Source organism: Stegostoma tigrinum, chromosome 18 (genome assembly GCF_030684315.1).
Source record: "Stegostoma tigrinum isolate sSteTig4 chromosome 18, sSteTig4.hap1, whole genome shotgun sequence".
Lineage (NCBI taxonomy): Eukaryota > Metazoa > Chordata > Chondrichthyes > Orectolobiformes > Stegostomatidae > Stegostoma > Stegostoma tigrinum.
The window spans coordinates 50362432-50484327 of record NC_081371.1 but is presented as its reverse complement, the minus strand read 5'-3'; the positions used below and the strand labels follow the sequence as shown (position 1 = coordinate 50484327).

The following is a 121896-nucleotide window of genomic DNA, read 5'->3' as shown; positions in this document are numbered from 1 at the left end:
CCTGACCACTCTTTCTGGTATGCCCAAAAGGGAAGGGCAGAAAAAAAAGTTAAGTGGAGGAAGGTGCTCCATTAAAATCATTAAACTTCAAAAATACTATGCAAGAATAGATTTTCAAAATTTGCCATCAGCACTGGTGCTAGAGAAATAGCAAATTTTTAAACAAAAACACCTGAAAGAACTATGGATGGTGTAAATCAGGAACAAAAACAAGATTGCTGGAAAAGCTCAGCAGGTCTGGCAGCATCCGTGACAGAAAAAACATTAACATTAGGGTCCAGTGACCCTTCCTCAGGACTGAGGTACTGAAAAGGGGGTCACCAGACCCAAAACGTTAACTGGTTTTTCCTTCAGATGCTGCCAGACCTGCTGAGCTTTTCCAGCAATCTTGTTTAAAGCAAGAAAAAAAAAATGGTGCTCACATCTGAACAAGTCTAATCTATAGCCAAGGACAAACACAGACTAAAGTTATGATGCATTTGATTTAATCCATTTGATGACTTGACAAATACTCTGAAGAATCTCATTATACATGGCTGTTTTCTTCCACTGAACATTTCACTCATACTCATTTGCGAAGAGAAAATCTTTGCAGTTCATTTCCCAGAAACTGAGAAACTAGATTCTGAAACAATCATTGAAAAATGTGTGCAAGTATTTGGGGCTTCATTGGGAAAGAGACCATAAAACAATGCTGAAATATTGTAAGTTAGTAGTGTTATCTATTTGGCTAGAAGTTATGCTTTTTATCTACAATATTTAACAAATAAGTCACAGGCATATTCAGTACAGTTTCAACTGAAACACCCTTTTCCTGAAAATACCAGTAGTATTTGAAGGATTAGTTTCTCTGCATCGTGTGTCAGGAAGCCAACTACCTACAAACAAACAAAAGTATCTACAAACCTTGTAAACAGAACTGCATTTAAACATAAATAATCCAAAATATTAACAGCCAAGTAGCAGAAATTAAAGTATCAATGAGGCAGGGCCCAAAAAACACCATCCAGAAATCAAGAAAAACTAAATGTTCAGCTAACACACTGCTCAGGACAATTCTTAAAGTTGATTTTTCATCCTCTGTAACAGAACAAATCCTCAAAGCAAGTCATTTTTTATACCAGGTTCTGTCTCACTTGGAATTCCAAAAGCACCCTTAGTCTGGCAGAAAGCTTGAAGTATCTACATTCTTGGTGTGTCTTCTGTTGAAGTCCAGACAAGAATATCTTGTCAATCACACAGTGTAAAAAGACCCAACTTTTCTTTTCTTGTAGCTCTCTAGATCTAGTGTGTTCACATTTTGCGTACACTAGAGAGACGTTTCCAAACTATGTAGTGGGCTTCCTGGGGTTGAAGAGGTAGCAGACTTGCTTGTATTGGTTATAAGATGGATCCCACTGTCAACAGCATTGTTGTTTTCATTGAGAGATAATCGGGGTGAGGTATCATGTTTTGTTGGTGCTTCTTCATCACCTTCACTTTCATCAATTAGCGGGATATGAGTGTCAGAATCTTCTATTCTAAATTCTGGATGGGTCATAAAATTGTGAATTGAGCTTCGAGATTCTGGTTTCTCTAATCCTTCATACAAGGAACTACGGAATGCATTCACCACTCTGAGCTGTAAGAAAATATGCAGAGTGTCAGATGTTTGTCAAACCAACATGGATAGGTCTGATAATGTTACAGAATGATTAAGCTGCAAAGTTGAAATCCACAGTTACATAGCAACACGTGAAATCTGTATCGTGCAGAATGCAGTGGAAGCTTGAAGAACTGGAAAAAACTTGTAAGACATTTTAGAACAGTAAATAAATCTTGAAACAAGCATGTTACCTTGGTGTAAGCACTTAAGCTGATGTACCATAAAATACAAACAAAGCGGTTAATGCAGCAATACTTACCAGCTCCTAAGATTCATGAACCTCACTATCAAAAAATTGTTCAAAAATGCAAAAAACATGAGCTACAAAACAGGACCACCTCATGCGTGGGTTTAGGATGCCACTGACTATGATAAAAGCCAAGCCTAAGATAAACACAGCATTAAGAAAATGAAACATGCGAAAATCCTAAGTAGAACCTGTGTAAATGTTCACGTACATGCCCAGTGCTATTTAGACTGAATTTAAATTGTATGAATTGTAAGGGGGGGGTGGGGGGAGAAGTGGGAAGAGGGATGGAGAGAGGAGTGAGAAAGCTAATAGATTCACAGACTTTATAAAGCAACATTTCATTCAAACATATGGTTTGCTGTTCATATTGTCATAGCATGTTTGCTATTTGAATTCTGGTCATGGATATACGGAGGAAAAAATGAATTTCAACAATTTCCATTTATGGATGTGACATTTTTAGGTGCTTTTGACTTCAACAGGTCTAGAAGTAGCTGTTTCTGTCCTTGTCTTAAATAATCTGCTTGGTAAGGAAAACTGTTTGGACGACTTAAAATAAGAAACAGTAATTTTATGAACCTGGAATTCAATACGTTAAGTCAAACATGCAAAAAACCCAGGATTATTCCATCACTACAGAACTTGAACTATGAAGAGCAAAGATTGATACAACACATTAAGCAAAGCTCCCCCTTTTCATTCTGATACTACATCTGAACCGAAATTTCCTTCAGATTGCTCATTTACCAAAATAGGGCAAGTGCGCATTTTGCTCAAAAGCAGGAAATAGTCTGAAACAACATTAAAAAATATGGCAGTTATCTTTTCCCCAATTCCAATCCAGGCGGTCAATTAAGTGACTTGAAAAAGGACCATGTTCAGTTTATCATTTAGTTTTAAAACTGGAATTAATAGAACTATTCAGCAGTCTTTGCCAATCCCAGGGATACGCTTTGCTTTGTATAATTAAGAATTGCAGAATTATGGAATTCAAATTTCAGATATGAAAAGCCACAAGACTGAATACATTTGGAATTTGAAGGATTTACACATAGCAGTCAACACAAATGGAGCACAATTGTACTGTACTGAACTTTACCTCTTGCACAGATGCAAACAAAATTAGGCTGGGACAGAGGAAACATGTAGCCAGATACCTTAAAATATTACAATTCAAAAAAGGTTGATCTGATTTAGTTTGAAGTTCAGTAGGTCCGGAAAAGCTGTATAACGGAGGGTGGTGAGACCTTGTTGTTCCCGAGATATGGATTTGGCTGGTTTGTGCAATGTTTCCATGTAATGCTGTGATTTACTAACTCAGGCACATAAGGCAAGGAAAGAAAAGCTAGTTGAGTTCCATAAATTAAAATACATGGCAAGTGCTGCAAGAAGCTGCTCACGAAAGAGTGCAGTTTCATTCTTGTTGCTGTAAACAGAAAGTGTGTACACCTAGAAAAGAGAAGCACGCAACATACAGCCCAACAGTGAATGATTATCCATAGTTAAAGTGGAACGATGTTTTGTGGATTTGTTAAAAATGGCATTTTATACATTAGAGATGAAAGGACTTAAACGGGCTAATACTCAAAACATTTACACAGGCACTTTTTAGTATTAATGCAAACTAAGAAATGTATTGAAATTTGGCAGGAATAACATGTCAGCCTTCATAAATTTTTTTCTGCAAGTTTCACAAGTTCTAACCCTCAAAAAGAAAATAAAATCTGAAGACTTGGTGACCACATAAGAAAACTGCATGAACAGACTGAAACAAATGAAGTTTGGAGGGTACTAAGGGAAAAAAAACAAGAAACGTTAGGCGTGTGGTTCAGGAAATGTTAATGTCATGCACTAAGAAACAAACTCACACCCCACAGTAGTAGAAGCAGTAGTGGCAGCAGTAAACACTACATGTGTAGGGGTAGAAACATTTGTTACATCATGGTGCTGGCTGGCGATGGAAGGTTGCCGCCTTAGAGCTCCCTGAAAGGAAGTTCCAGTCTGGAAAGCATTCACTACATCCATCTGCAAGGAACCAGAGAATGTGACAGCTTGTTCAGAGAGAGCGAGAAAAAGAAAAAGAATGAGAGTAAACCATCCGATCGATAACACAAGCAGAAATTACTAAGAGGCAAGAGTTTACAGGATAGCATGAGAGTTACGGTTAATAAGAACAAAAGTAGTCTGGGGTAATCCTGGCACAGGCCTTATCTTCTATTTTTAAAAAATGTAAATAAATAATACCAGAGGTTGGAATAGAAGGGCATTTGGCCCCTTCAGCTTGCTCTACCGTTCAATAGGATCAAGGCTGATAATATTGCCCTTATACCTGAGTCTGTATTCTGTTAAGACCTCTGAACCACAAGATCTGACCATGACGTAATTCTCTCTCTGCATGGTCAATTTCTTCAATATCTTCTTCCAATTCATCCTCTGGTATTTCTTCCTTTTGTGTGCCAAGACCAGCTTCCTTGAGAAATGTTAGATGACTTGTCGGAATTGTAGCGATCACCTATGACAGGAACAAGCCAATCGCTGAATTTCATCCAAACTTCAAAACATTTTTATTGTTTAAACTGTAGAAACAGACAGCTTATTTAAAGGATCCAAATGAACTTGTTTTATTCAATGCAATACCTATAAATTTCAACTTAGAATTCTGATCCATTTTACATGTACAGATTTTGATCAAGAGAAGGATAAAATGGGAGAGATTGCAGATTGGAATAGAAAAGGAAAGCATCTAAGCAGATACATTATATGATTAGAAAGGCAAATTGAATGTAGTCTTACCTACAGGGGAGGGCTAATAATATTATTGCTGAAAACTGTTAATCCAGAGACCCTGGTAATGTTCTGAGGAACAAAGTTGGAATCCCACTATAGCTGATGGCAGAATGTGAATTCAATAAAAAAAGTCTTGAATCAACAATGACCAGGAATCCATTGCTGGTTTTGGGAAAACTCAACCTCACTAATGTCCTTGAGGGATCAAAACTACTATCCTTACCTGGTCTACATGTGACTCTAGACCCATAGCAATGTGGCTGACTCTTAAATGCCCTCTGCAAAGCAGTGCAAGACAGTTAAACTCAAGGTAAATTGATTCTTGAATCAAACAAGTGGGTTGAGACTACAGGTGTGGCCCTCCCAACTGTTGGTTTAGACTTTTACAAAAAGTACCTCTTTTGTATTGTGGACCAAATGGAAAAGGATACTGTTTTAAACCAAAAAAAACACGAACTGTGGAAGGTGACAGTTTGAAAACACCTTACTAGAACTCATTATATTTATACTGTTCAGAGATAATGGGAACTGCAGATGCTGGAGAATCCTAGGTAACAAAGTGTGGAGCTGGATAAGCACAGCAGGCCAAGCAGATCTCAGGAGCACCTCTGAAGAAGGGTCTAGGCCCGAAACATCAGCTTTTGTGCTCCTGAGATGCTGCTTGGCCTGCTGTGTTCATCCAGCTCCACACTTCTATTTATACTGTTGCCTTGTCCAAGGTGGATGGAGTGGGAGACACTACAAAGAGACGATTGCCGAGTTCAGCAGTGTCCAAGTTCAGTGAAGCTTTGCCCAAAAGACATAAAAAGCAAAAGATCAGTACCGGTTATATGGGCTGGGAGTGCTCAGCATAACAACTGGATTTCCTTTTGGACAGATAGGCAACCTACGCATGAACCTTACGGCTGCAGAAAGCCTCTAGACAGCATCCTCCGTCTCCTTGTTGAGAAGTAATGAAAGAATTTGAAGATAGCTGGTTATTACTCACTACTTGCCTATAAAACTAACCCCTTGAAACTAGGCTGAACAGTTAGCATGCTGACAACTCTGCATCTTCAATAAAGGAAGGAAAAAAAAGGTGGGGGTGCGGGGAGACTTGGGCAAGTAGGACAGCTAAGAAGCAAAAAGACACTGAATCCTGTGGAAGAGAGCTACTGAACTGTTCCCCAGCAGACTTTCCTCCACATTTTTGATTTGTCTATCAGCATGCACATCCGAGAGTTTAAGGGGTAGAGTTTAAGCCAGAGTTAAGTTCATTGTTTGCTTTTGGTTACAACTGATTTATTTGCAATAGGTTAACTGCAGACACACTGTCAGTGCTTTTAACTAGTGTTTGACAGGGAGGAAAAACAGGGAACTTTAATTTGAATAAATTTGTTAACTTGTGACAACCAAGAGAAGCAGGACTCAAGTAACAGCATGCATTCCCATGTGGGTCTTGACAGCTTCATTATTTTATTTCAATATTTGTTTAAACAAAAAGAGTCAGAAACTTTGGAGATTTGCTGGGTATTATCTGCACCCAACATTAGAATTCATGATTTAAACATTCAATCCCACCAATGGTAGGCACATGCACAGTAGCACCCGTACACTAGAAACACCACTAGCTGCCAGTACTCCAAGTCATTCAGCATCTAGGATTTTAAAATATATTGTCATTCTTTTACTGCTGCTACGTCAAAATGCTGGAACTTCCTCCCATCAGAATGGAGCGTATTATCTATGTCACAGACTCCAATCGTTGAAGGCAGCTGTTTACCACTACTTTCTCAAATGTGATTGAGAGATGGTCTATGAACACTGGCCTTGCCAGTGACACTCCTTACCATAAGCATAACATTTGTTCTGCTGAAACAGATTTATTATTCAGTACTTTACAAAGTTTATAAAGCTACTTTAAGACTGTGCAATGACTTTCAAATTGAAAATCCGTAAACCTTAGTGTCCCGTGAAATGCCTATGTTTTGCTCACAAAATGACGAGGTATATCTTGGGATAAAGCAAATTATGAATGGATGATCTGTTTAGCAATTATTAAAAAAGTTTAGCCATTGTTTTAACACTCGAGATTACTATCAATGCCAATCCAACATTGAAGTAATTAGCCTCAGAACAGAGAACATAAACAATCCATGAAATATACAGATAACCAAAGCTTGAGGTGGCCCTAGTCAGTCTTTGTGACTTTAAAAACCAGTCTTAATCTAGACCGGGCATTCCATGCTTCAAAAATCAACTGTTCTGCTTTATATTCAGTTTTTTTTTCACAAACTTGACAAATAATCGATGTTACAAGAAATTATTTCCAACTCTTCAAAGTAAACTGTTCTAATAAAAAAATGCAAAGCAACTTCAAAAGCAAATTGCTTACCTGTCCCCAAATTAGCGTTCCCATTCCTAGAAAAACACACCATAACCATTGATCAGCTGTTAGCTTAGTGCAGCTAAATGGTTTCCCACCAAATTGAACAATAATGATCTGGAAAAAAAAAAAAATCAATAAATATTGAGATTGCAAACAAAAAGCTCAATGTAATATTTAAATTTAAATGTTAATATTAGTTTGTCAAAGCTGTCACTCACCTGTATAATAAATGTTCCCAATACAATGCTACAAAATATTATATTGTTGAAAATTCCATCAAAAACATTTCTTTCACCATGAATTTTTCGAGCATTTACTTCATTAAACAACTGCATCATGACAAATGTATTAAATACAATTGTGTAGTGTTCTGAAGGGGGGGCATGAAGAGGAGCATTTCGTCCACTGTCAATATCAAATATTTTCTCACCTGAATCAATTAAAAGAGGTTATATTTAGAAAAAACGGATTCTGGTACAAATACAAAATAGCTAGAAATTCTGCCAAAAAACACTCAAATTTAGTTTCAAAAAGTAACTTCCCCATGCCTAATTAAAATTGTTTAGTTAAAACTGAAAGAATTGCAGATGCTGTAAATCAGCAATAAAAACAAAAATTGCTGGAAAAGCTCAGCAGGTCTGGCAGCATCTCAGAAGGTAAAAACAGTTAATGTTTCAGGTCCGGTGACCCTTCCTCAGAAGGTGTGTAATTTTTTAATATATTAAATTCCAATGGAAGCTACTTATCGAAGCCAAATGATCTTTATCTTCATTTGTCAGTGATTGTTGGCCACAGCAAGTTTAGCCTGGATGACTAAAGTGAAGTTTGGTGATTTCAATTAAACAGACAAAGCTAACAAGTAGCAGCACTCTGGATTCACTTGTTCTTTTACAGTTATTTTCTTCTTCCCTAGAATATCAACATTTTCAATTTTTCCTGATTTTGAGCACACTGCTTAAACATGTTTCATTCTCATTTTGCTGTATTTTGCAAAATTTAAGACACTGAGCTAACTCCCATTCCATTCAGACAAAGGCAGCCACTTGAATTTACATCAAATATTTATTCACTCATGGGATGCAGCCTTCACTGACTGGCCAGTGTTTATTGCCCATCCTTAAACTGTTCTCAAAAAGGTGGTGGTGAGCTTCCTCCTTGAACTGCTGTTCACCTGTGATAGGTAGAACTACAATAACATTAGGGAGGGAATTCCAGAAGTCTGATCCAAATGACAGCAAAGGAACGTTGGTATATTTCCAAGACAGAATGGAGAATGGTTTGAAAGGGAACCTGCAGGTAGTGTTCCCATGTACCTGCTGTTCTTGTCCATTTAGATGAAAGCAATTTGGGATTTGGAAGGAGCTGTCTAAGGATGTGTGAATTTCTGCAGTGTATCTTGTAGATAGTAGCATTGTGCTTCAGGTGTTGGTAGTGTAAGGAGTGGCTACAATACCAAATCAAGAGGGCTGCTTTATCCTGAATGGTGTCAAGTTAGAGTATTGTTGGAACTGCACCCATCTAAGTGGGGAGTATTCCACCACACTCCTGACTTGCACCTTGTAGATGGGCCAGGCTTCAGTGTCACTATTAATATCTAAATATACCACATTTACAGGATCCCCTCATCTGCCTTGCATGTTATTTCCTCAAACATGTCAAATGATCTCCTTTCTGGAAAATTGTTAACTGTTAAAAGCAATTCCTCCTCAAGACTTTAGAATAATGTATCTCATTTATTGGTTCTTGGCTACAACAGCTGGCTAACCTCAGGGCTAGAATGTGCTCTCTCCTTTCATGAATTGGTTGTCTGCATATCCCACCTTCCAGTTTTACAATTCTTTGCTAGAATTTGGGAAGATAAAACCACCACCTATGCAAAGCTAACCCCTGGCATAGCCCATCAATCCCAGGGAATTTGTTCATTCTTAATTTTGTTTTTGTTCAAGAATTACAGCACAGGAACAGGCCCTTTGGCCTTCCGAGACTGCACCAACATGCTGCCCATTACAAATAAAACCCACTATCGTTCCAAGCATCATCTCCCTCTGTTCCCATCCTATTCATGTTTTTTGTCTAGACACCCTTTAAAAGTTCACAATCTTGTCTGCTTCCACTAGCTCCCCTGGCAGCAAGTTCCAGGCACCTAACAGCCTGTGTTTAAAAAAAGCCAAACTTGCCTCATACATCTTTAAACCTTGCCTCTCACACCTTAAACCTATGCCCCCTAGTAACTGACCCTTCCACCCTGGGAAAAACCTTTGACTATCCACACCCTCCATAATCTTGTAGACCTCTATCAGGTCGCTACTCAACCTCTGTCATTCCAGTGAGAACGACAGAAGTTTTTCCAACCTCTCCTCAGAGAATGCCCTCCATTCCAAACAATATCCTGGTAAATCTTCTGTCCCTTCTCAAAAGCTACCACATCTTTCTGGTAGTAAAGCAACCAGAACTGAACAGTATTCCAAACACTGTCTGAAGTTCTATAAAGTTGCAACATTACCTGCCAATTTTTAAACTCAATTCTCTGGCCAATGAAGGCAAGCATGCCATATGCCTTGTTGACCTTCTCCATTTGTTTCCTCGTTGTGACTTGTGTACCCAGATACCTCTGCCTATCAGTACTTTTAAGAGTTCTGCCATTTACTGTTTATTTTCCATCTGAATTTGACCTTCTGAAATACATTGTTTTTCCCAATTAAACTCCAACTGCCAAGTCACCAGCCGATCAATATCCCGTGTCCCGACAGTCCTCTTCACTATCCAATTCCACCAACCTTTGGTGTCAGCAAACATACTAATCAACTGCCCTACCCCCCCATTATCTTCGACACTTCCTCAAAAAACCTCAACCAAGTTAGCAAGACAGCCTCCACTTCACAAAACCACATTTTCTCTTGGAAATAACTGGGTGTATTAGCAAGTGGGAATAAATCCTGTCTTGAAGAATCCTCTTCAATAATTTCCCTACCGCTTCCCTTTCCGTAAGTCTAATTTCAGCACCAACCAACTTTTTAAATCTTAGATGTTGTAAGTTAATGATTTTTAAAGAGCTTAGATATACAAATTCTGATGAATCATTTGTAATCCAAAAAATCAAAACATTTTTCTAACAAGACCTAAATGGTATTTTAGTTAATTGCAAGTTACTAGCATTTAAATCCTTATTAAAATCTGAAGCTGGAGAATTTAAAAACACTTGGCTCACCAGCAAATAAGAGTGTAAAAACAACGATGAGTTGGTAGACAGCATGACCCAAGATATTCTTCATCATTGTACGAGAAATTAGTGGTTTATTTCTGCCATAAGGCTTTCGTAGCAGGAGTGCTTCAGTGGGTGGTTCAGTGGCTAAAGCAAGTGATGCAAATGTGTCCATGATCAAATTTACCCAAAGCATTTGCACAGCCTTCAATGGAGAATCCTAAAATTCAATTTTAAAACATCAAAAACTAATTGAACCATTAATTCACAAGTTAGAGAAACAGAATTATTGCAGCATGACGTGCTTCTATTTCAACTAACTTCATGTGTAGCTAAGATAATTTTGAAATCACTGGCTATTTCACAAGAAAGACTTCAAAATGTAAGGATTGAGTTTGATGATAATATTGTTCCCCATAGCACACTTTTGGATCGTTTCAGAGAAGACGACGACTGGTCAGCAGAAAGTTCAAATAATTGACTGGCTTAGCTTGTTTACTTCGTATACAGTAACAGAATGTAATTAACCATGCAAAAGAGTATCACAAGGGCTTTCCTTCCACTTTAGTTTCTTCACTCCATTTACTAATCAAAAGCAGTAAGCAGCAGCATACTGAAGTGTTAGACCACAGAATGCATAAACAGGTTGAAGATTCATGAGATAATGGGAACTGCAAATGCTGGAGATCCCAAGATAATAAAATGTGAGGCTGGATGAACACAGCAGGCCAAGCAGCATCTCAGGAGCACAAAAGCTGACGTTTCGGGCCTAGACCCTTCATCAGAGGGGGATGGGGGAAGGGAACTGGAATAAATAGGGAGAGAGGGGGAGGCGGACCGAAGATGGAGAGTAAAGAAGATAGGTGGAGAGGGTGTAGGTGGGGAGGTAGGGAGGGGATAGGTCAGTCCAGGGAAGACGGACAGGTCAAGGAGGTGGGATGAGGTTAGTAGGTAGCTGGGGGTGCGGCTTGGGGTGGGAGGAAGGGATGGGTGAGGGGAAGAACCGGTTAGGGAGGCAGAGACAGGTTGGACTGGTTTTGGGATGCAGTGGGTGGGGGGGGGGGGGGGGGGGGAGAAGAGCTGGGCTGGTTGTGGGGTGCAGTGGGGGGAGGGGATGAACTGGGCTGGTTTAGGGATGCAGTAGGGGAAGGGGAGATTTTGAAACTGGTGAAGTCCACATTGATACCATATGGCTGCAGGGTTCCCAGGCGGAATATGAGTTGCTGTTCCTGCAACCTTTGGGTGGCATCATTGTGGCAGTGCAGGAGGCCCATGATGGACATCCCATCAAGAGAATGGGAGGGGGAGTGGAAATGGTTTGCGACTGGGAGGTGCAGTTGTTTGTTGCGAACTGAGCGGAGGTGTTCTGCAAAGCGGTCCCCAAGCCTCCACTTGGTTTCCCCAATGTAGAGGAAGCCGCACCGGGTACAGTGGATGCAGTATACCACATTGGCAGATGTGCAGGTGAACCTCTGCTTAATGTGGAATGTCATCTTGGGGCCTGGGATGGGGGTGAGGGAGGAGGTGTGGGGACAAGTGTAGCATTTCCTGCGGTTGCAGGGGAAGGTGCCGGGTGTGGTGGGGTTGGAGGGCAGTGTGGAGCGAACAAGGGAGTCACGGAGAGAGTGGTCTCTCCGGAAAGCAGACAGGGGAGGGGATGGAAAAATGTCTTGGGTGGTGGGGTCGGATTGTAAATGGCGGAAGTGTCGGAGGATAATGCGTTGTATCCGGAGGTTGGTAGGGTGGTGTGTGAGAACGAGGGGAATCCTCTTGGGGCGGTTGTGGCGGGGGCAGGGTGTGAGGGATGTGTTGCGGGAAATGCGGGAGACGCGGTCAAGGGCGTTCTCAATCACCGTGGGGGGAAGTTGCGGTCCTTAAAGAACTTGGACATCTGGGATGTGCGGGAGTTGAATGTCTTGTCGTGGGAGCAGATGCGGCGGAGGCGGAGGAATTGGGAATAGGGGATGGAATTTTTGCAGGAGGGTGGGTGGGAGGAGGTGTATTCTAGGTAGCTGTGGGAGTCGGTGGGCTTGAAATGGACATCAGTTACAAGCTGGTTGCCTGAGATGGAGACTGAGAGGTCCAGGAAGGTGAGGGATGTGCTGGAGATGGCCCAGGTGAACTGAAGGTTGGGGTGGAAGGTGTTGGTGAAGTGGATGAACTGTTCGAGCTCCTCTGGGGAGCAAGAGGCGGCGCCGATACAGTCATCAATGTACCGGAGGAAGAGGTGGGGTTTGGGGCCTGTGTAGGTGCGGAAGAGGGACTGTTCCACGTAACCTACAAAGAGGCAGGCATAGCTGGGGCCCATGCGGGTGCCCATGGCCACCCCCTTAGTCTGTAGGAAGTGGGAGGAGTCAAAAGAGAAGTTGTTGAGTGTGAGGACGAGTTCAGCTAGGCGGATGAGTGTGTCGGTGGAGGGGGCCTGGTCGGGCCTGCGGGACAGGAAGAAGCGGAGGGCCTTGAGGCCATCTCCATGCGGAATGCAAAAATTCCATCCCCTATTCCCAATTCCTCCGCCTCCGCCGCATCTGCTCCCACGATAAGACATTCCACTCCCGCACATCCCAGATGTCCAAGTTCTTTAAGGACCGCAACTTCCCCCCACGGTGATTGAGAACGCCCTTGACCGCGTCTCCCGCAACACATCCCTCACACCCCGCCCCCGCCACAACCGCCCCAAGAGGATTCCCCTCGTTCTCACACACCACCCTACCAACCTCCGGATACAACGCATTATCCTCCGACACTTCCGCCATTTACAATCCGACCCCACCACCCAAGACATTTTTCCATCCCCTCCCCTGTCTGCTTTCCGGAGAGACCACTCTCTCCGTGACTCCCTTGTTCGCTCCACACTGCCCTCCAACCCCACCACACCCGGCACCTTCCCCTGCAACCGCAGGAAATGCTACACTTGTCCCCACACCTCCTCCCTCACCCCCATCCCAGGCCCCAAGATGACATTCCACATTAAGCAGAGGTTCACCTGCACATCTGCCAATGTGGTATACTGCATCCACTGTACCCGGTGCGGCTTCCTCTACATTGGGGAAACCAAGCGGAGGCTTGGGGACCGCTTTGCAGAACACCTCCGCTCAGTTCGCAACAAACAACTGCACCTCCCAGTCGCAAACCATTTCCACTCCCCCTCCCATTCTCTTGATGGGATGTCCATCATGGGCCTCCTGCACTGCCACAATGATGCCACCCAAAGGTTGCAGGAACAGCAACTCATATTCCGCCTGGGAACCCTGCAGCCATATGGTATCAATGTGGACTTCACCAGTTTCAAAATCTCCCCTTCCCCTACTGCATCCCTAAACCAGCCCAGTTCATCCCCTCCCCCCACTGCACCACACAACCAGCCCAGCTCTTCCCCCCCACCCACTGCATCCCAAAACCAGTCCAACCTGTCTCTGCCTCCCTAACCGGTTCTTCCCCTCACCCATCCCTTCCTCCCACCCCAAGCCGCACCCCCAGCTACCTACTAACCTCATCCCACCTCCTTGACCTGTCCGTCTTCCCTGGACTGACCTATCCCCTCCCTACCTCCCCACCTACACCCTCTCCACCTATCTTCTTTACTCTCCATCTTCGGTCCGCCTCCCCCTCTCTCCCTATTTATTCCAGTTCCCTTCCCCCATCCCCCTCTGATGAAGGGTCTAGGCCCGAAACGTCAGCTTTTGTGCTCCTGAGATGCTGCTTGGCCTGCTGTGTTCATCCAGCCTCACATTTTATTATCTTGAAGATTCATGAGTCTGCTAGGAGATCATTGTTAAATGGTAATTGTGCATCTTAAGCTTCAATGCTCACTACTGATGAAAAAAAACTTTCAAGAGAACAGGTCTTTTGAAGAGTAGGTGGGTGAAAAAGGCATTAGCAAAAAAAAGGACAGAAGCAAACACAGTTAAGTTCCATTATCTTTTGACTAGGAATAATAACTGCTTTGTCATAATAGCTGATCCTTCCAGTGTTACCTCAAAAATTAAAACAAAAAATCCATATATTCATTTGGGGCTTCACTGGCTAGGTCAGCATTTAATGCCCATTCCAGAGAGCAGTTCAGTGCTAAAATTATGGCTGTGGGGTCTGGAGTCACAGACCAGGCCAGGAAACAATGCCAGATTTCTTCTCTAAAAAGGCCCATGAACCTTTTGGATCTTTATGGCAAACAGTAGTAACATAGTTGCCGTTAGACTAGCTTTTTATTGGATTTAAAATTTCACCATTGACAACAACCCAATTCAAATCCAGTCACAGATTAACCCAGGGCTCTGGATTATTGACTATCACCACCTGACCCAAGATTATTTTTACCTAATTTGTAGGCCAGAAGTGTACAGTACCCTCAATTTGGTTCTGTAAACAGAACTGCTGAACTGCCAGTCACATGACCATACAGTCTGATTGCTAGGAACTCTAATGATTCTATTGTATTTATTCCTCAAATATCATGCACTCCAAGCATGGGGAGTCCCTGTTTTGGGAATGATAATAGCACCAATCGAATTATTGCAATATTCCTTGGAACATGCAACATCGTAAACTATTATAGAATTGCTCCTATACTCCAAGACAGTATGCGTAAAAAGCTCACCGGGACAAAGAATATATAAAAACCTACAGTTGGAAGAGAAACTCCCAAAGTAGTTGAGAAGACAATTATGAATATTTGAATAAGTTATTTTAGTACCAAGGCAAGAGGGGTTATTTTGGTAGGGCAAATCAAGGCAACATAATACACAGGGTCCTGGGAGGCCTTACCAAAGGATCTTGGGGTACAGGTTCATAGTTCCTTGAAAGCAAATTTGCAGGTAGATAGGATAGCATTTAGTACATGACTTTATTGGTCAATCCATTGAGAAGAGTTGTAGTAAAGTCATGTTGTGAGCACACAGGACATGGTATTCCAAAAGTGCCCAGACCAATGCTCAATTCTGGTCTCCCTGCTATAGGATGTTCTGCAACTTGAATAGTCTCCAAAAAGATTTAAGGATGTTGCCAGGGTTGGAGGGTTTCAGCCTTTCACCATGGCTCAGTCACCTAGCGGTATTTTCTCAGGGCCAGAATGTGAAGGGTGACATTGTAGAAGCTTACAAAATCATGGAGGCATTGAGAGTGTGATTAGTCAAGGTCTTTTTCTCAGGGTGGGCAGTCCAAATCTAGAGGGCCTAGGTTTAAAGCGAGAAGAGAAAGATTTTAAAAAAGGGACCTATGGGGCAACACTTTCATGTGGATGGTGCGCGTATGGAATGAGCTGCCGGAGGAGGAAGAGACTGGTACAATTGCAACATGTAAGAGGCATTGTATAGGTATATGAATAGGAAGGGTTCAGAGGAATAATGAACCAAATGCTGGTTGGCATGGATGAGTTGGACTGAAGGGTCTGTTTCCATACTAAACATCTACAACTATGCCTGACCATTTTTAATACAAAGTCATTCAGAGAAAATGTGGTCACAGATTTGCTGGAATGGAAAGAAACAGTGGATATGAGAGATTATTAATTATAGGTTTTGCATTGAGAGCTACCACGAGGTAGAACAATATATACAAAATTGAGTGTAACGAGCCTAGGCTCATGCCTGTCCATCAGTAACCATCACCCTATCAGCTGTTGCTGCATTCTTTTCAAACGACTACCCAAATAAATCCATCCTTTTGCTAATTTATCTTCTGAATTGGAGAATCAATTTATGATTTTGTAGACAAAGCATTAGCTTTATTAATTTTTAAAAAAGGCAAATTTAACTGTGCAAGTCTGCCAATTATACCAATACACTTCAAGTTTAGTTAAATGGACAGGTTTCCTAAATTATTACATTAATACATTAAAAGAGTTTGCAAGTTTACTAGTAATTATTAGTTTGTTACATTTAAAGTAACTTATGCCCCAAGTTTTCAAGCTGACCAAAAAAACAAGTGGTTCAAAAGAAAAACAAAACACTTTCAACTCTTGCTGTTCCTTGTTGCAACAGCACTCCAAGTACATCTGCATGTGCAGATGGATGAGGTTTTAAATTTTAAACAGACCATTTTGATGGTGGCACCCCATGCATGTATTGGGAACACTATTTTACAGGGGACAGTAACTAAATATTTAGATCAGAAGAAGCCTATAAGGAGTGCAACAAAGTGATTTTTTGACTTCAAGCAAGTGAACTTGTTTAGTCAGAATTGGTGGAACTACATTTTTTCCCCCTTTAACTCACAGCCACCCAAACGTGGGAAGATAGAAGTCACAACCTACATTCACAGGATTATGAAAGGAAACCACTTTTGATCCTTGAGAAGCTTACCAAAATAAAAGCAAAATACTATACAGGTGGCTTCTGAAGATAGGCAAGTAGAGATTTTAGTGGTGTAATCCCAGTTGCACTTTCTAAAAATGACTACAGTAAAAGGCGCCTTAAGCTAAAAATAAATGTTTTTCATGCCTGGTGTTACTCTTGTGCTTGCTTTGTACAAGTAGTATGGCCCAATTGATTCCATCCTCTAGAAGCAGCTTCAGAACAGCCTGTCTCCAATAATTACCTTGTTCCAGGAGTAGAACCCAGATTGCATGAGATATAAACATCTAGTTTCCAGACAGCTTGGAATTTGGATATTATACATTAGTTCAGCTAGTGTTTCAAAATACATAAATAAAGGGGGGGGTTATGGATTTTCACTTGGTGTTTAAATCTCTGGTTTTGCTAGCTTGTGAAAGAGATCAGTGTAATTGATAAATATATCCACAGGTGTTTATACACATTCATTTAAGGGGTGGCTACAGTTAGTTGATTGGTTATCTAGAACCCTAGGCTAGTGGTCTCAAGTTTGAATGGCAGATAGTAAGGATGGAATTCAACAAAAACACAAAACACTGGAATAAAATAGCTAATCTAAACCCAATCTGCTACACAAATAACATTCAGGGAAGGAAATCTGACATCCTTACCTGGCTTGTCCTACATGTGATTTTGGAGCCACAGTAATTTGGTGGATTCTTAAAATGTTTGCCTAGCCTTTAACACATGCCATAAATAAGCATTACACAAAGTTCTTTTCAAATTGAAGAGAGTGTGTTACCTGTGTGATACAAGCACCAGTGAATGCCACAATCACTGCCACAACATTCACCGTAAGCTGGAACTGGAGAAATTTTGATATACTGTCATACACATTTCTGCCCCACATAACTGCTTTAACAATGCTTGTGAAGTTATCATCAGTTAGGATTATATCAGAGGCTTCTTTGGCTACATCCGTTCCAGCAATACCCTAAGAAAGAAGGCAAAACAGATAATTGCAAATAAAATTTCTATAGAGCTATCTTCCCTCAGTCAAATAAGGTAAGTTTAATCAGAGCTAGCAGATCCAAAGAAACAAAAAAAGCAGCATAAACCACAAATTCAGTGCATAAAGCTAACTTCTTGTACATACCATAGCAAATCCAACATCAGCTTTCTTCAGTGCTGGTCCATCATTAGTACCATCTCCAGTGACTGCAACAACTTGTTTGCGTTCTAACACTGTGCTGTCAATAATGCCTTAAAATTAAAATACAGGAGGTTTTTTTTAAAAACCAAGGAATTTATTCAATTCATACGATAATAACATTTGTGAAACATGAAATGGATAAGCTAGTTCATACTTTCTTCCTCATGCAATACTGCAGATGCTAGGAAAAAAACTCAGGTCTGGCAGCATACGTTTAAAGAGAATCAGTGAACATCAAGTCTAGTAACCTTGCTTCAGAAAATTCCCCCAAAAGGAAACAAACACTCAATGGACTAACTTTCTCTCCACAAATATCTGAAGACTAGTTGAGCTTCTCCATTTTGTTTTAAAATCACCATACAGGGTGTTTTGTCAGCTGGGAAATTGTGGAATGACAAAAATACTTTAGTACACAATTTAGAAGAAAATGATAAACAGTTCATTGAGATATGCGCCCAGGTTTGAGCACTGCAAAAAGAAGTTAATGTCATTTCAACTTTACCCTGACCCAAATTTCTCAAAAATAAATAGTTTTATGTAGCACAGTCACATCCAACCCAATGCAGATCCAGAAACACATTTGGAACGTAAAAGGAAAGAACAGAAAGTTAACCAAATTTAACACTACTTCAGTTCATCCACAGCCTGAACCATCCTTTCCACAACCTCCTGCATCTGGAATGTAGAATTTGATTGACAATCTCTTCCATCCTATTTTCTCCCACTTAGTGATGTTATCATTCAGGAGTTGGGGTTCTACCAAAGTTCTTAAAATTATAGTCTAAAAAAACTGCAAAGTGAGAATGATACAGCAAAAGGTTACCCAATGACTCATCCCATCAACATCCTAATGACTTTTGCTCTTTTTTCCATACCACTGAAAAGTTTACTATTTGAATCAAGAAACCAAAAAAATTGCAGCAGGAATGGAATAGCGCTTAACAAAAGTGGATAGGAAATACATAATATTAATAAATATGGCCATTTGTTGAAATCTATTGCATAGATTTGCAATCTTCCATTCTTACTGCAAGTGCACAAAATCAGCCCAAGTCCAAGGCCAAATTTTTCACTGCATTTGAGTTCAACTTCTGATCTTGCAGTTATTCAACTTGTGCATCTCAGTCTTCTACATTTTCAGGCACCACTATGACTTTGAAACTTTCTATTCAATATTGCACTAGGTGGCAGTCTTCTCCATAAATTTACAGCTGGATTTGTATTTTCAAAAGAGCCTTTAGCTTTGTGGCCAATTCTGCAGTTTACTTGTATAGAAGCTCTTTATATACTCTGGACAAAACACTTAGTGTCCAGTAACTAGGGAAAACAAGCCAAGAAAACTGTACTGTCCTGTAGTGGTAAGAGCTGCTTGGAGTTTTTCCACTCTAACTAGACATGCTTTAGAGACAAAGCTGTACAGCATGGAAACAGACCCTTTGGTCCAACTCATCCAAACAGACCAGATACCCTAAATTCATCCAATTCCTTTTGTAGCATTTGGCCCATTTCCCTCTAAACCATGGCTATTCATATAGCCATCCAGGTGCCTTTTAAAGTGTTGTAATTGTACCAGCATCAACTGATTCTTGTGGCAACTCATTCAACATACATGACCCTGTGAAAGTGTTGCCCCAGGTCACTTTAAAATCTGTCTTCTCACCCCTTAAAAACCAATGGTTTCTAGTTTTGGACTCCCCCAACCCTAGGAAAAGTGCCTTGGCTATTCACCCTATCCATACCCCTCATGATTTTATAAACCTCTATAAAGGTCACCCCTCAGCTCTAGGGAATATAGCTCCATCCTACTCAGCCTCTCCCTTTGCTCAAACTTTTCAATTGTGGCAACATCCTTACAAATCTTTTCTGAACCCTTTCCAGTTTCACAACACTCCTATAACAGGGAGACCAGAACTGAACATAGTATTCCAAATGTGGCCAATGTCCTGTACAGCCACAGCATGACCTCCCAAATCCTAATCCTCAGTGCATTAAATCAAAAGGGAAGCATACCAAACCCCACCTTCACTACCCTATCTACTGGCAACTCCACATTCAAGGAAGTATTGAACCTGCACTCAAGAGGTCTTTATCCAGCAACACTTCCCAGAAACTTACCATTAAAAGAGGTATACATGTCCTGCAATGGATTTGTTTGCGCCAGTTTCCATCATAAAGAATTCCTTTATGCTGCCAGAGGTCTTTTTACAGCAGTGTATCTTTGAGAATACTTGAGTCCCTGTCCATAACAGTCTCTAATACAGGACACAGCTCAAAGCTCTGTATGGTCTACATGCCAGCTTCAACAGCACCTTTGGCAACAATACACTGTTCCAAAATGTTCTCCTTTATCTCCCTGCTCCTTAAAAGCACTTCATCTGGACACGTATGGCAATAATGTTTGTACAAGTATACCACAGCAAAGCATTGTTAAACATTTTCCAAACATCAAGTCCAACATAAATACAAGTAGTTATTGGAGAAATTTCATTTGTAGAGTACAATTTACAGAGCACATTAGTAGAACTACCGTCATTAGCACCAGGATAGTCCAGTTAGAAGTCAAAGCTCAAAGTGCCTGTTGAATCAGAACCAGTGAATGCTCAACTGTTAGAAATTAGATGTGTGAGAAAAAGCCCAAAAAATTTCCACTGTTTTACCTTTGACTAAAGTGTGCTTATCAGTAGGCGAAGATCTTGCAAGGACACGGAGCCTGGGCCAAATCTTGTCTATACGTTCTTGCTCGATCTGAAAATATTAAATATTTGCCCTTTCACCATATTCAATGTCAAGGGAAAAATCCATATATGCATCCTGTTTAAAAACACACTTACCTCGCCTTTTGCATTGCGAATACGTTTGTTGAACTGTTTACCCTCCAAACACAGAAAGTCATCACCAGCCTGTAAAATACCGCATTTTGTAGCAATGGCTCGGGCTGTGTTAATGTTGTCACCAGTGACCATACGGACTGTGATACCAGCACGCTGGCATTTCTTAATGGCATCAGGAACCTGCAGAAAATGAAAAATTTCAGCATTGTAGAATGGCTTCACCATTGTTCATTTGTTATTCAAGTGAAATGAGATTGCTTTTTGAACATAATGTCCAACTTGTCAATTGAGCTCAATAGGTGGGGTGATTTCTCATCTCTGAATGAAACCATCACTTTCATGCTGGCATCTGACATAGTAGTACAGGAGGCCAGCCCATTAAGCCTATGCTGATTTGCCAAACACTAATACAACTAATGTACTTCCTTGTGTTCTAACAAGTCTATACCCTCAATTACCTAACAGATTGCTCGTTTAATACACTAGGAGATATTAGAATACTGTTACCACAGCATGATGGATACAAATTCAAAGTCAGGAATCACATTCCAAATCTTGGAAAGTTAAAAAAGCTTTTCACACGGCCTTAGGCTTGTTAATCAGCTTTAAATCTGCCAATTATTCAACCATTTTAAATATCTATCAAATCTCTCCTTGGCCTTTCCTGCTCACAAAGAGTTCCATCTTATGAACTTTATTAAACCAACATCCAATTAATCTGCTTAAAAAATCTCATGGCATTATTTAGTGGGAAATTGACTTTGCTAACCTCTTTCCCACAAAACCCCATTGAAACAAGATTGAGCTGAACAGTTATCAATTATGGCATTGTTGTAGGTCCACTTCAAATTAACAGGTTAAACAGCATTTGACATTTCTAGAAAGTGAACACAACATTAATGCAAGCTCTTCCCAGTCTATTAAGGCATTCACCCTCTCCGATAGGGTGGAGCTTTCTCTCCCACTGAAAGAAAAGCATCCAAGTGCAGTTCCCTTAATTCAGGGCTTAGTGTTATTGCCAGTTTTGAAACTGCACCATTATAAACCATTTTTTGAAAATGTGTAAGTACCCATAGAAGACCATAAGATACAGGAGTAGAATTAAGCCATTCGGCCAAGTCCACTCATCTATTTCAACCATAACTGATATTTCTCAACTACATTCTCTTGCTTTCTCCCTGTAATCGCCTTAAGAACACAATGTTAATAGTAATCTTAGGAATACCGAGCACCAGATCAATAGCAATATTATGTTCGAGTTCTTCACCCTATATCCAGATTTAATGATATCTTCCTCATGCAAACATTTCAGCAGAATAAGATTGTTTTGCAAAGAACTTTGCATGTTACAGCACTTGTTGCTTGCTATGGCCAATTACACTATTGACATAAGCCATTTATGTTCTTAGTTCACCTTATGCATTTCCCATATTGCTCAATACTTTTTAATGTAGCAAATTAGCTGTAGTAATATTTATGGACACTACTTTAGCAAAGATACAAGAAAATGCCACACTTCAGTCAACTTTTGCCTCTCTAGTATTCCCTATAGTTTTAAATAGATGTGATCAGTAACATGGATGATTGCTTTAATTGCTTTTTAAAATGAAGAATTTTAAATTGGAGTCCAAGTTTGAACGCCACAAGATAAGTGTTTGCAACTCAATTTTAGACTCGGTACAGCATGTAAGTAATTCAGCACAATTTTGAGCTACATCTTCAAATGTCAGTTAGTCCTTGCTCAACACTTGCCTTGTATCTCAAACGTTTGCTCCTTGAAATGTTTATCTATTAGAACACCTACAAATGCTAGGCAACTCTGCAGAAGGGTGTTGCAGGTTACAGGGGGACATAGATAAACTTCAGAGATGGGTTGAGAGGTGGCAAATCAAGTTTAATGCTGAAAGTAGTGTGAACTGATTCACTTTGCAAGGAGTAACAGGAATACAGAGTACTGGGCTAATGGTAAGATTCTTGGTAGTGTGGATGAGCAGAGGCACCTGTGTCCATGTCCATCGATCCCTGAAAGTTGCCACCCAGGTTGATAAGGTTGTTAAGAAGGTGTAGTGGTGTTAGATTTTATTGGTAGAGGGATTGAGTTTTGGACCCACAGAGGTCATGTTGCAGTTGTACAAAACTCTGGTGCAGCCACACTTGGAGTATTGCACACAGTTCTGGTTACCTCATTATGGGAAGGATGTGAAAGCACTGAAAAAGGGTGCAGAGAAGATTTACCAGGATGTTGCTTGATATGGAGGGAAGGTCTTATAGAGGAAAGGCTGAGGGACTTGAGGCTGTTTTTGTTAGAGAGAAGGTCAAGAGTTGACCTAATTAGAGACAGACATACATGATCAGAGGATTAGATAGGGTGGATAGTGAGAGCTTCCCCCCACCTTGGATGGAGATGGCTAGCAGGAGGGGATATAGCTTTAAATATAGGGACGATAGATATAGGACAGATGTCGGAGGGTAGGTTCTTTACTCAGTAGTAAGGGTGTGGAATGCCCTGCCTGCAACACAGTATTAGACTTGCTAAGTTTAAGGGCATTTAAATAGTTATTGGATAAACATATGGATAATAATGCAATAGTGCAAGTTAGATGGACTTCACTTTGGTTTCACAGGTTGGCACAACATTGAGGGCCGAAGGGCCTGTACTACGCTGTAGTGTTCTATGTTCTAACTTTATAGAATACACACTCCAAATACCAACATTCTGGACCCACTATTGATCACTGCACCAGCCATTAGCAGTCGTTACCAAAGGTCACAGCCTGGTACGGCAACTGCTCCGCTCAAGACTGTAAAGAAACTAAGTTCCGAATGCAGCCCAGTCCATTTCACAAACTAGCCTTTCCTCTATTGGCTGTCTATACTTCATGCTGGCTCAGGAAAGTGGTCAACATAATTGAACTGGTGGGAGCTGTCTTTAACACTTCCACCAGGCAGAAGATAAAGTTTGTAAACAAAGGGGAAGCAGCTGTTCTTGAATCCAGTAGGACTTTTGATCAGACCTCATCGAAACTGATCTTTCTCTGCAGCTATAACACTTATACTTTGTACTTCAGAATAGTATTAATTGCCTGGATAGATGGAGCAAAAACAAACTTGCGTCTGAACAGTTAGTTTGTTCAGCACCTCAACTACAAACTTTAGTGGAAGCTACCACTATTTTTGTGTTCTTAATTTAGAAGTTTCAGTTCATTCATTAACCTCAATTCAGAGGAAACAGTTCCAACTTCAGTTCTATCTTGGGTAACATTCCCGAGAATCCACATTTTCATTGGTCTTCTGTTACAATGAAAGCATGAGTACCGAAAACCACACTTGAGATGTGTCAGTATCCATTTGGTAATGAGGAGTCAGACAGTTGAGATTTCAAATCACATACCAGTACACCTGCACAGTTGAGAGGCAATGCTGCATTGTTGGAGCTGTTGCCTTTTGGATGGAATGTTTAACTGGTCTCCTCAGATGAAAAACACTGATTGTATTATTCTGAAAATATTTCCTTGATGTCTTACCTCAAATCAATAAACATATGACATCACATTGATGTTTGCATGGACTTTCCTGGGTGCAAATTGGCTGTTTGTTTTGTATAATAGTTATTTACTTAATTACTCAATTGGCTGCAACTGCTGTGGGATAGCAATCTAATGGAAGACACTATACAAATGCAGAATTCTTACTTTCACACTCACTGCAAAATGTAACATTTTTGTATTTTGTCCCTCAGTGAAAATTTAAAAATTTCCCCCTTTTATGGCTGCCTAATTCCTTTAGGAAGTATTTGCACATTTAAAAGTAGCACTTTCCCTGTTCTTTTAAAGACTTAAAAACAGTGTACTACCATTTCAGAATTCAATACCATGTTTTCTAGTTTGAGAAAACTCTCATCGCTTGACAATTTGGTGAATACAAAAGTCTCAGGGCCCCAAACCCCAACACCATTTTATTGAAAAAAGTGATGTCATCATTCACCATGACAATTACAGTGCCAGACTTCTTACTAAAAAAGAAAGTACTGGGAATACTCAGGGGTCTGGTAATGCCTGGACAGAAACCATGTCAAAAGAAATTGTGGCTCAGAAGCATCAATATATATCCATAGATGCTATACTAGAGTATTAATTATTTTTCTATTTCTCATTTCTAACATCAATATTGTTTTTGTTGCACTGATCTAGATGGCCAGAAAACAATTCAAACCCAATACTAATTTGTGAATTTGAATTGTTAGGCAAAAATCCAGTAGCAGTTAAGTTTTAAGCTATCAGAACATTGCAAAAAGTAGTTCATTATGCCTTTAATTTAAAAAAAGGCCAACAAGCTTGGAATCATGTGCCAGTTATCCTTTAAAAGTCAGTTACACTGCACCAGTTCCAAGTGGTGCTAGTTCTCAGGGCAATGATCGATTGTTAAGAAAATGGTGATAGCCTCAGATTGTGAAAAACAGGTTAATTTGGAATTAATCTGCAATCCTAATTTGTCAAATGATCATTTCAGTAAAGGTGACAACTCTGCAGCATTGACTAATCAAGTCTGCATCTCACCTAGTGCTGTACACTCCTGCCTTTTTCCAGTAAGGCTGTGCATTCTTCTTTAAGAAAAGATCTAATTCCTTTCCAAGTGCCTCAATTAAACCTGCCTTCACCACTTGGGTAATGCTTTCCAGACCCTAACCACTTCAAGTCAAATGTTTTTCCTCAAATTGATTGTAAAGCACCCTCTTGTTCTTAATCTTCAGTGGGAAGTCTTTCTTATGTCTAGATCCCTCACAATTCAAGTTCAGTTGAACCGCCTCAATCTTTCCATGAAAGAGAGTTCTAACTTCACAAGATTCTGGTTCTGGAGCCATTTTCAAACTTCTTTGCCACTGTTGGATGTGTTCACATCCTGAAGTATGGCAGCCAAAAACAAAACAGTAGTTCAGCTTTTGCTAGAGTACTAATGTCTTGGGCAAATTCAAACTTTATTCTTGTACTGCCCGATTTATCAGCTCTCAGCCAGTCTGCCACTCATGCACATCTAAACTCGGGTCCCTCTACTCCTGCCTCCCCAGAATTGCATCTTATTTCCTATTGGTGTTTCTTGCTCTTGTCATGTGTCACCTCACTTCTCTGCATTGACACATCTGCTACCTGTCTGCCCACAGCTTGGATATGACCTTTTAAGTTTTACATCATTCTCAATTTACAATAGTTTCACATTTATAAGTCGGAGGGTCACAACTGCAAGTTTTAAGATTTATGGAATGGGCAGAGTGTTCCAACACTGACTTTGGGAATTCTGCTACAAAATACTACCAGCCCATCAAAACATTAAATTTCCTACTAATATTCTGTTCCCCATCACACTACCAATTCTGTCCACATACCAGTGTTCCTTTTATTCCACAAAAAGGTTACTTTTGCTCAAGTCTGTTGTACCAACCACAAAGGCAGTATGCCATGGTCAAAATTACCTCAGACCAGAACTCAAATTAAACATTGGCTTAAGAAATCCATGCTGACACTCAATCAGTATTTGTCCAGGAGTTATTTTGTCCTAATTAGTTTCCAGAAGATTCACTTAAGTTAGGGTGATTGATGTATATTTCCTTGACTTATCTTTACATACTTTAAAAAGGCAGTTTTGTTTGTAATGCTCCAGTCAGCATCATACAGCACAGAAACAGGCCCTTCAGTCCATGCCAACCATAATCCCAAACTAAGCTGGTCCCACCTACCTGACCCTGGCCCATATTCCTCACGATTCCTATTCTTTTACTAGTTTAAGTGTCTTTTAGACACTGTAACCATAGTTGCATCCACCACTTCCTCTGGAAGTTCATTCCACACAAACCACAAAAATTGCCTAGGGAAAAGACACATGCCATTCACCTTGTCTGTGCACTGTTTTATTAACCTCTATGAAAGATCACCTCAACCTCATGTTCCAGTGAGGAAAGTCCCAGCCTATCCAGCCCCATGTACCAAAATATAGCAAAAAGCTCTGTTTAATGAGTAGTACAGGCAGATCACAAGCAAAAAGAGTGTACAGATCAAAAAGACTTAGAGGCATACACATTAAGGACAGAATCCATTCAAGTCTGATAATGGCTGGGGGAGAAAGAAGCTGTTCCTGAACCGGTTTGTGGGTGTGTTCAGGTATCTATCTTCTGCCTGGCAGAAGAGGTTGTAAGAGATAGTTACCAGGCACGATGGGTCTTTGATGTTGGCTGCCTTTCTGCGGCAGTGACCCATATAAATGGAGTCCATGGATGGTAGGTTGGCTTCTGCAATAGTCAGAGTTGTGCATACAACGTTCTGTAGTTTCTTACAGGCCTAGGCAGAGTAGTTGCCATACCAGGCCATGATGCAACTTGACACTATGCTTTCAATGGTGCATCTATAGCAGTTGGCAAGGGAGCTTATGGACATGCCAAATTTCCTAGCCACCCTAGGAAGAGGTGGTCTTGTGCCTTATTAACTAGCATCCATATGGAAAGTCCTGGACAGGTTGTCTTCACTGTTGAGCTTGATGCTCTCCACTCCCTCAATTGTTGTTTTTTGGGGGTGGGGGCAGCACATGATCTCCTTTCTTTCTGAAAGAGATGATCAGTTTAATATTGCCAGAGAGAGATTGTTTTCATTGCACCACATCACCAAGCCCTCTATCTCCCTTCTGTATTTTGCCTTGTCATTATTAGGTATCCCTTCCACTACAGTGGTGTGGTCAGCAAACCTGTAGATGATATTGTTCAGAACTTGACAACAGTCATAGGTGTGTGGCGGGGGGGGGCACAATGGGAAGCTGAGGATGTAAATCAGATTGTGGCAGGGAGTGGGGGAGCTCTACTGTTGAGTGTTATTGTGGAAGAGGCACAGTTTCCCATCCTCACCGATTGCAGCCCACTGGTCAGAAAGCTGAGGATCCAATTGCAGAGGGCAGAGCTGAGAAAAAGGTCATGCAGTTTTCAGATCAGTCGGGGGCGGGGGGGGGGGGGGGAAGGAAAGAGAGAAAAAAGAGATGAGATAATGGTGTTGAAGGCGGAGCTGTAGTCAATGAGCAACAGTCAGCAATAAATTAAGTGTCTTTGTTGTCCAGATGTTCCAGGAGTGCAGGGCTAAAGATATATGGCATCAATCTGTGGATCTGCTATGTCAATAGGCAAACTGTAGTGGGAATAAGACAGGTTGGAAGACTGAAGTCAATGTGGATTATGAAAGTCAATTTACAACTCAGACCCTCTATTCCCAGCAACATTGTGGTAAGTCTCTTCTAAACTCTCCAGTTGAAGTTTATTGGTCTTTAAGAACAAAACACACCCTGGTCAAAATGTACAAATTAATAAGTTTAGGAGAGACTTACAGAAGTAAATACACATTTGGAATATCTATTGTAGTGAAGCAATTCATCTCAAAGCTGGGCTAGGCTCCAAAATAGCCTAAAACAAATCCACAAACGTTAATACCCAATAATGAACATATACCTTACACTTTTGGTCATGCCACAACAGATACACATGAACTAAAATACATACAGACTGATTCCAGGCATAAAGGGGATTTGTTTTGTTGATGATTTAGCATGACTAAACAAGCTGAAAATTACACCATTTGTCAGTGGAACTAACAACAGGCGCAGGGAATTTCCCCATCTAAAACTGGAAACAGTATTTGAGCCAGAGACTTATCACTGGATTCAGCAGCTGTCACTAGAAGAAAGTTCACTAGCCTGGTGACATTATTGGGCAAATGGCTGTGGCTTTAGGTTTGTGTGGAATGGCATTGCTATACAAATAGCAAGTTTTAAACAATTGTTTTAAACAACAGAATGTTCAGAATTTGGCTCTCAAGCATCCCGGATGGCCAGGTTGGGGGAAGCTCAGGTTGTTTGGAGTAGGCCATTCAGCTGGCTCTGCCATTTAATACTTCAATGCCCTTTACCTACAGTAAATGAAATGTCATTTTATGGTGATAAATCAGAAATCTAGCAAATGCTACTTTAAAAACTTAGTTTGACTGAATTTCCACAACCCTGGAGATACAGGATGGTGAATTCTCAGTTTAAGAGAAAATCTTGTCTGGATCTTAAATAGCATCCCTCATTTTTAAATTCTAGACTCCGCTACCCGAAGAAACATCTTATCTGCACCTAGCCTAAATATTTTAGGGTTTCAATAGATCACCTCATTCTCAAACCCATAGAACAGGCCCACTTTGCTGAATCTCTTCATAGGACATCTCATCCTATGAACAAGACTAGTAGATCTTTGTTGTGCTCCCTCTGATACCTTTCCTCAAATAGGATACCAAAACTAGACTTCCCCACGATGACCCCAAGTTTTGTACAACTGGAGGAAGCTGTAAGATACTTAAATCTGTAAGCAATGACCTCAGTAGTTGCACTGCAGTGGACAAACTTGGTCCACATCCCAGAGATGCGTTAGGATTGTCAAGTTTTGTCCAGTTGGAATTAAAATATGCAGTTTATAAAGTACAGGATAGAGAGAGAGTTGGAAGCTCATGAATAGTTAAGTGATCTTTTCCACCTGGATAGGCAGTCCACATGATTTATACTACTAAAAATCAGGGCCCTGAGGGAAGTATCCGTACCAGATCATTGTATGATTAACTCAGAAGTTTCCCCAAATATATTCAGCCTCAAGCACAAACCAGTTTGCAACAAGATTGAGGCAATGAAACATCATGGATCACCACAGAATATGGGATGAGACCTCAAGGTTTAAATGAACCTGGAAGATTCTCTCATCTATCCTTAGCATGAAAGCTAACTCAAGAATTAAATGTCCCGCTAGAAAAGATAAGAAAGCAAGACAGTCTTTGGGAGCTAGGAATCATTTTGGGCTGTTCTAGGAGTTTAAGAATGAAGTTTTCACTTGGTGTTAATTGGGTTAATCTCTTCTGTGAAGTACAGGTTTCTCCCTCAAGGTCCAATCTGGTTTTTAAATGCATGCTTGAAAAAGTCTTTAAATTTGAAACAATGTGATCTTATTTTCCTCCGGAAGCTTAAATTTCTTTTTAAACTGGTCACTTGTCTCAAGTGATTGAAGGAGTTATTACTTTGCAAAATGTTTATCTCTTGACTTTTAAAAGGAATAAATATCGGGAATAAATATCAAAAGCACCTGAAAGTATGATGCCACCCGAAGGTTGCAGGAACAGCAACTCATATTCCGTCTGGGAACCCTGCAGCCATATGGTATCAATGTGGACTTCACCAGTTTCAAAATCTCCCCTTCCCCTACTGCATCCCTAAACCAGCCCAGTTCATCCCCTCCCCCCCACTGCACCACACAACCAGCCCAGCTCTTCCCCCCCACCCACTGCATCCCAAAACCAGTCCAACCTGTCTCTGCCTCCCTAACCGGTTCTTCCTCTCACCCGTCCCTTCCTCCCACCCCAAGCCGCACCCCCATCTACCTACTAACCTCATCCCACCTCCTTGACCTGTCCGTCTTCCCTGGACTGACCTATCCCCTCCCTACCTCCCCACCTACACCCTCTCCACCTATCTTCTTTACTCTCCATCTTCGGTCCGCCTCCCCCTCTCTCCCTATTTATTCCAGTTCCCTCTCCCCATCCCCCCCTCTGATGAAGGGTCTAGGCCCGAAACGTCAGCTTTTGTGCTCCTGAGATGCTGCTTGGCCTGCTGTGTTCATCCAGCCTCACATTTTATTATCTTGGAATTCTCCAGCATCTGCAGTTCCCATTATGTCTGATACACCTGAAAATAGTTGCTTTAATATTAATTAATACTCTCCCAGGTCTAAAAAATTAACAAATTTAAAACAGGAACAGTTGAAAAGAAACAGTTTGAAGAAAGTGTTGGTATGAACAATTCCAACTGATTCAGAATGTAGATTCTGCCTGGATTGAAGTAGTATAAAATGTGCTTATCTTTCACAAAAGAAAACAACTGGATTAGCAAGTTAGTTGTTTAGACATTGCTTTTTAAGTGCTGGAACTGTAATGTACAGTCATGTTGAAACCCTGAATTCCAAAAGAATGGGCTGGGTAGATAGCACGGTGAAATAACCTAATTGGGAGAAACAGAATTGCAGGATTAGACTAGTAAGCTCATTGTAAGAAAAATCGCTGGTGGTATCTTTGCTGAATGTCCCTATTTATGTTGCTGTGGTTTGGCACAATGCATATAGCAAGGGAAACAAGTAAGTAGTAACACAGGAAAGGCAAGTTCTTATGCCAAAATATGCAGAAAAAAATTGTCACAGCATGCTACTCCCCGACCAAGCTGAAAAATGAATCTCAAAAATCTAGTCTAGAAATAAGACCTTGAAAAGTGACTTTAAAATTTAACATGTGGTAATCAACTTCAGGTCAGCCAAATCTAAGATGTTTGTACTGACTGCCTTGTTTTACTTGCTCAACTCATTTAAGAAAGTTTGTAAACAAGTCATTAGACTACATCGTCATTTTCATAACTCAATATTTCAACAAATCTATTAATTCACCTAAAAAGGTAAGGAACTGGTTTGATAAGAGCACTGCAATAACAAGGAGGGCAGATACTCAAATTTCCTCATTTGTTGTGGGCTACTTAAACATTCAGATTAATATTTTTGCTTTAGTGTGGAAGAGGTAACCCTTAGCATGACTGTTTAGCTGAAAATAGACATTTTGTAGTCAAAAAATTCTGTAAGACAAGTCAAGTGGAAACCCAATTTTTATGCCACACAAGGAGACTGCCAATTGGCAACTGTTGCCATGGAGAATGCAACCATTAGTACTGATTTAAAGATACAAAGCTGTAAATTTTAGTCAGATTAACTCTGAACAAGGCATTGCCCTGAGAAGTTAATAGTTGTCACCTACTTTGTGGATTTGAAATAGGTACTGTGGGGTAACACGTTCTGACAAAGAACGGGGCTTTGTGTACTAATAGGTGCAACTTATGTTAGGCACACAGATTCAGACTGAGGAATCTTAAATTCCAAAAATGTCTGTTTCAATTCCTACCAATTTTTAAAAAAATTTTACTGCTTCAGAAAAGGTCAATGTGATGCCTCGCATATTAAGATTATCCAGCAATTGCAGAGTCACATTTCATGTTAGATTCATGAGATATGAAGACATGCACTGTTTGGTTACACAGTCAGGACCTTGCGTATTGCAAGGGGCATGCTGCTTGAGATGATCAGAATTTTCGGTCATAAAGCCTACATACTTGGCATAAACAGCACTGAACTTCACATACCACATTTCTACTTATCACAAGTACTTTACTATTGAAGCAAACAAAATCCAGTTCGTGGCAAGCCCACTCATTGCAACCGTGCAGCAACTGGAAAAAAACAGCTAGCTTCAGTTGTTGCTCAACTATTGGAGGTATATGAAGGTAACTTTTCAGGTCAGTATCTTTTACAAAGTGAAGTGTTTGATTATCTCTCCAAAAGATACTGTATGACTTGATGAATATTTCCATTGTTCTCTCCCTTTGCTCACACTTCAAAAATTAACTGACTTGTTCATACAGATCAACTTTGTATTTTCTGCTCTAGTCACTGGGCATGCAGGACTAAATTCCAAGTTCTCCCAATGTCACTCCATGTTTGCTATTCAATAGATGGTAATTATTTGAAGCTAGATGCAACACTGGATTCAAGAATTTCCTTCCATAATTATCCATTACATTGGCTTCAATGAAATCACCTTTTACCCCTCCGCAATGCACCCAGTTTATTTTGCAGATTTGTTCAATTCACAAGCAATTTTCAAATTTGTTTTTCAGGTGCAGTGGTTCTGAAGTTTCATAATAGGCATTGTTCCCAGAATTCTCAAATGCTGTTGATGTTTAGCACACTTTCTTCTGTCAAAAACAACTCAACCAGCAAGGACAATTCCCATCAGTTTTGCTCTAGCCAGTAACCCAAAATACTTTAGAAATCCAGGGACAAAATGTTTGGTTATGATCAAACATTTTTCCTACACTTAAATACAAACCAGATTGAGATTTGTCTCAGATGAGTCAAAGTTTACATCTGAACAGATGTAAACACATCTATGTCTACTCCTTTCTCAAGGCATAACGCTTGCAGATTTGGAGATAGAAAGGACTGCAGATGCTGGCAGCCAGAGTCAATAGATGTAAGCTGGAAAAGCACAGGTCAGACAGCATTCGAGGATCATGAAAGTCAATGGTTCGGTCAGAAACCCTTAGTCACCCGAAATGTTGGCTTCCCAATTCGGATGCTGTCTGACTTGCTGTGCTTTTCCAACTTCATATCCATTGACTGTTACTTGCAGAGTTACTGAACATAAAGCACAACTAAAATATCAAGATGTTGAACAAAGCAAAATTGAGTTTTAATTCTGAAGAATCCACAATTAAGGCCATTTCAACTACTATATTTATTGCAGTTATCCAGAAAAGTCAAATGCGCAAAATTTTATGCTTATTTGCTCTAGAGGACAGACCCGAATTCCCAAATGAGATCAAACACTAAGTAACAGTGAACGTCATACTAGTGCTACCCAAGATAATCATCTCTGAAAAGCAGGAAAATGCAACATGGCTAATTAAGTTAGTTTTTCTCCATTAGTTGATAGACTCTTTGGATTGGCCTGTCACAGGATCCTAGTGTTGTCCCAATCAAACTGGTGGGTTTCCTTATCCATGTGGATGGAGATTAGTAGAGACACACACACACGAAAACCAGAATGAGGTAACCCAGCTCAGAGTGTAAACAACAGGCAGGAAAACAGTGCTTCAGAGACTGCACAGATGTTGCCAAGCAGGGTAATGAAACATCTGGAATGATAAGGTCATGCTTCCAAAATGGAGTGGTAAAATCCTTTTGGAGGCAAGATATGAAAATCAAAATTTTAAAAACAAAGTTCAAGATGAAGGCAAGCATACACACAGTGCAGTTGTAATCAGCTTATAAAAAAAAAAGTGTGGAGTTCAGTTCAGCCACTGAAGTCAACCTAAACATCCTAAGGTTTAAAAAGGAGATAAGGACCCTCCAGTGCCACACCACCACCAATTTTGTCCAAGGGAGAATACACAGGAACCAAAAGAAAACATGGGGACAATAAACAGACTTTTGAATGATCAAACTAAGACTTCAAGACTAAACTATGGACACCAAGTCACCAGGGAATAATTTTTTCCAAAGTAAACGTGGATAAATCTATGCTGGATAAGCTTTTGTTACCTCTGACATATTATTGAACCTATTTACCATTTACTCACCTCTGACCTCACAGGATCTTCAATACCAACTACGGCAATACAGGTGAGATCAGAAAGTACATCATTTTCATTATCCCAATCCACATCAGAATCAACTTCAAATTCTCTGAAGGCTAAGCAGATTGTACGCAATCCCTCAGAAGCCATTGGTTCTATTACTTTCTTTATCAAGTCATCCCGATCTCTAATCTTCAAATCTTTGGTCTCACCCTTTGCATTTAAGATTTTGGAACACCTGGTGAAAAGGAGTTATATTTTAAAAGCTTTTATAATCTTAGAACTAGAACCAACTGGAGAAGAACAGGATCCAGTTAATTTGTGTATTAAAACTGAGTCATTAAAAACTTCTGTACTGAAAATCTTACAAAACAGCATACACATGGCACCTTTGAAATTAGGACTCAAACAGATCTGTCCTCAAAATTAGTGGATACACAATGTACCAGAATACCTTCAAATAATTTTTTGGTCTGTAGAATTGACTGGGAATAAAATCTTCACTTTCAGTATTTTTTAAAATCTCCATCTTTTTATGGGCATTGCCTATTTCCCCATGTAGTTAAAATTCACCTTCCCTTCAAAGCCTCTACTCTTATCAGTCGTGGCTAAAATATTTCTTCCTGGATGCAATGTCTGATTGCAGCAATATGGCATATAGTAGTCTGGATCAACGTGGAAATGAACATTAGCTGATGAGGCAGTTAGAGCTGCAGATAGTCACAAAGTAAGGAAGGGGAACAATTAGAAGAGACTGTGGCATGCAAGAAGAAACAAAGAATTTGGGAGCTTTTGGGATATAGTTCTGTGGATATCTAGCATCAAGATGACCAGATGTAAATAAAATGTACATGGTTTGAGTATGGTATTGGCTGGATATCAAAATTTCTGCAGGATTTAATCCAAAGGAGACCACTGTTTTGGTGGCAGTCACATTGGGAGCCACGGTGACCGCTACAACTGCTTATCCCTGTCCATCGTGAACCCAGGAACATGCTAATATATTACAAATAGCTCCAATACTTAGGGGATGCACATTAGGATAGGCTAATGTTTTGATGACTTTCTTAAATTTGCTATATCTTGGCATTTCCAAAGCATTTTCTTTGAAGCTCCAGAGAGCAAACCAAAAATTTAACATGTTTTGCAGAGCAAGTGCTTTACTCCAGAACTATTGCCATTCAGTTCAAACATTTGAAAGGTAACATCTAATGAATCTATTTAGGTGGTAATTAATCTGTAATAATGAATTTGAAATTTTCAGGCTAAGGGAGTTAAAGACTTCATAAGAATCCTGAAGCAGTAAATTAATACATAAAATAGAATGGTTTCATTGTGCAAATTTAGAAATGACTGCCCAAGGATGACATCTAAGTTATAAATCTGAATTACTTGTAAAGTTATTAGTTCTTAGATCATGTGTGCATATCTTGTGTTAGGCATAGAACCAAATATGGAAACGCTGAGTAGTAGCACTCACCACAAATATGCTCAGTTTAAGTTTCATATTCAATGTATACAGTACTGAGAAAAGGTCCAAGTAACCCTGTTTAAATAAAAACCTTAGCCTCAAAAAAAGGAAGCTTTCATTTATTAAGCAAAAAAGTTCAAGTTAGCTTTCCAGGCTTAAATGTTAGAGGCAACCTTCCTTCCCAAGTCTAGTGGAATCCCTGAAAAAGGCCAAATTGCCAGTTGGAAGGTCAGTTTAATGTTCGCTTTGGATCATTGATCAGATCCCTGTTAAGTCCCTATACAAGAAGCCACTACACGATCATGTAGGTTAAACTTACTTTTTAAGAACAATCTCAGAGGCACCCTTACTGAACATTTGAAAACTACCATCAGGGCTCTTCAGAACTGTGCTCATAGATTTTCGTGCAGAGTTGAAGGTATAAACCTTGAATAGTTTCTCTTCTGGAATTTCATTCCGTATTGCCTGGTAGTCTCTCTTCAAAGCCATGACGAAGCCCAGCAAGGCACATTCCGTCTTATTGCCAACATGACGTGGCAAGCCACCTTCTTTCTCAGGAGGCTATAAAATTAGATCAGTAACATTTAATATACTAAATCTTGCAGAATTTGATCCAAATCAGATGGAACTGAAAATATGATCTTTTATCAAAAAGTATACAGTTATTACATACTGCAACAGAAACTAATCTTATTAAAAAACAGGACTAAAGGCCGAAGTGTTTTTTGAATTACCAGCAAGCCATTCAAGAATGGTCTCCGATTAGGGCACTTGAATTCAGTTGAATTACTTCAATGTACTGTACTCAAATAATATCCTCTTTGGTTCCAACTGTGATACAGTATAAAACCCCTATACAGAAACCTCAGTTCTAACATATACTGCATGCCTGCTATGCAAGAATCTTGCATCATCACCGGATGTTTAAAAAAGTCCCAACATACCAGTATCTTTGTAGTGTATGCAGAGTTTACAGCTAACCCAGCAACAAGTTTGTCCATAATATTCTCAGGAAGAGACTCTGGATCCGGAATCATCTTGTAGTGCCGATCTGCTACATATGCTTGAACGACAGTCATTCTGTTCATTGTGAGGGTACCAGTTTTGTCCGAACAGATAGCTGTTGCATTCCCCATTGTTTCGCAGGCATCCAAATGTCTGACCAAGTTATTATCTTTCATCATTTTCTGTATTTGGAAGGATGTGATCATTAGCATCCAGTTCAAGAATGTGTATCCAGAGCACTAGCTTTTGACAGAACAATTTTAAAAAGGGAAACCATTTACATTAGTTGTGACTATACTGGGATTCACATTTTTTGCCAAATCACTAGTGGTTAAAGAAAACTGCAACTCATTAGTGACATGCAGTCAATTCTAAGACCACTCAAAACAGATGGTTCTGAAGCACAAGATGCAATTAGGTTTGAACTGCAGGAAGGGTAGCCATTTTGGAATGCACAAAACCCATGCGTCAGAATGATGATTGTACTGTTTGTGGAACCCCAGAAGCAGCTGGGGAAAAGCACACTACAGAAGTAGAAACTTCTATTTTTCAAAATCAGGCTGTGCCCACAGAAAGGTAAAGAGAAAGATTAGATCACAATGCAATGACTCCCTAGAAGATGCATTTTGACAACAGTTTAGAATAGAAGTTGAGTTTAGCTATCTCATACTGTTGGTCATCTAGTCAGTTATTCCTGATACAAGTCACAAGACTTACATTATTGTTACTCAAAGGTAGCTGCTGCATATGGAATAGACACAATAAATCAAAGCTTTAAACTCAGGTAAAGTGAGGAAGAGCTTACGTTAAGCAAAAGAAACAGGCTAATAGTCACAATTTCAGTTATATTTATGTAATGGCTTACCTTCACAGAATAAGCCAAAGATATTGTGACTGCAAGTGGGAGACCCTCTGGTACTGCCACAACCAAGACAGTAACACCAACGATGAAAAATTTAACAAAATACTGAATGTAAATTGGAGTACACTCAGTTAACCAAGGACGTTGCTGGACCCAGAATGTATCAATCACAAAATACAGAACAAGAATGATAACTGTAACAGCAGACATCACCAATCCTATGGAAGAAAAGCAGATCAACAGTATTATAACAAGTCAGAGACAATGGAATGTGAAATGCTGCTATACACTGCTTCATTCAAGAAGCTGTAAAAGCCACTGTCTAATAGTGGTAACAGGTACAAGACAGAATAGCTCAACCTTATTTGTTTGACTTATGAATGAACATATCAACTAGCTATAAAGTATTCCAAAGTTACCAGTTAAATATTTTGATAGAGGCATGGTTTGAACAAATTTAAAAGCAACACAAGTTTTCAAATATCTCAAGCAGTAGTGCTGAACTGATCCTCAGTTGGATTTGTGCACTTCAAAATTCTCTAGTTTTAGAAAGTAAAACATTCACAGTTCTAAGCAAGCTGATCAATTCATGTTAGTTATGGAGTAGGAATTGTATAGGGTTGTATGCCAACACTTAGGTGTTGGGGTCAGCCAGGATAGTGCTGACTATGTCAGCCTCAAGTAAATCTAGAGAATTATGAAGCTTACCAGAGTCTTGGCAGCCTTTCAAATGGTTACATGCTGGTTAGTGTGCACAGAGTTAGTATCCAAGCCTACATAAAACTATTTTGTTGTTCAGAGTGTAAGAAAATCATCATTTTTCTACAATCTTAGTTTTATCCATATTGGTTAAATGGAATTCAATTCAGGTTAATTTGTTTGTATTGATCTACATCAACTGAATTTGAAATTACTGTCACAAAATTGTTATGTTCCCAGTGGACTAAAACTAACTTTTCTAGTGTGTTTGTATAGGGATATAGCTTCAGATATCAAATTAATATCATGCAGCAAGAAATGAAACATCACATCCACGTAATTCTACAAAGAAACTTTCAGGATTACAAGGCCAAGTTATTGAATGTCTTTAAAAGACAGATAGATTCTTGATTAGTAAGTCTTAGATCACAGGGAGAAGGCATGGGGTTGAGAAACATCAACCATGATCAAATAGCCTAATTCTGCTCCTACATCTTATGGTCTCACGAAAGTGACAAACATTCATACCTGCTTTACCAATTTGAACTGCCAATTTTGTCAGCTTTCCTTGGAGCACAGACTTCTCTTTCTTAGGCACATTTGTTTTCTTTTTCTCAGAAGCATCCTCAGCCGCCTCATCACTTTTCAATGGCTGCATTTCCATAGCTGCTCCGTCCTGAGCTTTAGCTGGGGATTAAAAAGTTTAAAATTGTCATTGATCTTTTAAAAAGGAGTCAGATCCCCTAGTTGAAGAGTGTCTGGAATTCTAGTGGCTAGCCACAAAAAGTTACCTTGTTGATCAAGGAGGATACAATTATCTTCGACAAAAGGCAGGAGGTGGTTTGCCAAGAATAAAAGGAATTAGTCAGAAATGTCTGACATTAGAATTTGCCTCTCAATTGGAAAGGCTGGTGGTGGCCCAACATGACAGATTTTGATGGTAGGGAGAGAAAAATTATTCCCTTGGACAAGTGAGTCAATAACTGTTGGCTAGATTTAAAATAATTAGTATAAAAGATGTATGAGGGGAAACAAAACTTTTTAAACCCTTACCAAGTCTCAAAGATAAATGTTTAGATTTAAAAGACATCAAGGGGGTGTGGGGTAGAAAGCATTGAGACAAACCTATCGAATTGTGGAGCAGACTCAAGTGGCCTACTGCTGTTCTTAATTTCTGTCAACCATAGAATACACTACCCAAACAGATGGCTAAAGCTGACTCAATTTTGTTTTAATACAAAGTTGTATGGAACAGAGTCTAGGGGAAGACCATTACCCATTTCAAGTACTAGCAAACATTGGGCTGAATAATCCCCACTAAATGAATTAAGTTACTATAACTCATGCTGCAGTTATGACTAAACAAATTTAAATACACAACTAAAATGAAGATTACCGTGACATGCTACATACTTGTTGGTTGTATGCTTGCAAGTAAACTTCTCATGTGAAAATGGAATTTAAAAACTCAGATACTGAATTATTTAGCCACTGTAGGTATTTTAAAGTGCAGTTTTAGATAAAAATTTAAGAATTGAGGGCCTCAAGAATGTTAACTCAAAGTTGTTACAAAGGAATCAAGGCTGCTTAACAGTCTTACTAGGCACAAATACATGTAATTAACAATTTGAGATTAACCCTACCATAAAATTCATGGTCTCAATCTTAGAGCTCAGAGGCTGTCATTCAGCCAAAATGCATCCAAATGGTTTCTTTGAAAGCACAATTTGATTATATGCACACATTGGAAACTACAGTCTACTCAGTTCTAAATTCACCACTAATCAAATTTGACAACCAGTGCTGTTACAGTTCTAAGTATTAACTGTAAACTCTATTCAGAGAGGTTTCACTGGGGTAACTACTGAGGATCTGCAGCCGCCTCAGAGGCTGTCAGTCATGATTTGGACCAAAAAGGGTGGCCCATCAGGGAACAAACAAGGCAAACTTGTCTTGAAGTAATCAAAAATAATGTTTGCTAAAGTAAATCTGCCATGTCAGGTAGTTTTTGAATAGTGTTTAAATGTTATAATTAAATTGGAAGAATTAAACAAGGACATTTTTCTAACACAGCAAAGCTTAGTTGTCCCTTTTCTTAGAGTCATTTACTCATCTTAAAGCTGAAAAGCTAACTTCTGAAGTTAGTTAGTAACTCTTTTCTAGGTACATTTTCTTGAGTGTGTGTGTGTTAAGGCCAAACAAACCGTACCATTGATCCTGCCAAGGCTGCATAAAACATTTGCTTACCTTTGTTGCGATTTTCTACAGCTCCATCTTGCTTTTTGTCTAAAACAAAACCAAAGCAATTTATTAACTCAGCTTATACGTTTCCTAACCATGAGCTATTTAGTGATACAAATGGGAATTGATCATCTGAATGAACTGAACATTTGCCATCAACTCAAATTACCAGGTTTCAAGCTCTCATTTTAAAAAGGATTCACATGTACGATGAGGCTGGAAAAGAGGGAAAGTCTATAGCTACAAACAGCAGCAGTGGAGCAGGAGCAGATGAGGGCATGAAAAAGGCAGTGCAATTAGTCATTCATGATTAAAGTTGGTTTTAAGAATGCTGCTACACAAACTATTAGTATGTAAAAGTACTAAAGTATTCAGACAACAGGTTTGAGGCACAGTGGTAATGTCCCTACCTCTGAGTCAGAAGGCCCAGGTTCAAGTCATACCCATCCTAAAGGCATCAACACACCCAAACAGGTTGACTAAAACATCTACAATGGTTTGAACTGCCTTTTGCAATATTTAATTAAAATCTTGCCAATGTGAAGTTAAACCCAAATTGACAGTAATGAAGAATGAGCTTGAGTAGTGAGCTCATGATTTGTTCAGTGTTTTTATTGGTGTGCCCAAGAACTTAGTTCTTCGAAAAACAGTGAGAAGGAATATCTTGAAGATAATGGTGATATAGATAGTTTCCAGATGAGCAATGGGTAAAAAGGTTATTGAAGTAGTGGGACATGGAGCAGTCAGAGCAGCCAGAGCAGCCATGATTTTATTGAATCTATCGCAGAGTAGGCTTGAGGGGATCAGTGGCCTACCTCTGCTCTTAATTCATGTTTGTTTTATTGGCAAAAGAAAAGATACCCAGTCAACAACTATCAGCTGCTTGGGAATTACAAAAGGAGGAAAAATAAGACTAGCTCCAGATCCACTCAAAAGCATCACAAAAATATCTCCTGATGCAAAGGTTTAGGATAGCCAGTAGAAAGCATTAGGTCCTACTGCAAAATTTTTAAGCTTAATTTTGTCTGTGGATTGAATTATGAAAAAGGACTGGTTTTGCAGAGATCCAGGGAAGAACTGTAGTAAATTTACTGAAACAGACATTCTCTGTTGAGATAGTTGGAACTGCCAGTGGTGGAGAATCAGAGATAACAAAGTGTAGAGCTGGATGAGTACAGCAGGCCAAGCTGGAAAGCAGGAAAGCTGACGTTTCGGGTTTGGACCCTTCTTGATAGTCCAGACCCAAAATGTCAGCTTTCCTGTTGTGTTCATCCAGCTCTACATTTGATTTCACATTTACTGTTGTTTTGCAAGTGTGGAGAGATGATGTAAAGAGACAACATTGCACCATTGTGGTGAGAAACCCTCAGACCCTCAGGGGTGGTGGTTTCTCTCTAGAGAAATATCCAAAAAAAAGTTAAATGAAACTGGCTGTTTCCTTCCTGCAGTTGCTGCTTTTAACCAGACATCAGCCTGTTTGTGCCACTTCAACAGAATTGAGAATTTAATGTTGCACTGGCCTACATTTGTAGCCAATGCACATAGATATTGTGCAGTCCAAAAATCAATTCCTCAGATTTCTAGAGTTTGTTGCTGACATTCTTCAAAGTAACTCAGCAAATTAAAGCGTCCTGCAAATCAGAGTACAATATCCAAATTTGACTTGGCTGCAGTCTCCTGTCAGCAAGACTAGTAACCACTGACAGAAAATACTGAGCACATTAAGTACTTTCCATTAAGTACTATGAGGAGTGACCATCTAGGTAGACTTAAGTACATGATGCCTACCATCCTCAGAAAGAGAACAGAAATCACATCACCAACCCAAGGAAACCTAAAGAGATAAATAGAAAGTGGGACATAACACCAGCACTTCATTGGAGGCTCACTGATGTTACCTAGAATGGTGACGAAATGTCTGAAAACTAACCTTCCAGCTCAGCTAGCAAACATATCCAGAACATGATGCCTAGTTACATGCTTGCTAAAGCAATGAATTTGTACAAATTCAGCAACTGATTCAATATTGGACTTCCTTTTGAAAAAAATTCAATAATCACCCAGAAAGAAACCAATTGTCAACATTAAGGCTAGTCATATGAGCACGTTCCCAATGGGTACAGATTGGGACCACTTAAAAAGAAAGCATTGACCCTGAACATTTAACAGACCCCACTGTATGGTGCAAACACAAGATAATCCTTTTAACATTGAGATTGATGGCAGGAGGAGTGTGGATGAAGGGAACGGTATTATTGTTCTGGGGGAAAAGGGTTGACAGCCAAAGAGTAGGAGTTGGCTAAGACAGGCAAGGGCCCTGTCAACTGCTTTAGTGGTGTTCTTTTGGGGCAGAAGGAGAGAAAGAAAGTTAAATTAAGGCAAGCAATCTACCATATATTTTCCTGTCTTTGAGCTGACGTGCCTACATCCCAAGGGCAAGTCTAATGTTGCATCATCCTCTAGTTTCCCCATCACCAATATCAGCATGCCACAAGGACTGTTCCCTCTAAGACACCCTGGCTCACTCCTCTTCGTCTCAACACTTTCCTCGCTCCCCATCATGGCATCTGCGATTGTATGGAGATAAGGTACAACACTTGCTCATTCACCTTCTCTCTTCAATGTCCAAGGCCCCAAAATGCCTTCTCGGAGAAAAGCGGTTTTACTTTTACTTCTTCCAGTACACAGTCTGTCCCTGCTGCTCACAATGCAATCTTCTTCACATTGGCATGGCCAAATGTAGTCTTAGTGACTGGATTTGCAGAACACCACCACTATATGTAGGAATGACTTCAACTTTGCAGATACTTGCCATTTCAAAAGAAACCACTTTGCTTCCATGCTAACATTTCCATTCTGGTCTGCTACTGTTCAAAGCTCAGCACAAACTGGGGAAACAGCAGCATTTCACACTCAGGGACTCGGTTCCACAACTGCAGAGCATGAGATATCCTCTATTTTCATTACATTCCTCCATCCCCTCATTGACTTTGAGAACAAAGTGGGCCATTTTCTCTTTTTACACTTATTTTCACCCAATTCACACTATTCTCCTTCACCATTAGCACAATCATTTTGTCTTTTGATCTGGATACCCTCAAGTTGCTCCTCACCATCATTAACCCATTGACAACATTAAAACGCAAACATTTTCCTGCCCCTTTCACATGTGAAGACAAACTATATTCACACCACTGATGGTGCCAGACCTGGTGAACTTCTCCACTTGTTCCGAAGCAGTATGAGATCTAAGGGGACTTGATAGGACAGATGTTGCACAGGAATGACAGGAGTCCAAAACGTTGTATCTACAAGATGCACTGCAGAAATTGACCAAGGCCCCTGAGACAGCATCTTCAAAATCCACAACCACTTCCATCTAGGAGGAAGACGGCAAGGGCAGCAGGTACGTGGCACCACTACTCCCTGCAAGTTCTCCAAGCCACTCATCTGGACTTGAAAACATCATTCCTTCAGTCGCTGGGTCAAAATCCTGGAATTCCCCAAGGGCATTGTTGATAAACCTAAAGTATGTTGAATGAAACAGTTCAACAAGGCAACTCACCACCACTGTCAAGGTGAACTAGGAATAAATGCTAGCTAGCCAGTGACACTTGTACCAAGTGAATACCAAAAACTGTATTCATCTAGGACAGGTGGTGAAAAATATTTCTGAAAGTCATTAGAATGTGGAATTCTGTCAGAAGGTGGAGGAGTCAGTTGATAAGATTAGGGAGCCCAAAGGGTGGATTTTTTTTTGAGGGGGATGGTAGGGTGGGAAGAGAAGGTGACCGAAGAGATAATAGCACAACCACATCAGCCATGAGTTTACCGATTTGTGGAACAGATGATTGAAAAGCCTCAAAAATCATGTTCCAATATGCTTGCAAGAAGTTATGTGGAGTGAAGTACAGAAATGATATCCTAGCTCAGCACTAGGTAGTCCTGTTGGAAACATTTTGCCTTGTGGGTTGGGGAGTTCAAACATTATAAAACTCAATCTTAATTTAGGCCACTTTGCAGCACTAAAATACTGTGCAATCAGGAGAATCATCTTTCATACAAGGATGGTGCTACTTGTACACAAGTGGATCAAAAAAGTCTGTGGTATTTTCCAATGAATAGACAGCAGTATAGTCAACACAAACAATAGCTTAACTGGTCAGTAAAATGCCAGTTGAAAAATACTGCCCATGCAGAATGGTGATATCACTTGCAATATTTTGGTACTAATGGTACATGAATGCACATTATACTGACGTTTGCAGTTAAAAATGGCTCCAACAAGGTGCTTTGTCTAGACAAATCTAAGGATACATTCCTTATTGCCCAGCATACTGTTAATAATCTAATGGCAGTTAAAGGGGTAGATCAGGAAAGGAGATGGAACCAGTGGTATTTTTCCAAGTTTCAGTCAAACAATTCTGCAATGCATTGAAAAGGAAGTCTCAGCTGGATTTGCAATTAAGACTTGCATTTGTATAGTACCTTTCATGACTCCAGGATGTGGATCTCATTGTTGGAATCTAGTAACTTAGTTCTTTAAAACCTTGCAGTCAATTTACAATTGCAAGTGCCCATAAACATGCGACAGCGACCAGTTCTAAATTGGTTGAATGAAGTACATTAGGTGGTAATGTCAGGCAAAACAGACAAATTGGTGAAAACTGCATGCAAACTATAAGTACAATAAATATACTCCAGGGTCTTTTCTTCCAGCAATCAAGAATCCTAAATAAGACCATGTGCTTTCACAAATGTTCCAGGGTCCCTTAGTAGCTTGGTTATAAATCAGTGCAGATCTCAACACTGCGAAGGTTATTCAACATACCCTTGACCATCACAGGAAATTGCCATTAAACGATTTTTGTGTTTCTCCCCCTGCCAAAAAAAGGTTTCTGGCAAACAGAACATTTGGCCAGTTTATTTAGACCTGATCAAGAATAGTGCAATTACATGACCTTACTCCTGATATCTGGAGGACAACCAAAATGCAGAATAATTACTTTTGAATCTTGGATACTCCAAGATTGAAAGCAGAACTACAGCACTAATAAACAAATAGAAGGCAAGTTGTGATAAGGAAGCATTTTTCCCCCACAATCCATAACCTCAGCTTAATATCGAGCTCAAGATTATACTGTGATGAAGAATGAGACTAAATTCTTGTACTCATATAATAGGTATATTTCAAAAACTCCTTGGTTAACTATTTCTACACCAAGTCAAACTGTTGCCTCAATTGAGAGGTTAAAGAACAATGCAATCATACTTACTTTTCTTCTCCTCCTCTTCTCCAGATCCAAGCAAGGTGAAAATGATTCCAGTTTGAGAGTTTACGCCAACAGCTGTGACTACCATTCTTCCAGAACCTTCCATGACATGGGTACCTGAAAGTAATTTCAAGTTAAAGCTGGCCATGGCTGCTAAGTGTTTAATAGTTTATTTCATTACTGCATACTGTTAATTTAGGGGTCCAAGCCCATTAAACCCAAGGCTGGAGAAACCAATGGTTTCTAAACGATGCAGTTGCTGAGACTGAATAATTCCAAATCAGTTTCACAAGTGAGTAAATTTACTGCATTTAAAAAAGGTACAGTTTATATACTAGAAATCTAAGCTAAAAGAACAGAATTATCAATGAGCTTGTAGTTCAAGTGTGGTACATTTTACACAGCAGCTAGAATGTTGGACTATGTTAATATAGGTTTCCTACACCTATAGAGATTTGCAGATGGAAGAGACATTAGAATACACAGGTCAGCACCAACTTCAAACAGAATACAGAACATGAACACAAGCAAATGTAAACAGGATGGGTTACAAGATGAAACATTTAATTTCTAGAAGAAATGTTAAGGCATGACCTCTGAAGCAAAAGCAAAATAAACAGACACTTAATTCAAATTGATAGTTCAGTGGGAAGATATTACGTTTTAAGACGATAAGAACAAAAGTTTTGATCGCAATTGGGTGATGAATGTTTGGAATTATCACTAATTCTTGGAGAAAGTTGCAGTGTAACAATATGCAGCTGAATGCTAGGCAGGGAAGGGAAAAGTTGTTACAGAATCTCACAGCATGGAAACCGACCCTTCAATCCAACTAGTCCATGCTGACCATAATCCCACCCACCTGCTCCTGGCCCATATCCCTTCAACCTTTTGTCATCATTTACCTATCCAAATGTCTTTTAAACACTAATGGTGCTCACATCCACCATTTCCTCAGGAAGTTTCTTTCACATGAACCACTGTATAAAATACTGCCCCTACGGTCTTATTAAAATCTCTCTCAACCTAAAAATGGTCCTGCTGGTCTTTAAATCCCCCACCCTCAGGGATAGACGCCTACCACTAACTGTATCAATATCCATGATTTTATGAACTTCTTTAAAAGGTGATCTCTCAAACTCCTATGCAGGGATCAGGACTAACAGCACAATCAGTTAAAAGTAGTCACAGGATTTTGCTGCCATGTCTGCTGTGAAAAATCAGACCAGGAGGGTTTTAAAGAGGCTCAATGAACAGGTTTAAAAGAAATTGTGGCAGACACAATAAGTGATAGTTTCTAAATATCCCCAAAACATGTTAAATGGTTGTGAATAAATGTGTGAAAGTGTCATTGAATGCTATTACTGAATCAGTTGTTGTCCATTGACAAAAACAGTAATGTATTTCCACATCAGGGCATTTGTAACAAAATGTGGAAAACTAGCAGGAGGCAGTTTCCCAGAACTGCTATTCTTGTCCTTCAGAGGAAAGAATTCAAGTTTGAATGGGCCAAAGAAACCCAGGCAAGGTGCGCTGCAGCTCAAATGATGGGATAAAGCAATCATGGTGTACTTGTTTTGGAGTGTTAAAGAACTGAATTGCACTGAGCTGGATGGTGTGAAGCTTTGTTCATTGCTGTAGTCTGGGCAAGCAGTATCCTACACTTCTGATCTAAACTTTGTAAACAGTAGAAAGAGTAGAGTCAGTTGGAGAGTCACCTGTTATGGACTGGTGATCCCAAATTGTTGCAGCCATTGACTAAGTGCAGTTCCCAATATCTATCTGGGATTGTTCAATGAGGGATACCAATGAATGGTGTAGTGTAAAGGTGAAAGATTTATATTTTATCATTTACTTTTAAGTTTGGATTTTCAATGCGACTGAAGGGCAAAATGATTAATTCACCAGTATGTCTTTAGCCATGAAGATCCTTAAAATATCTCACAGGCAGCTTGTAGAACTAGAGATTTTGCTTACATTTGGAATTTAAATAGCATGAAAGGTATGCTGCAAGTTTTAGCAATTTGAACTTAGCAAAAACACCCATAGGTGGAAAGGTTTTATATGGGACAAATTTAAATGAAGCAGGATTGAGAGGATAAAATACCTTGGTCAGCAGTTTAATAATAATTCCATGTGTTTGGAATAACATCCTGTTCAGGTTATTTGAAGCCAGTGAACATATAAGCATATACAAGTTCCAAGAGGCAGCTTGGATTTTCTGGACTGGAGGAGGAGTGAAAGCCACAGTTAAGCTGTGCAAATGCAGGGGCTAGAGAAAGCATTTCTCCTCTGGTATAGGATTTTTAAAGGAACACTAAAATCTTTAATGTTGTGTTATATTAACTAGAATAAATCAGACTAGCTACGTATGTATTTCATTTAATAAACTTGCTTTGTATTAAAAACCATTCTACAACATTTAAAACAAGCCATGAGACTACCTCACTGAAACCAAAACCGACAAAATACAATCAAGTCAGATCTCAGTTTGGAATTTGATTTGTTCAGGAATAGCAGCCAGGACCATAATTTCAAGGGAAGACAATTAAACATTGGAGATAGCTAAGTTTAGGGTCAGGATATCACTTCTCATTGGAGGTGTAAAAAATTGGAGCTTGGACTCTTTTACCCAAGGAGTTGTGAATGGAACTCCTTGGAATAGGCAAACATCCCCACAAACTGAATGATGGAAGACAGCTCATTGATGAAACAGGTGACTTGGATAAGATCAATGAACTCTTGGGTTCAATATATTAACAGCTGCTCTGCTTTGATAATACTTCATACTGGAAGGATTTCAGTCATCCAGACTCCAAATTTTTACTACCTTCATACCACTCAAACGCAGCCCTGACATCAAGGACAGTTACACTCATGCCTCTCCAGAATTCAGTTCTCATCAATACACAAAAAAGAGCAAGAGTAAGCCATTTAGTCCTTTGAGCCAACTCTGAGATTGATCTTCTGTAATACCAAATTTTTGGTTTAGGCTATAATGTGAAATTGTTTCTGGCAAGGCCCAAAATGAGCATTGAAGGTTGTAGAAAGAAAAACTTCACCACACTGTTCAACTGCACACCTATTGGCGATTCCAATTTTGTTCTTTCCAACTCGTTTGTGGAGAACCAGCATGGACTCAACTGGTTGGATAATTACTGCAGAGGTCATCATTCTGAAATTGTATTTGCAAGAATCAGGGCCTTGACACTAGCCCCAAAGTTTCAGTAAAACAGACTCTTGGCAGAGGTATCTGGGAACCTGAAAGTTTCCACACCTTGGTATTTTGACTACCTTGTAAAACTTGAATAGCTGAACCATAACCACGACCCAAAAACTTGGATGCAAACCGATGACCAACCAAACTGAAGCCTCATTTACAAGACTTTTCCATCTGCCCACAGCTGTCATGAAATTTCATGCAAGTCAGCAAGAAATTGGTACTCAAATTATGAAACTTTAAAACTAATCAGCAGAGGACAACTTCCTTTTCCTTTAGAATATCTACGCGGTATGTCTGCTTTTGGATAAAGTGGATATAGTTCTCATTCCGGATCATAGTTTAAGATTTTAAATTGCTTTGCTACTTAGGAATGTTTTGTTTTGCACTGAAAAAAAGTTAAGAAACCTGGTAAAAGTCTCAGTATGACAAGTATTGATCATTTGGATGGATGAATCCAAATATTTAAAACAAAAACAGTGGAATTCATGGGGTTTGAGAGGCTTCATTATGATTGCACTCCTCCACAGCTATAACATTTGGCTTTTTCTTAGTCTACCCCAAAGTGGTGGAGAACGTAACATTTTAACCTCCAATAAATTTGTAAATAAGGCTAATATTGGAACTGTCATTTAGCCAGGCCAGCTCCTCTAGAGTAATTTCACCACATTTATAGGCAGAGTTTTACACCCAAGTTTCTGCCTAAAACCACACTGTTATAGCTATGTGAATGTCTAGTTTTATTGCTCCTGCCCAGCCTTCCAATCCATACAGGCAGTATCTTTCCACACCATGAGACAATTGCCTGCTTTTTAAAAAAAATTCAGGAAGCAGTTTAGATAGATTTGGAATCAACTTCATATTTCAATTGGAGAATAAAGTGTGTGGTCTACCATGCTTATTGTTGGTTCAGTATCTTTTATGCTGTATCATCTTACCAGACAAGAGTAGTGGATCTCTCTCTGGGCCTTTCTTCACATGATCTGACTCCCCAGTCAGGGAGCTTTCATCAATCTTCAGGTCATTACCATGAATAAGCACACCATCAGCAGGTAGGAGGTCACCTTAGAAGCCAGAAAGTAACAAATTAAGATTGTTAACCCAAGCCACTACAGCTCTGCTAGTTCTATTATGTAGAGCCATTCATTTTGCAAAGCAACAATTGAGACAGTTTGAAGGTGGCACAGTGGTTAACACTGCTGCCTTACAGCATCAGGAATCAGAGTTTGAGTTCACCCTTGAGCGACTGTGGAGTTTGCACATTCTCGCCCCACGTCTATGTGGGTTTCCTTCCACAGTCCAAAAGATGTGTAGAATAGGCAGACTGGCCATGCTAAAAATTGTGCCATGTTCAGGGATATGGAGATTAGGTGGGTCATTGGAGGGAATGGGTCAGGGTAGGATGCACCGAGGGTCAGTGTGGATTTGTTGGGCCGAAAGACCTGTTTCCACACTAAGGATTCTATACTAATTCAGTTGAGGGGGAATTTGCAGATGATTACGTTCCCATTTATCCACTTCCCACATTATTCTGGTGATAGAGGTGACGAGTTGGAAGCTGCTGCCAAGGGAGCCTTGGCAAAGTTCTGGTTTGCATTGTGTACTAGTGTGAATCATTACCAACAGTAGCAAGAGTCAAGGTTCAGGGTGGTTTTTTGAGTTAGAATGTTGTTCAATTGCAAGTCACCTGACTAAGCAGCCGTCACACCAAATGTGTTGCAGATGGTGGACAGGCTATTGAGATGCAGGTGAGGAGCAACTTACCGTAAGGCATAGGAGTGGAAGTAGTAAGGCCATTTGGCCCACAAAGTCCACTCCGCCATTTAAATCATGGCCGATGGGCATTTCAACACCACTTTCCTGTAGTCCTTGATTCCTTTTGAGATCAAGAATTTGTTGATCTCTGCCTTGAAGGCATCCAACGTCCCAGCCTCCACTGCACTCTGCGGCAATGAATTTCACAAGCCCACCACTCTCTGGCTGAAGAAATGTCATCTCATTTCAGTTTTAAATTTACCCCCTCTAACTTTAAGGCTGTACCCACAGATCCTAGTTTCCCCACCTAACGGAAACAACTTCCTAGCGTCCACCCCTTCTAAGCCATAGATTATCTTGTAAGTTTCTATTAGATCTCCCCTCAACCTTCCAAACTCTAATGAGTACAATCCCAGGATCCTTAGCCATTCTTCATATGTTAAACCTACCATTCCAGGGATCATCCGTGAGAATCTCCGCTGGAGACGCTCCAGGGCTAGTCTGTCCTTCCTGAGGTGTGGGGCCCAAAATTGGACAGTATTCTAAATGGAGCCTAGAGCCTTATAAAGCCTCAGAAGCACATCACTGCTTTTATACTCCAACCCTCGAGATAAACGACAACATTACATTTGCTTTCTTAATCATGGACTCTACCTGCAAGTTAACCTTTAGAGAATCCTGGACCAACACTCCCAGATCCCTTTGTACTTCTGCTTTGCGAGTTTTATCACCATTTAGAAAACAGTCTATGCCTGTATTCTCTTTTCCAAAAGTGCAAAACCTCACATTTACTCACACTGAATTTCAGCCATTTCCTGGACCACTCTTCTAAACTGTAAATCTTTCTGCAACTTATTGCAATTCCAGCCTCTGACTTGCTTTATAGCCATTGTAACATGGCTAATCCATGTTCCTTAACAGTAGCAATTTGCATTTATTAGTTGGTGGTGGGATTCAGTAATAAACATTTAATTGAATGTAGAATGGAGATTCTGATCTGAGATGGCCATTGCAAATACCTGCCACCATCAGCCAAAGCCTGAATTTCACTCAGGTCTTGCTGCATGGGGATTGGTAGAAGGCGCAACAACAATTAACGCTCAGCACCAAATGTGATTTTAACTCCAGGCCTTAAGATGGCAGCAAGACCAGTGATGAGGCAGAGGCCAGGTGGGCCCTAGGAAGCCAAGGAATGGCCTCCAATAACCATAACCATCTTGCCTTGTGCAAGACATTATTCCAAAAGGAGAACTTCCCCAGAATCCTATCAACTTCAAATAAACAAGGACTCTTTGATACACAGTCAAAACATCAAGGGTACAACTCTTACTTTGCCTCAAATGAGGTTTTATCCATCTTTGGATGGAGACTAAAAGGAGTCTTGTCAAGACCTAGTTGTTCCTGGCAAAATCCAAACTGGGCACTGGTGAGCAAGTTATTGCTGAACAAGGTGTCATTTTGCAGTACTGTCACAGCATTTTCACAATTTTTGATGACTGCACAGGTGTTTAGAGGAATAAACAGCTAGGTTGGATTTGTCCTGCTTTGCAGACAGGAAAGAGCTGATGACTTTCCACTTATTGTAGATGGTAGTGTTACAGTTATACTGGATGAGTGTAGCTAGGGGTGCAGAGCACCCTGGAGTCCATACCTCAAGTATGATCTTTGGGGTATTGCTAGGGCCCAAAGCCTCAAATGGTATGGCTTTCAGCCATTGTGTAGAGTGAACCAAATTGCTCAAGATCTGGTATCCATGAAGATCCATAATGCTGTGATGTCACTATGCTGCCACGACTGGAGATGCTCTGAATTCCTCCAGAGGATGGGTGGATTTGTTCAGCCTTCCCCTCGGTTTATTTGTTTAATTGTCCTTCGACCCTCTCAACAGGGAGGTATACTGAGCTTTAATCCATGTTGTGGGATCACTAGATCTATTGCTTGCTACGTGTGCTCTGCAGAAGTACCACTGCATTAAAAGTTCACCAGGTTGGCATTTAAGTATGCCTTGAGCTGCTCCTGGCACATTCATTTATACCCATGATCTCTTGCTTGATGCCAAAGTGAGGGATATGCCAAGCATCAAGGTTGAACATTGATGGCTTAGTGCCTCAGACACCCAGATGAGCAGTCACCTGTTTGAATTTAGCCCATTTCAGCATGGAATTTCTGCACAGAGGGTAAATTCTCAATAAGAGGGTACTTTATGTTCACAAGGACTGGGCAGTCATCCCTCAAACACAGTCATGACTACAGCAAGTAGATTGGGTCAGGGTGAGGTCAAATATTATGCTTGCTTGTTGCAAGCCTCACCCCCAAATTGTGTTTATGTCCTTCAGGACTTGACCAGTAGTGCTAAGCCATTCCTAGTGATAGATATTGAAGGCCCCAATTCAGTACATTCTGTGCCCTTGCCACCCTCAAATATTTTTTCCTAGCAGTGGTCAACATGGAGAAGTACTGATTTAACATGCGAGCAGTACCTGGTAATCAGCAAAAAAGTGTTTCCTTGCCCATGTCTGACCAGATACTATGAGACTCCATGAGAGTCTCACATCAATGTTAAGGTCTTGCAGCACAACTCCTGCCTGACTATTTACCACTTGCTGGGTTTTTCCTGTCCTGCTGCTACAGGGCAATGGTAGTGTTCAAGAGACACAGTCAAGGTTGACATGTTTGTCTGTAAGAGGGAGGACATTCAGCTAGAGGGCTCAGAAGATTTACCAGGATGTTGCTGGGAATGAGGGTTTGGAGTTAAGACACTGAATGGGCTGTGATCTTTTTCACTGGAGCATTGGAAGTTGAGGTGACCTTAGGAGGTTTATAAAAATCATGAAGTGTACAGTTCAAGGTGATTGGCAAGTGTCTTTTCCCCCAAAGTGGGTGATTTCAAGACAAAGGAGGAGATTTTTTTAAACTAACAGAAGATAGATTTAAAAGATAATAGGCAATTTGTTTTTTTACAAACAGTGTGGGGAATGAACTTCCAGAAGTGGTAGATACAGGTATAGGTGAGAGTGTATGAGATATTTGGACAAGTACATATGAATACAGAAATATTCTGGAATTAGGGCCAAACACAGGTAAACTGGACTAGTTTAGTTTGCGATTATGGTCAGCATGGAACAGTTGGACCAAAAGGATCTGTTTCTGTGCTGCATGACTATGACAATGACTAAGTGTTGACGAAAAAATATTGAGGTTAGGGTGGGCTAATAAACAACAAATTTTGAATCATTTTAAGAGTAAGTGAAAAATGAATCTTCAAGTATTCAGTGTTTAAGGCCTCAAACAGGATCATGATGATTATAGCAGACAATTGTGTAAAAACATGGCTGAAGCAGCTCTGATGCAGAGACCTTATCTGGTGATGGAATCAGTGTGACCTTTACCGCATGGAACGCACTTAAGACAAAGCAGTGGGGAATTTGTCAAGGATGAGACTGAAGCACACAGTCTCTGGGAACAAGATGGGGAAAATGATGGATACTTGATTGGTGCCTTTGCCATTTGTGTGGAAATGCAAGGTGTTTGTCTAAACAGGCAGAATGGTGGCTCAGTAATTAACACTGTTGCCTCAGCACCAAGGAGCCAGGTTAGATTCCACCCTGAGGCAACTGCCTGTGAAGTGCGCACACACACACACACATCTGTGTGGATTTCGTTCAGGTGCTCCAGTTTCCTCCTGTGTTTGTTGATTACCAGCCCAGCAATTACACCATTATGCCATTGACACAATGAAAAGGCAATGCTCAATTAGAAGCTAAATCCTAAATATATGCACACACATGACAAATGCTAGGAGGAAGAAACCTGGAGATCACACATTGTCTGACCAGGTAAAAAAGAAACTTAGCCTTCACGCGCATTTTAATTAGCCACCAATCCCACACATCACTCGCTGCTCCCTACCACTGTCATGACAGTAACATTTTATAAAATAAAGAATCTTTACTTTGAGCATTATGTCATTCAAATCTTTTCAGATTCTAGTTGTTTATAGAAAAAGATGCAAAAAGTAGAAAATTACCATATTTAACTTGTGCAATGTCACCAACCACCAATTCTGCCACAGGAATCTGGATAACTTGACCACCTCTTATCACCGTGAATTTCTGCTCTTGTTCAATTCGATTTTGCAGACCTCTAAATTGTTTTTCTTTACTCCAGTCATTGAAAGCTGTAACTAGTACCACACATATAACTGAAACAAGAATTGCAACACCTTCGATCCAACCAGCTTCTGATTCACCTTCATCTTCAACGCCACCTGCTGCTGTACCACACACTGCAGAAACAAGAACAGGTTATGAAAACAGGGCATAAAGATCCACACACACTTATTGCAGAATGATTTCACAAGTCCCATAAAAAAAATCAGATTCAAATCATTCCAATTGTATCACCCCCCCAAGCGGTGATAACAAACACAGGGGACCAGGGACAGGGGGTAAGGGAAGGATCGCTCCAAGTATAAAAAGGAGGTTAACACTAAGACAAGATCAAGGTAAATCAGCTATAATCTAGTTAAAACAGTTGAGTGGACTCCACAGCCGTAAAGGCATACAACTGGCTCTTACTTCCAATGACTTTTCTTGTTTAGAAAAAAGACAGGAAGTGATCAATCACCATGCTAGTTTGTAAAAGGTGACAACAGCTTGAATTCATAAAACTAAAACTCCTCATGAAGGCAATGAATTGGAAATTGTCAAAATTTTGTTCCTTCTCTTAGGAGTTCAAGTTATACTTCATGGTAGAAGCAATGTGATTTTGCTGATATTCTGCTTGTGCCTCTAGAGAGGCCAGATTTATATAGTTGTCACTTTACAAGGAGTGGTGACTGGGTGTGCTAATATTACAGCAAGACGTACAGGCTCATGCTAAAGCCAAATATACATATCAGGAAGCAACTCAGTAAAACAGTTAGCATTTTACAGTTGACAGCCTGTAATGAGATTTGTGAAAAGTCTGAGCAACAGGGAGGCTGAATAGGTTGGGGCATTTTCTCTGGAGTGTCAGAGGCTGAGGGGTGACCTTAAAGGTTTAAGGTCATGAGGGGCACGGTTAGGGGAAAAAAAGAGTCTTTTGCTTGGGGTGGGGAGTCCAAACCTAGACGGCATAGGCTAAAGAGAGGGGGAAGAATATTAAAAAGACATAACAGGCACCATTTTCATGCGGAGGGCAGCGTGTGTATAGAATGAGCTGTCAAAGTAGGTGGAGGCAGGTACAGCTAGAACATGGATGGGTACATGAATAGGAAGTGTTTTAGGGATACGAGCCAAATGGAACTAGATTAATTCTGGTTCACATCCTGTCATTAGGGAAGGAAACTGCCATCCTTACCTGGTCTGGCCTACATGCAACTTCTGACCCACAGCAGTGTAGTTGACTCAACAGCCCTCTGGGAAATTAGGGATGGGCAATAAAATGCTGCCTAGCCAGTGACACCCTCATCCAGCTAATGAATAAACAAAAGATTTTACTGTTTTGCTCTTAATTCAGATTTCCAGCATCTATGGTATTTCATTAAAAATACTGTGTTTAATTGCAGCTAACAAAAATTAAGGTACATGCATGGACCTACCAGTTTGACATGTTAGGATATTTGCACTGCAGATGTTTGAAGCAATATTTCCATTAAAGCAGACTTTTACATAATGGATGGCTCCCCAAGAATAAATCTTTGCAAACTAGTGTACAAATTGCAAAACAGTGATAGATCAGCAATGGGGCTCATTTAGCCTTTGCAAGAGTACTTGCTTACTGATGGTTGATTTTTCCCCAAACCTAGGTCTGTAAATTATGTACAATGGTTATATACATAATGCAGGAAGTGAAAGTGTCACCTTATAAAAACGGCTGAAGGGAGTGGTTTACTGATAACTGCCAATTATTTCAGAAGTTTTTTTCAGTCTGATTTAGCACAGAACAAATTTACATGCAAAAATGTAAAAAGGAGACGTAGGTCATTTGGCCCCTCAAATCTGCTCTGCCATTCAGTGGTAGATCTATTTACAGTTCAAATCCCCTTTTCCAATTACCCTGGACTGAGATAGCACAAACTGCAGATGTTGGCGTCTGAGGCAGAAGCAATATAGTGGGTAACGTAGAGCAGGAAAACTGCTGGGAGCTTGGAAGTGAGGGTCTGGTGATAGGTGAGTGCAAGTAGATGTAGATGTAGTTGGGATTGGTTAGTGAGAAGGGTAGGGCAGATAAGATAGGGAAGAAGGGATGGACAAAATTTTGACATTTCAGGTTTACACCCTTCATCCCAAAGCTGCTCTGGAGATGTGCAAATAACTCGATCGGTGGCATTCAAAGTGAAATATGGTAAAAGCACATTTCTAGAAAAGCTGAACCTGGGCACTCAATTTTAAGTGCATTTTGTCTTAAGACAAAAAAAAAGTAGTGTTGAGGGTTGTGCAACTTAATTTTCTGCCTCAGGAGGGTTATGAAACTTTGAAGGTGGAGACAGCATTTGGTTTCCTTGCTTAACAAGAGCTTATCCAGGATAGGTCAGGTAGCAGAGGAGCAGAAAAGTTGATGTTTCAGGTTTACACTCATCAGGAGTGGGGAGCTCAAGTGAATGGGGGTGGTGAGGCTGGGGGAAGGCAAGTCGATGCAGGTTGGAGTTGGAGATTTGGTCACTGGGAGGGTTGGGTCAATAGGTAGAAAAAGAGGGGAGGAACAGGTTTTGACATTTTTAATTGAAGGGTGCAACCACAAAACCCCATTTCCAAAGCTCTATTCCCCCTCCCCAGCCTGAAGGTTCTTTGGAGATGGATTCTTAAGGAAACCAAAAACTATCCAGGCTAGGTCAGGCAGAGCAGAGAAGGTGAAATTTCAGGTTTACACCCTTCAGAGCTGGGGAAGGGGAAGGGAGCTTGGAAATAAATTCGCTTGCCTTTCTGCAACTCCATCACCCCCATTCGTTTGAACTTGCCCCACAGTTCTGATGTGTAAATGCAAAACATCGACTTTTCTGTTCCTATGATGCTGCCTGACTTATCCTGGGTAGGTTCTTGTTAAGCAAGGAAACCAAAAAGCTATCTCCACCTTCAAAATATTTCATGACCCTGAGGCAGAAAATTTCAAAGGTTGCATAACCTCAACACATTTCCCTTCATTTGTCTTCAAAAATGACATCTAAAATTTTAAGAGCCTCAGTTCAGCTTTTCTAGAAATTGTGCTAACACCATATTTTGTTTTGAATCCCACAAATTGAAATATTTGTGTAAGTATTCCAGAGTAGCTATACTTTACAATATTTGACATTTCAAACTAGAAAAACAATACTTGCCTTCATTGTCTCCTCCTGGAGGTTTATAGAAAGAAAGGCCTAGTGATATTATGGCTGCAATCTCTAAAATAATTAAGGTGACATCTTGAAGCGCTTCCCACACTAACTGAATAAATGTTTTTGCTTTTTTCGGGGGTATAAAGTTTTCTCCAAAAGCGTGATGCCTTCTTTCAAGATCTGCTGGATTTCCAGATAAACCTGCAGAGACAAAACTTGCAGTTATTTTTAAAATTAAAAGCTTCCAGTTAAACAGGAGGAGTGAAAAAGGTGAATTCCTAACAACTGGAAAGCTAGTTTCCAAAATGTTTTCTACACATGGTCAAAGTTTGACCTTGTTAGTACAACCTACATGCTTCCTAGCACCAGACAAGAATCTGTATGAACCCATTTCAATTTTGGTATGTGTACTGACAAACCCCTTATTCTACCAGAATTTTAATGTTAAAAGTTCCAAACAGCTAAAAAAGGGAGGGATACAAAAAAGGAATCAAAGCTCCCAAACATTTGATTTACTGTCAAAAGGTGACAAATTTGGCATAAAAACAAGGTGTATTAAGCCATGCTTGAAACAATTTAGAAACCCTAGTTTCAAATCCTCATGAAAATCAGACTGGATGTTAAATTGCATAAAACTTAGTCAGCATTGCATTCAAATAGTTATAAACACAAGTATTGCTGATCCTTCCCCATTTGCACAGTACCAGTTACTAGAGCCAGAGGAGATTCAAAGCAACTTTCTTAGCTTTCAAGTTATGTTGAACAAGTTTATAGCAAGCATTATTATGTAATTCAATTCCAATAGAAGCAACAGAACTTGTAACATCAGAATCTGCATCATTGTATGGTTTAGATTGTCCTAAAAACTGACAAATTTAGGACAGAAATGGTAATAACCAAAGGACAGTTTCTTTGACTGAAGTGCTCAGAGACACCCAAAGAAATAGCAAATGTAGGCCATTTAGCCCATCAAATCTATCATTCAATGAGATCATAATTGTTCTGATAATCCTCAACTTCACTTTCTTTCTTTTGCCCCACAACTGTTCATTCCCTCACTGGTTTTTAAGATAATAAAATTGTCCATTATAGCCTTGAATACACTCAGTCAGGCAGCCTCAAGAGCCCTTTGCTTTAAGTAGTATGAGACAGATACACTACTTAGAAGAAATTCCTCAGTCTTAAGTGGAGATCCCTTGTTCCAAATTATGCCCTCTGGTCCTAGCCTCAAGGGAAAATTAGTCTTTCCATGTCTACCCTAAGTCTAAGAATCTTGTATGTTTCAAGATCACCACTCCTTTGTTTCAAGTATAGGACCAACATACTGAATGTCTCCTTCCAAGAGAGTCCCTCCACACTTGTAATCAGCTTAAAGAACCTTCTCTGGACTGCATACAAAAGGCAGTACATCCTTCCCTAGGAAAAAGGACCAAAAAAAGAGTTTATAGTAACCCTGTTGTGGTCTGACTAGTGCCTTGTACAGTTTTGGCAACCTGACTTTATATCCCATTCCCTTTGAAGGCCAACATCCAACCAGTCTTCCTTATTACCAGAATTTGGAATGTTAGCTTTGAGTCATCCAGTTATCATGAAAGCACAGAAAATTTTGCACTTATTTTTGAATATGGGTAGCAGGTAATTGTAGAAGAAACTTAAAGAAATAACTTTTCAGCAAGGACAGGATAGAAATTGAGGGCCTCTACCATCTTAACACTATCAGAAGCAAGAGCTGAATCATCTATTTAAGAAAAGGGAGCTTGTGCTACACAATATTTTCCTCTAAACTCGGAGGTTCATATTAGCACCAGAAATCCTTCTAATCATGAAATCAGGTGAAACTTAAATACTCATTTTAAAAAAAGTTATACAGCAATATACCATGGGTGACTTTCATCTTCATTCAGATTATAGTAGTCAGAATGGCAGAGGTATCCATGAAGAATTCAGTTTTCAGAAGAGTTTAAAATTTTGGGGATTCAACCAAGGATTAGGCTATGTTGAATCTGGTCATGTGTTATGAGGCAAGTTTAATAAAATGTCAATAAAAAGTTCAGCTTGAAAACAGTGACCATAATATGGCAGAGGGGGGAAGAACTTGGGTCAGAAACAATTGTGCTAAACCCAAACATGGGTAGTTACAAACAAGAGTCCAGTTGACAAATAGGTTGGAATACAGTTAAGAAGAAAAACTGTTGTTTAAGAAAATAGTTCTAGCACAAAAGGAAGATCCTAGAAAGGTACATCAACTAATGTTAATAAGGATAGCAGAAAACTTAAAGGGAACGTGAGAATACAGACAGGCTGATGCACTTGGGCAGGACAAATGAGGTAAGGCAATTATATAGTGAATGGTAGGTCACTGAGAAGCACAGAACAGTGGGACCTTGGTGAACATGTACACTGGTCTCAAGATAACATACCATGTGCCTTTTATATGTCACAACAGTTTAACATCAGGAATGTCATGCTGGAATTGTATAAAAAGTTGGTTAGGCTACATTTAGAAAACAGGGCTCTGGAATCCACTTTATGGAAGGGATGTGATAGCACTGCAGAAGGTGCAGGAGACTGACCAGGATGTTACCTGTACTAGAATGTTTCAGCTACAGAAAAAGATAGGACAGAGAGTGAGGTTACTTTCCCTAAAGGAGGGATTGAAAGGGGGCTTTAAGATGCATTAAAAATTATGAAGGGCACAGAAAGGCTAGATGTGAAGAAGCTTTTCCCCTTGGTAGAGGGGGAAGTGAAAGAGGCACTGCTTTAAAGAAGAGGTTGGAGGAAATATAAAAAGCCTTTTTCAGAGGCTAGTGGTAAACACTGCCTGTTTTTAAAGACATGGCAGAGGCAGAAACCCTTAGAACAACATTTGAGTATTTAGATGCAGACATACAACAAAGGCTATAGGCTATGGGCTGGAAAAATGCGATTGGAGTCAATAGGCTATTTTTTTGATCACTGCAGACATGGGCCAAGAGGAGGTTTCTCCTCTGTTGTAAATCTGAGACGTGACAAGGATTGGGAAAAATCAGAAATAAAAACAGCTTTCAACTAAAAATGTTTTAAGAAACTTTTGTAGTCAAACAAGGAGAAAAGCTTAAGTGAATAAGCTGCTGACAGAACCAGAAAACGGCAAAGGAATTATAAAGAAATAAAATAAATGTACAAAGAAAGAAAAAAACTTTAGTCTTTAGAGAAGGCAGCATTAATAGCATTCCAAAATTACTAAAAGGGCAAAAAGAAATAGTACAATAACCATTAGAAAAATAAGTTAGTGCTAGGCTAACTATCGGGGCTAAAGATTGATGGCCACTTTCAAGTGCAAGGAGAAACAGGTAATACATGCTGGCCTGGTCAGTAATGTTGACATCCCACGAGTGACTAGAAACTAGAGACAGTGGGTGCACTAGTGGTAATATTCAAAAATCTTCAAATTTGAAAGAGTTCCAGAGGATTGGTGAACTGCTCAAACAACATTTTAAAGAAGTGACCAAAAGAACAGACTATAGGCCAGTTAGCATGACATCTTTCAAGATGTTGGTTTGTCTACAAGGATGCAGTAGCACAGCATTAAGAAATACAGAAATATGGTCAAGCGGAGTCAACATGGCTTAGTGAAGGGGAAAGAAAAATTACGATTAACAAATTTACTAGAATTTTGTGAGGTGGCACCAAGCAGAATTGATAAGAGGGGAAGCGGTGGATGAAAATCTAAAGATATTACAGAAGGCATTTCTGAAGGAACCACCTTAGGCTACTTAACCAACAGCATTGCCAGAAGCAAGTTAGCATTGCTAGAGGATTAGTTAAGAGTTGGGATAAGGGCAGAAGTTGCAGGCAAAGCTCAGGTCTGACAATAAATCAGTTAATACTTTGGTTCAAATGACTTCCTCAGAGCTGATGGTAGCTAGGAAATATTGATTTATGTGCAGGGAGAAGGGTGTGAGGAGTAAGTGATAGGTGTGGGTAAAGCCCCAGAAAGAGAAGAGATGGGCAAGAAGGTAGGTGAGGACAATGAGCTGCCTATCACTGTCGTGGCAGAGAGGAAAAAGGGTGAGAGCCAAAGTGCACGAGAAGGGTTGGACCCAGATGGGAGCCTCCGAAGTGTCCACCTCCTTCCTCAACCAGGTGGTCTCCAGCAAAGTTGTCAGAGCCTTCAGCTAGGTCCAATCCAACTCCTGCACTTCAGCCCTCACCCCTCTTCCCTCCTGCAAAAGGGGTTCCCCGCTGCCCCATCCTCACCTACCATCCCACCACCAACCACAAATCAAGAATCATTAATTGCCATTTCCACCACCTCCAGCAAGATGCCACAACCAGACATTTCCCTTTCCTTCATCAGCCTTCTGCAGAGACTTCTCCCTCAAGGATACCCTGACCACTCTTCCTTCACACCCAACACTATTCTCCCAACCTCCACAGCCTCATGGCACCTTCCCCCACAACCGCAAAAAAGTTGACACCCGGCCATTTACTTCCTCCAGCCTCAGCACTTTACCACATTAGTCCACTGATTTGCGTCTCAGATTGTGAAGTGTAGTCATTCTGTACATTGTGGGGGGAAAGCCTAGACTGGATGAACATTTTGCAGAACACCTATGTTCAGTCCACAAGATCTTGAGCTTCCAGTTGCCTGTCACTTTAAACACACCCTGTTCCCTGGCAAATATTCATCTCAAACTGGCTGCAGTGCTCCAGCAAAGCTCAGTGCAAGCTAGAAGAACAGCCCCTCATTTTCCACTGAGGACCCTGGACTTAAGTTTAACTAAGGATGTGGGAGAGCTCAAGCCCTACCCCAAATGCCCACACACCAGGCCTTGTTATCAGTCTACTTTTACACTGCTGCCCACTGGTAGCCACTAAAGGTCCCCATTAATTTCTATTCACCCTCCTAACCAGATCATTACCCAAGTCTGCCCAACAGTTCTTCTCTTTTGGGCTATCCCCACCTATCATTTACTACTTACCCACTAACTTCTAAATATAGGGAGACATTTTAGCTACTGTAAATGCTGAGGAAGGGTCATTTGGCCTGAAACATTAGTGGATTTCACTCCACAGGTGCTGTCAGACCTGCTCAGATTTTCCAACAATGTTTGGCTTACAGCACCAGCAGTTCTTCTGGTTTTTAGTTGGATTAAGGAACCACTTCAGGATGGACTAGTGATATTCTTTTGGAATTGTTAAATCAAGACCCAGGTAACTCTTGGAGATCTGGGTTTGAATCCTACTCCAGCAGATAGTGGAATTTCAATTAAAATAACTGGAATAAAGAGTCTAAATGACCATAACTCCACTGTCAATTGTTGGAAAAATACATCTGGTTCACTAGTGCCCGTGGGTGGGAAGGAAACTGCCATTCTTACCTGGTCTGGCCTACATGTGATTCCAGACCCATGATGTGGGTGACTCTCAACTGCCCATCCCTAATTTCCCAGAGGGCAATGAATGCTGGCCTGGCCAGTGACATGCTCGGCTTGTGGATGAATTAAGTGCCACAGGAAGCAGTGCAGGGGCCACAATTTATTTACAACATATAAAGTGGCAGCATCCATAGGCCCACTGGACTATAGGTAGTGATTTAACTGGAGAAAAACCAGACCTCATGGAGGGGGAAGATGGAGTCATCCTTTAATGGCAGGTCCAGCTGGTGGCATCATTCTGCATTATAAATTCACTATCCAACCAAATGAGCTAACTGATCCCCTTGCAGTCATCAATACGGACAATAACGAGGATTACTAATGACAAAAATAGTGGGAAGGATGACAGTCTGCACAGGAATATAGACAGGTTAAGTGGGTGGACTGAAACTTGACAGATGGAACATAATGCGGGGGGGGGGGGGGAAGAAGTTGATGAACTTTAGCAAAAGGAGGAGCTGAATATTAATGGAAAGACTGCAGAAGGTAACAGAACAAGGGGGATTTATAGAATCCCTTTGCTAGAAAGAAGTCTGCACTGATCCCTCCAACAGCATTCCATCCAGACCCAGCACACTCACCCTCTCCCTGTAATCTCACATTTGCTATGGCTAACCCACCTAGCCTGCTTGTCCTTGGACTGGAGGAGGAAACTGGAGCGCTTGTGGAAAACCAGACACAAGGAGAACAAGCAAGTTCCTCACTGGCAGTCACCCAAAGCTGGAATCAAACCCAGGTCCCGAACGTTGCTGCCTCAGTGCCAATTGCTGACCTGCCATGCTACACAAGGTTTTGGAAATCCTTGATCAGGAATCACCAAAATAAAAAACAGCATCCTAGTTCAACAGGTAATTAAGGCTAAAACTCCACTCCTTTTAAAATAATAGGCACGTGGAGTATAAAAGCTTGGAAGTCTTGCTAAAAGTGCAAAAAAACAACACGCAGACCAAAATTGGAACACTGAACAATTCTGGGCCCCTTTCCCAAGGAAAATATATTGGCACTGGAGACAATCCAAAGGCAGCTCAAGGCCGATCATGGGTATGGAGGGACTGTCTGATGAGGGGTTCAGTAGGTTGGGTCTACACTCATTGGAGTTAAGAATGAATGGTAAGCTTATTGAAAAGATCCTAAACAGATTTGACCAGGTAAGTGTGGAAAGGTTGTTTCCTCTTATATGGGAGTCTAGGACCAGGACAAAAATCAGAATAAAGGGTCACATGTTTAGAAGGATGAAGTATTTTTTAATTCCAGAAAGTAGTAAACCTGTGCAATTCTTAACAACTCTGGCCTTGCCTGCTGTCAGGCACTTTGCTCAAGTTCTGGGGAGTTCCTTGACATTACCATTAGTAATAGTCTGTTCCAATGATTCTTTTCCTCTGTCAGGACTAATCTCCTGGAATCTTTGGCTGCATCTCTTCTTTGGCTAGCAGAGGAAAAAGGAGGGGAAGTCAACTTAGACAGGACGTTCAATTTTTGGACTCCAAAAATTCTGAAGAAGTGAGAACTCTCCTGTTGAAGAGCAGAGTGTTAAAACTGCAAGATCAGCAGCTGAAATGACCAATGATTTATGAACCAACTCAAAGTTTGGCTTCTGACAGTCTGTGAAGATTAGAAACTGGGGATAAAAATCCTCGGGATAAAAATCCTCAGACTGTTAGGGAAAAGGAAATCTCATTGAAAACAAGATAACTACCATAAAGTAACTGAACTGTTTGGGATGGGAGAAGAGGGAAGTTTAAAAAGCTTAGGTGTTTTCACAGCAATGAAGTTGGCCACATGCAGTCACAGTATGAGTGGTTTACTAAAAGGCAAAGGAAGACAGATGTAGGAAGACTGGATAAGCCACTGAGTTTTGAAGAGAAGGAAAGCAATGTAGAAGCTAAAAAGCTGCATTAGAACGCACAACCTGATCAGGGGTTGATTGACAAGGAAAGCTCTAGGTCTCCTCAGATTTTCTTGAGGGTAAAAAGTTAACTTCTCTTGATGGCGTATACAAGTTAAAGAAATTAAAATTGAGATATGAGAGCATCTCCATCTTTATGGAGAGAGGTAAGATACATGCAATTCAGAAGGACTACGGCCTGAAGTGGTAATGTGGGATTTACGGTGAGACGAGAAATGCTCCATTATATAAAGTGGAGGCTGGAGTACCCAGTGACAAGTAGAGAAGTGGTGGTAGGAGTACTGGGAAAAACTCCTCTCGGCTGCAGGAACACATTTTGTCCAAATTAACGATTAGCTGGACCACAAGAGGGGGTGATTCCTCTTGTGTTTGAAAAGCTAGTGGAACATGAGGTAACTGGGGTCTTACAGGAGGTTAGATCCTGGGATTTTTCCTGACTGCAAACAACAAAGGTCACAAAGCCACAAGTTGTGGGAACTGGTACTTGCTGACTGTGGGGGATACATCTACTAGATTCACAGATGGCACACCATTAAAGCAAGATCATGGCTAAAAAGAATTGTAGAAGAGTTACTCAAATTTATCTCTAGATATGGACTACCCACAAAATCTAACTTTTGATCTGATTGTACATTAAAAATTCAGGGAAGTGGTGGATAACTTAGGTATAAAACAATTCAAATCCACTGCATACATCTAGAATCACAGGGAACATTATAACAGCAGCAAACTTTAAAAACCATGTTGAAAGTTTATTATAAGACCATCCAGATGATTGGGATGAAAGAATTCCATTTGTACTTTTTGCAATTAGGGTTGCACCAAATTCAGTATTTTTGAATTGTTTTTGGGCATGTGGCAAGAGGATCACTGAAAATCAGTTGAGTAATTGGAGAGTCAGAGCTCAGATACCACGTATTTGAGCTGTATTTAATCTTTCCCTAGGATTTGACAGAGGCAGGGAGGTGTCTAGACAGCATTTAAAATGAGCACAGCACACTGAATCAGGAAGCAGACGAGAATTTAAAAACATCACAATTGCGCTAGTGGAGAGAAAGTTTGAGTTATCACTGGAAGTAACACTATGTTTAAAAGTAAACTTTTGTGGATCACATCAAAATCAAAAGGAGATTGGAGGGAGGAGAATTATTTCATAAGAACACCAGATCGAAAGAAGTCTGTCATCCGAATATGCTGAGAAAGTATTTCAATAGGAGAGGAAAACACTACTGGTTACAGTGAAGAACCAAATGCAGAATCATCCCAACTGGACATTCCTCAATTTAAAGTTGGACAGTGAGGAAGCTCTTAATCTAATTGGTTCTGCTAATCTAGTTATGCACAATATAGCTACAGGAAATGCTGTACCAAGTAAGCAATGCCCTTATAGACTATACCCTCAAAAGTTGGCACAGGTTCAAGTAGAGACCATTCGCATGCTCAAAGACAACATAACCAAAGTGAATTGCTGGACCAGGAGTTCACCCATAGTCAAACAGTCAATAGTGCCCAAACCAAATGGTACTCAACAATTTTGTTGATTATTGCGAAGTCAATACAGTTACAAAACCCAAATCATATTTTACTCATTTGGAGGACTATAAGTAGTAGTGGGACAAACATATTTAAGTTGGACTTAGGAGGATTCTGGCAGGTACCTTCATGCACAAGATAATTTTGGCTTGAGACACCAAAATAGACCGTACAATTTGAAGTCAGCATTTTTCATGCCAAATGGTAATGTCATTTCAAAGACTAACCAATGGTCATTTCTGGATTACCCATTTGTGCAGTGTACACAGACAACCTGGTGATTTTTAGTCACATGAAAGGAACATTTGTAGCACCAACCTGAATTGTTCGATCAACTTTGGGAGGCAGGCTTGGTGATAAATCTAGATAAGAGCACATTTGCAAAAGACCAGGTCCTATTCCTTGGCCATGTTATTGGAAATGTACAGATGGACACATGAAAACAAAAAAGGTTTTTGGAGAGTTTTCCGTACAAAGAAGGTTAGAGCTACTATTCCTGGAATGGAGTGATTTTTACTTAGAAGTTTGTACCAAATTTTAGCAGTGCGGTTGCTCTGACTGACTTGAAGTGCAGAAAATTTCAGTGGACACAGGACTGTCAGAAAGCATGAGCGCCTGAAAGTGGTGTTAACCACTTCTAATGATAGAAAGTCAAAGCAATTATCAATGCACGTGATGTGGGTGCTGGTGCTGTACTCTTGCAGGACAAGGAGAAGTACCTATTGGGTATTTTTCTAGAAAATGCCACAATCAACAAATACTCCATGATAGAGAAGGAAGGAAATATTTAGCCTGGTGTTGGAGTTACTGGCAATATAAACATTAGCATTGTAACATGAGAGACACTTGCACATACTGATCATAACCCCTTAAAAATTGAGAAATTTAAAGACAAGTTCCTGTTTTGATGGAGTTTATTGCAACCATTCAATTTGAAAGCTATACATGCGGCAGGATGTAACACTTGCCGCATCAAAGCCATGATGAAGAAAGATGGAGGCATCAGTGGCATAAAATAGACTCACCGACTCCTAACCATATAAACAGAGTATGTAATGTAGATGTGCTGCAGTGTACTATTTAAACATGAAACTATCTTTGTGTATTATTGGGTCATATCAGGGTGGGGGAGTGATGGCCCGTGGAGAGAAAGTAGTGTGACAATGCCATGGCCTTAACATGTTATTTTGTCATGGTTTAATAGTTGTAGTAATAGAAGCACTGAAAGCTGGATGTTCTCTTCCTAGGCTGTTAGATTGCATGTTTAGCTTTTTGCCAAAGGGTGTTTATGGGATATTACTATAGTGGAACAGTTGATTAGTAAAAATTAGTGTATTCTCTTTTCCCCCCCCCGCAATACAGTTAGGTTATTTGAAATTACTCCCTGGTTGCATTTTCACTGTTTAATTGAATTGTTTTGCTTAAGAGTAGCTTGACCAGTTGTATTGCATCTGGAACACAGCATTTTACATTGGTCATAAAGAGAGATTTGGGTATAGGCTACCTTAATATATTTTGAGGGGTGTGGGGTCCAGTCCATAACAAATCCATTTTGGAATGTTGAATTTGACTGCAGAATACAAGGTTATTGGGAGGATTCTCATCAGTGTGGAGGAACAGACAGATCTTGGGGTCCACATCCATGGATCCCTCAAAGTTACAACTCAAGTTGATAGGGTTGCAAAGAAGGCATATGGTGTGTTGGCTTTCATTGGTAGGGGAATTGAGTTTAAGAGCCATGAGGTTATACTGCAGCTGTATGCCACTCTGGTTTGATCACACTTGGAATATTGTGTTCAGCTCTGGTCATCTCATTATAGGAAGGATGTGGAAGCTTTAGAGAGGGCACAAAGGAGACCTAATCAGGATGCTGCCTGGACTGGAGGGCAGGTCTTGTGGAGGAAAGGTTGAGGGAGCTAGGGCTTTATTTGTTAGAAATAAAAAGATGATAGGTGACTTGATAGAGGTGCACAAGATGAGAGGCAGAGTGAATGGACACAGACTTTTTCCTCCCAGGGTGGAAATGACTATTACGAGGGGGACAATTTTAAAAAGGTGACTGGAGGAAGGTATAGCGGAGATGTCAGAGGTAGGTTCTTCAAAGTGGTGGGCATGTGGAACGCACTGGCAGTAGTGGTAATGAAGTCAGATACTTTAGGGACTTAAGCAACTCTTGGGTAGACATGTGGAGGATAGTAAAATGTAGGGTACACAGGGTAGATCGATCTTGGTAGGATAACAGGTTGGCACATCATGGGCCAAATGGCCTGTACCATGCTGTACTGTCCTATGTTCTACGTATGCTTTGCAAGAAGGGGGAAATCAGTATTATCAGTGACAACTGATAACGCTACTTTACATAAAAAGCACATTTGAGTGATGTTGTAGTAGCAGTATAAGCCTTAAAATTCTGCATACCTGTAAGACCGTTTAAATGATTACATGTATACATTTAAATTAAATCAATACTCAATATGAACTATAATCTAAGTGACCATTATCAATACCCAGTTATTCTACTTAGTTAACTAACCTAGATCAAAAGCACATACAGGTTTATGTAATTGCACATAAGAGGGGAGGCAGTGGCCTAGTGGAATTATTGCTGGACTGTTAATCCAGAGACCCAGATAACATTAAATGGAGACCCAAGTTCAAATCCCACCACAGCAGATGATGGAATTGGAATTCAGTACAATATCTGGAATTAAAGGATCTAAAGATGACCAGGAATCCATTGTCGACTGAGGAAAAACTCATCTGGTTCACTAATGTCCTTCAGGGAAAGGAACTACCATCCTTACCTGGTGTGGCTGACACGTGACTCCAAACCCACAGCAATGTGGTTGATTCAGCTGCCCTCTGGGCAATTAGGGATGGGCAATGAGTGCTGCCGAGTCAGCAACACCCTCATCCCGTGAATGAATTAAGAAAAAGCATTTGCCATGTGCCAATTTTATAACTAAAAACAGTACATTTTTACATTAAAGTGAAGAAAGTGCATTTAAGTAGAGCTTTTTACAGAAGCTGATCTCAAAAGCACTTCTAGCCCTGTTCTGTGCACTGCACAACGGGATCATTTACATTTATCCAAGGACATCAGTTTAACACTATCCAAAAGATGCAACTCCAATCCTGTCAGAGATAGGAAGAACTGTAGATGCTGGAGTCAGATCACAGTGTGGAGCTGGAGGAACCCAGCAAGCTAGGCAGCAGAGGAGCAGACAAGTTGATGTTTCGGGTTTGACCCTTCTTCAGAAATCTAATGCTGCCTGGCCTGCTGTGTTCCTCTGGCTCTTCAATGTGCTGCCTCAGTACTGCACAAGTCTGTCAGACTTCGTTTGTGGTCAAGTCCCAGACTAGGGCCTGAACCCATAAGCTTCACATCTCAGTAGCCGCAGTCCTACTGCCCAAGCTACAGATGACACTGAAAAGTAGAGGCTCTCATTCAATACTTTAAATTTGAGAGACACGAGGTGTATTTGAAATATTCTTGTTCGGATAACATATAGGCTATGTTAGAAAAGCTCTTCAAATAGTATACAAAGCAAATGGCCTCAAAACCCCAATGTTCGTCTGAACTTAAGGTTGGTTTTCCAACAGAGAACACTCATTTCAGAAAACCCAAAGATGCAAGGGAAATGCAATCAAATTCTAGTGAATGCTTTCCAAGATTCAAAGTGTTGTTGTTCAACCTACATAGCTAAACAACCAGGGGTGTTCTCAAACTCAAATTTTAGTAAAAAAAAAATCAGGAATCATGGTACAATACTTTTAAAGTGCTGTAAAATGCTTATAAAGTACTGCTTAGTTGCAAACCTTCAAAAAACTTCTAGTTATTCTAAATGATATACATGTAATTGCACTCTTGCTTGGGCAAAAGTGAGGAAAGGCGGCAAGTGTTTAAAAACTTGCCTGGAGACAGACTTTCGTCAAGGATGTTAATCCTCCACATTAGCGAGTAACTTTATCCAGTGAAAAATTGAACTGCAGACCAGACAAATATTGTCAGGAACAAGAACAAAAAAGTTGTTTCAAAAGCTCAGCTCATCTGGCAGCATCTGTGAAGGGAACAGAGTTAACGTTTTGGGTCTGGTGGCTGGGAAAATGTCAGTTTATATGGGGTGGAAAGTAAACAATAAAGATAGACCCAAAAAGAAGAGAGAAGAGCAGCTGGACAAAGTTGATAACAATGAGGCTAGGAGACTGAATAGTTGTTAATGGGAACTATAGTGACTAATAACAGGTAGCATGTAATGGCAAGCTATGTGGTCACATGGCTTGGTGTGGGGGTGGGGGTCTTGGACATGGGCAAGTTTAGGCCCAAGATTGTTCAACTCAATAGAGTCCAGAGGGCTGCAGGGTCCCCAAGCAGAAAATGAGGTGTTGTTTTGAGATAACACTGAAGCTGGATGAACACAGCGGGCCAAGCAGCAGAGGAGCAGGAAAGCTGACGTTTCGGATCAAAACCCCTCTTCAGAAATGGGGGAGGGGAAGGGGATTCTGGCAGGGAAGGAGTAGTGTGTTGGTTGAATGGAGAATGGAATCAGTGCAGATTTCAGCTTTGGTTACCCAGCAAGCACCTACTTGTGCACACAGGCTGGGCAATCAGAATTGTGATGCATTTCCCCAAAACTCAAGACGTCAGCAAACTTTAAATGGTGTGGTCAAAATGGCAGATTTCTACTCATTTAGTAAAGTCACATTCTTAAGAGAGTGAATGGCTTCAGAGGGCTTTCACAGAAAATGGATTTTCACTGGACATGCATGCTATTATGTAAACCTTAATGCTGTTTTTCTTTAAAAAGATATCAGGAATGGCAATTGGTATGCAACTATGTTTTTCAGTTCGCCAAAATGAAACAAAAATACCACGTAGTGCCTGCAAACTTGCAGGCATTCTACTTTTTCTAAACAGAATAAAAAGGGGTATGGGCTGGGGAAAAAAATCTATTCTGATCCAGAATAGACTTAAAATTTGACATAAACTACTTATACTACAGTAAAATAGCTGAAAAAGGTTTATATTTCAGACAGCATTTTGTGACCACCTCATTTAGGAAATAACTTTACAGCCTATGCATTAAGTTTGGTTGCTTACATTTAGCAAACAAAGCAGCCAATATGGACAGGCTAAGCTCCCACAACTAATAACAAGTAGGTGATGTGTTTGAAATCTGCAAAGGTAAATATTGAACAGTGGAATTCTCCACAGTTTCCTGGGCAAGTTTGAAATAGTTTGATCTTAGTTGAGGAATAGATGGAATATCTGTTTAAAATCACTCATCTGAAAGATCACCTCACCCGTGCTACATGCCTTCAGTACCATACCACAGCGTCTATTTTACTTGGAAAATGGAATGTTGTACAGTTATGTAGTCCCAAAGTCCTAGCCCCATTTATGCATACTTTTGCTTCCTAAACCTCAACTCTATCCACACTAAAATATTGTCCCTCTCCAACTCAATGAGCCCTAAACTTCCCTAATCCTTAGCGTAAAATTTACCGAATGCCTCAGAAATCCATCTATCAATTGGTTGACATTTACCCCAATTAATCCTCAAAACTCAAATCTGTCAAGCATTAATAATAGTACCGAGGGTACCAATGCATGTTCAATTTAGCAGTTTACTTCAAATTTAAACAGGAAAGTACTTCACTTCCTATTTAACAGGAGAAAATTGGTAGAGGTATGAAACAGCCTGCTGATACTCAACTTGTGGCCTTAGGTTCACATCTCTAGCCTTCATCTACATTCCAGAAACAGTTTAAAAAACCATGAATACAAACAAACCTCTTTTTGGAATACAGTATTCAGTTCTGGTCTCCCAACTATACCAAAGACATTTGTTAAACTTGAAAGGGTTCAGAAAAGACTTCGAATGTTGCCAGGATTAGAGGGTCTAAGCTCTCGAAGCCTGTGAATAGCCTAGGATGTTTTCCCCCTCCACCCAGCCTCCACTCCAGGGGAATGAATAAACCTTTATCGATCAATCAGGAGGGACATGGATAGGGTAAATAGACAAGGTCCTTTCCCCAGCATGGAGAATTCAAAAACTAGAGAGAGGGGGAATAGGCTTAAGAACAAAAAAGGGGAAAGATTTTTAAAGAAATCACCAGAATGGCAACATTTACACCAGGGGCAACACATGCACAGAACAAGCTGCCAGAGGCAGTAGTGGCTGATACAATTAACATTTAAAAAGGCATCTGGGTAGGTATACGAAAAAGGAAGCATTTAGAAGGGCATGGGCCAAATGCTGGAAAAACAGGACTATATTTATTCAGGATATCTAGTCAGCATGGACAAGTTGGATTGGAGGGGCTGTTTGTGCTGTAGACTGACAGGTGGATTATAACAACCTTGCTGATTCACAACTCTTGTAAACTTTAACAAGGAATCAATGGATTTCAAAAAGTTGAAAGAGGATTTGAAAAGTTAGGGGCAGATTGAAATCTATAAAACTTCTGAAAATTTGAATTTGTGCAGAGACACACAAACTTGGAATAATTTGCAAAAAAAAATTCTGGTGTGGGAAACAGATGGTGCATTTTTCTGCATCGATTCTGGTTAAACTTGTATTCCAAGATGAACTCACTTTAGACCTAAATTAAGCCAGACAAGTGCATGAAGCAAACATTCAAACTCAGTTAGGTAGGCAGGGTGCAAACAGCCCCTTTGCAAAGGGGTGCACTGATCTAGGAGCAGTAAGAGTGAAGACACAAACGTGTTAAGATGCCTTGTCATACACAATCAGAAAGCACAACTTGTGTATTCAGTAAAGCTGCAATGCAATGTTCAGTTAAGAACCTAAAAAAACACTAATGCCATGTCCTGATTAAGATCCACTCAGCCAAAAGGATGTTTTAGTGCATATGGAAATTTTTAAGCAATTGAACAAAAACCAACCACAAAAAAAAACCACAAACTGGGGAGCCCTAGAGGGGCTCTAGATTCTCCATTTGGAGGGAAGTCACCAGGCAGATAGTGCACACTAATGAGTAATCTTTCAGATTTAGGTTAAAATGGAGAAGTGTAACCAAATTACAATCTACTTTTGGAATGTTGAAATGTATGCAGACTTCAAAACAAATTCAGCTATTGTTTCCCAAAACTGCATTCAAAAAATATTCAGTAGAAGGACTTGCAGTTTGCACCATTATTAATAGGAGGTTTTAGACCATAGATCACCTCCACATCCATTAGCAATCATTATTCACACTCCAACAGAGATAAGAACCCACTGTTGCACAGCCACTGGAAAGAAACCTCTGGTGCTAATCTAACAAAATTGGCTAAAGTGAGAACCAAACCAGTTGATCTTTCAAAAAAATTTAAGCTGACGATACTACCACTCATTGAATTGAGATAGTTTAGACAGGTACAACGTTTTCTGATAATGTTAATTCACTGACACAGAGAACCAATGTATCAAGTTGTAGTGATAAACATTAGGGTAGTCTCGTGACACAGATGACAGACTATTGCATGAACTCTATCATTGTAAAATTGCACTATAATGTGCTGTGCAATTAAAAAAAATCAACCCTATCAATTATTTGGAAAAAAGTTCTTACGAAAATGGTAATGCCATAGCTGTGTAACATGGTGCAAAGCTTAACAGGCATGAGGGATTTACTAATCTAAGCTTCTGAACGGAAGACATGTTATACAGCAAAATAAACATCAAGCAGGAGGTCATGCTCCTCTCCAAGGAAAGCAGCATTAAGAATTTCAACCAGCAGCACATTAAAAACAGACAGCAACCTGGAAACAGGCTATTTGCCATTTACTCTTGTCAAAGGCCCATACGGTTTGATTTTTAAAAAAAGTTTGAAAGCAATTTACTTCTGTCCTCCCTCATCTCAGATTCTGTATACTACATGGAAATAGACTCTTTGGTCTAACTTGTCCATGCCAACCAAGTATCCTAAAATTAATCTAGCCCCGTTTACCAGCATTTGGCCATATCCCACTAAACCCTTTGTATTCATTTACATTTGAAAGTCATCTGACTAGGTATTTGTACCAGTCTCCTCCACCACATCCAGTAGGTTGTTCCATTCACATCACCCTGTGCAAGAAAAGCTGCCCTTCAGGCTTCTTAAATCTTCCCCCCACCCCACCCACCTTACAATCTATGCTTTCTAGTTTTGGACACCCTCACCCCAGGGAAAAGACCTTGGATATTCACCCTGTCTAGCCCTTCATGATTTCATAAACCTCTACAAGGTCACCCCTCAGCCTCAGATCTAGGGAAAATAGCTCCAACCTATTCAACTTCTCCCTATAGCTTGAAATTTCCCAACCCCAGCAACATCCTTGTAAGTCTTTTCTGAAAGCTTTCAAGAATCACAACATCTTTCCTTTGGCAGGGAGACCAGATTGAATGCAGTATTCCAGCGGTGGCTGCACCAACGTCCTGTACAGGTGCAACATTACCTCCCAATTCCTATACTCAATGAACTGACTGATGAAGACAAGCATAGCTAACAGTCTACTTGTGACTCCACTTTCAAGGAACTACACAAGTTACACACCAAGGTCTTTGTTCAGCACCACTTCAGGGGCCTACCATTTATTGTAGGTGTCTTCATTTGCCTTTCCTACCTCGTTTATTTAAAATGAACTCCACCTGCCTCTCAGCCCACTGGTTCATCTGATCAAAGGTCCCACTGTACTCAATCTTCACTAACACCAATTTTGTTATCTGCAAGCTTACTAACCATATCTTCTATATTCACAACTATTATATGCAAACTGATGAAGCGCAGTGCACCAGCACCAATCCCTGCAGCATTCCACTGGTCATGGGCCTCCAGTCCTAAAAACAGCTTGCTAATACCACCCTGCCTCCTACCTTCAAGGAAAGGTTACATCCAATTGGCTAGCTTCCCCTGTATTCCATATGATCCAGCCTTACCAGCTAGTCTATCTTGTCTATAATGAACTTTAAAGTCATTCGACAAGGTCTACCATTCTGCCTTCAAATCTTGTCTCCTCAAAAAAAATACAATTCAAGTTACTGAATCACAGGATGGACAGGAGGCATTTTAAAAAACTCAGATTAAGTGACAGGGGCAGGGGCAGTGCCAGCACTTATTATTGCCCATCTCTAGCAGGTCTGGATAAGTTGGTAGTAAAGTTCCTTCTTGAATCATTCAGTCCATAGGCTGTAGTTTAACTACAGCGCCATATGGGAGACAATTCCAGGATTGTGACCCAGTGATCTGACCTAATGGCAACATGTTTCCAAGTCAGTATATTCAGTGGCTTAGAACAGAACTTGCAACTTCCAAGTGAAAAAGCAAGAGACCAGTGAAAGTCAGAAGAAGTTTGGTCATGCCATAGTCATGGATTGCAACATGCAAAAATGATTTATCTTTAAAAAGTTGACATTCCATTAGGGGCAACACAGCAGCTCAGTGGTTAACACTATAGCCTCACAGCACTAGGGGCCTGGGTTAGATTCCAGCCTTGGACCACTGTCCGCGTGGGTTTCCTCAGGGTGCTCTGATTTCCTCCAACAGTCCAAAGATGTGCAGGCTAGGTGGGTGTGTGGGTTTTTTTTTGGGGGGGGGGGGGGGGGGGGGGAGGAAAGAGACAAAAGATAGAGAGAGATGGGTCTGGGTGGGATGCTTCAAGGGGCGTGTGCAGATGTTGGGCCAAAAAGGGCCTGTTTCCACACTGTAGGGAATCTAAAACATCAACGTGGATTTTTGCTCATGGAGTGGGCTAGTAAGACCTTCATACTTGTTATACAGCTTTGACTGTATAACAAGTTAATCTACTCAAACCCCTAAAAGACTGTAAAAATGTAACAAAAGTAATTTTCAGAACGAAGTTTCAACCTTAAGTTTTTAAGCCATTCTTCCAGTAAGACTTTAAAAAATTATTCAAAGCTATATGCATCAGAAAAAAACACCTGTGATGCACGGGGCGGGTAGGAGAGGAGAAAGTTTACCTTCTACAGGTGAAGTTTTCAATCTTGTACAAAGTCCTTCAACATCTCCATAACACTCTTCTATTTTGTGCACAGCCTCTATAGATCGCAGTTCCATAAGATCACGGAGCTCTATAAGCGTGCAGCCAAACTGCCCTTCATCGTGATCATCTATTGCTTTCCTTGGAAGATACTTAACTGTATTATTCATGTCACCCATGGCTGAAAATCCTTAATGTAAAATCTTTAACGGTGGCAAAAAAAACTTGCAGTAATCCGACCAAGCTAGATTCCAAATGTGATTCCTCCGGGTAACATTGATCAGTAAAGGAACTGCATACTTTCCAACGTGATTACTTAAAAATTCCAACATTTAACCAGTGACTTGCTTCCATATTCACTTGTTACGCAATCCTTCAGTTGAAAATCTCTGCAAAAAAAAATAAAATGTGGACAAATGTTATTTAAATTCACACTAAGAAATGTAACCTTTTTTTAAAAGCCTGCACATAGACTTCATTTTACTCATGTGCAACATGACAGAGGCAGATACATAGACACAAAAGTTCCCCTAAAAAAGGTACTCACCATATTAACTCGGAAATATAACTGTTATTCCTTCACTTATCAAAATCCCAAAATTCCCTCTTATATGGCATTGTGGATCCATCTAGAGCACATGGCCTACTGGATCAAGGGTGAACAATGCTGGCCTAGTTAGCAACACCGAATCCCACAAGAGCAAAAAAAAAACAACACCAACACCTGTAAAAAAACCAAGGCCTTTCAGGCCCATAATCACTGGTTAGTCTATTCAGCATTCTGACTAAAGCTGCTGAATTTTTCTAAACAGACATCCTTGTCCAAATCCAACTCAATTGCAGTAAAAAGCATCGAATTTAATTTACTGAATTGCAAACAAAGTCAGTGGCTCAGAATTCTGAGGAGTTCAGACAGGGTTAATAGTATCTTCACCCCAAGATGGGGTTTCAAGACCAACACCACATTTAAAATGAGAAGGGAGATTTTTGAAAAAAATGCCCCTCACTTCTTTTAAAAAAAACTTAAACAGAAGTGAGTCGTGTGTGGAATAAACTTCCAGAGAAAAATGGTGGAAGTGGATGCAATTACAGTTAGAAGACATTTGGATAAATACAGGAAGAGAAAGACTTAGGATATGAGCCAGGAGCAAGTAGATTATACTAGTCCAGTGTAGGATTACTTTCAGCTTGGACTGGTTAGACCAACAGGTGGTTCCACGCTGTACAGCCGTACACTTCTAGATCGACAGATCTAGAAAAATAATTGTCCGCTTGTATAGTGGAAATTTTTAAAACTTGCATGATAAAAAGGAGAATTAAAGAAATTTTCCTCATTTCAGGTTCAAAAGCCCTCTGAACAGAGATCTGAATTACCACAAAGCATGTAGTTACATAGTACAAAGGATAGGGAATGCACTGGAGATTTATACCTTACCTACTAGGGGCACAATTCAAACAGTGCTTAAAAAAGGTGCTCTTCAATTTAAACAAACCACCAAAAGAATATTTTAGTAACTAGACATTTTACTACACAAGACTTCCCTCACAGGGAGCAGTCAAGCAAGAGAGGGGAAAACGGGTGACAAAGTCAAGTGAACAAACATTTTTGGTTTTCCTCCAAGCTTAATATTCATTGGCTACCACATAAAAAAAGGGTCTTTTGGGGTGCACTTGTGCTGCCCATCCTAGATTATGTGCCCAATATTTAGCAGTTCATAACTGCTTTGCACTGCCTAGAGTCAACATATTGACAACTACACCGCATGCATTTGTCTAAAGATAGAAAATGGATCTCAATTTGTCCACCATTGGAACTGATTCATCTAAATGATTTAACCAAAATCAGGATAGATATTAGGACACTTATTCAAAAAAGAGACAGAAGCACAGAAAAGTGGTGGCATGACTGAAGTAAATTAGACATGCGCTTGGAATTAGTAACTTCTGTAGGTTGTTCCAACTCAGTTTAATATAGAATCCAGGTTAAGATTTTACTGAAAGGAGCATTATTCCAAATAAATCATATTATGCAGCCCCTGTAGTCAACATTCTGGTCACCAAATTTCTAACCTTCATTCTTAAATCAAGATCCATCGCTTTTCTCCCTCATTTATATAAAGCAAATTTTTTTCCGAAAATTGGAGAGTTCTTCAGAACCCTTGGGGGAGGGGGTGAAATAGGACTTTCAGATCCAGTGTTTCATAAATACCTTGGCATGGGTAAAGACAGTGAAGTGTTGAAAGTACAGGCTTGTAGTTAAATATCAGCATTTAAGACCTTAAAAAGGTCCAGTCTCATGGGACAAAAGAATGTTTAATTTTTCTGAAAGATGTGCTGTCAGCCCCTCCAATATTGTTTTGAGAAAGTGGAAAAAAACTTTGAACACATTGGAAGTGTATGCACCCAGCAGCATACCCAAGAAACTCGCACTTAGTGCCCAAAGAAGAGCAAATCAATGCTGACCCTGTCACATTGCATATGGAAGCAATTATTTTTAAATTGTGAAAATAGTTTATGGAGCAGCTACTCAATTAAAGTATTAACAAGTTCAAATAGCTCAAGAACATACTTTAGTCTCTTGATATGGTAGACTAATTTTGTGTCAGTTGCACATCTTGCTCCTCACCTACACTCAAAACATCCAAAGTCTTGGTAATACGACATGTTTAGGTATTGAAATAAGCCCAAAAGTAATGCACTAATGCATTAGTAAACCATGTCTGAGATCTTCAGACCAACTGGCACTGAAGGCAAAAGACAAGTTAATTGGACAACCTCTAGCCAAGTTGGATTGACTGCAGAAAATAAAAGCTATCCACAAATTGTAATATAGATGGTGACAAAAAAGTTTGATAATCTGTTGTAATGGTGTCAAAAAAAGACTAAAGCACTTGAATCACAGCAAAGGGAATTTGAATTTACATCTGGAATAGGTTATACTTGATAAAGACTGCCCAGTACTGGGACAGGTTGCTCGAAAGAGAACTCCTGAATGGCTGACGCATTTCACTTTAAGACCAGCAGTTCTTCAAAAAATTAACTGAACGTTGCAAATCCAATGCATTCACTTAATCCAAGATTTTTTCAATTCAGATGCAGAATCACTTTTCCAGCTAACAATAGAGGGGAGTGGAATGGACCAGTTAGCCTTTAGTGAGTTAAATGAAGACTTTTGATTTCCATTCATGATCCATGAACGGAGTTATATTGTGACATCACTGCTATTAAAACAAGCTCTAGCAGTATTGTGGAAGGTGGCAAAACACTGACTCCACAGGAAAACTGATGCCAATATATCCAGAGGAAATTAGTACACCATCTTTGGTGAATCAGAGGGGAGAAGGTTTAACAAGTTGCACAAAATGTATTTGGGATACAATTATTCTGATATGGAGAAGGTCAATGCCACTCCGCTGAACAAACAACTATGCTGCCTTGAAGGGCATTCTGGCTAGACTTCAGGGTATTAACATCCAAGGATTAAGGTAGTTCAATATATAATTCACCGGTTTTGAATACATGGCTGTAGTGTTATTTTTATTTATGCTTCACTAATAAGGTTCAAGTACAAACATTATATCAATGCAAGGTAATACATGTTACACTTTGTTGATACATAGTATCAACACTGAACCAGCAATTCAGCAATTTCAAGCATGTTGCTATTAGAATTCTGGAGGTTTCATGCAGCGAGACAGCGAGCCCAACATTTAATCTTGGCTCCTTAAAAATGGCAACTATGTTCAGTTAAAGTATATCCCAAAAAAGTAGGAAACAACCCAAACACAAGTTTACCAAAAATCAAATGTCATCTACAAAGATTTGACCTTCACCCACATATTCATTTGGTTATAATCCGGAAGAACGGTTACTAAAATGATCTCAGGTAAGTCTCTTGCTTAATCCAATTTGTCAATCCAAGGTCTGATAAAAGTCATTAGGTTACATAAACAAGCATAGTTGTTCAGTATGGAATTTGAATACCTCCCCATTTAGAATTACTGGGAAGATAATGAGAAAAGTACAGGACAAAGCCTGATCAGATGCAGTCCCATTGGATTTGAATCAACCACTTGGAATTAACAGATCATAACTTGATAGACACACAGAAGATGGCAATCCCTAAAATCAAGTACTATTTACTCATCTGAAGTAGTTAATACTGGACCTAAAATCAACCTGACAGAATCTGCAGGATTGAACCAGTCAGAAAGAAAGACACTTTGCATTTTCATTGCACCAAAAAGTAATGGAATTATACATCTAATTTTGAAGTTTGATAGTGAATCAAGCAAAAAAATGCTTTGCAAAAAAGATTTGAACAAATGTTTTTATTCAGTGTACTAAAAACTGGACTGATTGTCAGCTTGAATTACAAGTCTTAAATAATTAATGTGTTCAAATTGTTCAGGCTTTGCAGCAGTTTGATTAAGTCACTCAAACCCAGATATTAGGTTGCATCTAAAAAGTTTCATTTACATACACAATCCAGAATGAAAACCGACTCAAAAAAGGTCTTGGTGATAAAAGGTCACAAACACTAACAGGACAGATGTCTGTATAAGAGCAAATAACAGTTTTTCCACACTAAGTGGGTACAAGTGTCTAGATCATAGAATCCCTAGAGCGTGAAGCTGGCCATTGAGCCCAACAAGTCCCCGCCACCCCTCGGAGCATCCCAGCCAGACCCATCCCTCATATCCCTGAGCACAATGGGCAATTTAGCATGACCAATCCACCTAGCATGCACATCTCTAGACTGTAGGAAGAAACCAGAGCACCTGGAGGAAACCCACACAGATGAGGAGAATGTGCAAACTCCCTACAGTCATCCAAAGGTGGAATCAAACCTCGGCCCCCAGCACAGACAGCAGTGCTAGTTACTGAGACACTGCTACCCTTGCAAAGCACCACTTGGCGTTGAGACACTATGCTGCAATCCTTGTTCCATCTGTGTTATGGTTCTTTTTCCACAGGTTTGCTGTGGAGAAATCAGACTGTGTAACTCAATACCATTTAGTACAAGTGTCATTGGTTCTGTCCACAATGTAAAGTGGACTCTCCTTTTTGAAGAGGATCAGAGTCAGATGTACAACATGGAAACAGACCCCGCAGACCAAGTTGTTTATGCCAACCAGATATCCAAAATTAATCTAGTCCCATTTGCCACCATTTGGCTTATCTCTCTCAAACCCTTCCTATTCAAATACCCATCCAGATGCCTTTTAAAACATTGCAATTCTGCTCATCTCCACTTCTTCTAGCAGCTCATTCCATACAGACACCACCCCCTAAAAACACTGCCCTCTCAGCTTAAACCTATGCCCTCTAGTTTTGCACTCACCCATCCCAGAAAAGGCCTTGTCTAATATCCTAACCACATCCCTCATGATTTTATGAACTTCTACAAAGGTCACCCCTCAGCTGAAAACATTCTAAGGAAAATAGCCCTAGCCCCTCCTTTTGCTCACACCTTTCAACCCTGACAACATCCTTGTTGATCTTTTCTAAATCCTTTCCAGTTTTCACAACATCCTTCCTATAGCAGAGAGACCAGAATTACACGCGGTACTCTAAGTGGCCTCAATGTCCTGTACAGCTGCAATGTGAGCTCCCAACCACTGGTCACAGGCCTCCATTCTGAAGAGCCACCCTCCACCACCACTCATTACCTGCAAGTTAGTTCTGCATTCAAATGGCTAGTTTTCCCTGTATTCCATGTGATCTAACCTGCTAACCAGTTTGAGGAACCTTGGCAAATACCTCATTGAAGTCCATATAGATCACATCCACCACTCTGCCCTCAATCTTGTTACTTCTTCAAAAAGAAAAAAACAGGTTACTGAGACATGATTTTCCACACATGCCATGTTGACTATCCAATCAGTCTTTGCCAAGTACATGCAAATCCTGTCTCCCCAGGATTCCCTCCAACTTGCCCACCAGCACAATCTAACCTCATGACCTGGCATACCCCCATGCAACCATTACTAACGAGGCAGGGGGGAAAACCAACCCTGGTTTAAAGGAAGAGTGCAGGAGGACATGCCAGGAAAAGCATCAGGCATACGCAAGAATGAGACATTAAACTGTGTGAGGTCAAACAGGACTACTTGCATGCCAAAACAGTGGCGAGTGGAGAGAACGAGATCCCACAACAGATCAGATCTAAGCCAAGCTCTGCAGTCCAGGCACATCTAGCCATGAATGGCAGTGGAGAATTAGACAACTCACTGGGAGGCTGTGGCTCCACAAATGTCCCTATCCTCAAAAATGAAGGAGGAGCCAAGCACATCGCAGGGGGGCGGGGGGAGACAGACATTCGCAGCCATCTTCAAACAAAGTGCCAAGTGAACGATCATCTCCGCCTCCTCCAGTGGTCCCCAGCATTACAGATATCAGCCTTCAGCCAATTCAGTTCACTCCACATGATAAAGAAACAGTTGGAGACACTAGATAGTGCAAAGGCTAGGGGCTATGTCAACATTCCAGCAATAGTACTGAAGACTTGTGCACCAGAACTTGCCACTAGTTACAACCCTAGTTTCTACCCAGTGTAGAAAATTGGGCAAGTATGCCCTGTGCACAGCAGGACAAAAATCTAACCAGGCCAATTGCTATCTCATCAGTAAAATGATGGAAGGTGTCATCAATAATGACATCAAGCAACACCTGCTCAAGTGACAGCCAAATTAGGTTCTGCCAGGCCCACTCAGCTCCTGACCTTAGTTATAGCCTTGGTTCAAACATGGACAAAACAGCTGGATTCCAAAGGGGAGGAGAGAGTGATAGCCTTTGACATCAAGGAGCCTGAGCAAAACTGGAATCAACTGGTAACGCAAACTTTCCAGTGGTTGGAGTCATACCTGACATAGGAAGATCTCTGTAGTTGGAGGTCAATCATCTCTTCAGGAGTTCCTTGGAGTAGCACCCTAAGCTCAACCACCTTCAGGTAACCTTCCCTCTATCAAAGTCAGGAGTGGGGACGTTCACTGGTGATTGCGCAATGTTCAGCACTATTTGTGACTCATACTGAAGCAGTCCTTGTTCAAATGGAACAAGATCTAGGCAATACCCAGACTTGGGCTGACAAGTGACATTCGAGCCACACAACTGCCAGGCTATGAACATCACCAGTAAGAGGGAATCTAGCCACCATCCCTTGACATTCAGTGGTGTTACCATCCCTTGAATCCCCCATTATCAACATCCTGAGGGATTATCATAGATCAGAAACTCAACTGGACTCACCCCAAACAGTGGCGAGAACAGGTCAGAAGCTAGGAATACTGCAGTAGTAACTCACCTGACTCCTCAAAGCCTGTCCACCGTCTACAAGACAAATCAGAATTGTGATGGAATACTCCCTACTTACCTGGATGAGTGTAGCCTCAGCAACATGAGAAGCTTGACACCAACCAGGACAAAGCAGGCTGCTTAATTGGCATTAGATCATAAGCATAGACTTCCTCCATGACTGATGCTCAGTAGCAGCAGTGTATATCATCTACGAGCACTTTAGAAATACAAAAGATCCTCAGACAACACCTTCCAAACCTATGACCACTTCCATCCAGAAGGACAACAGCAACAGATATTTGGGAATATCATCTCCAAGTTCCCCTCCAAGCCATGCCATTCTGGCTTGGAAATATGTCACCATTCCTTCACTGTCACTGGTCAAAAATCCTGGAATTCCCCCCAATAGCACTGTGGGTTAACCTACAGCAGGAAGACATAGCAGTTCAAGGAGGCAGCTCACACCACCAAGGACAGCCAGCAATGCCCACACATGAATAGGAAAAAGCCCATCAATATTAGGCTCACTAGTCCAGTTTCCTGGCTTTTCCTCACCTTTCTTAAATAGTGGCACGTCACCCAACCTCCAGTCTTCCAGCACCTCACTTGTGGCAATCGACAGTACAAATATCTCAGCAAGGGGCCCAATCACTTCCCTACCTTCTGACAGTTCTAGTGTACACCTGATCAGGTTCAGGGATTTTAGCTGTCCAGCACCTCCACCTCTATGGACTTTCTCTCCTTTCCTCTTTAGGGCAACACAGTGGCTCAGTGGTTAGCACTGCAGCCTCACAGCGCCAGGGACCCGGGTTAGATTCCAGCCTCGGGCAACTCCACGTGGAGTTTGCACATTCTCCCCGTGCCTGTGTGGGTTTTCTCCCACAGTCCAAAGGTGGGCAGGCTAGGTGGATCAGCCAAGCTAAATTGCCCATAGTGTTCAGGGGTGTGTGGGTTGTAGGGGAATGGGTCTGGATGGGATACCTCGAGGGATGGTGTGGACCTGTTGGGCTGGAGGGCCTGTTTCCATACTGTAGGTAATCTAATCTAATCTCTTTCCTCCCTCCCTCTTAACTTTTTGATCCAGTCTTTTTTTTCTTTTAAAACTATGGAAAAAGATAAAGAGAATTATGGTCACTGGTCCCAAAGTCCTCAGTCACTGGCCCTCCCACGTTTCCTAGGAAGAGGTCAAGTTTTGCACCTTCTGTAGTAGGTACATCCACATACTCAAATTTTCTTGTAGATTCAATAAATTCCACTCCATCCAAGCCTTTGACTCTACAGCAGTCCCAGTCTATGTTTGGAAAGTTAAAGTCCCCATACCATAACCATCCTACTAGTTTTGCATACAGCAGATCCCCATACAAGTGGGTCGAGAACCCAGTATTTCCTACCACCACCCAAAATAAACATATTTCAAACAAATGGAGATTCACCCAACTGGCCATTAAGATCAGCAAAAGACAAGCAAATATTTAAGACAACCATGGAATTAGGTTTTTAAATGTCCAGGAGGTAAGCTGCTTTAGACTGGCAGAAAAAAAAAGAGTCAGGAGGGACATAGACAGGTTAAGCATGTGGGAAAACAAGTGAAATATAATGGGAGAAAACACTGACGTTATAAACTTTGGCAGGAAGGAGAGGAGCCAGAAATATATTTTTTAAAATGTGTAAAACTACAGGACAGATCTAGGGGAGGTCCTCATGCATAAAATCAAAGCTACCACACAGAGCAAATGATCAGAAAGGCAAATGTCATGTTGGCCTTTCGTCCAAAAGGGACTAGATTGTAGATTTTGCTAAAGCATTACAAGGCAGTAGTCAGATCACATCTAGGAATAGTGAACAGCTTTTGTCCCTGAAAAAGGAATTAGTAACACTGGAGACAGTCCAAAGAAAGTTTAATAGACTGAGACCAGGTACAGAAGGACTGCCTCAGAGGCTGAGCCTATACTCAAATGGAATATAGGCGAATGAGAAGTGACCTTATTGAAACATGCAAAGATTCTAATAGGATTTGAGGATAGCTTGGAAAGGTTGGCAGATCCCTTTGTGGGAGAGTCTAGGGCCAGAGGGCATAATCTCAGAGTAAGCACTCATTTCAAAAAGGTGAGGTAAAGGCAAATTAGAGTTGAATTTTGTAGCTTTACCAGAGCAGAGCATTGTTGAGGCTGTGTCATTGAAATATATTCAAGGCCAAGACAGACATTTTACAGTTAGGATTAAAAGGGAAGACAGACAGGAAAGTACAGCTGAAGAATCATATCAGGCATTCTCATTGAATGGCAGTAGACTAGATGGGATGCAGGAGCAGAAGTAGACATTCAGCCAACGGTTTTACGGATTTCAAGTTTGCTCAAATGCCAAAGTGAACACGTCCAAGCGATTGAAATTTAAGGATTTTGAAAAATGAGGATATGGGCATCACTGGTAACAATCTTTACCAATTCCCAACTAAGTGATGGTTGTGGTGATCTACGTGCTTGACTATAACCAAGTGGCTTACCAAACAAAGGGTAGTTAACTTCACTTACTGCAAATAGCAAAATGAACAATGCGAGCCTCAGACTAAAACCTAGATTTTTTTTAGGTTCCGAGGTCGAGCAATGATATGGATTTACTCTGAAGAAGCAAATGGAAGCTGAATGGAAAGCTTCAGCTAGTGTATACTAGCTCTTTGCCACAGTAATCCAAAGACATGCAACCTGATTCATTCCAGTGCTATTCTTCTTCCAGCACTTTATATATAGCCAACAGTCCACTGCTCCTTACAAAAGTTAGCGTTTCAAACTATGCCAAGAGATTCCTCCTAATTAGGAAGTGGATGGATGGCGAGACCCGTGGCATATCCAGATGACTTACTGCTTATGTGGCTTGCTTTCAGGCTCCAGGCTAGCTCAGAGCGACAGCAGCATCACCATGAGGACTTCTTACTAGTTATACCTTGTTCTGAAGCTTCCACCATAAATCCCTTATACATAAACATGGAATAAAAGGGACATGGGCCACAAGCTATACACTAAAGTTATTAACTAACTTGAGCTCAAGACTGTAAATCCCACAGGTAGAAAATGAAATGAAGTGTTGTTCCTCCAGGTTGCATCAAGCTTGTTACAAGACTATAGCAAGCCCAAATGTTGGCATGATAGTAAGATGGTTTAATGAAATGGCAAGCAATTAGGTCAAGGATTTCAGATGGACAAAGCAGTCTGCATTTGGCCTTGCCAACTTGGGAAACTGCATGAGCAAACAGCAGACTAAATTAAAAACAAAAAGAATAAAACACTGCCTCACTTGGAAGATGCAGTTGGAGCCTTAACAGTAAGGAGGAAGGTGGTAAGTGGCCAAGCTTTATGCCTGCAAAGGCCAGAAAGGTGCCAAGCAGGACTAGATATAGGAATGTCATCCATGACGCTTCTTGCTAATTTCCATCCTTTCAGCTTCAGACAGTCCATTTCAGGCTCCTCTTGCTCTTGGCTTCACTTTTTGCATTTCTGCAGTTAGGTGTCCAACATCCACCATAAACCCAATTTCCAGTTTACCTAAACTATGCTTTCTTACAGATTCCTGCAAGAATTCAAATCCAAATCTCCCAGTCTCCCCATCTCTAATTATTTAGGTAGTGATACCTTCTAGCAGGATGCCCTTGCCCCACCATTGTTGACAGCCCTCAACTGGTGTCCAAATCATCTCCTGCATTCTGCCCTCACTCATTTCTCTCACCTCAGAACAGCAACAGGGTTTCTTGGTCACTTACCATTTCACCAGTTTCCACATTCAAAGAGCAACCCTCTATTTCCAGCTCCTTTAATGAAATCAAGTGCAACCTTCACCTCTACTCTGAGCATTCTGCAGAGACTATGCCTTGACTGACAACATAGCCCATTTCTCCATCACTCCCATCCACCACACCTTCCCCTGAAAATCATGTGGTGTAACTGTTGCCCATTCACCTTCCTATCCAAGAAGGATGGGAAATCTTCCAGGTGAAGCAGTATTTGTACCACTTTCATTCTCATCTACTGTATTCACTGCTCAGTGCATTTACATTTGACATGATGAGTCACAGGCTGGATGACTTTTTTGCAAAACACTTCCACTTTAAGACCCAGTTTTCTTCCAGTTGCTTAGCATGTCAACAAGCCACCCTTGCTCCCATGCCAACATCCTGGACTTATTAGTCAAATGCAAGCAGGAGGACACCTCACTATCCATTTAGGCACAGCCTCTGACACTGGAGTTCCACAACATATTAAAACAAAACAAAGAGGTCATGGTTTGCTCACATTTCTTCTTCATCCCCAGCCTTGTGACTTCATCTGTCTTGCTCACAGCAGACTGGACCTACATTCTCCTTTTCCACCCATTTTACATGTCATTACCATCAGCGTATTCTAAATATATTCCACTCATTCTTCCTCCACACTTTGGTTATAGCACAAGACTCCAACTTTCCAGCCACTAGCAATTGTGAAAAGTCATATTAGACTCCGTCTATTCAGATGCTACAAACCCAGATTCTCTAGCAATGACGTCCATCGTTTTCAGCACTTAAATTGAAAGGGCTATCCAAAAGTATATTCGTGCTGAAAAGCTAGCATGTTCAGAAATATTTCTGGAATGCTCAAAAACCAGATCCTGGTTGTTAGTCTAGATAATCTTGACAGAAGCCAGGAAACAAAAGCCCAGACTTCAGACAGACAAGTTGGGCTAAAGGTCCTGTTTCTATGGTGTATGAACATGACACTAATTGCCTGAAGCAGCACCAATGTGAATCAACAGTTTCAGTTAAAATCTTCAATGCTTCACTGAATTATATTCTACTGCAATGTTCATTGAACCTCAAAGATCTCCAGCCTTGCAAATCAATATGATAAACACAAGAGTTCATGGTCAGAGGTTAATTCTGATTGGTTGCAGTGTTCAAAGCACTGAAAGTTAAAAAAACTCAAGCCACCAGCTTACCATATCTTTAACTGCCCAATTAAAAAAGTGTAACCACCCAAAACTTTAGAAATATTTCTAAACACCAAAATTGTAATGGTTTAATTACAAACTCTTCCCAGAGAAGCATTCTTCGACTTTGCATCATGATGATCATCAGCACAGGTAAGTGACGCGGTTGGCCAGTTTGGTGATTTGAGTATGAAGCCATCTCATTTGTATGACTGCCAGTTAAAGTCTTATGATTAAAACTACCTGATACAGTTTTTGCACTAAGTTTGTTCATTTTAAAGAGCTCCCTCAAACGGTTGAGATACAGCAAACTGTCACAGGAGAATCTTAACCAATAAATCTAAAAGCTCCTAATCTGGTAATAAACCAGACATTTCATGCAAGAAAAAGGGGAGTAGGAAACATGGTTTCATCTTCAAATATATCAGGACACATGTTGAGCAATTTTAAATAAACAGAACAGCTCTCAAATAAGAATACTACAAGTTAAAAGACACCCAGTTTACATTAAGGAAGCAGCTTCACTGTATGCCTGTCATGGTACACTAATAAAAATTCACATCAGGCTTGCAATGTAATTTTCCATTGTCATACCCATGAACAGTGGATAGATCAGATAATGTGATATGGACAGACACTTCAATTATTAATTAAAAGTAAATTGGAGCAAACAGGCCAGCAGATAATTCAGGTTGATGACTCCAACAGTTGAACAGCAAGTCATTTCATCAGTTTTTATTTTTAGTACTTGTGCAAAAATACTGGAGTAAAATGCATTTGCTACTACCGCTAGAATTCTGCAAGAGGCTGGAGATGTTTTGGTTTTTAAAAAAGCAACAGCCTAAACTAAACCTTCAAGATGAAAGTTTTATTGCAATGAATCCAACTCTGTATCAGGTCTGAATACAAAAACAAAAATATTCAGAATTTAAAAAGCTACAAAAGCAACTTTGGGGGATTTTCTCAAAAAAAGTCTTATAAAATCTAAGAATTAATGTTAGCATGATCCCCTGACACTTCGAAAAATAGAGATTTTCAAAGACTTCAAATTGTAACATTTGAACTACAAGTTTTTAAATTCAAAATTCTAAGTTAAAAATTCATATGATCTCAATCAAGCATTTTCCCATACTTTTGGGAAAAAGTTGACATGAAAATTTGAAATAAGGATGTCTCTAGTTACTAAAACCCACCATGCTATTTTTGCATGATTTGAAATCAGAATCATTTGCCGTGATTTTTGCAAACAGTTGTTTACTTCTGCTTCATTGCTCAGGTTCCCTTTATACAGTGCTCCTGCCTCCCAGACATCTTCCTTCAGCACACCAAGTTCAAAGCAATTCACCACAGATCCGAAAACCAGACCAACTAGGACCCCACTTAGAGATAAGAGGTTAAAAAATCTCAAATCTTGCCTTCACTACAACACATTTGTATTGAAAACAAGTTCCACTATTCTGCCTTTTGTTACAAAACTGGATTACATAGCAGTCAGATGAGTGTACAGGACATTGGCAGAGTCTCTTCTAGAATATTGTGGCCAGTTCTAGTCACTTAGTTATAGGAAGGATATCAAGCTGGAGGGGGTCTAGAAGAGATTTACTAGGATGTTATCAAGTATGGAAGGTTAGAACTTTTATCCCCCCACTGGAGCAAAGGAGACTGAGAGGCAACCTTATAAAATCATGAGGGATATAGATGGAGTTAATGGAATAGGGATTTCAGGACTAAGGGCCATATTTCAGGTGAGAGGAGGGAGATTGAAGATAGACATGAGGGGCAAGTTTTTGTTTTAATAGGGTGGTTCATGCATGGAATGAACTTCCAGGGGAAGTGAGGTTCATGAGTACAAATACTTTCAAAAAGACATCTGGATAAGCACACGAACAGGCAAGATATGGGCCAGGGACAGGCCGGTGGGACTGGTTTAGTTTGAAATTATGGTTGGCATGGACTGATTAGACCAGAAGGTCTGTTTCTATGCTATATGATTATGACTGACATTTAGAGCTTTCACTATTTCTTCCTTCTTATTTCTCAGTACTATCAAGTGACTCGAACTAGTACAGGAAATATGGTGCAGAAATTAGATAACATGTCAGATTTGTACTGTTTAAATCAGCCTTGATCAGAGATTGCAAAGAATAACAAGGCAAGACAGAATCTTTTCTTCTACAGGTTGACAGTACCACTGCCAAGACTTGCATTTGCTGCCCTTCCCCAATTACCTTTGAACTGAGCATTTCAGAGGACAGTTGAGTCAGTGGAGGGGTTTGGATCACATTTAGGCCAGATGATTAAAAATGGCAGATTCCTCATCTAAAAACAGGAGGCTAGTAATCCAGATTGTGATTTTAAAAAAAAAAGAAAAAACCAACAATAGTTCAAGACTTGCTTTCATCTCCAGATTTGCTGCTAATTCATTTCAAAGAATTCAAGCTGCCAAAGCAGGATTTGAACTTTTGTTGGATCAGCAGTGCTCAGGACTATAAAAGTCTAAAGACATTACCATGTAACTGTCTCCCTGGTAGAAGGGAAACAGGATGAACACAAATTTTTCCATTAAAAGGATATGGACTTTATGAAAAGTATAAGGGATATTGAGATATTTCAGACATTTTCATTTGAAGAAATTTAATCTTCCAACAATTCAAGACAGATACTAGCTTACCTTCAGGCAATTTGTATTGTTTTCAGTTAGGACATACAACAATTTGAGCACTAATCCAGTTTAAGAAGAAACAATTTTCAAACATGTCAGTCAGTTGTTTGCATGATGGTGCAATTGGACTTCACTGAAACAGTTTGCCAATATCGTAATTTAAAATCCAAAACACTGCTGGAAATCTGAAAGTACTAAGCATGTTACAGGTTGGGCAGCAACTGCAGGAAGATTCAATAATAATTCAGGTTGATAATTTAACACTTCAGGGCACTTGCTGACCCAGATATCTCCAACATTTGTTTTCATTTCAGTTTTTATGCTAGGCTTCCAGGGATACTATGAGTTAAATCAGACATTAAATTTTGAACATCTTCGAGGGGGCTGATGCACAAAAAGCATACATCTTTAAATAACCCAAATGACTTGATGGCATACTTACATTGGAAACACGTTCATAGATAGCACAGAATGCATAATGCACTACACATGGTCACATTATGCATGCACCAACTTTCAACCACTCAAAACAAATTAGTTTTGGGACTAGGCACAGATCAAGGTGATAAAAATCTACCTTGTTTTCAAACCTGTAGCAGTATGTAAGACTTCTGTTGCTGGCACTGAGGTTAACTTACTTGATAATCAGGTGCACTTAGGGTAGGATTATCAAACTCAAGATGTCATCTTTTCTCCTTCAGAAAAGTGTACAAACATGGTGGTCCCATTGATGTAAGTCAGTTACTCATTTAAGCTACCTCCACAATTACCATAGTTCCAGAGCTATATCAAAACTCAAATCTTACCCATATAATAAAGTGTGAGGCTGGATGAACACAGCAGGCCAAGCAGCATCTCAGGAGCACACAAGCTGACGTTTCGGGCCCAAAACGTCAGCTTTTGTGCTCCCGAGATGCTGCTCGGCCTGCTGTGTTCATCCAGCCTCACATTTTATTATCTTGGATTCTCCAGCATCTGCAGTTCCCATTATCTCAAATCTCACCCATACTTGATCTTAATCTTTTCACTCTCTGGCACAACCTTTTACTTCACCTCAAAGTTTGCTGCCTCAACCAACTGTCCTAAATTACAGATAGTCAGAATCATACAACATGGAAAGAGACCCTTTGGTCCAACCAATCCATGCCAAAACTATTGCAACTAAAACTAGTGCCACCTGTTGGCTGACTCATCCCCCAAGGTTTTCCTATTTGTGTACTTAACCAAATGTCTCTTCAAATGTTGTAATTATACACACGCCCACTACTTTCTCAGTAAGTTCATTCCACACATGAGCCATCCGCAAAAAAAAAGTTTGCCTCCATCTTTGAAAAATCTCCCTCCTGCCCTTAATCATATGATTTTATCACCAAAATCCAGTAGATCCTGGTTCAAGAAAATTTTGAAAAACAAAAAAGGGGCAAAGAAAAAGAGAATGGAAATAGGCAGGCAGAAAAATTCAGGAAGGAGTTCTGGAAAGTAGGACAATAACGGCCAAACTCTGCACAACCAGTGGGAAGGCTGTACTTTGCAATGTTTTGTTAATTACATTCTCAAAGAAAATGTCATGCCACTTAATTCAGAATTGAAGAGGTCCCTCTGAGTCCTAGAAGATGTAACAAATTAGACATATTTCTTGACAGGGTTGAGTGTAGAGGCTGTGACAGGTAATTTAAAAACAACCAGCATTTGTTCCCAGTTTCCTGCTCAGTAGCCACATAAGCACACAATGTAAAGTCTGAAAGAAAAACAAGACAGCATGCAAAATCTAGTAGTACTAATGGCATCGATAAGAGGAATCACCACTCCCCAGGGTCTGCATCACCACATTTGTACTACAATGCTGTCAGATTTGGCCTGTGTTTGCCTCTGGCAGCACTGATTTAACATTGGCCATAACAAAAACAATGTAACAAGTATATGGGACAAATCTATCCTTGGCAGCCTGTATACAATATAGTGGGTAAAACAGGCTTGAAAGTCTGTTGGAAAAAACCTGAAAACTCCAGATAGAATCACTACCTTCAAAAAAAGAATCTACTAGTAGCTGCACACTTCAAGTACAGACATTTGACTCAAAAAAAGTGTCTTCAAACAGTGTTTAAAATCTCAAAGATCATTCCTGTGCCCACAGAATCATACCAACTTTAAAGTAGGTTATTCAAATACATCCTAAGCAAGTCTACTTGCACTTTTATTCCTGGTCATGACTGACTTGGATCAGCTTTCCCCTACTTTCAAATCATCCACAACCCATTCCTTTTTCTTATGGATGCAACCATCCAATCTCATGCAGCTGTCTAACTAAAAACTTATGATATTTTGGAATCTACATGAATGACACCATTTAGTACACACAGTCTCCACCCAACATTAGCAAGCCATATACAGTGGGAATCCTTCAAATGATTAAGATTAACAGAGGTAGAAATTAACTGCAAGATTTCTGTATTCCTTGATCAGTAAAAGTGAAATAACATGGTGAAAACAATACAACAGATACAACTTTTAGTCAAGATGAAAAACCAACAGCTCTTACCTCCAGTGGAAGTTTTTCTTTAAATATAGCCCATGAACATTACTGAAACCAAAATTTTAAGTAAATCAGCTATTCATAAACAATAGACAAAAAAGTTGCTTTAAAAGCTCAGCAGGTCTGGCAGCACCCATGAAGGAAACAGTTAACATTTCAGGTTCAATGACCCTTGCTCAGAACTTTTATTTAGCTATTTGTAAATGCTGAAAAACACTAGAGGAAAAAACACAACCTAGGTGTTGTTTAAGTTACTGCACACCAACTTTACTACTGATTTACAGTTTCACTTTGTCCACAAGGACAGACAAAGTAATAATAAAACAGTTGCATGTGCAGTACAAGTCATTACAAAACGATGTCAACCACTGAATCTATTCTGTACCTGGGAATAGTTTGGTGTTGACAAGAGAAGCAAAGATTGGATTCTCGTTCACCATAACAGCATGCAACAAGCTGTCACCATCCCCAGAAGTGGGCCCTGAAAACTACTAGATCATTTCAGTGTCTCTCCAAGCTTTACCACCTGAGTCAGGTATTAAAGCCAAAATAACATTGGAGGGAAGTTAAGAATGTTAACTCACTGGATTTCATAAAGTTTATATTCGCAATTAATATCCATTCAGCAGTAAACTCAGTCAAGAATCAAAGCCAAACTAGGGAAGTCAGTGACATTTCACATTTCCACATCAGAAGTTCCAATTTAGAACATTAACACATACACAATTATAGCCACTTTATGAACATACTTGGGTACACTACAAGTTTGTGTTAAACAGCTAAACAAATCTTACTTCAGAACAAAAAAGTGGCAATCCACCCATAAAACATGCCTATAAAAGGCATCCTTCCCAAGTAACAATGAAGCTGCTTCTACAGCTCATTCATCAACTATGTTGTTTATCACTGCAATTCTCTCATTACAGAAAATATTTCTTCCTTCTGTCTGGAATCCTCTTGAATCAGTACCACAAAGAAAATGCAGCTACAAAAGAGATGATTTCTTCACAATTCAGACCTTTTAGTTCTTAATTGCTGGCAAGCATAAAAATTCCAGAAGTCTAGTCTTGATCCACAAACTTTAAAGTCAGCTATCAGGGTTTATTTACTTCAGGGAATGTTTGAAAGTGTTGTTAAAAAACTCAAATGGTTTTGCTTTGCTTATATGATATAGAGTGAGTAATACTGCTACTTTCAGTGCAGTCTCTACTTGCTAGCTCAGTCATAGGGGGTGTGTAATGGCAGGCTGTGATAACAAGTCCAGTGCATGGGGTTGGGGGGGGGGGGGGGGTGTTCAGGTCCTAAAGTTATTCGAATGCAGTAAGTTCAATGTGGTCTCCTCTAAAGTGGGAGAAACAAAGCATAAACTTGGCAACTGTTTCACAGAACATCTACGTTTTGCTCACAAAAAAAAGACCATGAACTACCTGTTGACAAAGTGTGGAGCTGGGTGAACACAGCAGGCCAAGCAGCATCTCAGGAGCACAAAAGCTGACGTTTTGGACCTGGACCCTTCATCACCTCTCTGAAGAGTCCAGGCCCGAAACGTCAGCTTTTGTGCTCCCGAGATGCTGCTTGGCCTGCTGTGTTCACCCAGCTCCACACTTATCTTAGATCCTCCAGCATCTGCAGTTCCCATTATCTATGAACTACCTGTTGCCTGCCACTTCAATGCACCACCTTGCTCCCTCACCACTGTCTCCAGCTCGCTACAGTGTCCCAGTGAAGCCCAGTGCAAGCTGGAGGAATAACACCTCATTTTCCATTTGGTGACCCTACAGCCCTCCGGACTCAATACTGAGTTCAATAATTTTAGGGCCTAAACTCCCCCATGTCCCAGCCCAACCCCACCCCAGACACCAGGCCTTGTCATCACAGCGTGCCAATACACACCCCTAATCAGTCATTAACAACCAACCATTCACCCTCCCAGCCAGATCATTAGCAACTCCTTTGTCTGTCCAACTGTCTTGCTCTCTTTGGGCTCTATCTTATTGTTTACTCCCTACCCCACCCACAGTCCTATTTTCTGCATATAAACTGACGTTTTCCCAACCACCATCAGTTCTGAGGAACGGTCACCAGACCAGAAACTAACTTTTTTTCCTTCAGATGCTGCCAGACCTGCTGAGCTTTTTCCAACAACTCTGTTCCTGATTTACAGGAGCTGCAGTTCTTTTGGATCTTATTACGAATCGTTTTAATAACGTTGAGGCTAGAGATTTTTTTCTTGTCAAACCATTGAGGTCTGTTTTAACATGCTTTTAAAAAAACTTGTAAAACAGTTTTCTTCAGGCAATGACAGCTTGAACATTAAGTTACCGTGATAGTTCTCTACCAATCCACTTCCTTGCAAATAAGTAAGGAGATTAATTTAAGGCATCTGGAACCGTTAAGAAAGGCCACAAAACAAGTTTACTTTCTAATTAATCCTAAAGATGTCTGCATATACTACTATTAGATTCGAGCACAGGTAGATCCGTTAACTTGCTGCAATGAGTTGACCCACCATTGAAAAAATGAAAAGTGGAAACACAACACAGTGTGGCCATGCTTCTGGCTATGAAATACTGTACTTCGGCCGCCATTTAAAAATGGTGTGTCAACGACCCTGTTCTGCAAATACAGTATTACTCCCAATCAGGAGTGGACACCGCCACAGTTCGTTTGGAGCCAGATGGTCCTGGTGTGTGATCAGTGGCCGATGGCGTAACACTGCTCCCAGCAAGAGTAATCACTTTCTAGGTGGGTGGACAAATGGTATTGCGAAAACAGTTAAAGAAAATCCAAAGGATTCCCCCTCCGAAAGCGATTTCTATAACGCCCTGGACTCGGTTTCATTTTTTAAAAAATCCCCGAAGCTGACCACGTGTCTAGTTAGTGAAAACCAAATTTTCCCGAGCCCTTACAACACATGCCTTCACTCCCCTCCCTCGACGTACACATTTCGAAAATTAGCTCACCCTGTCTGTTGAATGAACAAATCCGTACTAACTTACAACTTTAACAGGAACTGACCAACAAAGCGTTTGCTCTAGCCCAGTTCCTCGGTCGGAAGATGCTCACAATTTAATAACCCCTGTCCCGAAAAAGGGCTCCCTACATCAGATATCTCGTGATTAATCCAAGTTTGGTCTACCTATTAACTGTATCAGCCCTTCAGAAAGCTACAATTCGTTACATGTTATTCTGGAAATGTCAAATGCTAGCACCACTCTCTAGATGGCACATCTTCCTCAATAAGTGAGGCAATTTTCTTATTTAGTTGATTATGTTCAGCAACACATTTTCCATGGCAAATAACCGCTAGAAAAAGCAGCTAGAAACCAGAGTCAAGGCTTTAAAGGACAGCCTGGTTCAAATCCATTTGTCTTTCGAGTCCATGTTGAGCCCACCTGGGGACACTTTTCAGAATGCAATGGGCAATTGTAACAAGCAAACATCGAATGGATCTTCGGATACTATACCCCGCGCTGTCATTTCTAGTGGGGGGAAAAAACATGAAAGCCAATGGGTAACAATCCTGAAATTTATACTGAAATTACTCACCACACGCCAAGATTGATTACCGATCAACGGATCCCAATACTGAATGCTACCGGCACAAACAATTCAACATCTAGTCGTTTGTGTTGAACTATCATCGGGCCACCAACCCTGCTCAAGGATGATTCATGAAGGAACTTACGTCTTATAAATACGGATATAATTACAGACGTTGGTACAAGATGGATGATTAGAATGATGTGAAACCGGCCCAGGTATCATATGGGTGTTGCCATTTGATGGGGTTTGGAAGCTGGTCCGAAAGAGACGCCTCCACCGAGGGAGGAATTCAGAACGTTACAGACAACCTCACTGGTTCAGACGAGAGCGATTTTTGCGAAGTTCAAACCCGTAACTAGCTTATTGTCCCCAAGTACGTGTTGAATATCCTTCCTAAAATACACCTCGGTTACATAATTCGATAGATTTTGCAACCCATTCGGACTCGGGATAGAAGTCCTCCGGAGTTTAGAATAAACACTTCATTTTCGCACAATTTGGTGCCACAAGCGATCCACCGGATGAAAGCGAAAACCGGTTGTAACAGACTTGCGAGCGGGGGTGGGGAAACCCCGGCTCATTCTTCTACTTCCAATACAAAACGGCGGAACATGGAACCAAATTCCACACCAGACAGGAACAGAGAAGAAAAAGAAAGAGACAGGCAGCAGCTGTGGGAGCGAGCTGGGTGGGTGAAGTTGAATCAATTTCATTCAAGGTCAAAACAGCTCAAGCTTTAACTATAAGAGCACCTGGAGATGAAACCGAAGCTTGCATTGCAGTTAGAATAGTAGTGATAAAAATAAACATGCATCAGGCAAATATTCACAAAACTTAGGATGGACATTTGCAAGACGTTAGCCCAATAAACAAGTACAGACAATTATCCCGGATCCACAAAGCTGAGGCTTCATTTACAGAATGGCCTCATGCAAAAAAGTGGCAGTTTGCTTACAGTGAAAGGCAAGCCAGCTCTCTAAAAGCGTACAGGGTGAAAAAAATACCTTCCTAATACAGGAGAGCGACAGCCATACATAAGAGACATGAGAGCTTACCTGGTGCAGAAAATCCTCCTGCAAATAGCGAGACATGTAGAAGCTAAGCGCAAAAAGAGAGAAACCCTACCGATAGAACTTTGTTTTTAAAACACCCCCCCCCCCCCCCCCCACCTTGCTCTCCTGCTTCCAGGTCAGGACAGCCCTGGGCGGACCTGCTGCCGGCAGGGGGTGGAGGAAATCTGCCCTTTCCCCTCTGACCTCCAGGCAAGAAAAAATAAGCTAACAACCCCAACTTAAAGCTAAGAGCAGAGGCCGTCGCCGATTTCAGTGTAACGTTGCAGCAAGTAAATACGTATGGTCGCTTAGCTCGGTTTTAAAGGAAAAGGAGCGGTAAAATTGAGGTTGTTGCCTCGAGCGAGGGCTACCTACCTCCCCTCGCCCTCAGCAACAGGCCGGTTCCTGACTGACCCGCTTAGAGGCTGCTTCAAGCATAAGCACCCATCAAACCTGAGGCTGTTCATTAAAGGGTGATGATGGTGGGAGGGGAGGGGGATATTGTTGTTTGTTTGTGTGGGGGAGGGGAGGGGGAAATCGAGGCCTATTGCAAACAGGTGGATGAAGGAGGTCTGGCTAAATACGTTAGACTAACTCGAGCAGGAGGAAGGGACAGTGACAGCTTTTTTTCTCTCTATCTTTCCTCTCCCCTCCCCCACTCGCCCTGTCCCTCTTCACACTCTCTCTCCTCTCCCCTCCCCCCACTTAACCCGAGCCCCCCCCTCCCGCCGCCGACCGCGTCATGTGAGTGGCGGGCCCGCCTCGCCATTGGAGAGCGGGGCCGGCTTGTCCCGTCCTATCGCCACCCTCCTCCTCCCCGCCTTCAGGGGGCGTGGTTACTGGAGTCTTGCGGCAGGCGGAGAAGCATGGAACCGTCTGACGTAAATATTTCCATGACGCCAACAAGTCACGCCTTTCCACACGTCATCGCCCCGCCTTCTCCGTCCTGGGTGCGTCTTCATGGCACATGGGCTGGTTGGGCTGATTGACAACTCATCGCCGGGCTAGCTCGTCCATGTAAGAGAAGCCTTTGGGTTTCTGCAACATTAGTTATTATTTTCGATTGTTATTAACTCGTTCCGCAGTACTGAACGCTACCCAATATAACCTGATTTAGTTCTTCCCAGTACAAACGCTCTGTAAACCTGTCGGGATTGACAAAACACCGAGTGCCCTCAGTGCGAAATAATTTGCAAGGTTACAGAGAACCTGCTAAATATGCCCATTCACAAGGATGGCTGGCTGAATGCGGAACAGCCCAATTTCTAGTCGATATCTCTGTTAATGTTTATTGCAGTGCGTGGATGCGAGTGTAACATCTTGAATGTTGCAGTGATACAGACAGGCTTGCTTTGATGTCAAGAATTGGAATTAGTTAATTTTTGTCTCAAGATCAAAGGAAGCGTTTTTAATATGCGTTCAATATTACTTACAGTGCTTAAAATATTACTAACAATGGAAAACAGCATTTTATTTTTAAAACGTACATTAAAATTGTCGTCAGAGATAGTAGGAACTGCAGATGCTGGAGAATTTGTGGTAACAAGGTACAGAACTGGATGAACACAGCAGGCCATGCAGCATCAGAGGAGCAGGAAGGCTGACGTTTCGGAAGAGTCTAGGCCCAAAACGTCAGCCTTCCTACACCTCTGATGCTGCTTGGCCTGCTGTGTTCATCCAGCTCTACACCTTGTTATTAAGAGTGTCGTTTTGTGATTTATGTCACTTGGTTTCAGAAATATTTCAGAAATGTTATTTTTAAGAAAAAGCAATATGAGCAGACATCCTATGACACACCTCCAGGACAGGTGCTTCTGGCTTCAAAATGTACACAATACCACTGTATCAAAAGACCATCTGAACAGCAGTGCTCACTGTGGAGCCCAAACTTGTTTATTTCAAAAATAGACTGTATTCATGAAAATTCTTTGTGTATATACACAGACAAAAAAGTGGTTCTATTCTGTACTGTTGCATATCAAGCAAACACACAGATGTCGGAGATTGACTATACACAAACCAAAGACCTCTCCTACACATACAATACTAATATTCACAAATATTTGATGCACTGGAGGGCCCTATGACTGAACGGGTCCCCATTTACCTTCAGCAGAATGATCTCTGATCGGGGCCTTTCCCCACTGTGCCTTGCTGCCCCAAGCTTTAGTGTCTCCCTCAGCACATAATCCTGGACCTTGGAATGTGCCAATTTACAACACTCAGTCGGGGTCAACTCCTTGTTCTGGAAGACCAACAAGAACGTCTTTCACCAAGCCGATGTTCCTCCAGGGGCAACTGATGTTTGTCTCGATGTGCCTCCTGGTGTACAGCATAGAGTCCTGTGTTACGGAGCTGCTAGGGATGAACCTCAGTAAAAGCCACTGCATCTTCCTCCTGATTTCCTTTGCAAAGGTACATTCCAGAAGGAGATGTGAGACGGTGTCAACCACTCTGCAGCTGCTTTGAGCGTGGAGCCCAAACCCACAGCCCTCTGAGTGAAGAGTCTCCTACCCTACTGACTGAGCTAGTGGAGCATTGAACTATTTTATATGCTAACAAATATTACATTGAAACTTAATAAATATCAAATGTCATGATGATGGTTCAGAATTCCAAAGTACCTGTAAAGAGATTACATTTTCAATTTTTTTAAGGCGACTACTATAGCCAAAAGTTGGCTGCAAATGTAAATTCAGTGACTGCCAAAGTACAGTATGGACCAGAGGAATGTTACACGTGTACAGAGTCAGGGAAGCTACAACCAAAAAGACTAACAAGGAAGTTGAGAGGTTGACTACCCCCTCTTAGCAGGAAGTTATCTTCTGCAGAAGTGTTTTGTGTTTTACCCTTCAAGGCAAATGCAAAAGAAAAGTAGTTAAAAATCAAATGTAATCCTTGTTCTGGGGTTGTACAAGCCTGATACAATAGTATATGGATTAGTGTGCAGTGAAGAGCACAGTTTGAGAACAGACATTAAAAATCATGCAGGGCACATAAAGGAAGGGAAAAAAACACACTCTAATTCTCAGTGCTGCCAGCCGGTTACCAGGACAAAAGAATTTCGCCAACTTGCAAATAACCCAAGGATCTCAGAATTGATTGTGCAACTACCAACGTCCATGAAACAGCAACATGCAATGTAAGGGCTACATGTCCTTCATGTGCAACAAATAGGCTGAGCTGTACATCTGCTTTTAACCATTTTTGGACTCACTTCTTATTCCTATTCTATGCGTATGTGTGGTGCTTGTTATTTCTTCTCATGTTTAGTAACAAATAACTCACTGATTTGTCAAAAAGCCTGGTTAAATTGACTTCTTTAAGAAATAAGTTAATTTGTTCTGGGAGAAAGATATCCACAAGGGAGGGGATCATTTTTAAATTAATCTTGTCGCCAAGAACCAAGGGGTCAGCTGAATTTGGAAAGGGAGACGGTTCATCCATCCTCACCTGGAACTTAACCAGTTAAAGTATCCTGTCTGTAACTGTAACAAATTGTGGAGCCTCATCAGGGGACCGGTTGTGAAACCACATCACAGTGTTTTAGATTCTATTTTAAACAAAACACATAATAGTAAAGCTTCTTTTCTCATTCATATCATGCTAATTTTCATTGATTTGGTTTCTTCAGGATCTAAGATTCTTTTTCTCTTTTTGGTAGTCTAGTTCTATGTTGAAGTCAGGTTGTAATTTGATAAAATACAGAAAATAGCAGAAATATTCAACACGTCTGATAGCATTTGTGGAAAGAGGAAAACATTTCAGGCCACAGCTGAACGAAATGTCTCTTCACTCGGGAATCTACATTGTTGCTTACAAAGAGAAATTAGTCAGTCTCAAATAACCCTTTAAGGTTGTGTAAAAACAGAATTTGAAGTCCTACTCAACTGGAAACATTGACTGTGTTCCTCTCTTTACAGATGATGAGCTTTCTCAGCACATTCTCTTTTTATTCCAGATTTCCTTTTCAGCATCTGCGGTATTTCAATTCATCAGGGATATGTGCTGAGTGAAAGAAAAGTGTGTGCTTACAGAAACAGGGAACATAAGATTGACCTATTTTCATGCTACATTGTGACTTGAGGACCATTTTATTGCATGTCAGTTGCCTTGTTCGGGTCAATGTCATGCTACAGAGATGATCAATATTGTCAATGATCCTTATATAAGGATTATGCTTTGTTTTAGACAGGATTATTTTGTTGAATATGGCAATACAATTCCTGCAACATTATTATAATGCAATAGTTACTTCTGAAATGACAAACATGCAAATAACACCCAAGCTTTAGAAATAATTATTGTGATGTAGTTTGTTGCCCATCTCTGTAGGTGATTCTACTAACTATTGTTATGTTTTAGAAAATGCTCAAAAAATGGAATAAATACAAGAAGCTGTAATGTAATTATAACAGTTGGGGAGAGGGTTGGTTGTATCACTAGATGCACTGATAGACACAGGCTAAAGCATGGGGGCATGGGTTAAAATTGCACTACAGCTATTAGTCTTAGTAGATTAATAGAAATTTATTGACCGCCCCTGAAATTGCTCTAACAAGCCACACAGTTCATGGATATTAACATAGTAAATTAAAACAAAGAAATGAGGATGTTGGAGATCTGAAGCACACAAAAGCAGAAATTGCTGAAGAAACTCAGGAGATCTGACAGCATCTGTGAAGACAAAACAGAGTTAATGTTTTGAGCCAAGTTGGGAGTGGAGAGGGAAAGAGTGAGTGGATAGTTGGAGATGGAGCCTTATGATCTTAAGCCTCTATTTCTGCCACCTCCAGTCAGATGCCACCACCAGACATATATTCCACTTCCCTCCCTTGATAGCATTCCAAAGGGACCGACTGGTCTTTATCTTCTTCTTCGGGTAATTTATTTCCCAGCAGTGTTAGATAAATCTGTTGACAACTTGTCGGAAATTGCAAACATTGCAAAATTTTGGCAAGGTTCATAGTCATAATGATCACAAAAGATTATTACACAAGTGATGAAATTTGCAAAATTCTATGTAAATAAATTAATTTAAAAATTGCATTTCTATAGAACTTTTATGCATTTCCTAGTGCACCTTCTCCTTTTAAAAAAATGTCATTGCATTTTTAACATCCACCTTAAGGAGAAGACAAGGGTACCTGTTTAACAAATACATCTGAATTGTTGGCAACTCTAACAGTATTCCATTGTACAATACCAGAGTGTTAGTCTGGATTTTTGAAAAGAGAGAGGTAAAGAGGTTTGGAAAAGGAATTTGAAAACCTAGGTTCTACATGCATGAAGGTTTACTTGCCAATGATGGGGTAAGGTAAATGCAACAAGATGCTCCCTGCGAGCAGCAGAAAAGGTTGAGAAGGTCATATGGGGCTGTTTAAAATAATGAATGGACCTGCTGGAATATGTAACTAAAAACTGATTCCTGTGGTTGAACAGTTGATTCCAAAGGGTACAGATCATCTGGATGTATGTGTGGAGCAGGTTGAATTGATGCATTTAAGAGGGTACTAAATGATTGTTTCTATTCAAATAATGTGCTGTGTTATAGGGAAAGTGCAGGAAAATAACGCTAAATTAAAATGTTCATTTGGAGAGCTGGCACAGGTGAATTGGGCAAAATGTTCTCCCCCTGCACTGAAACAATTTGCTGACTCTGGGATTGGTAACAAGGACAATGAATGGTTGTGATTTGGAATACTCTGCCTAAGAGAGGATTGAAATGATCAATCATAGTCTGTAAAACAAAATAGATAAACACAAAGAAAATTTTCTCAGGAAGGGTCTTGGCCCGAAACGTCAGCTTTCCTGTTCCTCTGATGCTCCTTAAGCTATCGTGTACACTTCGTTTTGAGACCAATCCACTTTGTCTCACTCTCTGGTACTTTCCCAATATCCCTGCAGTTTATTTTCATGAAAGCACAAATTCACAAATGTCATTGACCTGAATGTTCACTTGTTTCTCTCTTGGCAGATACTGGACCTCATGAACGTACCAAGCATTTTCAGGTTTTATCTTAGGTTTCCAACATCTGCTGTATTTTCTGAAGAAGGGTCTAGGCCCGAAATGTCAACTTTCCTGATCCTCTGATGCTGTTTGGCCTGCTGTGTTCATCTAGCTCTACACCTTGTTATCTCAGATTCTCCAGCATCTGTAGTTCCTAATATCTTTGCACACATAGCTTGATGGGCTGTATAGCACCTCTGTTGTAATATTCTATTTTTGACCAGTTTGACTGTTCTAGCAATGATAACCAAGAACCAGACATTGGGAGAGTTCCTCTCTTCTTCTTCTGATAACAGTATATCCACACCCACCTGGGCAAGTTGGCAGGTTTTTAGATTAAGCAGCTCCTTCAGGGCTGCACTGAAATGTCAACTTGCATTAGATGATTAAATGGCTGGAGGGTACTTACACCAAACACTCCTGACTCTTGAGATGTGAGCTCCCACTGAGCAATCATTGGAATTTGGAAAAACAAAAAGAACGTCTGGTCATACATAACATGGCCATGCATCCTAGTAATGCAAACTGTGGGCTGGACAGTTTTGAAAGTGAAACTTTTATTAGAGACCTACACCTGCTAATGTGGATGAAGCCAACTTTGGAAAGCGTAAAATATGATTGTAAACTGTTATCTTTAGAGGATCTAGCAATATTTATTTTTGAGCTGTATAGGATGGTATGCTGCCACCTGGGCAATGATTGACTATCAGGATTTAACAGCAGCAGCATAATTCTGAGTGCCTTAGCATAGTAGCTGCAAAGAGCTTTTCCCCAGAGTCCTGCTAATGTGATTACTTTTTCAAAGTCATGCAGCTGGTCCATGTAGCTAATTGATGGATAAATATTTCCTATTACTGACACTTATCTATTTCCAATCTTCAAGTTCCAAGCCTCTAAACAACCAAAAATTCCTAACTTTGCTTGGTTATTCCATCAGTCATTGGGCCACACACATGGTTCTAAGCTTTCCAGTCTTTCAACGGCATATTGCTTTATCTTGGAGAATAAACCCATCTGTTTCTCTATTCAGTCTTCACTGCAGAAGCAATCTGCACAAAGTATTTGTGAATAATTTGCAGACTCTTGGAAAATTCTCCACTGCTGCTTCCTCTTGAGACTTATTTCTAAATTGCATGTGACTGCAGTTATTCATCTGTAAGCATGTATCCAATGTGCTAATATGTTTTGTATCAGAATCAGGGGTTCTGAGTTCATGTCCCACTCCAGAAATTTGAACTCAAAAATCTAAGCTAGTACTACAGTGAAGTACTGAAGGATACTACACTGTTGGAAAGGCCAGAATTTGGAAAAAGGCATTAAACCTTAACAACACTTTAAGATGGATATTATAGATCCTCTGCCACTATTCTCTAGCAGAACAGGGGAATTATGCCAGGGGTCCTACCTGATGCAGTTAGCTCAGTTGGCTAAATGGCTAATTTGTGAGGCAGAGCGATGCCAACAGCATAGATTCAGTGCTTGTGATTGGCAAGCGTTACTCTGAAACTCTGTCCTTCTCAATCTCTCCCCTTGTCTGGGTGTGGTGACCCTCAGGGTAAACTCTCTAATGCAAGTGTGTTCTGTTGTCCAGTAGGACTACCATGACTTCACTATGCTGTAATGAAAAGGAAAAAAAAGATTTTCAAATTATTAACTCATTGATATTTATGAGAACTTGCTGTGCCAATTGGCTGCTGTACTTTGACACTATAACAGTGACCAGTATCACAAGTATTTAATTGGAATGTTTTTGACATTGAAATTAACTATATGAATGCAATTTTTTTATCTTTTTAAAATAATTTAACTGATATCTGAGCAGTTCCTTTGAAAACTGACCACTAAAATGATATATGAACTATAACATGGTGATTGTTTTAACTCCTCATTTATTGCACTCAAAGAATATGGAGCATTAATGAACAAGACAAATGGCCTGCTGCCATATATTGCCAGACAGAACAGACTTAGAGATTGTAAACATGTTCTAAATGAAATGTTTTAATCCTGTGTGTAGAGCAATGGTGATAGTAGTTGGAACACCAGCAGCTAATGTCAGTGTGTTTAACAATAAGCTAAGAAAGTACCACCTGTTAACCAAACCATCTGACCTGTATGTTTCAACAGTGCAGGACCCGATTTCTTTACTCACCATACCCTGAACCTCCCCCAGCACATGTGAATAGCAAGCACTCCATTTTTGACATGAGTTGGAGAATATTCCAGGATCCAGAAGCATTTTGTGATCCTATAAAAGTATCTTTTCTGTTGAAAATAATCCTTTTAATCATATGACCGCAGTTTTAAGCAGAAATTAATTGCATTCATTTGGTTGCCAATGTTTTACCATAGAAACTGGAGATCAAAGCAAGGCCATTTGGTGCATTGCCTATATACTAGGAGACATAACGGTGTGGTGGTAATGTCACTGGGCCTATAATCCTAAAATCTGGGCTGTTTCTCAGTGGGGAAGGAGTCAAAATACCACAATAGTAGCTGGAAGTTAAATTTAATTAATAAAGCCAGAACTGAAGACGAGCATAAGCATTGCAAATTGTAGCTATTAAAATATCATTTATTTTCATAACAACCCATCTTGTTCACTCATGTTCGCTAGAGGAGGAAATCTGCCCTAATTAGCCAGTTTGGCCCACATGTGCCTACAGACTCTCAACATTGTGATTGACTCTGAACTGCTCTTGGGATAGGCAAAACATCCTGCCATGTCAGCAAAGCCCAGGACCCATTGAATAAATGCAAAAAAAAGGCTTAGATAAATGTAAGGTGCTGTATTTTGGAAAGGCAAATCAAGGCAGGACTTATACACTTAATGGTATGGTCCCGGGACGAGTTGCTGAACAAAGAGACCTTGGAGTGCTGGTTCATAGTTCCTTGAAAGTGGAGTCGCAGGTAGGCAGGATAGTGAAGGAGGCGCTTGGTATACCTCAGTGGGTTGAGTATAGGAGTTGGGCGGATGTACAGGACAATGGTGAGGCCACTTCTGGTATACTATTTTCAGTTTTGGTCTTGCTGTTATTGGAAGTATCTTGTGAAACTTGAAGTGGTTCAGAAAAGAATTACAAGCGTGTTGCCAGGGTTGGAGGGTTTGAGCTATAGGGAGAAGCTGAATAGGCTGAGGCTGTTTTCTCTGGAATGTCAGAGGCTGAGAGGTGACCTTATAGAGGTTTATAAAATCATTGGGGGGGTATGTATACAGTGAATAGCTAAGGTTCATTCCCTGGGGTGGGGGTGTCTAAAACTGGAGGGCATAGATTTAAGATGAGAGGGGAAAAATTTAAAAGGGATCGAAGAGGAAACTTTTTCACGTAGTGCTGTATGAAATGAGTTGGCAGATGAAATGGAGGAGGCTGGTACAATTACTGAAATTAAGAGGCATCTGGATGGGTATATGAATAGGAAAGGTTTAGAGGGATGTGGGTGAAATGCTGGTAAGCAGGATTATATTTATTTATGATATTTGGTCAGCATGGATGAGTTGGACTGAAAGATCAGTTTCCTTGCATTATAGCTGTATGACTTCATGAATCTATAACTTTTCATCTGGTGCTATCTAGTCAAATCCCATTCCCGTGCACTCTGAATTGTGAAGTGCGCTCTATGATCTGATTAATTTTTTTAGAAAAAATCTTATTGTACTAACGATCATACTGAATTCCACTGAAAACAGTAATCAGTTCAGTGAGGATATAGAGCTACAGCAGAGATGCTAAATGTGAACTTTTATACTATTAAAATGATTTGGGCAGACAATGCAGATTTGAAATTTAGTCTTCACAGCAAATCTCAGTAGCTAGCTTGTAATGATAATTATATACTTTAATTATTAAAGATCTGAGATCAAATATATGTAGATTGTAGGGTTGAACCATTTCACAGAGCTAAATTGGATTTGCGCCAAACACCATCTCATACTTGCACCCAACATTTGCTGATCTTTGGAGGCATATCAACCATACCATGGAAATTTAGAAGATCTGATCAGATGGAAGTACTTTATATAGTTCCATATTTGTCCCATGATAAGATGGAGATGAAGAAAGGTAAGTACCCAATGGAAAGTCCCATGATGTACAACTCATGCTTACCTATTATTGGAACCATTTTAATGAGTAGGGATGTATTCAGAACAATCTATATTTTCAATGTCCAAACTCCTTATGACCTCCAAAGAGTTTACAGTCACTCAGGGCTAAAACTGTACCCCTAAGTACAATAATGTTAAATCCTGTACACATATATGCAATTCCCTTTCCACATGCAATTTTGTAAAGCAAGTTTTCAACTTGGCTGATTGTTGACATAGGTAGCTTGCAAGTGTCTAATTGGATCATCTGTGTAAAAAGAAGTCACTGTGGGAAAATATTGGTGTAGCCACAACTTGTGGGAAAGTAGTCGTAGAACAATTGTCATAAATATCAACTGATATATGTTTCCATGGTTTATTATTTTAGAATGTGCCTCATTGATTTCAGCTCCATGTGTTGTTGCCATTTAGCAAACTTTTCCAGGCTGATAGAATCTGTTTTGCCTTTGTTGTTATTGTTTATAAGTTAATTATTATCTATTAGCAACAGTGATCTTATCTGCTGCAGGCATGCTGGCCTGATCAACCAGAAAAGCAATTCTAAATTCTGTATGTCGAGTCTTTGATTTAAAAGGCAAGTATATGGGTTATTCACTGGATATGCAATATAATATAGCCCACGAGAATACTGTTTGTCTCATTGTACAGAGCATTTAACAAAGTAATTCTGGAGACGTGGGAATAGTTAGCAAACTTACTGTCCAAGTCTAGTCACCTTCAATAAGATAACAAGGAAATATCTTTTCGAACTGCTGCAGTGTCTTTGATGAGAGTTTTACTGAAGTGCTGTTCAGTAAGAAGATGAAAGCCTTTCAGATAGGAAGGAACATAGGATGTAAGCCAAGATTGCACTGCTGTGTGTGGCTGGAAGGGGAACTTGTTGTTGGTGTTCCCATTCACTTGTTGCCCTCAACCATTCAGGTGGTAGCAGCCGCAAATTTGGGAAATGCTGCCCAGCTAATGCTATTACGTGATGCTTTTCTGTCATTACTGTGAGCACCCCAAAGCAAACTGAGACCAAGACCAGATTTTTGCCACAAAAATGTGAAACAGGTCCGAGTTTTGGCCTGGAAACCTGTGTGCAAGACAAAATTAATGAAAATCCAGATTTCTGCATGGGAAGCCTTAGAGTTCATATGCGGATGTGTTTGCTGCCCACTTAGAGCAAGTGGACGTAGGAATGGAGGCAAGTCTGATAAATTGTAGCTCTCATTTAGACTCTTAATTGCAGCCATTTACCTAGGCTGCTGAGGAAGAGATCTGTAGTTTGTGCCAAAGCCTTCAACAGCACCAGAGGGAAGGAAGAAGTGGGGAGCCTGAAGCATTACCTTGAGGACAGGACAACTTCTTGTTTCATTGACGCCAATCTGACTGTAATGTGATGGAGAGGAGGTATGTCCCCTTCCCAAAGGGTGGCAAGATGAGGCAATCTCCACATGCAGCAGAGTAACTTCACTTTTCAGTGTCATCTCTGTCAATCTCTTCTTGTTCATCTCTTCCTTCAGATTCTTCTTTCATCTTCCTGCTCCTGCACCTCTGCCAAAAAAAGTGCCTTCTTCTAGAACGTTGTTGTTCTCAAGGAGTATGCCTCAATGGAAATTCCTGTAAAGGCGAGAACACCAGAGAAGCATAACGACCATTATCTTTGTAGGAGCATACTGGTGAGCATCACCTATTGGCCCAAACAACAGAACCCATCTTAATAAAACCAAAGACCTTCTCAAGGATTGTCCTATTGAGCTGGCTACATTCCTGTATTGGAGATCCAACAGAGGCTGAGTAACCATCTCATCAAGGGATCTATTTTGTCCCCCATTATCCATCAACAGTTTGGAGGTTGGAGTGAAGATTTGAGTCATCCTGGATTGACAGAAGTTCCATGCCACTGATTTTGCCTTTAGAGAGCCCCAAAAATTCAGATCAATCACATATGTTTGCATCAGAGATAATAGGAACTGCAGATGCTGGAGAATCCGAGGTAACAAGGTGTGGAGCTGGACCTGCTCCTAAGATGCTGCTTGGCCTGCTGTGTTCATCCAGCTCCACACGTTGTTATCTCACATATGTTTGCATGATTGTCACTGCTGCTGTTTAAAGAAATACACTAACCAATTTGCACTTTTTCTAACAAAACGCTTCACAGGATCTGGGTGTCACTGGCATATCCAGCATTTATTGACCATTGGTAATTGCCCTTGAGAAGTTCAGAAGGTGGCATTGAGCAGCCTTCTTGAACAACTACAGTCTACTTGGCGTAAGGAGACCCACAATGCTGTTAGAGAGTGGGTCGCAGAATGTTGACTCAGTTACAGTGCTGTAATGATGAAACAGTTCCTTAGAGAAAAGTCATATGAAACAGATGACCAGCTAATTTGTTTGTAGTTTTGGTTCAAAGAAAAATGTCATGCAACGTTATAACAAGGTTCCTCTTGTTAATGGTCTTATGGCACACTGGGAGTATCCCTACTTCTGACCCACTTAAATATTAGGCTAAGGAGAGAGTAGAGGGGAAATGCAGAGGGTTTTACATTTGTCTGTGAGTCATTTTGTTGTGGAATGTACCAACTGAAAGAATGAAGGATTCAGTATCAACATGTAAAGGGAAATATTTGGAAAAGGATAAAGGTAGTGGGTCAAGAGGAAAAATGAAAGGGAGTGAAGCTAATTCAATAAATCTTCAAATAGCTCATGCAAGTATGGATCACAATGGTGTCTTGGTCTGCTGATTGACTCTATGATTATGGGACTGTATGAGTGTGGTTGGTTTTTGATCAGTTAAGTTCTCACCACTTGCTTCTACCTGCACAGTGCAGTGATACTTGGAAATATCAGCTGAGTTGATGGGCTCTAATACAAGGTTGGAGCATTAAGATGATAACCATGATTTTGAGGTTTGTCCATCACCACTGATATATCTTTTCATTCAGACTTTGAAACCTTTCACGGTTACTCCCATTCTCACAGAGTTGCAGATGTTTGAGGCTGAAATTCATTTACAATAGCCAAGGTAAAAGGGCTGCCAGTGAATTGATTTTAACATTTCTCCACGCTGGTTTTTATTTGCTCTTGGCTTGGAAAACATTGCTAAGATTTTTTAAAAATATATCAAAACAAGTAAAATCGATGAGGAAACAGGTCATAAATTTGAATTGTCATGTGACTTCCTGTGGAAAGAAGACCAGGCGTGGTGAGAAGAACAAATGACTGCCAATTTCGTACAAGTCCATTTCATGCTGCTGACAGGGACCAACTTTATTTATTTTAGACACTAAATATCATTCAAATCACACTGTTAAAGAACTCATCTCTCTTTGCAAGTGTCAGCTTTTTCCATCACACAATGACTCCTAATGATCCATTACTTGGCAAGCTATACATGCACCAAGTTCCCATCTCACATGAAAAGGAATGTGATTTTCCACCGTCACTGTCAGTCATTATTCCCATGTGTACAATGTATCGTGTTACAATGGAAATCACCGAGGTTTAGAGAATCTGGTGTGATGACCTTGTTTCAAACTGAACATTGAAGCAACTAGAGAGATTTTCAGGTCCAAAGCTTGAAAATGTCCGAGGAGAACAAACCCCCCTCCTTAAAAAAAAGCATGTGCAAACAGCCCTAAAGTGCCAGTAAAGATCTCCAGGAAGTGGAAAAATTTTGCACCATGCACACCAACAACACAACGGAGCACATTCAGCACCCGCACTCCCCCCAAATCAATACTGGCCTCTCCTCTGAGGTTATGAACCCCTTCGGAGGAGATCTAGTAGAATGCGTCAAACTCCAAGCCATGATCTCTGGGTCCAAGTCCCATTCTGGACTCAAAACTGAAAAAAACTGCAGATGCTGGAAATTGGAAACAAAAATAGAAATTGCTGGAAAAAACTCAGTAGGTCTGGCAGCATCTGCAGTGAGAAAGCTGAATTAATATTTCAGGTCCAGAGCACCTTCTTCAGAACTAAATCTTTATTCCTCAACCGTCATTATTAAAGCTAACCTGCATGTGTTGATATTATGACTGCAGTTATTGTACTTGCATGTGAGGGCTGATGAGAAACCCATATCCCACTACTCCAAAGAATGTTCTGTGGACATGGCTTGTGGTACTGTAATTGATTAATCTCTGACAATAAGTGATCAATCTGTAGTGTGATGGCTGCTTGATCAACTCAAGGTTTACTTTGCGTCCATTATTGATTAAGGTAAGTCTGAACTTCCCTCTGCACTAACACCATATCCCTGATCAAAGGGGAAAGAGGATATGTGGAGTAAGTCCATGGGTGGCATGGCGACTCTGTGGATAGTAATGCTGCCTTCACAGCTCCAGGGACCTGGGTTTGATTCTACCCATGGCTGACTGTCTGTGTGGAGTTTGCACATTCTCCTTGTGTCTGGTTTCCTCCAGATGCTCTAGTTTCCTCCCACAGTCCAAAGATATGCAGGTTATGTGCATTGGCCATGTTAAATTGCCCATAATGTCCAGGGTTGCCCTGGTTAGATGGATTAGCCATGGAAAATGCAAGGGATAAGGTAGAGGGCTGATGCTGGGTCTTGATGGGGAATGCTCTTCCGAGGGTTGGTGCAGATTTGCTAGGCCAAATAGACTATTTCCGCGCTGTTGGGATTCTATAATTCTTACAAATAAAAGAACGGTGGCAAAGACACCTTCTAATTGACGTTGGGGGATATATTGTTAAAATAACGTGCTGCATTTCCTACGTTATTACAATGACCATACACTTCAAAAACAACTTCATTGTAAACATTTTGAAATATCCTGAGATCTTGAAAGGGTCTGTTTATAATTGTTATGGTTGAAAGGAGCTATCTGAGCAAATCTTTTTTTCCTTTGATCTCCTGAGGTTGAAGTGGAATTTTGACTGGGCCACTATGAGCAAACTATCTTTGAACATGTTTTTTAGTCTTTTAACTTCTTTCAGAGAGTCCTTATTACATTTTGTGCTCAAAATATCCTAAATTAAAACTTAACCCAAGCTTCCAACTTGTGCTGAAAACTCCCAAGTAGTCAAAACCCCAATGATGTTGATTTTGTGGTTAAGGCAGTGGAACATTTTTTTTACAGTCAGTTGCTAAACAAAAGCCGTGTGACTGACCTCAACATGGCACAATGCACTGAGAAGGCTTGCTGGTCTTATGAAGCAATTATCTGTGTATATAATACTCTCATTTTGGTCTTCAGTTGTTTTTCTCATGTGTCAGCAGTAGTTCACTTTCTATAGTGTTGCCTTAGACTAACTTCTGGGTTTAAGTCGCTCGCCTAGACTAGAGCACAAAGGTCTAGATTATTACTCCTGTGCAGTACTGAGGATTTATTCTGCTTTGTTTCTGATGAGATGTTAAAATTGGAACCCCATCTTTCTGCATGAGATGGATGTAATTAATCCAATTTATAAAAAGTGAAGTTGCCACAGTCCGACTGGACCATGGGGCTGCTCCCTCATCAAACAGAAATGACTGCTGATGGTTTAATCTGAGGGTCAGCACTCCTCAGGCAAGGAGAAGGATTGAGAAGGAGAATTCCTAAACAAATAGCACCAATTTAAAGAGTTCTTCCCATCGTCCTAACTATTATATCACTGTCAACGTTGTTCAAACAGATTACCTGGTCATTATCACGTTGCTGTGTGTAAATTGAGATAACAAGGTGTGGAGCTGAATGAACACTGCAGGCCAAGCAGCATTGGAGGAACAGGAAAGCCAACGTTTTGGGTCAAGACCCTTCTTCAGAAGAAAAAAATTTCTGAAGAACGCTCTAGACCCGAAACGTCAGCTTTCCTGCTCCTCCGATACTGCTTGGCCTGCTGTGTTCATCCAGCTCTACACCTTTTTATCTCAGATTCTCCAACATCTGTAGTTCCTACTGTCGCTGTTTGTAAATTGGTTGTGCTTATTGCATTATAACAGTAACCATACTTCAGAAAGTACATAATTGGCTTTAATGTGCTTTGGGATATCCTGTTGTAGTGAAAAATACTAATACATACACATTTTTTCAATTAGTATTCAATTGTCCACCATTCATTTAATCAGCTCACTCCTGATCATTTTGAGACTGACTAATATAACCTATATATCTGCTGATAAATGAGATTTCATCCTGACCTTTTGCTTTCAACATTGCTGGGCACACCTTCTTTGAGTATTAATTGTTTGTGAGCTGTAGTAGTCACCAGCTATTGATACCAAAGGCCCTTTACCTCCCATCAACTACATGATTGCTCCTCAGGTAGTTGAACAGCTTGGGGCTATGAACAAGATGTTGAGTGGGCAACAGATCTTTACCAGTTCAGGAGGTCTGCCTGTTTTCTGCAGTAAAAGCTATTTTACATTTTTAAGAAAGCCAGTTTGCTTTTCCTTCAGCAGTTGCTGTAAGCCATGATTTTTAACGCATAACTAAGAGACCTTTGATAATCAACCCTATGCTAACAACAAACTAGTGAAAGCATTTGGAGAAGGAAGACTGAGAAGGAATGTTCTGATCAGTACAAAACCATCTTAGCAGATATTGTGAACAGAGACCACTGAACCTATTTCCCAGTTTTTCTTCCACCCATAACACCATGTTTTCTCATGTGTGAGCGTGTGTGTGCATGTGTGTATATAAGCATATGTGTAAAAGGAGGAGTTTATATAAGTGGATTGGGTTTTTATTAGTTGTGTTCTATGCTGACTGTTCAGAATTATTTATCTGTAGCTAGATTCTATTTACTTGTGACAAATAGTATTTCTTGTTAAGAAATCTGATCTGTGCTTTCCGTTAACCTGAGTCCAAATGATAGGTCACAGTGGAGAATTTTGTATTCTCTTATCAAATCTTTAACTTCTGTGATGATTCCAGAAAGAGCAGGCCTTAATTTCCAGCACACTACCCCAGTGAGGCAGAGTGCAAGCTGGATTTCCATTGCTTTGAAATCTTTTTCCCAGGGCGGAAATGACCATTACAAAGGGGCATAATTTTAAGGTGATTGGAGGAAAGTATAGGAGAGATGTTAGAGGTAGGTTCTTCACACAGAGCGTAGAGGGCGCATGGAATGTGCTGCCGGCAGTGGTAGTGGGGTCAGATACTTTGGAGACTTTTACGCGTCTCTTGGATAGGCACTGGAGGCATTAGAGGGTAGTATAATGTATGGTTTGTGAGGTAGTTCGATTTTAATAGGATAATAGGACAGCACAACATTGTGTGCTGAAAGGCCTTTACTGTGCTGTACTGTCTATGTTCTATGAAGAAGGCTGACAGGTGACCTATAAGAGATGTTTAAATGTTTCTCTTCTTTTGTTTCCAGTCCACAGTCCCCATCACATCAGAAAGGTATTGAGGCATGTCTCAGATCCAATCCCAACCAGAACAGGGATTGAAACCTGCAACTTTAGTATTATGATTGTAATGTGGTCACCCAGGTGGAATATGAGTTCCCTGATTGGGGCTGTTAATCAGATCCAATCAGGAAGCCCTGGCTGACAGATGAAAAAAGGAATATCTGACATCCTGTTCACTCTGACAGCTGGCTCTGAGGGAGCTTAATCAGTTGCCAGGACTCTCTCCGTCAAAATGAATGGCGACTTGGTGACGGGATACCAACCTCTGTGGAGTTTTTTCAATTACCATCCCATTTAACCTATAGCAGTCACTAAGCCAACCAGATTGATCCCACAACCTCCAACTCTAAGGGCACTAAGGATTACTGAACCAGAGTTAGATAAAGAAAAATGGGATGCCGCTTGAGTGGAGCATAAACATTGGCTGGTCATGTTTAGTGACCCGTTCCTGTGCCTTCCTACGTAAAGCTAATTGACTGAGTAAGCATATATGTTTTGATTAGTTTTGTGCTTGATTTAAGCCTATTATAATGTACTAAATCCCTCTTTATGCATTATAATGCAGTTGTTAACACTTTTACTTCAACTGGATTAATGCCTGTGTCAAAAGAGAAGTGTCTAATATAAGTGATTTAGCTGTTGTTAGGTTGAACAATGCTGGTTGCAAAGTATAATCCTATAAATCATAGCAGTTTGTTGGGTAATGGAGCATAAACGCTAGATTTATAGTTAAATATTTGCCTGAATAGACGCGAGCTATTAAAAACTACTCTAAATATGCTTTACAATGCATAAAAGAAGATTGCAGCATGATTTCAGTCTGGTGGGGTTTGTGTCGATAGAGTCTGAGTCATTCCAATACAGCTGGTTGTGATTCACTCCCGAAAGTGCAAACTTGCAATAATTCTGCATCCCCAAGTTTAGCACCTTCATGACTAAACATTACTGGGGAAATTTTCTGACCACGTCCTCCCAGTGTGAAATCACACTTGCTGGGGGTGGACATATTTGCACATTTTTCTGACCATTTAGGTTAGTTTCTCAATGGATGCATCAGCGTGGGAGAGTCAGCTTTATTGAATAGGAAATCTAACTGAGCGATATTTTGAAAAAACCATGTTTCTTGAAATATTTAGAATGCATCATTTATTGTAACTGAATGCAACCATGTGTTGCATTACAAATTGTGCTCCTTGTTTTATTAGCTAAATTCTGAAAGACCCAGATAAAACAAAGAACTGAGAGCGCTGAAGGTCTGAAACAAACAAAAACAAAAAATGCTGGGGAAACTAGTTCTGAAGAACGGTCACTGTTCTCAGTAGGTTAACTCTGCTATCTCTGCACAGATGCTGCCAGACCTGCTGAGCTTCTCCAACAATTTCTGTTTTTGTTTGCTTCTGATATATTCAGGGTTTTTTTTTGTTTCAGTGTCTACATCAGACAGAAAATGTACCCCATGTTTCTCAGAGTCAGGTTGATTTAACCTTCTTTTAATTTCTTAGGCATATTATTTCAACTGATTTGTATTTTCTAGAGGGTAGAAGATTGAGGGCGATCTAATTATTATTTTGCAAGTAATAAAGGATTTGATAGGACTGATGTAACAACACCAGTTTCTTTAGTGGTAGAACTCATCACAAAAATAATTAATCATAAATTCTGGGATTTCCCAATTATAAATGAAATCAGGAAGCATTTTTGATTCAAGTCGAAGTCTGGAAATTTCTGTTAGGTCAATTGATTTTTACGAGACATAAGTATCAAAGAATATGAAGCAAATACAGGCAAATGGATTATTTTTAATGTGTTCTATTTACATGAGAGCCCCAAAAAAGTTTAATTAAACTGTGTTGCAAAAATAAACACCCAATTGGTGTTTAACTTAAAATAATTACAACACTTTTGTGGTAGAGAAGCAATTAATGCAAATTATGTACAGGTGACAGAAGAAATGGAAACTTTGATAATTAAGTTGGTAGATAGTATGGATGGACAACAATTAATGGGGGAAGGAGGAAAATGTTATTTATATTATTGTATAAAACATTGATATATGTTTTATTCCCTCACTTGATTGCAGACTGTGCTTGAAACAATAGCTGAGTCCATAGAACATAGAACAATACAGCGCAGAACAGGCCCTTCGGCCCTCGATGTTGCGCCGACCTGTGAACTAATCTAAGCCCCTCCTCCTACACTATCCCATCATCATCCATATGCTTATCCAAGGGCTGTTTAAATGCCCCTAATGTGGCTGAGTTAACTACATTGGCAGGCAGCGTGTTCCACGCCCTTACCACTCTCTGAGTAAAGAACCTGCCGCTGACATCTGTCTTAAATCTATCACCCCTCAATTTGTAGCTATGCCCCCTTGTACAAGCTGATGTCATCATCCTCAGAAAAAGACTCTCACTGTCCACCCTACCTAATCCTTTGATCAACTTGTATGTCATTATTAAATCCCCTCTTAGCCTCCTTCTCTCCAATGAGAACAGACCCAAATCCCTCAGCCTTTTTTCATACGGCCTGCGCTCCAGACCAGGCAACATCCTGGTAAATCTCCTCTGCACCTTTTCCAATGATTCCACATCCTTCCAGTAATGGGGCGACCAGAACTGCACACAATATTCCAAATGAGGCCACACTAGCGTTTTGTACAGTTACAGCATGACATCACGGCTCCAGAACTCAATCCCTCTACCAATAAAAAGTAACACACTGTAAGCCTTTTTAACTGCACTATCAACCTGGGTGGCAACTTTCAGGGATCTATGTACATGGACACCAAAATCCCTCTGCACATCCACACTACCAAAAATCTTTCCATTGACCCAGTATTCTGCCTCCCTATTATTCTTCCCAAAGTGAATCACCTCACATTTATCCACATTGAACTCTATTTGCCACCTTTCGGCCCAATTCTGCAGTTTATCCTAGTCTCCTTGTAACCTGCTACATTCTTCTACACTGTCCACCACTCCACCGACTTTAGTGTCATCTGCAAACTTACTAACCCATCCACATATGCCTGCGTCCAAGTCATTTATAAAAATGACAAACAGCAGTGGTCCCAAAACAGATCCTTGAGGCACACCACTAGTGACCTGACTGCAGGCTGAATATTTTCCATCAACCACCACTCGTTGCCATCTTACAGAAAGCCGGTTTCTAATCCAAACTGCTAAATCTCCCTCAATCCCGTGTCTCTATTATTTTCTCCAATAGCCTACCATGTGGAACCTTATCAAAGGCTTTACTGAAGTCCATGTACACCTCGTCAACTGCCCTACCTTCATCCACATGCTTGGTCACCTTCTCAAAAAACTCAATGAGGTTTGTGAGACACGACCTGCCCTTGACGAATCCATGCTGACTATCTCCAATCAAATTGTTGCTTGTTGTAGGATTATAAATCCTATCTCTTATAATCCTTTCCATCTCTTTCTCATAAGATAACTCCCCACCCCTTCACAGCTGAATGAACTTTCTCTGAACTGTTTCTAATGCAATTATCTCCTTTCTTAAATAAGAAGACAAAATCTACACACAAAACTCCAGATGTGGAGTCGTCAACAGCCTATACGAATGTCACAGAGCAAATCTACTTTTGCATACCAACTACCTTGCAATAAACAACAAATTTCATTTGTCTTCCTAATCACTTCCTGTACCTGTGTTCTAACTTTGTGATTAATGTAACAGGACACCCAGATCCCACTGTACCTCAGATTTCTTTTCAAAAAAATATACTTTCAACTTTGAATCTTACAGGACCTGCAAGAAAATTCAACATGTAACATTGTAACAAGCTTCATATTTAACAAATACATTCCACAGCAGGCACGTATGTAACACTCTAAAGTATCTCGTTACATTCTCGATACTCTAGCTGGTCACGGTACCACACACCAACAAAAGTGCTGACCATGAATAGAGGGAAAAGATGCTGTTTGATCTGCTTATTATTTGCAATGTGTTGCCCTAGACTGAGTGTTGCAGATTGGCATATTCCAAAGTCCAGGACTCTGTGCTGAGGGATGCACTAAAGCTTGGGCCTGCTGCTGCAGAGTTACAATGGATATAGGTCACTGTCTAAGGCCTTTAAACCATGATACACTGACGGGCAGGAAACCATAATATCATTTGGGCTGTTTGCCTCAAGACTGTATGTTGTAATTCAAGACTCTTAGTCTCAGGGCTCTGTGTTCTCTCTCCCCATTTAAGTAATATGCTGCTTTACTAACTTTTTCTGCCAAACTGACCAGGTTCGCATTTTCCTACATTCTTCTCCATCTGCCAGATTTTGTGCCCACTCACTGGCCCACTCACTTGCAAACTCCTTACATTCCCTTGACAGTTTACTCTCCTGCTTACTTTTGTATCATCAACAAATTTACAAACCATTCCTTCTTCGAAGTCATTGACATAATTTGGACATAGTCCATGCCCAGGACTGGCTCTGTATCACTCCAATCATTACAACATTCCAACCTAGAATTATGATGGCATTGTCGGCAGGGACAGTTTTAATGCCTATCCCTAATTGGCCGGAGAACAATCAAGAGTCAACCATATTGCTGTGGATCCGGAGTTGCATGTAGGTCAGACCAGGTAAAGGTGGCAGATTTCTTATCCAAAAGGGACATTAATGAATCTGATGCATTTGTACAATGATCAAAGTTACATGGTCATCAATAGGCCAGGTTTTTAATGCTGATTTTTTTTGAATTCAGATTCCAACATTTGCCATATTGGAATTTGAATTTTATGTCCTCAAAGCATTTATGCTGGCTTTTTGTCTCCTGTTAGCTAACCAGTACGCCCCACCCAAGGCTATTCTGTCACACCCTACACCATGAACTCTTATTTTGTGCAGTAACCTTTAATGTAGCACCTTATCAAATACCTTCTGGAGATCTTAATACGGCAAACCCACAGGATCCCCTTTATTCTCATTATTATGAGATAGGGAGCAGTAAAACCATAGAGAGGTTTGCAAACACAGATGATAATTTTAAGATTGAGACCTTGCTTAACAGGGAACAAATGTAGATTGGTGAGTCAGTGTTGTTGTTTGTGGTGCTTTGATGTATACAAATTGACTACTGTGTTTTCTACCTTGTATTAGTGATTACACTCTGAGAGTGCTTCTTGGCTACAAAGCACTTTTGGGATACTTTGAGATTATAAAAAGCTCAATATAAACGTAAAATCTTTCTTTCGTCTTTAATGCCTGGCAATTGTAAAACAGGAGGGATTTAGAACAGAAATTGGGTGGGAAGGCTCATGTTGAGGTATTAGAAATCAATACCGGTGATTCATTCTGTGATGAGACTAATTGCCAGCACTTTGCTTTTGGTTGGCCCTTTGTCAATTCTGTTTTGACCCTGCTTCGAAAGCTTTTAACTTGGTTGGGAACTCCCTGTTGACTGTTTTGTCTTTAGGGAATTTCTTTGAAAGAAGGGAAAGGCTTTAAAAAGTTATTCCAGATATCGATTTCATTTACTTGTGAGAGGACGAAGAGATGGAGGAACATGAGATCAGTGAACGTGCTGAGTCCATATCCAACACCATTGGAAATCAAACCCCACATATGATTCAGAAGATTATTTGAAGACATTTTCGAAACCCACCACTTCTACCACCTCAAAGCACAAGGGCAACAGATGCATGGGAACACCAACTACAAACTCCCCTCTAAGCCACTCACCATTCTGACTTGGAAATATATCACCATTCCTTCATTGTTGCCAAGTCAAAATCCTGGGATACCCCCACCCCACCCCCATGGTACTTTACATGTACATGCACCAGATTTTCGAAATTTGTTTTTGGGATGTGGGCAGCATTGGTAAGGATAGTATTTATTGCCCAGCCCTAATTAGTCAGAGGGCAGTTAAGAGTCAACCACATTGCTGTGGATCTGGAGTTACATGTAGGTCAGACC

The 121896-nt window shown here is 40.4% G+C and overlaps 1 protein-coding gene across 6 annotated transcripts; it reads right to left on the bottom strand.

The window, feature by feature from the left end:
- Positions 1 to 463: 463 nt before the first annotated feature.
- Positions 464 to 99190, bottom strand: atp2b1a (ATPase plasma membrane Ca2+ transporting 1a). Of its 6 annotated transcripts, none has more exons than XM_048548458.2 (22): positions 98871 to 99190; positions 76431 to 76839; positions 57610 to 57807; positions 54340 to 54597; positions 49496 to 49621; positions 45341 to 45454; positions 40071 to 40109; positions 38352 to 38510; positions 37128 to 37342; positions 36202 to 36444; positions 35577 to 35818; positions 33790 to 34024; positions 20566 to 20745; positions 20392 to 20479; positions 17678 to 17784; positions 17324 to 17515; positions 10259 to 10472; positions 7269 to 7480; positions 7057 to 7164; positions 4225 to 4407; positions 3834 to 3920; positions 464 to 1621 (listed from the first exon to the last, which is right to left on the bottom strand). In XM_048548458.2, the coding sequence occupies exons 2-22, from the start codon at positions 76627 to 76629 to the stop codon at positions 1310 to 1312; spliced, it is 3711 nt and encodes a 1236-aa protein (XP_048404415.2). In that variant the 5' UTR covers positions 76630 to 76839; positions 98871 to 99190; the 3' UTR covers positions 464 to 1309. The 6 variants fall into 6 exon arrangements, with proteins under 6 accessions (XP_048404415.2, XP_048404413.2, XP_048404416.2 ...); XM_048548456.2 differs by lacking the exon at positions 98871 to 99190 and adding an exon at positions 98499 to 98607; XM_048548459.2 differs by lacking the exon at positions 98871 to 99190 and adding an exon at positions 97586 to 98091.
- Positions 99191 to 121896: the final 22706 nt, after the last annotated feature.

Coding starts and splice junctions, on each gene's coding strand:
- atp2b1a (XM_048548458.2), bottom strand. CDS start 76,629: ATGGGTGACATGAATAATACAGTTAAGTATCTTCCAAGGAAAGCAATA. Junction 49,622..54,339: donor CATTGCACAAGTTAAATATG/GTAATTTTCTAC, acceptor CTGGCTTCTAAG/GTGACCTCCTACCTGCTGAT. Junction 37,343..38,351: donor AGTTCAAATTGGTAAAGCAG/GTATGAATGTTT, acceptor TTTCTTCCATAG/GATTGGTGATGTCTGCTGTT.